The sequence below is a fragment of the Seriola dumerili genome, unplaced genomic scaffold, assembly GCF_002260705.1.
Source record: "Seriola dumerili isolate Sdu_G_001 unplaced genomic scaffold, Sdu_1.0 BDQW01001821.1, whole genome shotgun sequence".
NCBI classification, from domain to species: domain Eukaryota; kingdom Metazoa; phylum Chordata; class Actinopteri; order Carangiformes; family Carangidae; genus Seriola; species Seriola dumerili.
This window is the reverse complement of record NW_019176076.1, coordinates 352505-461851: the sequence shown is the minus strand read 5'-3', so window position 1 is coordinate 461851 and position 109347 is coordinate 352505. Positions and strand designations below refer to the sequence as shown.

General features: G+C 40.5%; 3 protein-coding genes across 5 annotated transcripts; all 3 read left to right on the top strand.

Moving 5' to 3' along the window:
• Window positions 1-5962: 5962 nt before the first annotated feature.
• On the top strand, window positions 5963-56674 carry LOC111239007 (pre-B-cell leukemia transcription factor 1-like). 2 transcript variants are annotated; one of them, XM_022768766.1, is made up of 9 exons: window positions 5963-6537; window positions 7356-7429; window positions 41908-42152; window positions 44257-44447; window positions 44805-44940; window positions 45900-46059; window positions 49920-50032; window positions 51266-51355; window positions 54765-56674. In XM_022768766.1, exons 1-9 carry the CDS (start codon window positions 6353-6355, stop codon window positions 54855-54857), a joined length of 1287 nt encoding a protein of 428 aa, XP_022624487.1. In that variant the 5' UTR covers window positions 5963-6352; the 3' UTR covers window positions 54858-56674. The 2 variants fall into 2 exon arrangements, with proteins under 2 accessions (XP_022624487.1, XP_022624488.1); XM_022768767.1 differs by lacking the exon at window positions 49920-50032 and having other exon boundaries at window positions 54765-54851.
• Window positions 56675-59523: 2849 nt separating this feature from the next.
• LOC111238988 (hypoxanthine-guanine phosphoribosyltransferase-like) lies at window positions 59524-67520 on the top strand. Of its 2 annotated transcripts, XM_022768739.1 has the most exons (9): window positions 59524-59655; window positions 59901-60007; window positions 61009-61192; window positions 61798-61863; window positions 64479-64496; window positions 66086-66168; window positions 66376-66422; window positions 66568-66644; window positions 66802-67520. In XM_022768739.1, exons 1-9 carry the CDS (start codon window positions 59605-59607, stop codon window positions 66847-66849), a joined length of 681 nt encoding a protein of 226 aa, XP_022624460.1. In that variant the 5' UTR covers window positions 59524-59604; the 3' UTR covers window positions 66850-67520. The 2 variants fall into 2 exon arrangements, with proteins under 2 accessions (XP_022624460.1, XP_022624461.1); XM_022768740.1 differs by lacking the exon at window positions 64479-64496.
• Window positions 67521-69176: 1656 nt separating this feature from the next.
• Window positions 69177-106814, top strand: LOC111238993 (rho GTPase-activating protein 21-like). Its single transcript, XM_022768748.1, has 24 exons — window positions 69177-69352; window positions 70347-70551; window positions 77982-78164; window positions 78339-78360; window positions 83941-84033; window positions 84573-84651; window positions 84738-84792; window positions 89688-91269; window positions 94956-95102; window positions 95542-95644; window positions 95782-95827; window positions 96327-96452; window positions 96557-96856; window positions 98024-98085; window positions 98216-98361; window positions 98448-98590; window positions 98900-99058; window positions 99189-99267; window positions 99360-99433; window positions 99527-99616; window positions 99736-99903; window positions 100474-100579; window positions 103615-103646; window positions 103764-106814. Exons 2-24 carry the CDS (start codon window positions 70480-70482, stop codon window positions 105339-105341), a joined length of 5445 nt encoding a protein of 1814 aa, XP_022624469.1. The 5' UTR covers window positions 69177-69352; window positions 70347-70479; the 3' UTR covers window positions 105342-106814.
• Window positions 106815-109347: the final 2533 nt, after the last annotated feature.

Sequence of the window (109347 nt, the reverse complement as noted above, 5' to 3'; positions counted from 1 at the left end):
AGCACCACTTGTAATTATAGGAGGGGATGAAATTCAGATTTATTTATTCCAAAATGAAGCCTGCCGATCGACGGAGGGACAGCTCTCCTCCATCTGTCATCGTTGAAGCCACACGCGCCTGACACAGGGATTCATTCATCTTGTCGTCTTTGACAGTTGGATTTTCCCGGCGCACTCCCACCAGGAGTCGCACGGGATTTTTGGAGGCAGACTAAAAAAGAAAACACTCTGTGACAAGGAGTAGGCTCTTTATGAATGCAAATGAGTCTGGGAAAATTCACAGAGCAGCTAGCGGGCTCCGAGGCTCCGGCATCCGTCACATCTCCCCCTACCAGGCACAACCCACGCTTTGCCAAGAGGTCTAAGGGCTTACAGGGGCCCTACAGCAAGAACAGACACACTCACGGAAAAGGGCATGGAAATCCTGTGGCTGACATGCACTGCGAGTGCCACCAGTCACTATTATTTTCATGAAAATGATAAGCTTACTGTTTTTACATGCCGTCCACAGAATGGCTGCTGGGTTTGAGGTTTTATTATAAAACATTCATCTCCCCATCCCTCTCTGTGTGGATATGTGTGTGTGAGGATGCGTCACTTGTATCACTTGACATTTGGCTCCCCTTTTATCCTGTTCCAAGGATAGTAAGTCAAATGCTATGTGACAGGTCAACCCCTTCATATCAGTCATCCTTCACCCTGACCCAGCCTCAGCTGCACAAAGACCCATCCAGCTCCTCCACACTAAAAATGATCATTAGCTACAAGATGCAGCTGAATCCTGCCGGGTTAAAGGCAGGGATCTGTTTACTCCAACTAACAAGGTAACACTGCATAAAATCTCCATCCTGATCAGCCTGTTCTCGAGCCCTCAAATCTTATTTTCTTAAACAAAGGGACGAAAATAGGGGCAACATTAGTTCACCTGTATTCAAGAAAAATAATCTTATGTAAACAAGATTTCTAGAATCAAGTTGCAGGAATGATAAAGCAATGAGAAACAAGAGAAGCTGCACTGGGAGCAAGTGGTAAGTTGTGAAAGCTGTCATCATGCTCAGTGCCAAGACTAAATGAAAGGGGCACTACAACAGTTTTACTCATAAAGATCCATCTATTGATCACGAGGAATAATATTCAGCCTGTGAAAACAGTTGTTTTCTGTGTCTCTGGAGGGAGCTTTTTAATCATGTATTCACATTATCACAGAAAAACATCTTTTCTCCTCCACTGTTGTGTATGTGAATAGCTGTGATGGAGCCTGTGCTGATGTCCGTGGTGGCGGAGCTGAGCTTGGATATGCCGATAGTTCAGATTTGTTGAACTTTGACCTGAGCTGTGCTGGAGGTGAGTGTTTTTAAATGTTACTATACTATAACAAATTATGGCCAAATTGAACAAAGTGAAAACATTGTCTGGCTGAAATATCGTGATATATTGTGGTGGCCATGAAATGTTTATCCTGTAGTCAGTAGGTTACCCAGTAACCCAGTGTTTTTGGAGCTTGACACATAGTATGAAGTAAAATTGAGAATATCTCCTGAGCTGATTTTGACAATTCTTTTAAAAATATCTCTCTTGCAAGTCCCCCAAACTTTATGGAAATGCAATACTAAACCACTGGAGCAGCAATTTAATGAGATGACTTATACCTCATTAATGGATGGGCTGCTGTGCAGGTTTTGTTTTCTACTTCTGGTTTGTTTCAAGTACCTCTTTTGCCTTCAAGCTAATCTGAAGTGCAAAGAAACTGAAACTTGTGGGTATTTAATTTAGCAGGAGTTCAAAGGAGGATGGTCAACTGAGGCAGAGCAAGGGCTTGGAAATGCTGACTCGGCTCCTGTCGCTTAATCTATTTGAGGCGTGATTAAAGTTTAATTCGTGCCCATCTCCTAATGCTAGCCGGTGTGTGTGTTCCTCAGCAGTGGGTCGGTGAGTAGTTTCGAGCTGAGCCCAGGTCTTTTCTCTCTGGCTGGGCCTCACTTTATTCATGCCTGAGGGACGCCAGGAGCTGCAAACAACTGAATTTTTCATCAAGGTTACTTCCTGGAGAGATGTGCCATGCAGCTGCTGCTCGCTCCCTCGGTGTGTTCCTAGCTCATACATAACTTACCCTGCTCTGACCTGCTGCTCTCTCTGGGAGGACTTGTTTGACCCAGGTCCAGATATGAGAACGTGTGCCGTGCAGTCAGCATGAGTTTGTTATGAAGCTTGAAATATTGAGGTTTGCGTTACATGGTTTTGGTTACACTTTATTTTAAACCCTGTGTTTATAAGCAGTTTATTAACAATTAATAAATGATTTATAACGCAATAATGTAGGTATCAGCAGCTAACATAATGACATTTGTAAAGTGTTTATTAATGGATTTTTAGCTATAATTCTTAAAACACGAATAAACAGTTCTTGATTACATAACATAGTTGTAGCACAGTGAGGATTTGTTTGTGCGTAATGTGTGCAGCTACATTTTACAGTGAATTATACACTAAATATATAATTAAACATTTATTAACAGTTTACATATCTGTTAGATGAGGAATTAAAATAGTTGACAAATACATTACATGCTTAAAATGTCCTTATATTTGCTTACAACTACATAAAAGTGCGTATTAGAGTGTTATAACCCATTTTTCAAATGTTTATATACTGCTTATAAAAGAATCTTTGTTTTTATTTCCACCAACACCATCCAGACTCTTTGCATGAGACCTCACATTGCTTCAGTTTAGATGATTCAAAAAACCTGCCATTTTCCAGTCACGAATGCATTATATACTTTGGTACATTCTGTCTTCTTCCATATTAATCAGAGCAGCCTCACTGGATAATGGTAAACACAACACAACTCAACAAACTCAACTAGTTCACATTTCTGTTGGGAATACCGACATGTTTGGCATTAACATTTTAAGTCTCTGAAAAACAACTCTGCAACTTCTGGAGAAAACATCTACTATTTATAAGAATATTTTTACATCAAAATTCATTTGCAATTATAATCAAATCCCATTTATTCTTTTTTGTGGGATTATTAATGCTGCAACAACACATTTGGTTTAAAATGAGGGAAAATGCGATGTCAGATGATTTTTTTCCCCTTTCATTAAGGCTGAAAATGCTGCTTTTCTTCTGAAATACAGCAACCAGAGCCATAAATAAGGTCTTATTTATTCTATTCAGAGTTTACATTCCAAAAAACATCCACACAATAAGGTCATTTTCGTCTGTTGGTTTACTGTGGAACTTAGAGCAAAAAGAATGAGCTCTTTAGATCATATTTCACAGTAATCAATGCAACCTTAATTATCAAATCAGACTAAGAAGACTGATGTGTGGGAGCTATAGATCGGGATTTGAAGAGCCAACCTCACACCAGAGTGTGGTTTAATATTCACTGTATTGGTGACGAACAATTAGGTGAAAAAATAATAAAAACTTGGTATTTGTCATATCCACTGATGACTGCCGTGAAGTATGTTTACAGCTGAACCACAACCTTCTCTGTCAGGTCTACAACACAAAGGTAATCCTCCATCATTATGACCCTGTTAAATAGGGAATAAAATAAAGCAGGATGGCCGTTGGACTGCAGACTTTCATTTCAGGGCTGTGCTGTGCAGTCTTGCAGCTCCTGAGTGTCAGACATTATCACCGCCACTACCCTCAACCTCACCCTGCCCCTTGTGACAATTACTGCCCTACCTCCCTATTCAGCACGTAATGAGAAAACTGACTGATCGATTTCTGTCCGGCCAGTAAAAGAAGGGAAGGAAGCATTTGGATATAGTGCAGACCAGACTCAGAGGCACAGAACTGCAGCATATCCATAATGATGTTTAGATTTTTTAAGTGTTGAGTGTTAATGGGAGAGGATGTTGTGATTATAGCAATTAGAGCTGCAACTAACAATTATTTTCATTACCGATAAATCTGCGGATAATTTTTTCAGTCAACTGATTAATCATTTGGTCTAAAGAATATCAGAAAAAAATTAACAAAAATACACGTCTCAAAGCCCAAGTGATTGCTTGTTTTGACTGACCAATAATCAGTCCCTTGAAAGAATTTAAAAAACCTGCGAACATTCAAATTTGAGCTGCTGGCACTGGTGATAAAGAATTGACTACAGATTTTCCCTCCTATAGCACTGTATAGACTAATGATGGACCATTAAATAAGCATCAAAGCCAATGCAGCAGAACCTACTGTGTTTTTTATTCTAATTTCTTGTCAATACCTGGTGCCTACATTACCCACAATGCAACTCAACCTGCAACAGTTTGGAGATTCTGGTATGTTATGCTAGTAGCCGTTAATGTAGCCTCGAGTTGCTAGCCTCAAGCAGAGATTAGCAGTGGTCTACAGAGGTCTGGTAAACACACTTCTTTCTAACTCCACACCCCCATATTTTTAGCTGGTCGGTAACAGCGGGGCCTAATAATCGCGAATGCCCACGACTGACTTACTGACTGACTGAGTGATAGAGTTGAGTGATCATAGTTCCACCATCGGTCAGCTGAATGCCACGTGACTGAGTTGGAGTTTCCCCATTGGCTGTTGCTCTTTCAAAATTAATTGGCATAAACAGCTTCTATTAGAGGGACATTTACAGAAGTGTTGCCAATTTTGTCACTAGATTTAGAGAGTTTTTTTCAAAAGCGCACCGAGCAACAAATCAAGGGACTTTTTGGACAAACCTTGGCTACAGACAAAATAAGAATGGTATTGTGTCACTTCTCTCTAATTGAGCATTTTACAAGTAAATATAGCCGACATGAAATCACAGCCCAGCTGTAGTCTTTAACTTATGCGAATGGTGATTTTGTCAGATGGCATTGTGGTTATAAAATCAGGATTTTAACAGTGCAGAGAAGAAGCTTGGAAATGGCTTGGAAGTTAACATGTAGTCTTAATGGGCCATGTTTCAATCACTATTTCATACTTGTTCCGTTGTCTGACAACATAAACAGAAAAAACATCTGACGGCTGACACTAGGCAGAATGCAAATACAAATACAAATATGACATGATTTCAACTGTCCTCAATTTCACACATTGACCATATGTGGTCCAGCTATACCAGGTTTTGACCTGATCTAGTTTTTCATTTTCAAACTTGTAGTCTTCAAACCCAATCAACGCCGACTCAAGTGACATCACTTGAGGAAATTAGTCAGATTTCACACAACTCCCTCTGGAGCTACAAAAGGCTTTATATGTTTTCACATATGCAGTAGTACTCCCTCCCCAAGACCTGAAAACATGTAGATAATGGTTTGTTGGTGGACTTCCCCTTTAATTAATCAAGTAGTCTCGACTAGCTCTATTACCAAATTACAAATCAAATTACAAATACTGCATGTTCGATGCCAACTGTGTCAGGATGTTTTAATACAAGGCTGGTTTACATTTATGACAACTGTTGTGGTCCTGTGTTACAACATAAGGCTTGTAAAAAAAAAAAAAGAAAGAGCTTCCCACAAAGTGCTGCCAGTTCTACTAAATTCATCTTGATTTATTTATTCCTTTGACTGATTGCATGAATGTAAATATTCAGCAGGAAAATATATAGTCTGGGTGACAGAGTGTCTTTTCCAAGCGCCACCATGCTGTCCTGTAGGGTCAGAGCTCCACTGCCACTCACAATTATTTATTAGGCTACATATTCACTCTCTATCCATCACTGTATCGCCACCCGGCCCGGTCACATCTCTTTATGTTTATTACAGTGTCCCACCTTCCCGAGGAGGATGATTGACGTTTTCGGAGAGGACCGAGGTGGGACTTGCGCGCTCCTTCTTCTCCAATCGTGGCTCGAGGGGCGGAGGCTTTTCATCCATACTCTGATTATGAGTCAGTTACCAGACATAAGCGAAACAATAACAGTTGGTGGTTACTTTATATCCAAAACCTTCACTGGCAAGTTGAGTCTTAAGCGCGTTTTGGCGCATCAAGCTGTCGACTACATCGGAGGTTTCATAAGAGGAGCACAACGCGCTCCACTTTTAATCAGATTAGGAGCCTTTAATGTTCAATCCTGTTTTTTTTTCTTCCCTACAGTAGCGGTGCAGGAGTGGCCAAAGCCAAAAGCAGCGATTCAGATCAGATTTCACCTAAACCAGCTGGGAGAGAGACCGAGAGAGAGAAAGCAGAGAGAGGGTTTGTCAGTCTCCCTCCTCCCAAATACAGAAAAGCTTACCAAGGAAAAAGGAGGAGTGTCGGGGCTGAGAGAGACGCAGAGGAATCCAGAGGAATTTCTGAGGATATTTTCTCTTCTTTTTTTCCCCTCCTCTTGATATTAAAATTTAAAAAAAGTTGGAGGCGAGGCAGCAGGGACCGTGGTCAAGGATGGACGAGCAGCCTCGGTTGATGCACTCCCACGGGGTAGGCATGGCCGGACACCCCGGCCTGGCGCAGCATATGCAGGATGGCACGGCGGGGACGGACGGAGAGGGAAGAAAGCAGGACATCGGAGACATATTACAGCAAATAATGACCATCACAGACCAAAGCTTAGACGAAGCACAGGCCAGGTGAGGCTACGCAAAAAAACCCACTTGTATTATTAATCGAAGAGAGGAAATATCAAGCAATGTTGTTAGGGATGGAGAGGGGAGATAATAACATTGTGGTTTGTGTCAAGACTGCCTCTAAACGAAAGCAATTACGCCCACTGAAGTGCCGTGACTGCGCGAAAGCGAAAAAAAAGACCTTAGAAACTTGTCACGATTCAGATTTTATTATTTTAAACAACTTTTGTGTTAATATTTTTAATCAAAACCATTAATTATTGCATGATTGATGGAGATTGAGATCATCTGTGTAGAGGGTTTTTAACTATGGAGCAGTTGCACCTCAGTTTCACTGAGACTCTTCTACCTTCTTACAGAGGAGCTTACATTGTAATCCCGTGCTATAAGAACATGTTGCAGATCATTTCCTATAGTTTTAACCCAGTGCACTATTAACAGTGACCCAAAATATGATGCAAAGAACATTTGAGGCATGTTACAGTTGTAGTTTAGCCAGGTGGATTTTGTTGCATGTTATATTGTAAGGAAAGTCTTGGTTTGAAAGTCTCACGTTGTGTATGAATGAGACAAAAATAATTAAAGTTAAAAACTATGGATTCAGTCTAAACATTATAAACAAATTTCTATGCATTGGCTCCTGATTGTTGTACTTATTAGCCGGCTACTGACAGTAGAAACAGCAGGGAAATCTGGGGAAAATTGAATGTTCATGAAGATATTTGGTGGTTTCAGAATACACCATTCTTTTAAGTAGCTTTATCACTGTTACCACTTGTTTGAATATTGATCTGGAAAGCTGTGTCCTATCCTCTTTTTAGGAAACATGCACTGAATTGCCACAGAATGAAACCTGCTCTCTTCAATGTCTTGTGTGAAATAAAGGAGAAAACAGGTAAGTTATGTTTTATAATTTCTTTTGTTTGCTGGATTTTTTTTTTTCTGTTTGCTTGCACATAGTACTGGGACTGATGAGAGTATTCAAAATCTGTCTTTGACAATAGATGGATTTTTAGGAAAACCTGGATTTAATTGTACAAAGCCAAAACAGGTCATGGCCATCTAGACATTCATCTCCTAAGCCACTGTAAATATCTTATTTCTTTCTATGAGTTACGGCACGTTTTCCCAGACAAATGTCACACAGCATGCATGTGAACAGCTCTGGCCCCAGAAGAGGTGCTGTCATTGGACAGGAGTGCTTTCATGTCGACATTTGGGCCTTTCTGGGGCTGGGCTTTCTCCCCCCTCTCTTGTCTGTTTTCCTTGGCCGAGTTCGGCAGTGTTTGCTAAGTGAGCTGTTTTACATGCAGAGGCAGGTCAGAGGGATTTTCTGTTTATGTTTGCAACGAGGGTCAAAGTCATGAAAAGGAATGTGTGAATTATTACTCACTTAACAGCAGATTAAAAGAAGAGCAGCTCACATGATGAAAGCCTGTGGATATTCTCTGAGGGATGTGACAGAGCACTGCTTTTCAAGGCAGGAAATAAAACAAAATATCCAATATAACCTTATCTGTGAACACAACTTTGAAGCAGTCGCTGAGAGTATTGAGAGAGCCTTGTCACTTTGTCTCGTGGTGTTGTTGCATTGCAGTCATGTAGACAGTTGAAAATAAACACAAGGCTTGTATAGAGGGGATACCATTTCCCTTAATTTAACACAAACTGTTATCCACTGACATTTCATTCTTGTGAGTCAGAATTGGCACAGGTTTCCCAACCCCCCCCCCACCCCCCCAAAAAAAGTAGACTGAACAAGCAGACACTTTGGGATTTTCACCAGATTTATAAAGGTTAAAGAGTGCAGTCTGTGAGGAGGAAGCTATAGTAGGTTGGGGCCCTGTTTCTAAATTGCAAGGCTTGGAAAGTGAAAAGTGAGAGAGTAATGCCTGGCTCTTTGTAAACTGTCTGGCGTCTCCCCGGGTTCAACCAGAGTTCGTTTCCAAAAAGAAGAACAAAGTGACTTGGACCTTTTCCTGGCTTTTCCCCCTGCCTCTCCTCTCTTCCCACCGTTCTTGGCAACCGGGGTTTCACAGAGCTTCTGATGAGAGAGGCTCCCCTCAGCCTGCAAATTCTCTCCCCCTCCGTTTAGGACCAAGTTTGGAAATGAACATATTTCAACCTAGTTTATGTTTTCTCCTATTTCATGTATTGAATCAGTTATTTTCACTCCAAGTGTAGCTGAGAAAACATGCTCCAAACCACAAATCAGCAACAAACAAATAGCTACATTGTTTTTGTGAAGACAGAAAAGCATTTAAAAGTTAAGAATAACCCAAACAATTTGTGAGAGAACCACGACTTAATGGCTGCCTCGCTGTGTCCTCCCTGTCTACGTTTGAAGAGCTGAGCTGCGGTTCATCTTCGCCCATAGGAGGTTTGTGCAGACGAAACTGAAAATCCTTTCACTGCAGTGACAGAGAAAATGACTCAAAGCTTCACCATGGCATTTACAGCCAAATGTGCTGAGTGCAGTGTATGCGAGCAGAGTACAGCCTGTAATTTGTCAGGTCTTTTTTATATTCTTTATAAAGAGTCAGCTTCTCCTTGCTTTTTTACATTGTTGCAGTCAGAGTGTCTTTGGGAAGAAGTGCAAGCCGGAGGAGATGAGTACAGCTGTTCAGAGTTGAAGCAGCCCCTTCTCCTCGACCTTTTACTAAAGAGAGGAAACATTTCTTTCGATCATATATCATTTGTTGCATGTAGTTATTCACATGCGGGTTGCATGTATCTCCCCTTCGTGGTATATCAGTGGTGTGTGAGTGTTGACAGCAGCAATATGGGACATTGCAGCAGTGAGGTGTCCATTGGCAAGCAGCTGACAAACAAGGCGGGAGCGCATGCCAATAGAGGATAGAGCAGAAGTTAACTGATGACCCCACCCCACCCCACTCCCTGTATATTTGCGCCGGGGTCGGGCCTGTGTCACGGGCAGGAGAGTATTTAGCAAGCTTAAACAAGCTCAGGTTCGCACGCCGGCTTATGGAAAACCAGTGACAGAGGCTTGTGTTACCACTTACAGACGTTCCTTTTGGCTGCCAGTGTTGCATTTCACAAAAACGTTTGCCCTGTCCACCGGCCCCTCGTGACTTTTTTTTTTAAAACTATCATCATTGTTTCTACAGTTCCTGAGAGCACTTAGAATTTGTTTTCCTGTGCTTGCTTCACATCCTGTGAAGAGAGTTGGACAGCGTCTTTGTTTGTGTGGAACCATTACGGCGAGGGAAGCTGGCACGTACAGGTTGACTAAGTAAGAGAAGCCAGACACCAAGTCAGTGTTTCTGGGTGTCAGATTTCAGGCCTACTCTCCTCTCTCTTCCTCTCTCTCTCTCTCTCTCTCTCTCACACTCTGTGTCTCTCTATCTGGGGGCCTGGGACTGTTTCGTCAGGCCACTCTGTGTCAACAGCCTCACATTACCCCCATGCAGGCTCGGGTTAGATGGAGAGCTCCTGCATGACTAATGTGATCAGACGGATAATGCATTACACCGCTTGAACTTATCAAAGCTGGAGACTTGCTGAATCAGTTGGTCCCGCTAACTGTGCAACCCCCCCCCCTGCAAAGCCTGTGCTGCTAATTAGACATGTACACATATTTTACATATTAACAGTTGTGATCTGGTCACTTTCAAGGTTCCTGTCAGGACTCATGAAAGAAAAGACATTTCCATTGAGTGCTACGTGGTTGGTAGAGCTACAACTTATTTTCATTATTGATTAGTCTACTTATTTCTTTTTAAATTAAATGATTAATTGTGTAGTCTAAGAAATGTTAAAAAAAAATACATAAAAACAAATGACCATCACAGTTATTTCGAATGTCTCGTTTTGTCCGGCCAACAGCTCAAAACCCAAAGATAATCAACTTACAATTATATAAAACAGAGAAAAGCAGCTAATCCTCTCTGGAAAAGTTGAATATATCTGTTTGTAAAGAATGTCTGAAACAAGTAATAGAGTATCAGAATACTGATCAATCAAGTAATCATTTTAGCTCTAGCTAGTGTGCTTGAAGTGTGTAGTGGTTAAGTGTCAAATTACTATTTATGTTAGTTTCTGTACCATTAACATTAAACGCTGATGGAGGTACTAGTTCAGCTCTCATGAAGCAGTGGATAGACTGGTCACTATGGCTCCCAGTGCTGCTGTTTTTCAGTATTTAATTGACATGGCTGTCCATGATGAGTTCAGGGGTTAGTGTTGCCTCTCTTTGTTACTCTCCTCTCATCTCCAGTGACAGATGGAGGCATTAGTCTCCAATGTGGCGCTGTCCTGAAACTAATGGCTATGTCCTTGGTTTCCCCGCACTAGCCGGGAGACTGTATATCTGTCCCCAGCTTGGAAGTGCCGAAGCAGCAGTTTATCCCCCCATGTTTTAGTTTCCACGGAAATAAGGCCGAACAGGACTCTGTCTGTTCTCTCATAAATAACTTCAAATAAATAACTTCAAAACGAGTGCGAAGTTTTTCCTGAGAAAATGTTGCCGGCCTTTGATTTGTGAGTTTATAGGAAACTCTTCCTCCACTTACCAGAAATGTTCATCTAAGTGAATAATAATAAACATGTAATATATTTTTATAAGTAGTCTGAGCGGGGATGTGCTGATTGTGAGTTTATCTTTGCTTTTGAAGTGAGTTATATTTACATAAATAGACTGGGTTACCTTTTTATCCACTGACATTTCCTCTTTATTCATATTTATATTTCCTGCACTATCAGCGCACTTCAGAAGCAACAGCAAGTATTTTTGCTGTTCCCTGTCCTCTGATATAAACTCACTTGCAATTAGGACAGCTAATATATTATGCAAATGTTGACTGGCTTAATTGAGACATGTTAATCATGTTTTAAGAGGCTAATTACAGCCCTGTATATCTGAGGTGGGAGTAGTAATTAGCCGTGATAACAGATCTGGCTGTAGAATGGTCATATTCTGTGTCGACGTATGGCGAGGGAGTGTGTGTGTGTGTATGTGTGTGTGTGCGTTCGTGTGTGCGCGCATGTGTTTGAGAGGCACAGTCAGGTCGCTAGGTGTAGTCTTGTGTTTGTTTTTGCTTGCTTTTTGGCAGTGAGTGCAGCTATTTTCTGCATTTAAAATTTGCATTTCAGTTGGTGTTGACCTCTTTATGCACATGGATGTAAGTGTGTGTGTCTGTTTGTTTCCTTTTTCTTTTCGTGTTTTACTGTTTTTCCCTCTGCATACATTTTTCACAAGTCACCTTCATGAAAACTGCAGGAAAGACAGCGGATCTAGAGATCTATCAGTTAACCTATCCAAATGAAACATGAACGCATTGCATCTCTATCTATAGTTTCTTTCCTGCACTTCTCAATTTAGTTATCTGATGCAGTAGCACTGGTCATTCTGCACACTGGGCTTTTATACAAGGCTGTGTTCTTAGTTTTCTGACAGAGATCATATTCAGATCCATTACGCTAAGAATGCCTTCCCACTTATCGAATATAAAATTGCTTTAGAGAGGAAATTTGCTCTATGGCAGAGTGGAGTTTCTTTTTTATCAGATGTTTGTCTCTGGAGCAGCTTTTACTGTCTACAAAACAGCTCCGGTGACATTATTGCAGTTGCAATTGCCTCAGCCATTGTTTTTCTTATTGGTGCTGTTTGGATTTGATTGGATTTTCCACAGTCTTATGGAATTGCTTCACGCAGCAGGACCGGTGGATGCGTATATCCTCATATTGTTGGAGTTGAAACACCTGCACATCTTATTACTGATATGTTCATGGGGCTCCAACTGTGTACTCCCAACTACCTCTGAATATTACTACTGTTCATTTTATCATTTTTCATGGGGTTAAATCTGTTTGGGTACATGCACACATCACCTTTTCCCCCCTCTGTGTGACCAAAGAGACATATTCTTTCTTATATCAAAAATATGACTTGTACATTCATACTTTCTTGGGCACTTTGATGGAGGTGGTCGCCCTGGCAGTTGATAACCTTTAATTCGAGGTGTGGGATCTCATTTCCCTGGCACCCTGCCAGTGTGATGTAAGTGGCACGTTGGCAGTGCGCTGGGGTTGTACAAAGGAACCCCCCAGACTTCGATGAACAGTCAAACATAAAATGGCAAGCGCTCTTCCCTGGCTGACTTAGTAAAAATGACATAAATTAATACATGCTGCTTAAACAGGACCAAGATTAATGGTTGCCTTTCGCAGCGGCTTAGATCCACTGTCAGTTGCTGCTCGCTGCCCAGATGGAATCAACACCAATCAATGACGCTGCCTGACTCTCCCTGGATATCTGCTTAGGATGTTGAGTGGGACACACACACACACACACACACATCTGAATATATACTGTACATGTAGACACATTCAGACACATAGCCATGAAAAAAAAAATAGATGAATTGCAGCTTCGTTGATGCAATATTTTTGCTCCTCTCTTCTTCTCCATATAAACTCAAAGGCATATCCTGTATTACTTCCCATACAGTGGGATGTTCAATCAGGTGCCACAAAGTCAGATGGGGAAGAGCAGTGAGGCTGATGGCTCAGTAGTGATTGGATGTTTCAATTACTGATAGTAATGCCATGGTGTAGTGAGTCATGCAGTGCAGATAGCACCATTTATTTTAATCAGGACAGGGGAGAGATGGGTGTGGATGTGTCTCCCTCGTTTCAGAGTAGTTTCACATTTAGATGCAGGGGAGTGTGTGCTCTCTCCCTCTCTCTCTTTTACTCTATCTCTTTCTTTATTTCACACACAAACACATGCACAGACACACACACACACACACACACACACACACACACACACACGCGATCAGGTGGATTTAGAGTGGAGGAGAGGTTGCCGTGGGTAACGCATAGCGACAAGGTACTCTCTCGGTGAGCTATTCTAATTTATGTTAATAAACCTTGCCGTTGCCGTGAGAGACAAAGGGGCCACAGATGAGCCTTGGTAACCTCGGCACCTTCACTGGAAGGAAAAGGCGCAGACAAAGAACAATGCAGACACACACACACACACACACACACACACACACACACACACACTCTGAGAGAAAAAGAAGAGATATTGAACTGCAGAGAAAGACACAAATACTGTCGCGGAGAGCGATGATAAATTTAGCCACACAAAGAGTTGTTTTTGTGGCTGCAAAATCAAACAGCCTCATGCTGGCAATCTTCAGTGTGGTGTGTGGTGTCTACTATTTCTGTGCGTGTGACAGCGTGTGTGTTAGAGGGGCAGGAATAGGCAGGCAGGCAGTCTCTTGGGATTGTTGCTGCTAATTCTGTGGGACCTACAGAGACACGGGGTGCTGTAGTTTTGGATCACTTCCCGGGGCAGATGTGACACCACAGGTAGCATTTAGCACAGTGGGGTGAGAGCATGAGTGTTAGCAGAGGTCAGCACTTGGCCTGGCTGTCTGGCAGTGGAAAGACCATCTCAGAGAGGCGGATAAGGGCACTAATAATCTGCCTCTGAAGTAGTGTCGGCTGTTAGGCAAAACGGTAACCCTCAGCATGTATGAATCAAGGAAATATCCACAAAACACAATATGATGTTTAGATCAGAACACTTCTTGCAGGTTTTATCTGCAGTGCTCCAATAAAGTTATGGAAGAATTACAATTAACAAGTCAAAACTGCCATTGGGGTAATTACACTTTTTCCCATGCAAATCAAATTGTTTAAAAAAAAAAAAAAAATCCTAATTGAACTCAATAATGCATCAGAAACAATGTAGATTTTCCACCAGCTTGTTAAGTTAACATGTTATTAGATGACTTGTCATTATGGAAAGTATACTTTATGTACAGCTTGTATTAAATGCGTAATTACTTGACTATTTTTGATTTTTTTATTGTGAAAAATAGCTAAACCCAGAAATGTATACTCTCAATTCTGACGTCAAACAAGGTAGAATATTTAAACTACTTTTTCTCTAGTAACAGCAATGAGGATTGATAATGCAGCGCTGCCTCCTTGCTGGCTCCCCGCACTGTAGATATCTGTATCCCAACCCAAAGAGTGAAAGCTGTGGGTTTCCTCTGTGCCTTCTGTCTGCCAGCTTGCCTTTGGCGGTGTTAGTTCTGGACAGTTAACTCCTACTGAAATTATGTTAATTGCTGTCATTTTCTTTTTTCTACTTGAGCATAATCAGCAAATTATATACTTCTGTTCATTTATTACCAAGCCACTTCTAACGGAGCTTTTACCCTTCAAAGACCAAAAGTTAGGAGGTAGTTTGCTCTTATGATTTGTGTTTACATGAGGGTTTATGTGTGGTATCAGCGGTTTGTCGTTGTGTGCAAGTTTGTCATCGTACCAGCTTTGCAGTGTCATAAAAAGTTTCTGAAATGGTAGATGCAAGTTTGTTACAAAAAAATTTGACATAACAAAGTACAACAGTGTATTAATACACTGATGCTCATCCCTGATTTTATGCTTTCTTGTGAATCTGCCCATAAATTAGTCAGATAGTACATGTGTGTGTGTGTGTGTATTCATGTGCATGTGTGTATTTGTTAATAGACAGTAATTTACTAATTTAAAAAAAAAAACAGTAAGAGGTGTGACATTAAAATCGTCCAATTTAGTGCTGACATTTTCTTGAGGGCTTGTCAGGGGTTTTCTTTGTAATCTCAGCATTTGGACATTTGTAAATGACCAAAAAACACACATGTGTATGTATGCAATCAAAGTACACACACGCATACTGTATTAACACAGGCATGCATTACACCGTGTGGCCATCTGCACTCTGAAGTCTGAGTAGAACAACTGACATCCTAAAAAACTGCTGCATTTTACATTTTCGCCATAGGAAGGCGAGTGTGTTCATTTGGATGAAGAAGAGTAGAATTCTCATTTTACATTTAGCTGCTCCACATGACCTGATAACAAGTCACTGGACAAATGTGGCATGTTTTCAGACAAAAGGCACCTTCACCAGTGCAGGGTGTGTGTCAGTGCCATGTTCATGTTCACTTTGAGCCTTGTTGTCAGAGGAGGGGTTTTTGTGTTTCTTGCTCATGCTTTCGCCAGTCGTTCACAAGATATGAATCGACGACCCTGCGACTCCACGCATGCCTCTCACGCCTCGAGGCGAGTGGCTCTTCTTCTTCTATTATATTTTATTTGGCTTGCTGGCACCACCTTGTAGCCTGTTTTATTGGACATGTCCTTCAGCACCATGTTTAGCAGTCTCCTCCCCTAAACACATAAAATTCCTTTATGTTCCTATTACTTGAGTTTATGAAGAGCGTCTTCACCCCCCCTCCCTGCCAATAAGATCATATTGATAGATTGATATTGGGAGAGCTGTAGTGTGATAAAGGCGTGGGGGTTAAGAGCTTCTTGGATAGTTTAACCTTGATAAAACAGTTGTTTCAGTGAGGCTGATTTTGCCCCATCCGTCTTCATCTGTCAGGGCCCCGCTGAAGTATGCAAATGAAGGCAGTAGAGGGAAGCGCCGTGTGCGGTTAAATGGGGCGTTGCGAATGTGCGGTGTACCGCGCCGACGGGGTGATACTACTTACTGTCCAAATTTAGTGTGTCTCTTCTGAAACCCCCACCCCCCACCCCCCCCTTTCCTTTTTGTCAGCATTTCAAGAATATATACAGCAGCCCTGAGAGGAACTGTGGCCTCTCGTAAAATGATTACTGCCGTGGCAGCAGCAAAGCGGTTTATGCTTGTATGTTTTATATTATTATAGATTTTAATGTTTTTTGAGCTGGAATGTAGTGCCTGCAGAACAGTGTGTTATCCCTTTATTTGTGTCTTTGTGTGCGCAGTATCTGTATTTACATGTTGCAGTGGGTTTTATTGCATTCTCCAGCAATACATTTTAGAATATGGCTGTTTATTGTGCTAATTAGTGAGTCTGGAGGTGTAAGGGTAATAATCTTTATGATAATAACTGTTTATGCTTTAACACTGCTCTCCATTCACAGTTTACGTTGCTTGGGCAGCTTCATTTGCCTGATTAGTTTTGTACCTACTCAGCAGCATTAGGGATGTTTTTCTTTCTTGTGTGTGTGTGTGTGTGTGTGTGTGTGTTTGATTCTCTCATTTATCTCATGTGCCGGCATATTGATTGATTCCCCCGCTCACTCATTATTTTGTTCTGTTCTTCACAACTCATTTTCAGAGAGGGGGCCAGCACTGAGGCCAGAAACAGATACCATGTCTCCTCTCTGCTGTCTGACTAGCCACCACACACATAAAGCTGTCAATCAGGAGCTTTCCTGCCTGCCCTTTGTTATGGAACGCCAGCTCTGTGGGTGGGTCCTCTGGGTGATAGATGGCTCGGAGAGCCTATCGGACTGCAAGGAGCATCCATCTCTGTCTGGTGCCTGTTAAACAAGCTTGGGAAAGCAGCCATGTAGTCCTAACCACCACTGGCCTCCACTAAAAAAACCCATTAACATTAATGAAGGATAGCTTTAAAAGTTCTTCAGTAATAGGCTTGAATTGGATTTATGAGTCAGATAGTTTGCCAGAGAGTACGTCATGAAAAGTGTCACCGGTAGATAAATGGAAATGAGCATTTGAAAGGTCTCGGGACACTGTTTCAGCAAGGATTTCAACTCAGCTTGGAAACATTTCTTTCTCTTAGCCCTCAATCATTTTCCATCCAGCTCGAAAATCAAGCAGCAGCTTCAGAGTGGCTGTGAAGGAAAGCGAGGTGTTTGAAGTTTTAAGTGACTGCAAAGATAAAGCTGCTCGTCTTACATACAGTTGCTGCTGCTTCTAGAGAGAAAAAAAAAGTTCTTAATACTTTTTTTTTTTTTAAAGACCTTTCATCCAAGGTGTCACTGACCATTTCAATATCTTGCAACTACCACTTTACCTGTCTGCAAGGTCCCTATGGATGGCTGATGTGAAACTGCCATTAGCCAGCCAATTCCTCAGCCAGAGATTACTGTGCCAGTACGTGGTAATCACAATGTTGAAAAAGGTCTGATTGCACTCCATCCAACCTACAAAGTGTGGCATAAATGGGTTTTTCGAAGGGTCTGCAGTTGGTTGTTGGTATGTCATCATAGTGCATTAAGACTGTCAAAGGCAAAATGGCAGTTTTTGAAATCTCTTTCATTTTGTGTGAATGTTAAAAGGATGTAGAAATACACTTGGACCAAGCCAGAAAACAAGGCCTCAGTGAGATTGTTCGGTCAGAGCACTGGGTGATGCCATTCACCCTCTTTTTTTTAATTTTTTGGCTTCCACTAAAAGTATAGTTATTTGAAATATTTCAAATTTCATGCATCTCCCCTCTGTCTTGGTTTCTCCCTCTGTCTCTCTTCTTCTCGCCCCTCGCCTCCCCTCTCTCAGCTAGTCTGCTCTCTGCTAACCTCTGATGTCATTAGCGTTGGAGGGAGGTTGAGGGGAGAGAGGGGTTGCTATTCTTAATGAATTCCGCTGTGTCTTTGCACTCCCCCACCTAGTTAACCCCACCCCCCTCCAATGCTCAAGGTGTCAAATTAGAGCAGCTGGAAAAGGGGAGAACAAGGAGATGGGCAAGGTACATCTCACCCCACCTCATTTCTTCACTCTCCTTCAAATCACCTAATACAACATGATATTCATGAATAGTATCCATGTAACATCTATGCAAAAATGGTTGGATGCACTTCACGTATTCACTTTAATGATTTAGGAGCAGGTACTGGAGTTAATAACATGCTACTTGTGCAGTGGTGTGCACTGAAAATACACTTGAAGGAAGAATTCAGTATCATCAGTCTGTAGTGGTGGGGGAGATATCCAGATCCTTTACTCAAGTAAAAGTGATACCAAAAGTGATGCTTGCAAATTACAAATAAAAATATGTCACTACAAATTTAAAGTACACAAGTACAAGCAAAAGGAATTTCAAGAATCACAAGTAAATGTACTTGTTTCGCAACAGAATAGCCACTGTCAGTGTTATATCAGAATATATTATATTACTGGATTATGATACATTAATATGTACGCAGCTACTTCTCTCTATTTTATATCCTGTTGGTTAATTTCATCTACAAGTTTTTTGGCCTGTAAGTGGAGTATTGAAGTGGAGTAAAACCACTTCACCTCTTAAAGTCTGTGCGGTAGAAATATCTCATAAGTGACTTGAAATACTCAAGTGTCACAGAAGTAGCTCAGAAATACCAAAGTACCCAAATAAATACTTGATATAATTTTATCATTTCTTGTCCTGTTAAAATTCCTTAAAGCTTTTTTTTTTTTTTTTCCGTCTGGAGCCTCAGCCATTTCACACTCACAAACGTGCCGCCAAACATTGATCAAACCACAGAACCTTATTTTAAATTCCAGTGGAGATCCCAAGCTTTCCAAAGATACCAAATGAGTAAGGTTTAGTTTTTGGGGAAATGTGTATAAAATCAGGGAGAGGAAAACTAGATTATTTCAATTTGAAAAAAAACCCCACAATATTTGAATATTTCCCTCAATATAAACATCATATAGCTTCAATAAGGAGTTGGAACAAACTAATACAGAATATGCTGAATATGTGTGAATTAAGGTTGTTTTTCAAATATTAAAGGTACTTCATGGGAAATAAAAGGGGAAAAGTGATGTTAAGGGTTTAACATCAGCTTACCTCAGTTAACTTTGTTTCAGTTCGTGACTTCCTTCTGTCCACATGAGTCCTTTCGACAGACTCCAGAGAGGAGGGCATGAACTTGTTGCATTCCCTGCATGTATTCGGACTGAGTAATAGTGACAGTGACAGTGATAACACATCCGACTCCTCCGTAGCTCTGCAGGAAACACCTCTGCAGGAGGTCACATCTTTCTACATTTTGGCCAGTGAACGTCAGGAATGAGAAAAAAACGCACCTCGCGGCCAAATAGGTACAAAGACGCAAGCTGCATCGCTGGTAGCAGTTTTTTAACGATGTTTAAGTGTTTCTGGGTGGATTTGTCCTGTGAGCTTAGCAGAGTTGTTTTTGTCTACTTCACCCCGGCGTTAACGGTTGATAGTTCTGACTCAACAGAGAGCCGGCATCCCCCTGTGGCTGTGCTTACTCACTCCTGAGCCTAGCGTTTAGTTTTCCCTGGCAGACCCAGGCCACAGCTCATTAGAGTAAGAGAATGTGCCTGCCTTAATTAATGATATGTAAATATCCTTGAATTGGCCACATTTGCATATTAAGAGAGATTTGTGGAATCTGTGGAGTAATATATTTTAATTAGGGATTAATTAAAAATAATGGGAATTTCATTTTGCCTGGCAGGTTGTGTTTGTTGTGAAGCGTGCGTCGGGGCCCAATCTTTGAACGCCGAGGCAGCGACCAACATGTGAAGGAAGCTCTGCTCTTCCACCCGCTATCTGTGCTGCATATAAACATGTGCCCTCACACACACACACACACACACACACACACACACACACTGGCATCACATTCCTTGAGATGCCAGAGCCTTCCCAGGGGGTCTCCACAAAGCGGTGTAGCTTTGAAAAGCGGTTGAGGAGGAGGGGGATCCAGCTTGAACACCCACAATATGTTTTTGGGGATGGTCCCAGTTTGGCTCAATTTCATCTCCTCTCATCTCTCTGTTTTTTTCCGTGTAGTTGGGGAATGGCTCTCAGACACGGAACACTAGTTATGTTGGCAATTATGTTAATAGAATGCCATTAGGCCATGATTGTGTATGAGCGAATGGGGAGAGAGGGCACGTTTTCAGAGACCCAAGTCAATGTCTGCTTTGATCCACTTCTAGGAGACTCTTTGCCAAAACATTTTCTAAAATATTCTCCAGTTTTTCCAGCCCATAGATCTTCAGTACAGCAAACAGTTTGACCGTCATGTCAGGCGTTGTTTCATTTCAGGCTGTTTGTACTGGGTAATAATGTACTCTGTGTGTTTTTTCTCTGACAGCTGTGAAAATAAATCTGAATAGAGACAAAGAAGCCATCTGTCATCAGCATCACTAATAGCACTGATAGCACGGCCACTATCACGGCATCTCCTAGGTGGAAATCATCCCCATTACCAAGCATCAAGGCTGCTTCCTGCTTCCTGATGCTCCTCGCTGCAGCATCACACACAAACACGCTCTTCGCCGTTTGCAAAAGACGATTGTTGATGCATTCGGTCATTTTTCGGTCATTTTCGTTGAGCAGAAGCATGCAGTAAATGTCTGTTTTTCTTCGGGCTGGGCTCGAAGCGGAGAGCTCCTTTGGCATTTGTGATGTGTCGTCAGCGCGCTGATGTTATTGATCCAGGACCTTCCGAATTCATTAGGAGATCCAGCCCAACAGTGCCGCATCTTTATTTATGTTGCTGCCCCCTCCCTGGCCTGCCTCTCGCTCTCTCTCTCTCTCTCTCTCTCTCTCTCTCTCTCTCTCTCTCTCTCTCTCTCTCTCTCTGCCTCACTCCCTGTCTGCCTTCCTCTTTCATCCTCCATGCATTATTCTTTTATTATTCTTTTACAGCTGCCTTATCGCCCGCATTTTGGTGAGGATAAGACCTGTCATCTTTGGGTCTTGTCTGGGGAGATGATGGGAGACTTCAAGGGGGAGGAGGAGGTGGATGGGAGGGAGGGGGGAGGGTGGGTGTAAAGAATGCCTGCTGCCCCCCCCTTTTTTTTCCCCATCTGAAATGGACCTCTCTCTCTTTTTTTCTCCCTCCACCTTGCTCTCTCTCTCACTCTCGCTGTCTCTCTTTGTAATGAGAATCTCTCTCTAATTGAGGGAGCCGCAGCGAGCTGGCCGAGGGCGGCAGGGTTAGATTGTGATACTGGCTACGTGACCGTTATGCTGATAGAGGTGGCAGATCAATAATTTAGGCCCTGACCTTAATGGTGGTGTTAAAACGCTCATTCCTCTGGAGTCTGGAGGCCTTAAAGGTGCAGAGTTGGATAAAGCCACGGAGCTGGCTGGATGTGGAGGTGGAGTGGGGGATGGTGGGAGAAGCAGATAAGAGGAGAGGTGGAGAAAGACACAGAGAGGGAGAGTGTATTTGCAGTCAGCCCCTCAGTCTGTGAAAGGAGGGATCATGAGTGATGTTTTTCCTGCTTCTACATTCAGACACTCACATTGTCACCAACATTCATCCTCTTAGTATCTATATGAATGCCATAAGCTTTTTTTCTTGCCTGTATTTGGTATCTGGTTGTAATCCGTTCTCATAAGAAATCCTCCACCCATTCTCACTGATGCACTGAATGCATCATCAGACACCAGAAGTGAACAAAGACTGCGGTAACGAGTGGGTTTAATCTGGTTCTGGGCTTGTCTTGTGCTCCTAGCTTAAGGCCATGCACATTGAGGATTCGGACAGCGATCGATTTGATTCTGAGGGACATTAACGTCACGGCCTCATGCGTCTCTCTGAATCTGTAAGACTGGACTCATTCCCTGCTGGCAGGATGCGACCATCTCAGCTCTCCCCTGCACCTCCCCACCCACCCAGCCACCCTTAGGGGATGATATATTAGATATAACCAATTCAATTTTATGCAGCCAGGACAGACGCCCTGGAGACATAAACACACACATTTTTAATACACTCTTCACCAGGAAGCCCAATGCGCTAGAGCCTGCGGCTGCCCTGGGTCTCCTCTCACACTCAATTATTAATGTAACGGCCGTATTGGCTTAATTAAATAATAAAGACAAGCTCACTGCAAAGGAATGGGCCAAGGACAAGTCAGGAGGAGAGGTGGCTCCTTTAAATGTCTGATTTTGACATATATGAGGAAGCAAGGCTGTAAATATGCAATATTGCAATAACATTTGATGACCAAAATGTCGTATCCACCATCAAATATGCATTGATGGTTAATACACCATGTATTTGTAGCTTGTTGTGTCACTATTTTTATACTATCTATTAAAAGAACGGCCATATTCCATCTAAATTGCTTCCTGACAGTGGTTAGTCTCATAATATTTTTTTTTCCAGAAAGCCCTTTTCTTAAAATAAATCATCTGAGGGAGAGGTGTAGACTTTTGGCTTCAAGTCTCGGATCTGCTCATAAATCAATTGTCTTGAGAGTCGGGTCAAACAGGGGCTTGTGATACCTCAACTACATAAAAAGACTGATTTCCTCAGATTATGGATTCTTGCCACCTCAAGGGCAAGCCAGAGGAAGCACTCTGTCTCCGATGTGATGAAATGTGGCGTTATCTTTTACTTTGTTTCATTAGATTCACTGGAGATTACACACTCTATCCTCATAGACTAGATTTTCCAGCTTTCTAAGATGAGAGATCTTCTGGCCTCGGGGCAAAAAAATATATTTCCGAGCTCCCATCCCCAGCCCGCTTCTTGGGGTTCATGTCTGTTTTAACTTGCAATTAATTATTCAAATTCATTTTGAAATGCAGGGTTACATTTTGAGTGGCTTGTTCTAAGGCAAAAGCAGTTTTTTTCACTAATGGCAAGTAAGCTCCGCCATTAGATTGAAAAATAGGCCCATTGTGTGTGTTGACTTGGTGGCGTACTGCGATGAAGGATTGCGACAAACTGGAGTGTTTAAATCGGCGAATTGAAATTAATGCCCTCTCAAAGCCAGGCTTGCTGACGATACATTAAAGCTAATACTCCAGTGAGGTCGAGCAAATGTTTGTTTATATACATGAAATACACTGCGAGAGAATGAAATGATTGGATTTTGCCCAAGTAAACACTTATATTAAAGAGAGAGACAAAAGAAACAAATTGTAATGCAATGAGGTGTGGACGCTTTCCATGGTTATTGTTTCGTCTTTGTTTTTGAGTAGACTAATCCTACCTGACGTGTTTCATTTATGCCTTTTTTTTTTTTCAATTCTCTGTTTTTCTACAATTCAGCCTGTTTGGTTATTTCATACCCCCTTTTGTTTTTGCCACATACTTAAACTATGTCCCTCTCTTTTCGTCTGCTGACACATTGAGACACTTTCAAAGGTCATGCCTCAAGTCTGTCTTGTCACATCACTTATTCAGGCTGGTTTTATTTATTCATGCCACTTTTTGATTTTAATAATTTAATGCAGTGAAATGTTTCTTTCATATAGCTATAAAGTGCTCGCCAGGAGTGTTGATGTCTCTGAAAATATGGTTATATGGCTTCTTTATACACCTCGGACAATCCTCCATGTAAAGTGTGAGCTGTTGCTGTCACTAGAAGCTGTAATGTGTATCGATTGAAATTATCCCTCACTTCCACTGCAGCCAGAGGACCTCTCAGATGCTGGCCAAAGAGGCAGAGTGTATAAGAGGCTCTTTTTGTACTTTTCTTTTTCCTTTAGAATTTACTGCCAGCGGCCTAGAGTGGTATTTATTTTCCTCAGACTCTCCTCTGCGATGCTGGAGTTGGCAGAGTGATTTTGTAGAATAGAAACATTATAGACTGTTAGTGTCAAAGTGTTAAATGTGATGTATAGAGCTGGGGGTTTCAGAGGGAGGAGGGTGGACGGGCTTGAGGAGGAGGCGGTAAGGAGGTGAGCACTGCCAGCCATGACTGGAGCAAGGTGCTCATGGGAGAGAGGGGCCATCCACCATGTGAGGGATGGCAGGGTAATGTGGCGGGAGGTAATGGCTTTTCTCAGTCCGCTGAAACAGAGGGGAGATCATTAGGGGCTGCCGTGCCGCACCGCGCCGTCCGTTTACCCCGACTCTGCCAGCGTCTCCTGTCAGAGCAGGGATGTGGAGACACTCATTGTGTTTGTCTGTCTGTTTTTCTGTGGCGCTGGCAGCGTTGCTCCAAAGAGGCAAGAGTGTTTGATTATTATTTTGGGCCTTTCTTACTGGGATGGATAGACACTGACACTTTAGCTTACAGCTGCACTCTGATATTTCCTTAGCAAATGCTTCTCCAGCTGTGAAATCAAATCAAAGAGCTAGCCTAGACCTGATGACAAAAACAAAACTCCTTGACTTCTCCTTTGCCGTTACACAGCTGAGTACTACTTTTCCACAAGCAATTCAGTTATTGGGCACAAAAGTGTTGTCTCTTAAAAAATAAGGGTTGAAAACCCTTTAGATCTTAATGTGATTTAAAGTGACTGCTACTTTGTTTCATCAAGGCGACGTTTGACTTTGATCAATTAAAAAGATCACAGTAGTTGTCATAAATTTAATGTGTTACAAGTTACAGCGCAATACACATCTTTATAGTTCAAAACTCAAGTCTTAATCAAAAGAGAAATTCACTTCAGACAGAGAGTTTGGAAAACACATAGACAAAAAGGCCTTCAGATCTCACAGTGATTGTCTATAGCAAAATAAAGATACCTCCTCTAATTTTCTTTGAGGCTATCATCGTCTTCGGTCCGTGTTTACTAATCATTACAGTGGTTGACATTTATGTCTTTCCACAGTAGTTACGATGAAGCACATTATAACTGAAAGCTTTCATCAAAAGCGAGATTGACTTCAGATCTTATTTTGAAAAGCCAGTGTTTCGAGCGTCACACCACAGTATGGGCGAATATTTTAGACTCTATGTTTGTTTTCATATATAGAGAATAAATGTCTGAACTTTAATTGTGGGGAAAGACATTGATGGCATGTTTTTTGTGACCTGTGTTAGAAATAAAGGTGTGCTTTGTGCATCAGCGAGGAGTCCTCAGAACCGGTTAACAGCACTTTGAGCTGTCGGTCGATTTTTGCCCCGGCGAGCCTCCAGCCCGGCGTGACAGAGAAGATTGGACGTCATTAAGGTCTACACTCTTTCCGCTGTCTGGGGGTGTGTGAAATGGGCTCTGCTGCTGCCAAAAGCGTGGACTGTTACAGTGTATCTCCATCGTTCATGTGAAATCTCAAAGACAGATTTGCAGAACATACGACCAGAGCTGCGTATTCATCTTTGCGGTGTCGTTTACCTGCTCCATATTGGTTTTCCAGATGTTTCTTTCTTTCTGTTTTTACATGCCCCTTCTGTTTTAGTTGAAGGTTGGTGTGGAAGTCACATGTCGAAGAAGAAGATTCTCCTTGTGTCGCTGTCAAGACTCATTCACGACGTATGAAAAAAAGCTTCAGAGAAATATGATCGTTCCTGTAAAATGGACCAATTACTCCCCATTGACAACCTTCAAAGCCCACTTTTATTGGCCGATTCAGCCAAATAAAATTTTATTGCACAAGCGGAAAGGGACGGCGTCATTTTTGCATAGCTTTTCCAAGCCCAGCGTTTATATGATCCCCGTTATTACACCTCTGTGACATTTAAACTTTATTGAACAAGACTTTAAAATCTGTAGGCAGTATATAAAAGATCGAGGAATTTATTTCTTTCAGATGGGAGGAGAGTCCCCCAACAGTTGAGACCTGACTGGAACAGATTGACTTGGTTTTGTTTGAGCGAATAATTTGTAAATGAAACTATTTTTTAGAATAGGTCATGTAAAATGTAATTTTTTTTTTTTTATATTGTAGATCTATTTTTAAAATCTAAAACAGGGCTGAAATTAGCCATTATTTTCATTTTTGATTAACTTGCTAATTAGTTTCTCAATTTCATGAAAAAAACGTCCAAAAACTGTGAAAGGTGTCCATCACAATTTCTTTAAGAATATCCAATAAATATCACGTACATATTGTCAGTGTGGTGGGTCTTACATAATAACACAGATTATTGAAATGAGGGCGATCAATTTTTTTTCAAATTGAAAAAATGGCCAGCGCATGGTGACATCTTCGCATTGCTTGTTTTGTTTTGCCACTAGTCCAAACCCCAAAATGTAGTCTATAAAATGTCAGAAAATAGTGAAAAATATTCATCACCGAATGTTCAAAACCTAAATATATTCAGTATATTATCACATATGACAATTTAAGATGTAGAATTAGAGAATTTTGACCATTTGACCGTGACAATTGCTGCAGATTTTTTTTCTTCTGCTGATCAACTAATTGATTGATTCAGCTCTAATCTACAATATCTGAAATTTGAATGTGATACAAGGTCGCTGAGGTTTGTCTTTAAAGCTTTATATGTCACCACAGATGAACTTCCTTCTTAGAGAGTAAATGTATTTCCTAGACAGCCAGACAGAGAGAAACTAAAGCAGAAAAGGGAAAGGCACAGGGAGAAAGGTCCTGCCCCCCTCCTCTGTGTAATTAAAAGGGGGTGTCTGTCAGGGGCTGCTGCTGCTTTGTGTGGCCCCATATGTTTGGGCGCTGATACAGGGAGGATTATTCTGTTTGGAAGCCTGATAACAGCCTGTTTATAACCTTGGCACAGGCTGTAGCCTAATCTGGCAGCAGCACATCTCCCCACCCAACCCCCCACCCGCACCCCCCCCACCCCACCAACCCCTTAAATTTTCACAGAAAAACCATAGTGGCTATTTTTTTCCTCCAACTGGGGGAAACAGCGATGACCCAGAAAGACTCAAGTGTTTCACCTACAGTATATCTCTCGTTTACATGTATGTTTCTTCACATCTCAAATAGTGTGTGAAATGTTTATATTTAACCTAAACTGTCAGATTCAAGATAGCTGAGATTGTGAATGTTAACAGGTGTAAAATTATTCCATCTTGTTTTGCTAGTTTGGCTGATCATCTATCAGCGAACACCCAACAAGCAGCATAAACACCGTTTCCTCGAGTCCATTTAGTGTTCGTCGCTCTTTCATTTTCTTAAGTTGTACAGAATCAGTTCTACACTTGTACACCTTTTCTTTCCATTTCCGGAAATCCATGCTGTCTTTGTTGCAAACTCCATTTTAATTTTCTAATCTGCTGGCTGATTAGTTCGGTCTTTTGTTCTCGGAGCATATTGCCACTGTACTTCCTTTCACACGACTGAGTGTGTAATGATTTTAATTCTGCTCCCGCAAACTGCTTTGTGATTTTACGTCCTTTGTGCTTTTTGAAAAACAGCCCCAAATAGTTTAATGCCGAAATTATGCCTTTCCTTTAATAATTGCTACATGATTGATTTTATGGAAGTAATTGAACACCAGTTGCCTAGTATGGATGCCGCATTCCTAAGAAAATATGAAGAAAACCTGCTGATATATGCTAGATCAATATGACCAGGTGTTGTAGACTGTTTCAATGAGAGATTCCCAGTAAATGAAAGTGTCTTTACTCATGTACTTAGTACAATCCTTTGTCCTTCCTTCGTCTGTCACTTTATATTCCACAACATTTCAGATGGAAATATAGTACTTTGTACTGTAAATTTTAAATGCACAAAATATGATAGATTAAATTATCCAGCAATATTAAGAGGCTCCATCTCAACAATGACAACATTAAAGTATGGTTTACAAGGTAATGCATCAATAATAATGATGCAATAATATATTGATATTATTACACTGACAGGGGCCTTTTGATATATTAAACAGTCTAAAATTTGTTGCTAATATTTCTGTAATGAGATGACTGTGTATGAATATGAACCACACTGTATTTTTTTTTCTTTTGGCTTTCGAATCAGAGGGGACAAAAATACTGAAATTCAGCTCCTTGCCCACATCCTGAATCACATAATTCTCTGCTATTCTTGCCCTAAATGTTCATATTAATAAGAAGCTTCCAACCTTGCTGATGATTTTCCAGCACGCTGAATAAAAGTCACTCTCAGTAATGCACTGTTCTATAGCGAGGACCCTTAACCGGCACACTGCAGGGAGAGGGAGTGCTCGGAGTGGCAGGCAAAGAGAACTGTCAACCTGTCACATTTCTCCCTCCTCTTCCCCCTGATAAATTAAAGTTACACAGTGTGCGTGTTGTAGCAGCGGAAGGCTGTGCAGAAAAGCCTGGCTCCTCAGGTCTCAGGAGATAGCTGGCAACTAGGTCAGACTGATAATGTAATCCGCTGACTGGATCCTCAGCCCACTACATCCAGAGAGAAAAGCATGACAGGAAAAAAAAAATGGAAATGTAGGAGGAAAATAGGAACTTTTATGTGTTGTTGCATTTACTTAGCATTACCTCACATGCTCTCGTTAATGAAGTTTATGAAGGAGCAATGTCCGTGCAGTCTGTTGTGAGGGAATGCAACATATACAGTATGTGTGTGTGTGTGTGTGTGTGTGTGTGAGGCTAACTTACTGACTTACTGGCTGACTGACTGACTGACTGACTGACTGACTGCACACGTGTGATAATTCAAAAAGTGTAATCCATGTCAATATACCTCACACTCTTCACATGGGAATCTTATTTACACAGATTCCTTTTTATGCGTTATCTTTGCACTGCACTGCACATCCACAACAAAACAGTATCATGCGAGTCCGCGGGGAGAGAGAGTGACAAGAATAAGTTCCTGCATCAGCAAGGTGCATTTTCATTCCCATGCAGTATTCCAGAGAGGCTCTGTGGGCCCACTGTGACAACTCTGCCTCCCTGCAGGTGTGGAAATGAAACCGGGCCTATAAATAGCCCAGGCAGCTGGGAGTAGAGCACTGTAGAGGAGAAGGGTGGGGGGGTGGGGGGGGAGTGGATTAGAGGTCCAGCTGGGGATGCAGGTGTGTAGAGGCTGACCAACAGAATACCACTGCTGTCTCACCCAGGGGGGCTGGAGGGAGGAGAGGCTGTGAAGCTGCAACTCGATCCAGTTTGAGAGAACTACAATATATTATGAAGTTAAATCCATATACTGTTTGTATGATCATAGTGAAGTACCATGGAAAACTAGGAGTAGCAGTAAAATAGCCCCCAGTGTTGCCGTGTTTGAATAGTCTAGTTTCTTTATTGTCACCTCAATATGCTGAATAGGTAAATTAGGGATTTGCAATTACTATTAGGTATCTGTAATCTAAAAGTTCACAACTATGACTTATTTGCTTGTTTGTACTGTACTGTAATATTTTTCTGTGTAATGTGCTTCCAATGTCAGGAAATGAAAATTGTCAGAAACATGTAACAAACCACATTTACATTTGCTTTTATTCTAAGCAACTTATCAATCAATCAGACATTATTTGTATAGCACTTCTCATCCAAATAATGTAATACAAAGTGCTTTACAGAATAAAAGCAATACAAGTGAGGGACGTCCTCAGCTAAACAGCTGACACCAAAGTGATTTGAACACGCAACCTTCTGATCTGGAGTCAGACGCACTATACGCCACGAGGTCTGTGCAAACTGAATTTTTTATTTTTTTTAGATAATTTTTAATATTTCATATATATGTTTATATAAATATATGTTATATATATATTATATTATACACACACATATATACACAAAAATCAAAAGGTTGCGTGTTCAAATCACATCAAGGTCATCTGTGTATCTGTGTATCCACATGTATACAATATATAAATGCCATACAAAAACACATACACACACACACACACACACACACACACACACACATATATATATATATAGGTGTCTATGTAGATTTTCTTTTATTTAGTAATTTTTATAAGATGTGACTCGTAGTTAGAGAAGTACCTGGTCTGCTCAGTGTTACAAAAAACAACAACAACCTGAATGTCTGAACAGGAAATTTTTCTTGTTTTTGTATCAAAATCTTTTTTTTATTTTTTTATTTCAATTTCTAAAAGAGATGATGATATTCAAGTAGAGATGTTGTAGTTAATGAGTTGTCTTGGAGTTTGTACTACTCAACAAAAGTAGAAATTACATTAAATTCTTTTTCACATTCTGTCACTTGAGAAAATTAATGTGAACAAATGGGATGCAAGAGGTATTTCAAAAATGAAATAATGTGGGACATTCAGTGGCCTAATGAGGAAGGTGCATACCCCATGTCCATGGTTTGATTCCCAGCTGTGGGCATTCGTTGCATGTCATCCCCCTCTAATTGTAACTCTTGTGTCTTGTCTCTGCAGACTGTCAAATAAAGGAAAAAGGCCAAAAAAAAAGAAGATGCTACATAGAAAAAGAATTGTGGCATTTGATTATTTTTGACATAACGGTGCAGTCTTCAGTTCCTTGTTTCGCTCTCGGCACCAGTTTGGTGAACTGGTTGAAATGAGCTGAATGGGATCCTGATAAAACGTTTGACGCTGTTTCCATGGTTACAGCTGACTGACTGTTGGATGTTCAGCTGCAGACTGTGGCTCTAACTGTACCAGTCCTTCTCCTTCTTTTCAGTGTCTCAGTGCCATCTGCACAGGTTCAACCCCTGAAGGCAACATTTTGAGTTTCAGCTTGTGGAACAAATTCGGTGAAAATATTCAACGTTGTATTCAAATCAGTGTGCAGTGATATGGAAAATATGGGTTATTGTGACAACAGTTGGTCTAGATTTAGTAAGAGCAAAACAGCTGTATAAACATATGTAGACCAGTACATTTAAGGTGATTTCAATTGCGATTTGATTCAATTTGAGGTTTTACATTTCATTAACTTTTTTATTCATTTATTTTTATATAAAAAAAATAAAAAAAAACATTTCACTATTTTGACAGAGCTGACCACAGCTGAAGTGCAAGTGCTGTGTGTCCTTTGGTAGAGATGAGTACAGGCCCTCATGTTGGATCAACAAAATGTCAACAAGCTGCAGAAGAGCAGAAAGTGTGGAAATATCCCAGGATTTAAAAAAAACACGCTGCACAGCTGCATTTCTCATGTACAGTGTGTCATTAAAGACAGCCAGAGTTCAGTGTTGTTAGAGTTTGGGCTGTTTCAGCAGATTTAGTTGTTTTTCATAGTTTACACTCAAACATTTGGCGTGATGACTACATTTGTAGTGTGCTTTGGCAGATGACAGCTCCCTTATCGGCCTCTCAGACTGACACAGTGACCCAGGTTAAACCCACACTGGTTTTCGATCTGAATGGGTCAGCATCTGCTTTTGGGAGGTAAAGTCAATAAAACTACAGCTGCACACTCAAGTGTTTTGTGAACAGTGAAGACAATGTAGCAGCAGCATGAAAAAACTGGGTCAACATGCATTTAGCCGACCCATGTCATACATGTGTCTCTCATTTGAAATGGATATTAGTGTTTCTGGCGTGTGCTGCTGATGCCACAGGGCTGTCTGCATTTTATATTGGTTGCTTCTTTTACAGAGAGCAGTATTGTCTTTATTTTTTAAAATCAAACCTCAGCTTTTAGGGCAGAAAATGTTGCTTTCATTCCCAATGGATGACTTGATATGCTTTTCATGTAAATGACGTCTAGCACTTGCACGCTGGTGTTTGCATTAATGCATTAATTCCTCAGTGCTGTATGCTTTTTGTAGCCGGAGGAAAAATGACACATTCTCTTCAAAAACACACTCCCCCGCTTACAGTCCCACTCCATGCACGCACATACACACACACACACACACACACACACATTTCGGTGCTGATTGACAGCAGGAGCTCCCTCTGACCCAGTATTCTGCTACAGTGGGACGATCCCACAGGCTTGTGATTAATGACTAGGCTTTATCCACTAGTGGTGTGGTAGGCCTGCCAGCCAGGCCACTTAGACTGCCTGGACCACTACCTCTGCTGTAAACACACACACTCTCTCTCTGCCTCTGTGTTTCTCTAGCTCGCTCGCTCTCTGCCTACAGGCATTGCATCGTCATATTCATCGTTAACAGCTCCAAACCTCTGTCCCGAGTTGACCCCCCTCTAACACATCCACACACCAACACACACATGCATTCTCATAGCATCACCATGAACATTATTTTGCTCTTTGCCCTCAATGAATAAGAAGCTGCAGTTTCTCATAGCAAACATTAGTCAAATTTTATTTGCATCATTTCTGCATTGGGACAGCTCTGGTAGTGTCGGGTGGAGCATCATGCATAATCCAACCTTTGTTTGTAGTTTACATGCTCCGTTTTGTTTATGCAAAATTTCGGACACTATTTTTTTTTTTCCAAAACAAACCATCGCTTACCGGATAGTCCAAGCAGGTTACAGGAAGATGTTAACAGAGATGTTCGAAAAAGAAATATGTCTTTATGAAATGGAGCTGGTCTCACAAATGGACAGTGATCCCTCACATTGTTTTTCTCTCCTGACAGCTAGGGGCAGACTAAGCATCACTAGTCTTTTGAACACCAGGCCTGGCAAAACAGTAAACCTCACAGGGATTTCCGTAGTTGTGACAGCGTCCAAACAAAAGTGCACACACAGCAAAACAAAGCCGGTTTGACTTATTCTGCCTTGATGGGAAGCTCCCTGATGAATGCAGGGAGAGACCATATTTCCTGCTGGAGCAAATCTCTCAAGTGTTACAATATTAATGGCACCTGGAAGCCTATCAAACATTCGGATGGCACCGGTCCGCCTTCCAGATTCTACACTGCAACTTTCATGCTGAAGTTAGAGGCACTTTTGACTTGTGTTTTGATGACCAAAAGCATGACTAGTGAATCACTTGTTAAAAACTACGTGCAAATGTGAGGATTTGTTGCTTTTTTGCTTTGTATCATTATAGACTGAATATCTTTGGGTTTTGGTCTGTTGGTTGAACAGACATGCTTGGCTCTGGGAGATTGCGGTGGCCCTTTTTTTCTATTAAGCTCTAAGCTAGAGCTGAAATTATTAGTCAATTAATTTTTCAGTTGATAGAATGAAAATTAATCATAGTTTTAGTCATTTTTCAAGAGAAAAAGTGCCCAACTGGTTCCAGTTTCTCAGATGTGAGGATTTGATACTTTTCCATATCAAATATACTATATACAATACATACAGTACATACAATACCTTGGACTCTTAAAAAAATTATAATGAGCATTTTCTCTTTTCTGACATTTTATAGACAAAACAATTAATGGATTGTGAAAATAATCTGCAGCTCGATTGATAATAGAAATATTTGAGGGTTGCAGGCCTGATTTAATCAAAAATCAAAGTAGTCAGCAGCCTGTTTATGTCCGACCACATTGACAGTGCTCTGATAGTTTAAGCTTGGCCGTGGTTTGTCATGAGACAACACAAGTGTCCTCTGTATTCTGGTGGAAGTGTGACCTGAACTTCAGGGCATGGACATGAGATAAATCTAAGTCTCAGTACAACAACTTAGACATAAGAGAAGATTAAAAGGCTGATGATTTAACCTATAAAATCTTTGCGTTACACTTCAAAAAGGGGTAAAGCTGAAAGCATTACAATACAGGAATATCATAGCTCAACCAACCAACGCCTGAGCAGTTGAGAAGAACACAAGATTAGCATTTACCACAGCTGACATTACCTGTCAATTCATATTGTACATCTGGATCCACATTATGTAGGATATTTACTGTCTGACGCAACACTTTCTTAACCTGTGATGCACAGATGCTGTATATACGTAGATGCTCAGTTTGCATTGTGTCTAAAGATAGAAAAGACAATAGGATCATATCTATTTACAGAAGAGGGACTGGCATATGGCTAACATTATTATCATACCATTCAAAGTGACCACTTGTGCTTTATGGAGAGGAGCATTGTCATCATGGAAGATATTGGTCCCAGTGGAGATGACATGCATCATGGAATAATCTAAGTAACCACTCTGAATCTTTTTTTTTTTTTAATAGTAGAGGATAGTACAGACTGAACCACGTGACTCTGAATGGTCTCTTTACAGAATAATAATAATGTACCAGCAGCATCTGTGTGTGTTTCTGCTCTGTGTTTTACCCTCTAAAGAGTGTGTGTAGTTTTGATCTTCCAGAGAGGCACACTGCAAGCCAGCTTTTCTTTCTAGCAACGTTGTGTAAAACGCATGTTCACATGTTGTCAAGTGAAGCCGAGCACAGCGAAGCAGAACCACAAGCACTATTGTCTATGAGTGGCCATATGGTGTGTGTCCTTGCATGGTAGCTTAAGGGACCCTTTCTCCCTGAGATGAAACAATTTTGTTCAGAAATGAACCTCCTCTCTCAGGCCTCTGTGTTCATCAGACCCTGCCCCATCACCCACCTCTGAGATCACACAGTGTATCACACCTCCCAACAGACCGCCTGGAGCAGGGATGGCAACCTGGACATCCCAGGTAGACCTAAACAAGCGCGCTCACGTGGTCCCTGCGTCTCCCCCCTTGTCAAAAAACCCACCCCTACTTCCAGTCTATCCCTGCTCCGTGCCTCCAGATGTGGCTTAATTTACTGCGACTCTGCTAATTGCTGTAATTAAGGATTAATTACTGTTAATTACCTTCGCATAAACTCATCACCAGTCAAAGAGCGGAGCCTTATGAAATGTGCCATGCACAGGAATACACACCACGGGGACTTGAGGAGGATTGTGTTAACGGACCTCTTGTTTCATGTCTTGTCCTGGTGCGTAGGGAGGGCTTGTAGGGTAACAGTTAGGGCAGGACGCTCACTGTCACGGACCATCTCCTCCTGACTCCGAAGGCTTCACACGTCACCTCCTCACCAACTGTTGCCCGGGACAGCATCACTACGCTCGCTGTCATTTGATTATTAGAGGCTGGCATTTATTTGTGGAAAAGTAGATGACAAATTTGATACGCTAAGGAAGTCTTGTTAAGATTATCTGCAATAATATCTGAGGGGTTTTTTTTCTATGGCAAATGACTAAATACTTCTACAACTAACCTCCAGAGCTTTGGACTGGGCATTGAATGTCCAGATTCTCATCTTGTTTACTTATTCTTTCATCAAATATTTCCTGATCTAAATCATAACTTTTAATAAAGATTCCTGTGTGAGGAGTGTGAGGTATATTGTCATGGATTACACTTTTTTACTAATCGTGTGTGTGCAATCACACACACACATACACACACCAGCTGTATAGGTTTGTACTCTGTTTTTTTTGGCCAAGATTGGCTACTGTTTGTCCAATTATTTGGCCACTTGCAAAAAATTAAACTAAGCTCTAAGTCTGGCAGTGCTCAAACAGAATTTCATGTGACTGGTCTTCCCGCCAAACAAAAGTGTTTCTATGGCTGAAATGGGTGTGAATTTTAGACTGTTGATTTTGGAAAGTTACAGGCCATTGGAGAGTTGAAAGGAGAGCTGAAACTCTCCAGTGTTCTTCTGAGGAATACTAGCCGCTTAAGATCCTGACTATGTAACTGCAACATCCCAGATTCATATTCTGGGGACCTTCCTGTCACCTGTTCACTGTCAACTGCCCAAACTTCATCTAAAAGTCTGTGTGATCGGTTATTTGTTTACTCTGTGTTTTCCCACGCGTGGTCCTCTCTCCATAGAGCTGTCTTTGTCTCTCGGGCTAGCGGGCCAACTGTGCGGCTCGCTGCTCCACAAGCTTGTGACTTCTCCTCAGTTATTCAGCCAACGTGGTTTCCGATGCAGCCTGGAGCTGTTGGAACTGCATGGGCTGAGCGTGAGTTTGATTCAATCAAGAAGATATATATTTTAAGACACCTTAAGAAAGACTGACAGCCAGGGGGCTAATGTATTGTCTGTTTTGAATAATGAATTATTTTAATGAAGGCTTTTAAATGGGAGTGCTCTGCTTTGGTGGCAGGGCGGTGCTCTGAATGGTCTTCTCCTCTGGCGCTGGCTGCCTCATTATCAGGCCAGCCCCTCAGGCCTCAAACTGGCCTGCTTAAGCCTCAGATGATGACGATAATTACCGTTATTAGGAGTAGCTGCAGGGGGAACTTGTTCTGAAAAACACCAAGCTGAGTTCTTGCCTCGCTTGCCGCCGCCGCCACCACTGCCGCATGAGAAACTACCGATCGCCAGTGGAGAAAGCCAGAGAGGGAGAGAGACAGAGGGAGAGGAGGGAAAAAAAAAAATAAAAAAAAGGAGGGGACGAGGGGAGCGGCCACCAAATCCGCCTAATGTGACGCCTGTCAGCTCGTCTCCCACCAGCTGTCACCTTCCAAATGCACTGGGGTTCATTTTTTTAATTGACACCTCGCTTTCCTATTCCATTTCTATTTTTCGCCTTTCATTCTTCCTCCATCACTCTCTTCCCTCCTTGCCTGTACCATCCACATCTCCTCGTCTCTGCCTGTCCCTCCAGTATTTCTTTGGTGTTTTTCCTTGTCCTTGGTATCCCCCATCCCCCCACCCAGTGTCAGATACGACACTCCTGCTCTGCCCCCTTTCTGCACATGATACTCGAGATGGCTGATAAAACATAAAGCTGTTTTAGAGGTACTTTATGACTATGCCCTTGTGTACTGAGGCTGTACAGCTTCCCATTATCTGGTGATGGAGAGAACATTTTGGGCCTGAGAAAGTTTCCCATGAGTTCATAGATAGACCACAAATTTAGCTCTCAGCTCACAGTACAGAACATTTTAAGACAATTTAAACTGCACAATGTTGAGAATATAATAATAGATTTCGTGGCACAGATTTCATAGTGAGCTATGATTAGAAACATCATAATAATTGTGCTTTCTTTATTAAAGCCCAGATTCAATTCAGTAGAAACGAGCAGGTATACAGTAAATTGGATATAATGCAACATAATAGTCATTCAGTGTTCTCAGTAATGATAATAGCGTTGTTTAGCACTGTCGTTTACCCCTACTGTGTGGGTCAGCATGAAATATGGCACAGTGCGGCATTATGATGATTGCTTCTTTGGTAGGGCTGAGTTTTGAATCTCAGTACTTTTTTGGTTTCAACCAAAATATGTCCCTAACACTATTGAAAATTGAAAACATCGGAAGCTGGAAGATTCATATTCCTCTTAAGAGCTCAAATAACTAGTTAATTGATTGTTATTTTTTAAAGCAAACATGACCTTGCTCCAACTTCCCAACTGACTGCTTTTCATTGTCTTATGTGATAATAAATTGAATATTTTCAGGTTTGGGACTGGTATTTGCAAAAAAAAAACAAAAAAAAACAAACAAACAATATAATATAGACAATTAGTTATTAATCAATATGGAAATAATCATTAACTGAGGCCTCATTCTTTTTGAACAGACAGTTTCTGGATTACATCTTGTACTAGAGAGTTATGTGACATGTTTTAATTTCAAAGCTCACTCCACCTCAGTGTGTGTTTACATACGCAAATTAAGAAATTGTTAAATCCCATCTTTAGCCACTTTTAGGCTTTATTTTATTTAGATAAAGTTCTTGTTTGGCTGCTTGTGTCTGGAAAACATTTGAAGGGTAAATTCAACCAATTTAATACTTCGGTGTGTGTTCACAGGTGTTGGGGAGTACTACTGCATGTGTGAAAAAAGTTGCATGAAGCCCAAAAGGGAGCTGAGTAAAATCTGATAAATTGACTCAAGTGATGTCACTTATGTCAGTGGTGGTTGGTGCCGAAGACTACAAGTTTGAAAATGAAAAAAATAAATAAATGAGGGGGTGTGAAGTTTCAAAGAAGTGAATTTACCAGACCTCTGCAGAATCAATCCTCATCTCTGCTGCTGTGTTAGCTGCTACTAGCATAAAAACCTGCCTCTGACTGAACTGCCGCTGACCGAGTTGGGCTGTTGGTAATGTGGTTGAGTACTGCTTTAACAGCTTTTCATTATCTGGTGCTTGAGAGAATAATTTAGGCCTCCAAGAGTTCATGGATTGACCACAAATTCAGCTTTCAGCTACAGTTAATTTAAAATAAACAGTAAAGACCATTTTACTTTTTAGAATAACACAATATTTAGAATATAGCAATTATTTTGACAGTATAGACTTTATAGAGATCTCCAATTACAAATTTCATAATGATTGTATTCTCTTTATTGAAGCCCTGATTTAATTCAGTAGAAATGAGCACATATACAGTAAACTGGATATAACGCAACATAATATTCATTTAGTGCTCTCAGTAATGATGATAGCATTGCTTAGTACTGTAGTTTACCCCTACCGTGTGGGTCAGTGTGAAATATGGAACAGTGCTGCGTCTTATGAAGACTGCTTTATTGGGCTTGTATCAAATGCAGATGAGAGCTGGATGCTGAACTCCTTGAAGGAGCGGGGAGGGGAGGATTTGTATTAGTGATACTTGTCATGTCTGCTGTAAATCACGCTGCTTTTTTCAGGTTCCTGGTTGTTGTTGTTTTGTCTCAGAATGCTGTGTGGCAGGGATGAATGGTGGTGATGTTACATTATCATGTGGCTGTCGCTTTCACTCCTGCTGACTGGTCTGTGACAGGCCCACACACACACACACACACACACACACATAGACACACACATAGATGTATACACACATCCATGGTTGTGTCAGGAGCAGGCCTGATTTATTAACTGCTGAAACCCTAGATGACGTGTGCCCACACAATCAATAGAGAGCACAACCACTGCCAGGCCCTCTCTGGGGTCATGTGATGTGGACAAGAGCAAGGCAAGAAAGGACACGCGCATGCACGCACACACAAACACATATATATACACCACAGTGCTGCGGAGTGTATTGCATTACTGTATTGATGGGAAATGGATCCAGTCCAGTGTTGGCTGCTAGCTGCCAGTCAGAGGCAAGAAGGGTAAACTTTCATCATGGCTGTCAGGGACATCGCTGCTGCCTTGTTTGACCGTAAATCTTCCTAATTGTGACAGAATACTTCAACATCATTAATTAAACATGTTTTCATTTAAAAGCACTCGCAGGGCGCCAGGCTGGGTGCTCAGGGTAGTCTGCCAATATGCATAGCTGTGTATTTTTCCTGTGTGTGTGCGCCTATATGAGTGCTTACATTTGTGCACAAAGTGCATGTTTGTGCTGTGTGTTTGTGTGTGCGCACCTTGATTCTCCCTGTACGAGTGGGTGGCTTAATCGTCGTGTTTATTTACACTGCAGTTGTCTGCAAACAGCAGGCAGTGTGGCGATGGGCATGAGCCAGCTCTTAAGGAAGTAAAACAGCAGAAATTAATTTTGTCAATAACCAAAACAAAGGCTTATTCTTAGAATCCCATTTATTATTCAGGAAACGGCTCAAGGATTGTTTATGATACGTATTCATTTTTTATGCCTTGCCTTTTTGGGTTTAGTGCCCCACATCTCAGGGAAGGAATTATACAAGAGTGTGCACAAAGGGAAGGAAAGAAGAAGAGAGGAGGAAGGAGGGAGGGAGGGAGGGAGGGAGGGAGGGAGGAAGCGACAGAGAGGGGAATTGTGTCCTCTCATTGTTCAATTAAGTCTGTCGGTAATGATCAAGATGAGATGATGGCCATCTTCCTTTTATAGATACTAATCTGTGACTGTCCATGGAATAAGAGAATCGCAGAGCAGTATGGACTCCATGCCTTTGTTGCAGCAATAGACTAGAAAGTGTGTATAAAAGGTTTTTGGTGTTATTGTACAAGTGTTGGGAGCATGTGATGTATTGTAATAGAGGGCACTTCCCTCTGTCAGGTGATTATGTTAATGTATAGTCCATGGTTGCAGAGTTCACAACGACTGGCATTGAGGTCTAATCAATTTCATTGCTATTACTGAACAGAAATAAATAAAGCTGATGGCTGTGGTTAGGGTAATTATGCCACAGCACAGTGAATTTGTTTGATTTTCCTTATTAATTGTATTTATTTAATCCATTTCATGCTTTTAGTTGTGCACTCGGGGACTTGGAGGGAATGAATAAATCACTCTTAGGCTCATTAGATTCCCCCTCTGGTTGGGATGTGCCACTATTTTGTCAGTATCAAATTGGTGAGTGTTATAATTTCCCGCTGGTGTGATTCACATGACAAATATCCACATATTCATCTACCTGCACATGTGCACATGCGCCCACACACACATACACACACACATACACACACACACATGCACATGCATCTGCTCCCCATCTGAACTCCTGACCTTTTCCAGCCGTCTGATAGCCATTGACATTTGCCTCTTGAGCTGAGCTTGCTCACGTGTTGGTGCTGATGGGAATGGATGATGTTATTGCAGGAGGAGAAAAAGAGAGGAAAGGAAAAGGGATGGGGTGGGGGGTGGGGGGTGGTGGGGTTGAAAAGAGGAGGACTAGGGTAGACAAGCTCCCCACGCTGCCCCAGGAATCCATCTGGACCCCCTGCTCACCAGAAAGGTCACAAGGCGACTCAACCTTACATCCTCATTACAAAAGAGCCGTCGCCGTGACCGGAGACTGTGGGGCTGCAATATGGCTTTACTGCTCTGTCACACAACCTGTCATTTACCCTCACTGTCTACAGTCATCATGAAAGAGACACACACAGTATGCACTATTAGATCGTCCTCCTGAAACATTTTGATAGACGCGTAGATTAAAACGTGTATGAAAAATGTGGTGGCAGTGTGAGCTTTGTCTTTGTCCTTGAAGACAGTGGATGGAATGGAGGGCTGCACCTGGTCGGCTGTTTTCAGCACCTCTGAGAAAAGCAGGACGCTCTGCTGCTTTACCGAGGGAGCCTTCTGGTGGCAGAAAGAGGCAGGGCAGTACAGCTGATCCTAGATAAAAAATCATGGTGAAACATCTGTATGTTTTATACACTAGAATATAGTTTTAAAAAAAAAAGTATTATTGAAAGTGTCAGCAGTGTATAGTTTTGGCATGAGCTGAGGCTGTGTCACATATTTCTCAAAATATGTGTGTGAACATGTGCACGGATGAGTCTGGTTTTGTGTGTACTTTGTTTGTGCATGTCCATCTCAGCAGGCCTGTCTGTGTTGTGTTTACACTCCACTCTTTACACCATGGGAGCAGATCCCATGTAGGTGTGTGAAGACTCAGTGTAGGTTCAAATCCCCAAACAAGTGTGCAAACACACCTTAGTATCAGTTGTAAAAACATCCTTAGTCCTGTTAAATTTAGGATTACAACACTGTGAATGCTGCCCTGGGACCACAGGTGTGGCAGCAGAACGCTGATTCAGTTGTTATTTGTAAGATATGTGGAGAGACAATCCAAAATCCTGCACACCCAGCCTGATGCTGAGATGAGAAAAAAATATTAATGCTCAGTGTTTTACTAATGTCATGAGTGTTAAAATACATAATCCAAATGATTAAAAATCCAATGACAGTGAATTCAGAACCTTTTAAGCTTTTCTATTCTTTGCTATTTTTATATAAGTAGTCATCATATTTCCAATTTGTGCTTCTTCATGTAGCGGAACTGTTTGATTTAGTTCAAATTCTTTAATCTCCATGACTCATTCATTTAAAACAACGTATCTTTGCATTAACATACTGTGTTACACTTTGTGTCATTAGTTTGGTTTGCTTTGTAGACAACATCTGACAAGATAATAAAGCCATCAGCCAGAAACTAAACATAGTCTGAGCATAAGGGAAGCAATGAAAGATGAACTGTGGTGGAAGGCTGTGTTAATTTTTTTCACATGAAATGATAGTCAAAATCGATGAAATGATAGTTTTATGGTCCTCCGTAGCTGCCAGCCTCTGTGAGGCTGCAGGTTTTTATGGCGCAGACTTGAACTATTAAAGCAACGGCCATATTTCAGGCTGGAGCTGAAGAAATAGTTAAGACTCTCTTTCAGTCATTGTTAAATTCCTCTGCCTTGTTATTCAGTCACTTTGTTCACCTTAAAAGTGAATCATTAAGGACACAAATTAGACTGTTGAGTACCATTATATTGATGTCCTTCTCCTCCTCTCCTCCACAGTGCTCAGTATCCGCGGCGCCCAAGAGGAGGAGCCTCCAGATCCCCAGCTGATGCGACTGGACAACATGCTGCTGGCGGAGGGTGTGGCCGGGCCGGAAAAAGGTGGCGGGTCGGCAGCTGCAGCAGCTGCCGCAGCGGCCACTGGTGGCGTTGGTGCCGACAACTCAGCAGAACACTCCGACTACCGGGCCAAGCTGTCTCAAATCCGACAAATTTACCATACGGAGCTGGAGAAGTATGAACAGGTGGGATGAGGAATATTGTTTTTGTAACATTGGCTCTGCACCAGCTTTTCCTCAGCTTTAGTATATCATAGCTGATTATTCAGCTCAGTCCCTACTCTTGTAACATATTTATTTTGTCGTTTTATTTGAAATATATTTTATCAGTGAATGCAAAAATGCATTGGTAGAATTACAACCTGCCACACATTTTGGCCATCAAGGTGATAAAACAACCAGGGGGCATTTTTATCACTTGGAAAACATCCCTACTAAAAATGGTCCCCACTATTGGAAGCACCTGCCCTGTTATCATACCCAAAAGCGAGATAGTGTGTGGATCAAATATTTGAGTATTTTATGTTCCCTTAACAGTCCACACTCGAGGGAATCCTCTGTAGCACTGCACCTCAGTGTGTTGACTCCCCCCCCCCTTCATTACAGAACTTTTAGGGCATTTTATACCTTTTATTAGAAAGATACAGAAGAGAAATTATGCTAGAGAAAGACGGAGAGAGACATGCAATAAAAGTCTCAGGCTAGAAGTGAACAGGGGACATCACAGTTCCCCTCTAGGCCACCAAGCCCCAGAAATGGTCTATTTATTTTCTCTTTCACTACAGAAAGTTCATATCAGTGTTCTCTCTGCTCTGCAGCCTCCCACTAATGGAGCCTGGTCAGGTGCCAAATCTAGCCAATTGTGTAACTTGTTTATTTATTATAGTGGTCAATGCAGCTGAAAACATTGATCATTATCTTGACTGATGGTGAACATGGGCAGAGGCAAAACTTTCAATGGATATAAGTGATTTATGTTTTAGGATTATATTTCATATAAACAAACGTGTGACTTGGTTGTTGAATTATCTTTTAGTGTTCTTGATGAGGACTCCATAGTTTATACTACACTGTAGATTTGGAGATTCACTTGTAGGGATAGTGTTCAATAGCTGACCCCAACCTCTCCCTATTTTTTTCCATTGAATACCAAAAAGAAAACGAAAGAATAAAGTAAAAATAATGAAGTGAATAATTTGAGACATGGCTTTCTGTACAGACTTTATATTTTCCTTCAATAGTTTCCTTCTATGGTGAAAAACAGCTGAATTGAATTTAAGACTTTGGATTGCCCATCCTAGAAAGTGAAAATTGTGTTTCACACCATAACCACCTGGCATCGTGTCCAGGACTTTATTTCTATTCCTTTGGCCAATTCATGCGGAGATAAGCTCCATTTGTGAGTGAACCTTAAATAGGAATAAGCTGGTCTAAGGGATGAATGAGATATTTTTTAACTAAGTGTAATGCTCTTGAAATCAGCTCTCACAGGTCAACCCATGACGAGCCAAGCTTTCAGAGATGTTGCCTTCAGCAGGCAAGCAGCCATTATATCAGTCACACACCAGCTCTTATCCAAAGACTGTAACTTCTTGTCATTCCCTCGGAAGTGAAAACGTTCTGGGTTTGTCATCTTCTCCGAGGAAGGCTAGTCATCACTAACTGTCACAGTCAATATACACCTGAGCATTTTTGTGTCACCACGCTACGTACACCTCGCGCGTGTATGAGTGAGTAGTGTCTGGCGTGTGTGTGCAAGCAGAACGGCTGCTCCGTGCATCACTTTGACTGACATAACCCTGGTGTTGACAAGCAACAGACACCTTGACTCTGAATGCAGTCATATCCAGTGACTGATTCAGACAGAGAGAGAACGAGGTAGACTGAAAGATGGAGTGAAAAGAGAGGGAGACAGTTTAAACCTCTTGAACGTGAACGGGACTGAAAGCCTGCTGTCATTTTAAATTTCTCCTCACTTGTCACATTTTCTCTTCCATTGAAGAGAAGTCTTTTTAATATTCACAGCGCTGCGAGTCTCGCTGCCTCCACTGTATGACTATATTTGTTTGGCGTGAAACAGCACGCTGCGTCTGCTGCTTTAATTTAGACTGTTCTTATTACCTCTAACACTGCTGCTGTTATACTGTCAGCGCTGTTTCTACAAGGCCGAGCCCTACCAGCGAAGGTGCAGCCTCTCCAGAATCCAATTTCATCCTTTTGTTCTGTCTGAAGCTGTCGAGCCTCTGTGATAGTTATTCTTTTTATGAATCCTGTCTGTCTGTGCGTCCAGGCGTGCAATGAGTTCACCACCCATGTGATGAACCTGCTGAGGGAGCAGTCTCGAACACGACCCATCTCGCCCAAAGAGATCGAGCGCATGGTCAGCATCATCCACCGCAAGTTCAGCTCCATCCAGATGCAGCTGAAACAGAGCACCTGCGAGGCCGTCATGATCCTGCGCTCACGCTTCCTCGATGCCAGGTCTGTGTGTGTGTATGTGTGTATGTGTGTGTGTGTGTGTCTGTGTGTGTGTCCATGTGACTTGGTGCAACAAAACCAATCCCTCTGTTTTAATGTATTTTGCTCCAAAGTGTACTCTATCTTCATTAAAAGTTTTTCCTTATTTTCATTTTCGTTGTCATCGGTCAGACGGATCCAATTGTGTCTTTACCTTTCAATTAGATTTGTGTTTTTGTTCCTATTTCATTTTACCAGCTTTTAAGCACTGTTCAGTCAAACTAAGCCATCTTGGTTGAATGGAGGTGCAAGAGAGGAAGTGATTGCATTTATTTGTTTATGAAGTATATTTACTAAGTATATTTTATACTTTCTGTCCAGACGAAAGAGGAGGAACTTCAACAAACAGGCGACAGAGATCCTGAACGAGTACTTTTACTCCCACCTCAGTAACCCCTATCCCAGCGAGGAGGCCAAAGAAGAACTGGCCAAGAAATGCGGCATCACAGTGTCACAGGTAACCAGAATCAACAAAGGTCAAAAATAATAAAAATAGATCGATTTAATTTGGAGTTGGTAATAGTATCTAAACATAAACAGAATATCAGCTGGGTTTTACAAATAACGCCAATCCTAACACTTGTTAGTCAGTTGATACCAACTATTATTAACAATGAACAAGCCAATGCTATGCACACAGCTAACTTAATTAGATAATGATACCAAACCTTGTTATATGCTTGACATATATTTTTGTGTTTATGCAATACAAGTTAGTTTTCAGAGCCTCGTCTATTATTTTCTAAAACATCTGAATCTTTGAATAACCTTTAAATTATCACGGATGCTTATTTTTGTAAGTTTGATTATGGGTTCATTCCAAGCAGCAACTCACATAAAGTCTTACCATATGTGTGCGATAATTGTCATCCTGACGGAGATGAATATAAATTCTACTCATAAAAATGACTGGAGAGGTTATCTGTATAAGATTAAATAACCAGAGAGGAAATAAATAAAAACATGTGGAGCACAATGAGCACATATTAGAGTGATCTCCATTGTATTTTTGTGCTTCAGCAACAGGAATATTACACAACACATCCAATAAGGCATTTTTAAGGAGCCAAATTTGCATAGCACACACTAAAAACTACGAATAATTAGCCATGTGCAGAAGGTGTGTATGCAGCCTGCAATGATTCAAGGTTTGCTAGGCACATAGTGTATCTGTGTGGAAGTACAAATATGTCCCAGCAGTCACAAAAGCTGGTGCTAAAAGGTGGTGTGCTAACTGGTGTGCTGATTGAACCACAATCCAGGTATACGCTGGGTGTTGATATTTAACACTCCATGAAAAGGTGCTATCAAAATGTATTTGTACAGTTTGTCTTTTGTTGCCTTCCTTGCATAGATAATCAGCTTGTAATAAATTATAATTCAGCTACTTTATCTTGTCACCGATTGTCGTGTCAGGTATCAAACTGGTTTGGGAACAAGAGAATCCGATACAAGAAAAACATCGGCAAGTTTCAAGAAGAGGCCAACATGTACGCAGCGAGGACTGCGGTCAATGCAACCAGCGTGTCTGCCCACGGCAGTCAGGCAAACTCCCCATCAACTCCCAACTCAGCAGGTGAGTTTCACACCCAGGTTAAAAATTATTCAGGTGCTTCACTTCAAGGTCTATATGGATAGAAGAATCAGTAAAGAATTTTATGATGCCAGAACAGGTAGAAGCACAACATAGAGATGCTCTCATACCTGAGTCGCAACTCAAGAATTCAGTCTCTGGTGCTGTTTCATTTAGACCAGCGGTCCCCAAACTTTTTTCAGTGGGGGCCACATCAACTTTCCTTTCTGAGATGGGGGGCCGAGGTTAGTCTATAACAGGAAATGATATGGGCCAGGGTGACAACCAGTATTATTGTGGAGATTACAATGATAATTTGTTGTAGCTGCCCTTCGTTTGGCTTTGGCACCACCTGTTGATTTGCAAAAAAAAGTAATAAAAAGTCTTCACATGTGTTTATTTGAAGTACCACAGATACTCCATTTATTTTATAGAAAATAACAACACAAACTGATGGTAATGCCGGGGGGGGGCGCCGGCGGGCCGCCGGGCGGCTAGCTCTGCTTGCTGCGGCGCAATGGCCGGTGTGCGGAGGGGGGTGCCGCCGGGCGGCTAGCTCTGCTAAGCTGGGCTCATGCCGCTTGTGCCGCGGAGGAGGGGGCGCGCGGCGTGGCCGCCGCAGTGGGTTATACTTCTCTCATATGCTGAATTGCGAGGTCACGACACCGATTATGAAGCTCACGTATGTGCAATGTCACAACGGAAAATTTGTCCAAAATTCACAAGTTGGAATGCTACGGACATCGCTCGTCACGCCTCGAGTAACATATGGTCAGCCCCAGCCTTCTGAGTCGCTCCCCTTGCCGATTAGGCCGCTATATGAGCCGGTCTGCTTCAATATGCTGGCCGGGGCGACACGGGTTAAATTCTTGTTGATGTTTTAAATTATATTCCAAAAAATTTTTCTCGAAAAGTCGCAACAAATTTGGTTGTCTACGGACTCGGGCTCGTTCACGTCCCGCGGATTGAGTAACATAATGTCAGCCCCAGCTTCTAAGTCGCCTCACCTTCGAAGGGATGCCTTGTTTAAAACGTTCTTTCCGAGGGCCCGCTTGCTGGCGACGAAAAATTTTGTCAAAAGTCCACAATTTGCTGGTGTTTCTACGGACTCGGCTGTACACGCTGAGTAAACAGTATGTCAGCCCCAGGCACTTGCTGAGTCGCTCCCTATCCGAAGGGCCGCACATGGGTCTCTCTCATATGCTAGGTGCCACACCAGGCGGTCGCCAAAATTTTTTTGCAGTGGGGGCCACATATCAAACTTTCCTTTCTGAGATGGGGGGCCGAGGTTAGTCCTATAAGGAAATGATATGGGCCAAGTCACGAAATATGTGTGAGAGATTTTACATGGTAATTGTTTGGTAGCTTGCCGCTTTCGTTTTGGCTTGCACCAGGCCGTTGTTGATTTGCAAAAAAAAGTAATAAAAAGTCTTCACATTATTGTGTACTTATGATACAGGAATACTTGGCCACTATTATTTTATAGAAAAATAAGCAAACTTGATGTGGTAATCAAGTAAGAATGAGGTGATGTGAATGTTTGTAAACAGGTTAGCAGTGAATGTTAACAAAACGGGTAGAGTTTCTGTCTTTATCTAGTAAAGTGAAATAATAATAATACAGAAAGTGTCAGAGAACGAAGTAGAGAGCGATGTTGTTTTGCCTTATTTATAAAAGCAGTTTACTTCTATTGACTTTTTATAATATCTAGAGTTTATAGCCTATTGAAAAGCAGTAGGACGCGTAACCATAAATCAGTGTGAGCTGTGGGGGCTGCGCTCCCTGAGACTGAGGTGAGGGAGCATCGGATAGATGTCAGGTTCACATTCCAGTTACAGGCCAGTCTCCATGTGAGCACTGGATGCGCAGGTGTTTGATCTGAGACCCTTGAACCTCGTCGGATTTTTTAATCACTTCATATGTGTGAAGGAAGAAAAGTGTGCTAACACAGATATATGGGCTCCCAAAAAACTGTGGAGCATACTTGTCGTGCGGACTGTCTATTGGTATAGGTACTCATATTGGGAAGGGCCAGCTGAGTTACTTGATAGAGCTTTGGGGAGCGTAGGAATACAGTCTTATCAGTCACATCACAGGTCTGCATACTCAGCCAGCTCAAATTTGGAAGAGAAGCGCAAGGGTGTCGTTTATGTCGGCAGCAAAAGCGTCTAGAATGTGCGGATTTCTTTAACAGTGGACATGGCAGGCGTCACGGAACCGCAACACCGGAACTCCGCCCATCAGTGTTTCCGAGTGGCGTCCTGCACTTTTCATCGGTGGAAACGGCGGTACTCGCCGCGATTTCTCCAGCTGAGAGGCTTCGAGTAGCAGGGAGATGGGTGAAGTCTTGTTTTTGCACCTGTCCAATAAGCAGCGCTAGTTTAAGCTCAAATACTTTGATGTGGGAATACATGTCAGATTAGTTTTCCCTTGCCTTGGAGCTGCAAGTTGAGGCCGTTTAAAATTTCTGACACATCTGTTAATAAAGGCGAGGTCCCATTTCCATTCTGTGTCGATCAGCTCTGGGACAGTTTTTCCCTTTGTCAGGAGAAAGGCATTGATTTCGGGTAGCAGGTCGTAAAAACGCTTCAAAACTCTGCCCCGGCTTAACCAGCGGACTTCAGTGTGGTAAAGCACGTCTCCGTGGGCTGATTCTAGCTCGGAGAGAAAGGCTTGGAACTGCCTGTGTTTAAGTCCGTTTGCTCTGATGAAGTTTATGCAGGACACAACCACCTTCATGACAGATTCCCACCTCAGAACTTTGCAGCTTGACGCTGGCTCGGTCACGATCAAAGTCACGTCAGAATATACCATTGTGTGAGGAGGTGAAGATGAGCCACTATTAACTATAAATAGCTCATAACTATGGTCAATTTTAATTAGAATGCCAACCTTTAAGTACGGATATGTTATGATGTTATGATAGGAAAATGCAATTTAATAAAAATTGGTTGATGTTTAGAGGGATTGTCTGGGATCGTTAAGTGGGCCACTCCAATTGCTTTGGCGGGCCGGATGGTGCCCCACGGGCCATAGTTTGGGGACCCCTGATTTAGACTAACAGAAAGCCCTCCTTCTCCTTAACTAACCCAGTTATATGGTACGGCTTTCTTGCTTCTTCTTGTTCCGTTTTTTCTCTTTCTTCTCTGCCTTTGCTGTCAGTCTCTCTCACTCATTTTCTTTCTCTTCTCTCTTTCTCTCTCTCTCTCTCTCTCTCTCTCTCCCTTTCTCCCTCTCTCTGTTATTGACCTCTTGGTCTTGTGGACGTTAATTTTTCCTGCCTCTTGTCCGGTTGACCTCGTGCATGCCATTAAGCTGCTCAGAGGGCAAGCGGAGTCTTTTGTCATATAGAGACTTCGCAACTGTATTGGATTAGGACCGGGTGTTGAAATCAAGTTACGTGATGGTCTCTTTACATCTGGGGAGCTGGGGTCCATTAAAGGACGAAGACAATTCTTTGGGTCTTCCTGCAGATCAATTATTACTTCCTTAATGAAACACTAGCAGCACGGACATTTAACAACAATATAATCCATAAACCCTGTTTTAAGTGGACTTAAACAGTTTTATGATGATTTTCTGTCTTATGGTTCTTGTTGGTGGATTTTTCCTTTTAAATTAAGGTTCAGTGATATTTAAATGTGCGCCTACAGCATCTGTAGCATGCAGGTTTGTAGAAAAAGCCTTTTTCATGTTGCCCGCCGCCCTCCCAAACTAACTCACTTAATGCACTTTTGCTAATGCATGATCATTTTAACTCCTTTTCTGTCCCTATCTTCTTCCCTGTTACTTTTTTCTCTCTCTCTTCTCTTTTTCCTATTCTCTTGCTCTCTTTCTTCTTCTCTGCCTCTGTGTATTCTCAGGTTCTGCTGGCTCTTTTAACATGTCAAACTCCGGAGACTTGTTCATGAGTGTGCAGTCCCTCAATGGGGACTCGTACCAAGGGGGGCAGGTTGGGGCCAACATACAATCCCAGGTAGGCGCTTCTCTAAGTTTAGTGTCTGACATGACTAAAATTTGCACAAATTCTTGAGCTCACTCATACTTTTGTTCAACCACTGACCAGTCTGTGAGTGCAGATGCACACAATTACTTGCCCTACACAGTGAAACAGAGGTTACACTTAGCCTGAAGCTTTACATTAATGTAGAAGCCATTGTCAACCCACAGTTGAGTAGACGACTGCAGACAGTTTTGGAAACGGTGCAACACTCATCAGCGCTTCTGACAAGAGTTCACATAGCCACTGGTGCACTGTAGCTCCCTGACCTTGCCCCAGTGGACAGTGATGACCAACGTAGTGTTTCTGAGTGTTATAACTCTCGCCATAGATTGAGGAATCACCACCCGCAGTTATATTTTCATTTAGTTTCAGAGCTTTCGGCATCATTTCTTTATCCTTCCATCCCCGCTTTTCTATTCACATCAGCTCCCCAAATGCTTTAGGTTGTTAATGAATATGCAAATGAGACGACCATTATAGGAGGTAAAGAGGTCTTCGGGGTTGGCCTTAAATTATTGAAACTCATGTTCCTTTAAAAGGGTTATTTTTCTGATCATGTCAGAATGGCCTCACTCCCAGAGGTGCACAATTAAAAGAAGGCAAAAAAAGAAAAGAGAAAGTACAACTTTGACTAAATTGGCCCTCTTGAATAGAGTAGTCTGATTTGTTGTGTAATCCACATGGCAGGTGTGTTTTCACCTGGCTTGGCTGCTCTGCCAAAAGCTACAAAGCAGCTTCCAATGAATCTATGAAGAACATGGAAAAGGCTGTATTCCAGTAATAACTTTTATTACCAAATAATGTAAGATGTGACCTCAGTTACACCAGATTTTTATTGGTAGCCATGTCAGGTAAATGTTTTTGGATGTGAAACTTCGTCATATTGTCAGGAGTGTGCAGCTACATTTAGGACAATGAGCTGCAGAGCGTTGTGTTTAACATCTGATTTTGATGTATTATTTCACTACAACTACAAATGCATTCATAATTAGTTCTTGTCCTTTTTCTTTTATTTTTGTCCTTTTGCGATGTCTGTTATCAAGCTTGTAGTAGCAGCCAAATCATTCTGATTCGCTGTTTGTAACCTTTTCTTGTTTATGGTACCCTTTTACTATCAGACTGACCTTTCCTTTGTGCATGGCTGTCTTTGTTATCCAGAGCTTTTGTCTGACCAGGCCTTTTGTCTGTGTGTCCCCGCTGTTCCAGGTGGATACCCTTCGCCATGTTATCAGCCAGACCGGAGGATACAGTGACAGCCTCGCAGCCAGCCAGATGTACAGTCCACAGGGCATCAATGTAAGACCTGTAAACAATCTCCTTCTGTCCTTCTCAACGTTTTCTTTGCTGTCTTACTTTGCAACGATTCCCCAGTTGCAGTAAGTGTATAATATTGTGTCATTCTGTATGCATGCTGGGATGCCACTTAGCAGAGTTTGCCGGGGTTGGGCTGTTGTCCAGCCAGTTGCCCCCCCTGCTCCAGTCGTGCCCTAGGTGGCAGGCAATGAGGCAGCTACCAGGCTGAGTAGCTGGACACGCTCCTAGTCTGTCGGATGATATTAGCGTTAGCGAGGCACCTGCAGTCGACAGGAACAAGGACACAGGTGTCATCCTCCCTCCCAACGCTGCTCTCACATTGGCACCATAGGACAAGTCATACCTCTCGTCCCCTCCGAGACTGACTTCACAAAAAAAAGTTCCCAGTTGCTAATTCTTAAAATAACTCCATAGCTAGCCTGTCAAAGGCTGGGCCAGTTTTCTAGGTCTCCTTGCTGGGCTGGGGCTGGGCAGGGTGGGACAGGCAACACTGGAGGCAGTGTGTTAGCATGTAGATCCATAGCGACAGGCTGCGCAGGGCTGAACAGAATCAATACGACAGTCACAGGGACAGAAAGAGCGGGGCTTTGGGCTAACAGTCCAAGCACATTGGTCAGATCATTCATCCACAGGAACAGCGACACTGACAGCCAAGCCTGCAACACCCCTTGTGCTAAAATAAGAACGGATGTATCAAGCCAGTTACAACATGCAACAGGCTCAACTGGAAATAGGTGTTCAATACACTGTGCTGGGGTGTTAGACAGTGGGACAAATGAAAGCAGACAAAATATTTTTATAAAATGTGCAAAAGCCAAGACTAAGTTCCAAACTAAGTGCTAGCAGGGATTTGGTTGTGGCTCTAAACCAAATGTATTGAATTACCAACATTATGAACCAATTACAAATCTCCAGTGCCAGTTTGCCTCTCATGTTATTAGCTTTACATGGGAGTCACAGAACTAAGCATCCAATTTTCCAAAAAAATTAAAAACCCTGTGAGCTTTAAAAGACTCTTAGAACCATCTGAATGCACAATAATAAAAAAAATGCTGAATTTGAAAACATCAACCCAAATTTAAAAATGTAAAACATGTATTATTACGTTTACTATGTTTATGTTGATGTACTACTAGTGATATACTACATGTTTACAATACTTAATATTTTCATATAAACTAATATTTTGGTCATGTTAAAAAATAGTTTAATTTCCAGCTTCTTAAATTAGACAGCAACAGCAACTTGAGAACCAGGTTAAAAAACGTTTTTTGTTTTTGCACAAAGAGAATATTTTTTCATTCAGATGGTTGGAAGAGTCTTTGAGGACTTTAATGTAATAGTTATACATGAAAACGGTAAAGATGAGGCTAATGAAGTTCCTACCCATCCATTTTTATGGTAAATGTGTAATTTGTCAGTAAGAAATTGTCTGAATTTCTATAATTAAACTAAAAATAGCCACATCAACCAGTGGTATACAACCAGAAACCTAAAGTCCAGTCCAGGTCTCTGAGTGATTATACTGTAAACCTTAAAAAAGAAATGAGCCATTGTGAGCAATTAAAATATCAGGCAGTGATGTATTAAAAATAATACTTTATACTTATCGTTGTACTATAAAGTGTGATAGTTCATTGTGAAATAGATTTTGGGTCACATCGTCCAGTAGGAATACTTAACTTTTCATGATTCAATTTTTATATAAACAATGAAAGTAACAACTACAGAGGATGTTGTTGATGATGATATGAGGCTTTTATAGTATTTTTATAGTAATAACACACTTAAAACAAAATTTCTAGGAGCCCAGATGATATTTTTTTTCTTTCTAAGATCTACTGACTGAACTCTTGTGGTTCACCTCTCCTTCTTTATCACTGAACAGCAATTACACCCCTGAAATTGCTGGTGGGTGTTGTCTCTCTCAGAGGCTGGAAATGTTTGAATAAGAATAAGATGACAGACAGTCTTTACGCGAAATAACAGGGTTTGGAAATAAGAGGCTGCCAAAGCACATTCCCAGCTCTCACTAATAGCGTGGAAATTGCAATTAATGGCCTTAATGGTCTTTAGTCAACCTTTTATCATGATTTGAGAAGGCCTCCATTTTAAAGAGCTATTTTTTTATTGTGATAATTTATTCTTTTATCAACCATCTCTGGGGTATATTCTGAGATATATGAAAGGTCTGCGTGTTCTGTGTTTCATCTCTTCTGTTTATCTCACATTATGTCAGCCGTTTGGAGAGAGAAGTGAAGGAAGTGGCACAAGAATATTTTTTAATGAACAGTCTCATGAAAAAAGAGTGTTTTGTCAGTTTTTAGTGTTGACTGTTAAAGTAGCTGTTGGACATCACTGCTGTTGGAGAAGAAGCCCGGTAGCTTTCATATTTGCATTTGAATTTAGTATCTATGTGGTCTCATTTTACTTTAAGGACTGAATAAATCTACTGAGTCTGACCCTGAATTTAAATTTGAAACTATTTTTCTACATTGAAGAAAAAAAAGCAATATATACAGCAACACTTGACCACAGTGATACTGTATACTGTATATATATGCTCTCTCAGAGTTCATTGAGAACATCAATACCACTCTCATATATGTCTGTTAAATGTGAAGCAAGAGCCAGGAGACAGATAGCTTGGTTCTGTCCACAAGTAAAAAAACCTCTAAAGATCACTAATATTCATTTTATTCACACAAAAGAGTCTTGTCATCACCATGAAGTTTTTTGTTGGTATCAAACAAACGAGATATACCATGCTAATTAGTAGATTTCTTTACATTTTGGACAGAGCTAGGCTGGCCGTCTCCCTCTTTGTTTTTGCCTTTTGTTTAGTGCTAAGCTAAGACTGCCCTGGCTCCAGCTTCATATTCAGGGTGCAGACATTAAAGTGGCATCAAACTTCTGGAAACTGTATTTCCTAAAAGGTTGAGCTGTTCCTTCAAGTAATGGTGATATTCTATAAGAAATAACTCAGTATTGTCCTAAAACAGAAGGACACTGAAATGTTACTTAAATAGGAGTAAATAGCACATTTGTTGGTGACTATTTTTAGCCATGGATTGGACATTTGGTGCTCTAGTGAGGATTTACAGCTACAGGATGGTGTATGTTCGATTGGTTTGAATAAACTACAGTGCCCATGTTTATCATAATGAAGGAATAGTGCGGCTCATTGATGTATTTTTAATAGGTTTTTGGGGCAGCAGTGGAGGCCTGTGGCACAGAAGAATAAGCATTGATTGTTGGATTTGGTCTTTTCATGTGTTTTGTATGAAATAATATCAATGCCTTATCATTAAATATACCTCTATGTGCACGTTGTATCAGAGTGTACACTATGTTAGCATTAAGCTAACTATTTCCTGTCTTACCTCCACAGACAAATGGTGGCTGGCAAGATGCTCCGACTCCTTCGTCAGTGACATCGCCCACAGAAGGACCCGGAAGCGTTCATTCGGATACTTCCAACTGAATATATCCATCTCTACACCTCATCCACACACACACAAAAAAACATGGACTGACCTTGCTATTCACAGTATTAAAAAAGGAATTCACTGTCTCACGGTTTGGAGAGTTACTGTGAAATCCTAACTAAAAAAAATTAAAAATATTTCCTCTGCTTATAACGTTGGACATTTGGGATACAAACAAAGAGTTTCACAATAAAAATCAAAACAATACCGTGAACAATGGCAACATTTGTACAGATTTCACATTATATTCAGAGGGCTGGGGTTACTTATTCACTCGTAATGTTTTCACTCATTATGATGAAATGATATGATAAAGTAATGAAAATCAAATCATTGGTTTTAACTGAAAATACTTCATTCTACCTCTCAGCCACTTAAAAAAAAAGTAGAAAAAATGTCAGCGACCATTATTTGTTTTGTAAAAATGAAACTTTTGTCTTTGCAAGCAAGAGGCACATCTTCCTACTTACATTTTGTTGTCTCTCACCTATTCTATGGTACGCCATTTAGACTTAAATATTGCTCAGTTGTTTACAATGTGTGCTTGATAAAAGTATGTTCATCTTCCCCTCTGTCTCCGACGAGTCAAAACAGAGTTCTGTCAGGAGATTTTACCTCTAAGGTAACCCTGTGAAGTATGTTATCTGTAAAACAATAAATAAATACTTGTCATCAAATCGGACAAGCTTGACATCATTCATTAAGACGGAGGATATATCAACTTTAAACTAATTATTTTACACCTTGTTGGTTTTGGTTCTACAGCATATTGGTAGAGTGACAGTCACCGAATTGCAATGAGAAAAACAGGAATTTTGTCTTTTTCTGTTTTTAATTTACTTGAATCCTCAACGATATTTTCATCGTTTTTCCACCATCACCACTGCAGAAGAAAGGTTTTTGACAATGCCAAAATGCTGATGTAACCAAAACATGTCTGTCAAGGAAAGTGTGTCAACATGGAGCCAGGTTTAATATATAATTTCATCACATATAAACAACATTATTTCTTTTTCCACTCATTTAATCCACCATCCTTTGTCATTTAGCTCTGGTGCTACAATCAAGTGAATGATGCTGTCTCACTGAAAGAAATATGAGAAGAAATATCACTTTCTACAAAAAAGAAAGTTTGTCAAGGACATCTGTAACTGAGTTTGTTTTTCAGTACATGAACCACAATCCACTTAAACAGGGAAGTCATTATGTTAATAGAGTTTTACGTGCTTACACAGTGGATCCTGTAGCATGGAGTCACTGATCATCGCCATGAAAGACGCATCTGGATGCACCTGAACTGCTGCTCAGCTGAGGACACTTGTAAATGTAAAGATAATGTTACGTTCCACATTTTGTTGAATCGTGTCCTCTTCTGGGTGTTTATTTACATATAAATCAATATGTTATTCTGCTGGTACTGCTTTAGTTACCCTAGACTTGACACCAAAACAAATGTAGACATTTGAATTCATGCTTGTCTCAGTACTATCAGACTGATTTTTTTTCAGTATCAAACATTTATGAAGATTGTAAATGTTAACCATTAAGCACTAAAAAAGGGACAAGTCATTATGTCAAATAATGTGTTTTCTGAGCAGTCTAACCTTGTTTATAGACACTTTTTATGTTGTGTGGCCTATTTGTTTTTTGTATTTTGTTGTTTTTTTATTGTTATGCTTAATGTAGGCTATTACTTTTTGCTTTCCTACTCTCGTGAATTAGCTCATGAACTTTCAACATGTGTTTATGTGCACCATTGTGCTTGACTTGCTTTGTTGGAAAGGGTTTTCAACACATTAAAAATGATATGTCATACAGCGAGACCATACATCAGCAGAGTTTTTTTTTTGTGCAGTTTACGAGAGGGCAAAGACTCACCATCACACGAATGCAACAGTGGCACGACGGTAATCACCGTCACTGTAGTGATAACTGAAAGTCAACCAAGGTTAGTGACCGCCAGCAGACATCCCCCCTTTTACAGCTGTGCGTGATTTTTCCTTCCATAATGGCTCTTGTCCAGCATAGTGTATATGCACTGAGACAAACACACAAAAAAAACACATACATACACACTATGTTAATATCAGGTTTAGGTAACGTTGAAAGGATGTTGTCTTTTGCAACATTACCATCACCCAAAGAAAGAAAAAAGAGAGGAAGTCACTTAAAAACAGTGTTTGTCCATTTTTTTGTGTTGACTGACAGACATCACTGTTTTTGTTTTTTGGGGAGATTGGCAACTTTCATCATTGCGTTTAAATTTAGGACTTATGTGGTCTGTTTTTTTTTTTCTTTTTTACTTTTACTACCAATTAAATCTACTCAAAACCACCTCCATCTGAAACTGAGGCTGTTTTTTTTTACATTCTGAATAGTTTTATAAAGTAATACATGCAGCAACACATGGCCATAGTGATATATTCCCCCACCTATTCATTTTAATTAAAAGATAATGCTAGTGATATTCTTTACATTACTGTCAAAAAATGCCACAAAAAGACACAAAGAAAAATTGTGTTGTTCTGTCTCTCAACACTTTCAGACTTTCTGTCTGTGGCATTCAGACCCAAGCCTATTCATTCCTGCTGACAATGCAAATCTATAATAATGCATAATATGCATATCTTTATAATAAACATAAAGATATGCATTTCTAAAAAAAAACAAAAACAAAAAAAAACCTAAAAATGTAATTTGGTGCTCTTGTTGGCAGCATGATGGTGTATGTGGGATTAATTCAAAATAAACTACAGTGCCATTATTCTTGGTAATGAATGTTGCCCAGTGCAATGGTGTGGCTCATTGATGTGTTTTTAACCATTTTCGGTTAACAATGCAGGTCTATGGCACAGAGGAATGATTCTGGAAACACAAAGGGAAAAAAGAAAGAAAGAAATACTAAAATTTAGGTCTTCTTACACTTTTTTTTTCAAATATCAAAATCTGATAGAAAAGAAGAATTGTCATGTCTTTGTAAGATCCTCCCCTGAAATACTGCAAACGACACCCCTGACGTTATCTGGCTGGACAGTTACATGTCTGACAGAATTACTTTCACAGCAAGTGAATATTCATAATTGGACAAACAACAGGGGCGAGGGTATAAGGGAGCAGTTGGCGGTAAAGTCTGCGGACGGTCACAGGCCTTGACTGTTGAGCGAGTGTGAAATGCCAAAGCCAGACTGCTCCCCTGCACCCTGAGGGCAGCAAAGGAGCCAGCCTGCTCTCACCAACAGAGAGGGCATCAAAAACAATCTGACAAGACTTCATCTAAAAACATCTTCTGGCTTGTGGAGCATTTCTCAGTGATTATCCCAGCATCATGCCTGCTGCGTTATCATGCAAAACAAAAACATCTTTTAAAATAAGTTGTACAGAGAATAACTGTTTTCAGAAAAAAATCAAAAAATCATGCAGTGTTGTTACAACACCTCCTCATTCCTCTGAGGTGATGGCACTGTGCAGGCTGATTGAAATCTAATGTTGCTGTTGACATCTGCCTCCCCAGCTGTCATTGTACCACTGTTTATAATTACAGCTGCCGTGGAGGAGCATGGGTGGGTGGCCCAGACACCTTGTCTCCCCCTCTCAACAGAGCCCAGCAGACTGCTCTAATGTGCAGTGACACAACAGCCCAGACCCCGCTGCTGCTGCTGGACTAACTGACCACATGAGTCCCTGGGTGGTTCATCCAGAATTCACTCATTCACACACTGTCACACAGACACAGATTATGTTGTGCATGTGAGACTGGGTGTGGCATCTAGATTTCTTAAATTACAGGCCTGCAAATCTTTTTTTTCTCTTGTTTTGGAAATCAAGGTGTGGCAACGTTTGTGAATGTTCAAGAGGCTCTATGTGTCAAAAATATGGAAATATTACATGAGATTAGGAACAAAATGATTTGATCAGAACAAAAGCAGTGTACAGGAGGGCCAGAGGTGTCTGTCTCTCTCCACAAGATGGCGATGTTAACACATCCGTGAAAAACCTTGTGACAAAGGTGTGAAATTGAAGTGGAAAGTCTAAGTTCTCCTTTTGCCTACTGGGAATTTTGTGATTGCAGTAAGCAAACAATCACTTTCATTGGCACAGAAATGAAATGATTCTGCCAGTATTATGCTTTTCACTTCTGTGTTTTCAGTTGCCCTTGCAAAACTCTAAAACATCCCTTATGTCTGGTATTGGTGATGACATAGTCCTGCTTATCTCTTTCTGTCTTATTCTGTCTATGTGTGAGTGAGTGAGTGAGTGAGTGAGTGATGCAGACAATTCTCATTGTAACATTGTGGCATATGTTCCTGTCTTTCAAATATTGATAACTGAATGATCTCTTGATACAAGTCTGACAAGAAAGAGTTTTAAGGTAGTAGGTGTAAATAAAGATTTTGCATATAAAACAAATCAAAATATAAATAATTGTCATGGATTTTGCAACTCAACCCCCTTTTATTCCCACAGGCCCCTGGACGAACATTAAATTGCGGGCCGCCTTCTTCATAGCAGCAGCAGCAGCATCAGCAGCCCTGTGCAAAGTAACAAGTAAATGTTATGTTAGAGCGCCCCCGGCGGCAGCAGTGTTGTATGACACGGTACACGGAGGGGTGCAAACAGTTTGGTGGTGGTTAGAGGAAACATTCCTCCACCACGATGCTCCTCCTCTCTCCTCACGGTGCCAAATCCCCTTGAAAGCCTGCTGTACCAGTTTTTTTTTCCTGGGAAGAGAACTTTTTTTTGTGTATGTCGGCGGAAAACAACATGGCAGACGATGGGCGAAGCGGCGGCATTGTGGTAATTAAATAAGAAGTCAAGTGTCTGCATGGTTTTCAAACAGCGCAGAAAAAAGTTTAGTCCTTCGTGGATGCACAGACTCGGGGGTCGTTGCGCATTCAGACAACATCGCACACCTTACAGATGGATTTCGTTTAGAGTCACGCGTGTCTCTCAGGCTGACCTCGCGCAGCCAAGAAGCTTGCACGTTAGTCTGGTGTTTTGCCACTGTGACCTAATGTTTGCGTTTATCTTTTCCCTCCCAGATTAACGATGACTGGCCAGGCTACAGTTTAGACCTCTTCAGCTTCCCAGCTCACTACTCCGGAGATTTAGACTGTGTCGTCATTCCACATGGCGTGATTATGGATAGGTACGACACAAAACAAACGAAGAAGACTCTTGATTTTGGGTGTTTTCTTACAAAAACCCTGCTGTCTAACAAACACTGTGTGAGCTTCAGATGTTTCTGTTACAATTCCTCATAAGTGTTTGTGGTTTTTAGCAGATCTGAGAGATTCTGGAAAGACTTAGGGGATGTTGTGTATTCTATACTCTAAAACTGGGTTTTGGTGTATCATATATAAAATGATCGTTGCAAAGCTGAAACAAACCCACAAAACAAACAACAACTTACAAACAGACAATGATGAAACATTATGAGAATTTTGATAATAGAAACTGTATAGAAATTTTAGTGGGAATCTGAATGAATCATACTCATCATCTAAAAGACAACACTGGTATTCAGTCAAATGCTGTATAGGGCTTGGTGATAACACTGAAATCAATATGAAAATATCAATACTGTGACCTATCATGGACATGTTTGCCAAATCACATATAATCAAATCAAAGTCCAAAGCAATGAACTGAAAGAATGACTTGTCAAACAAAAACAACAAATTTCTTAGTTAGAAGTGCTCAGAAAAAGGGCTGCAATTTACGATTATCATTATCGATTAATCTGTTGATTATTTTCTGGATTAAAGGACTAGTTGTTTTGACTGTGGAATGTAAGCAAATAGGGAAAATACCATTTACTAATTCTTAATCATTACACCCCAAGTCGCAGATTAATTTTCTGTTGAATGACTAATTGTTGCTGGTCTACTAAGAATCATTCATAAGGCCTACATTAGTATGTGAAACAACAACACAGAACATTCATACGATAATATTCATTGAAAATTGAAATTTGTCCAGCTGTAGTTAAGTAAATCTACAGCTACAGCTAATTGTTGCAAAGTAAAATTGTTAAAAAATGCATAAAACCGCACATAAAACTTGTTTTCAGCCTGTGACCTAACCTTACACCAAACTTTATTGAAATTTTAAATTTTTTTTTTTTTTTTTTTTTTACATCGTTTGCAGGACAGAACGTCTTGCTCGAAACATCATGGATGACCTGGGGGACCATGACATCGTGGTGCTGTGCGTGCTTAAAGGAGGATACCAGTTCTGTGCCGACCTGGTGGACAGGATCAAGGCTCTTAGCTGCAACTCCAATCGCACAATCCCAATGAGGGTCCACTTCATCCGTCTGAAGAGCTACCTGGTGAGCCTCTGCCCACTGCTATACAGAGAGCCCTCAGACGCTGACCACTTCACTTAGGTGTCGTGTGTGAAAATGGAGAGGCACTCTTCATGCTTAAGATTGTTATTATCCGTCATGATGAATCCCATGACTTAGTCAGAAGATGTGTGTGTTATATTTTATACAACATTATGACAGTGGTATCTTTGTGTAAGTGTGCCTTGAACATGCTATTTCCATGCGGCCACCACAGCCTCAGCAGACGAGAAAAACACTGAGATATGAGTACATTGATGATATTATGTGATTGTCCTGTGCTATGAAATACACTTTAACCTGAAAGTCATCATTTGTTTCATGTTTAGAGATGATTTCTGTCCATAAATGTGGCAATCTTTATGAGAAATATTAGAGAAAGGCAAAATAATGTAATCTCATCAAATCGTGTGCTATACCTTTCTATCTGACACTGTATCAAAGTAAAAAAAAACACTTCTTTTGAATTAGAATTTGGTCCACATGTTTCCGTACTTTGCATTCTTTGCTGATATTATTGCAACTTTGTCTGACACATCAAAACATTATGGAAAAAAAAACATGTTTCTCTTGGATCATTATTTTTGCAGAATGACCAGTCGACAGAGGATCTTCACATAGTTGGAGCAGAGGACTTGTCATTTTTAGCTGGAAAGGTAACAGTTCTTCTTATCTGCATCATTGGAAACAGCTTTTTTAATAAATAACAGCATCGTAGTCCAATAAAACATCATCATAAGCTCCATTACAATAAACAAACACACACAAATGGCAAAGAGATGGTGGGCACTGATAGACGGCAGCCTCAAGAGGGCAGCCTTCCCTCTTGCCTGCTATCTATCTCTCCATCCCGAGGAAATGGTTCAGTGCTTCCGTGCAGGAGATCAAAGATGGCAGTTACTGACAAATGCAGCGGTGATCAGATACCAAATGTTGTAATATAATTGTTTTAAGGCTTCTTCCACTTTATCTTAGTGGAGGCAAAATGTAAAATCTGCGTAAATGGGAGGATTTGCCGAGTTGCTATCAGAGTAGATCAGGATGATGACAGTGGTCTTGTTCTCATAGGCTCACTGCTCATCTGCTTGTCTTGTTATCACGTAATCAAAATCAGTACCTCAGCGAACTGAACTGTGTTTGTGTGTATGTGCTGGCTGTTTCCCAGCTCTGATAGTGTCTCAACGAGACAGTGTAGACAAGTGATGCTCAGGGGTCAAGAGATACTGAAGGTGTTGGAAATGCCAACGACAAAAATTCTGTTATACAAAGTGATCTTTTTTTCAGCCTTTTCTCTAAACCTTGCTTTTGCTGTATTTTCTTTAGGCCACTAAAAATCATTCAAATGAAAGACGGAAAATCACTCTCCGACTTAACCTCTCACAACTCATTGATAAGAGAAAGCAGACTTTGCTTCATATTTATGAGTCATAACATAACAGTCAGAACATGACACAAAAACAAATATTGAAAGTGAAGCGTCTGCAGAGCATGAGATTCCAAACAAGTAGGGATTATTTTCATAAATGATTAATCTGCCAATTATTTTATCGATTAATTATTTGTTCTATAAAATAAAATATATCTAAATATGGGGACATTAAATATCCTAAATGGTGAAAAAATACGCTTCACAACATCATGTAGCCCAGAGATGACGCTTTGAAATTGCTAGCTTTGTTTGACAATGACCCTCATTTTACTGTCACAGAAAATCAGCATTTGAGACACTGGACACAGAGAATGTTTGGCCTTTTGGCTTGAAAGAAAAAGACTTAAATAATTAATCAAGTGTGTGACTAGTCAATTTGTTTGTTTTTATTTTCACACATACAACAGCAGCTTATACAACAGAATTTAAAACAGAACTCTCCTAAATTAATCGATTGTTTCCGTCCTTTATGAGCACAACTGTCACCTACAACTGGGGTGCACAATTTCACATTAGTTGAGATTTGTAGTTTTTGTCCATGTTAATGTAGACATAATGAAATAATGCAAAAAAGCTTGTTTGCCGAGCGTGCACGTTTTTCTCTCCACACATCTGTGCATCATCTGCATCTGTGTGTGTGTGTGTGTGTTTGTGTGCACAGGGATGAATTACTCAGCCACTACTACAGAAGTAATAAGGTAGCTTGTGTATTTGTAGGTAATATAAATCAGCTGATCTGAACACTCACAGTCAAACACCCACACACACACACAAACACACTCACACACTAATACGCCCTGTAACCAGGCGTGGCATGCCTGAAACATGAATAGGATATGAGGTCGTAAGCTTGAGTCATTGCCAGCTTCTTTGCTCCCAGTATTTAAAGTGTGCTTGTGAAATCCCTGAGCTCCCTGTGATGTACAACTAAATTTTGTCGTCTGTTTGTCACTGAATGTTGCAATGTTTTGCTGGAAGAAGTGAACTAATTGTGTGACAAGGAATATATTACATAGTTCACAGTTACGCCTTCGCCTCCCTACAGTGTGGTCAACAGACGGTAGCTTCCCCTTTCTTGGACATTAATTTATAGTTCATTCTTTTTATATTTCTCCAGGGTTTACTGCACTCCGGATAAATGTGTATGAATAATGAGGACGAAACAAAGCATGACTACATGCTTGGATGAATCCTTTGTTTAAGAAGTGGAGTAAAGTTCGAACAGTTACACGGCAGTTAAAGTTTTTTATCTTGACCTATCTAAACATAAGTGAAGCTTAGATTGTGTCTCCTTATATAAATAGTGCCCAGTTGTCTCCAGTTGATTAGACAAACATTTGCAGAATTTCAGCTATTTCAGTGTGACATTCAATGCAGGACTGAAGGAACACAGATTTCCAGTCTGGATGAGGCTGACATTTTTCTGCTGTGCTCATTTCCTTGCGTAATCACTGATATCATAAAATGTAATAAAAGCCTTACTGATAGAGCTCTTGCTTTAATAAATGTGGCTGGGTATGGCTCGGTTGATAGCCTGTGTTTCAACACTCCTCCCTTTACATATCTCCAAAGTAAGATGCTCATAGATGTTCATTTGTTTTTCATTTACTTCTCTGTTGCTCTACAACACAAAGCTTGCAGTACATGTATTTATTTTTACTTCGGATGTATAATTTTTTGCTGTTCAGATCATAAACTACATAGATTTTTTACGTTGTGCATATTGTGGTGAAATGTGTGTAGTGTGTAAAACTACAGAAGACACTGTAGCTTTGTTATGTTTCTAACCAAGAATGATTGTTTTCTTCTCCCCTTTTCCCGCCCCAACATTACTCTCATAAGAACGTACTGATTGTGGAGGTGAGTCAAACATGTTTTTGCTTCTCTATTTTTCCCTCTCCACCAAATGGGCCTATTATATTTCTTGCCGTGGTTGGTTATCCAGGTCAGGAGGAGCCATTTAAAGTTTTTCATTTTTCTTGTAGAGGACCTGAGTTCAACATGAGGAAACTTAATTGGCTGACCTATATTTGGGAAATAAGAGAGCCGTTTTTTCCAATATGATCATAAACTTTAGTCCTGTAGAGGGAATAGGTGCACTGGGGAAAAAATGACATTTACAGGAAAGGAAATTGGCCAGTCAGTAACAATTACTTACTGTATGTAGATATTGCATGATTTAACATTTTGAAACTGCAGTCATTAGTCAGTGCTCAAACATCTGTGAATATGTCCTTGTAGTCATTTTTGACTGTGGCCACTATTGCAATAAGAAAGTTTGTATTTTCAAGTGACTATAGTGTTTCTTTGATTCTTTATTTAGTTAGTCAGTATCACAGGTGTCTTTTACGAAGGATTGGATAGTAGCTTTTATGATAACAATTACTACATATAATGTGAAAGCGGTTGCTCATTGTGATGAACCCACAGATAATTTTCACTCGACACTGCTATGGAGCTCTTTAGCATCTTTCAGCTCATTATTTTGGTTCCACAGCCTTGCACCAGGACTGTTTCAGTTCATTCTCTCTACATCATTCTTGACAGCAGGAGGCGGCCGATTTCGGCTAAAAAAGCTCTGATAAACCCACTCTGCTACATGCCCAGCACCAAACAGGAGTGACTAGCTGGTCGGAGCAGCCAAAGAGCCAGATATATCTCTCAAGAAACCAAAGTAGAGAGTGAATATTTCATCAGATGACAGAGACCCCACTCCAAAATAATACTAAATTGTAATTTTTTAGCTTTTGATGGAGGTATTAAACTTATCTGTATTTGAATGGGCAAGAACTACACGTCAAAATTGGGGTGCTTTTTATCAAAACATTTTCTCTGCATAATGTAAAAAAAAGAGAACAACAATGTTTCAGTGGGACATAGGGTAGAGCACAGGAATACTAACTGGTTCTAAAATGGTGCCCATATATATAAGGCAGGTTTATGTGTGGAATATCTTTCAATTATTATTAATTTACAGTTCTCTACTTGAGGCAAAGAAATTGCTGAGAACAGAATTGAAAATGAAAGGCAAAATCAAACCTATTTTTACATGGTTCATATCCATTCACTACTGAAAAATGTTAAGTGTAAGTGTGTAAGGACAGTCCATTCTGTATGTAGGGCATGTTGACCTTTATCTATGTGACAAACATGATAGAGCATATTTCTGTGGTTTCAATCCACCACTAAGTTTTCCCTCTTCCTGATGCAAAAAGTCATTTTGGGTAAAACTTCACATGTTGGTTTTAAGATCCCTTTTTCACTTTAAGTATTTTTTTAGAGAACGCTCAAACAGTTATGTAATGTGAGTACAGTGTGACCAACTTGTAAAAAATGAATCTTTTTTTTTTTTTTTTTTTTTTTTTTTTTTTTTTTTTTTTTTTTGTCCCCATTTCCTCATTGGCATTCTCCTGCTTTCTCAGTCCAGTTTTTCTATCTTTCCTTTACAGGCCATTGTAGGCACTGGAAAGACAATGAAAACTCTCCTGAAGCATGTTGAAGCCTTCAGGCCCAAAATGATCAAAGTAGCAGGGTAAGTTATGGCTGTACAGGCATCAAAACCAGCCCAGTTGTCTTGCTTTGTGAATCATTATTTCCACTTTCCAGTCTAGACAGAGAAAGAGAGACAAAGAGAAAAAGGTTTCAGGTGCTATTCTTTTCAAATGAATACTGCCCCTTGACACAACACGACATGTAGGAATGGATATCATATAATAATGTCTGCTTGTGTTTTCCCCAGATTGCTTGTGAAGAGAGTGCCACACAACTCAGCATGTCTTCCTGACTGTATGTACTTGACCACCCCTTTTATGTTTTTGAGTCAGTAGTTGGTTCACATTTAAAACAATTGTTGCAGCTTGTTAGTCAGTGAGTCAGTGGGCTGTGGAAAAAAAAACTTGCAAGTAATGTTGCTCTTTGTCTTTGATTTCAGATGTCGGCTTTGAGATACCCAATCGTTTTGTGGTCGGGTATGCCTTAGACTACAATGAGTATTTTAGAGACCTCAATGTAAGTCAGTGCCTTTTTGAGTGACTCAGTGACTCACAATAAGTGTCTGAAAGCACTGACTGTCATGCCTCAAATCATTTATTTCTTTTTGCATTGAATATTGTACAATTCGCTCTTATCCTCCATTTTGACTGTTGTTTGTCTTCCCCATTTTTAGCATATCTGTGTGATCAGCGAAAGTGGGAAGATGAAATACAAGATTTAAAGAGAGGACTGCAAAAGAGGCGACTGTCACACAGATGTCATCACGGAGCAACCCTAAACATTTTCCTCGAGATGCCACACACTTACAGCTGCTATCGGTGACATTTGATCTCAAACATCCCTGTTTTGTTATAACATTCCTCCTCTGAAATGTTTATCAGTTTTAGACAATGACATTTAACTGATTTTAGCAAAGCAAGTACGTTTTAAAGCTGCAGCCTCATATTTTAGGTTTACAACACTGACTCGCATGTAATACGTTCAATGCTATGGTTAGTGTGCTTGTTTCCAATGCAAATGCCATCACAGTCTCACCTTCTTTTTGTAGTCAATGCAAAGGACTTGATAATCATGACATGTACGAATGCAATAGATTTATTTTAGGCCACTGTGTGATGAGTTAACAGTGGAAACAAGGTGTTACCTCCTTTTAAAATCAAAGGAGTTGTCTTTTGTTAGGAAATTAGTGACATAATTTTCTTCACATTGCCATTTTGACATTTCATTGGGTAGGTCTCCTGCTGTCACTTTAATGCTCAGGGGCAAACAAAGTAGAGCTCGAAACACTAAGTGCATTAACTACCTCTGTCTCTGTAGCATTTGAGGTGTAGAAGGGTGCTCTGGTCAGTTAGTTTTTTTTATTTAACATACAATAAAGTATTTTTAACATTGTTAAGTGTTATCTATCACTGCATTATTCTCACATTCTCTGTTGATTCACAAAATGCATTTAGTTTAGAATTTGTTTAAAGTGGTTTCTTTGCAGAGTTCACAAGATAAAAAAAAAAACCTTGTGTACATAATGTTTTTCTCAGGCCTATGATATACAAAGGAGGGCTTTGGGTTATTGAAGCCTGTTGAATAGAGTGTTATAATCATTTGTTTTTATGTACAGCATGTTTTATGGAATTACCGGGTGTTACGCTGCTGGGATTTTGTATTGATGATCCTGTTGTTACAGAAAACTGGCTCCTTCATAGACTCCTCAATTGTCCCACAAAAACTCTTTTCTTAACTGGTTTGTGATTGTTTCTATCTGAATTTAAGGCCAAAGCCGCATCCTGAAACATCAGGTTACCATTGTTAGGTTAAAAAAGAACTTGGTTATGTGTAAATGAACTAGTAAAAGGAACAAAAGAGAGTTTGTTGTGTTGAGCTGTTGTGCTCTTTGTACACACCTGACATATGACTCCGAGTCTTTCTGTGAGGCAAAACCGTTTTTCTCTTGGCTCTGAGGTCTGCTGGGGATCACAGTGACTTGACTCTCTGACCTTTAACAGAGCTTAGCTCCAAGAATAATGTCCTGAAAAACTACAAAAGGATTACATTATTACCATTTTAGTCAATACTGACAGGAGAGGAAGAAGTATTCAGATCTTTTACTAAAGTAAACAATACAGCAGTATAAAAGTACTACATTACATGTAAAAATCCTGCATTTTTATTAGCTGATCATATATTTTGTTTGTGAAATCTTACCCTGCAAATAGCTGTAAAGTAGCACAAATAGAAACACTCAAGTAAAGTACAAGTATCTCAAAATTGTACAAAGAGGTACAGTGGTTAAATGTTGGCTACTTTGTTTATTTTTCTAGGCTTATATCCACAGTCCAGACACTGAAAGTAGAACTGGCAGGACAGGACAGCTTTGTGAAAGTCTCCTCCCTAAACTGACCTCTGCAACAAAAGCTGCCAATCCCAAGAACAGGTGGCCCCTTATGTTGGAGAGGAATAAAGGGGACATTTGTCAGGGGCCTGAGAATCTGAGCATTTATCTTAGTCTAATGCCCCAGTCTGTTTCAGACTGCGTGTGTAGTACAGGTGTATCGGCGTTAAGCATGTAATAGGAATTATCTGCTCTGATGAGTATATAATGGCAGCACGATGAGAGCAAAGATTATATGCCGTGTGGTATGTGTGAACTCACATTCCTCATCCACCGCCATCCACATGCCAGCCCTGCTCGACCTCACATTGAACCAGGACATGTGACCCCCAGTTAAGCGTTGTTGTGTATGTGAAACGAAAGTGGGTAGTGTTGTGAAAACTCAGAACTGAAAACCCTACTCGGTGAGTATATGTTGCCTCCACTTGCTTCTTCTGAGAGTGACTCGGTGCTCTCTAACGTTGAACGTAAAAAAAAAAAAAAAACCACCTTTTACCAGAGCAGCGGCGACTTTTTGTAAACTGGCAACTGATTGGTCCCGTCAAAAATACAACGCCGCCTCTGATTGGCTCAGAGTGTCCTGTTGCCCGAAGGTGGACTCCCAGAGCGTCGGGAACGCTGTAAGCAAAAAATTCCAGCTACCAAACTGCACCATGCGCCACCCCTGAGTGGGATCGGAATAATCACCGGGAAGCCGTTTGTACTCAAAATATATTAAATTATGACAACGCCTGACTACCTTGAAGCTCCCACGCTATGTTTTTACTTTGTCTATTCGCTTTTATGGACAACCGTCGCCGCCGTTGCCCGCCTGTACTGACGCTTCTCAACTACACAGGTAACTTTGTTTAAACTCTAGCCGTTAGCATGGATGCTAACCGCAGCGTTAGCAGCCTGTTGCCGCAGTTGGTTTGGTTGTTGCTTTTGCCTACTTTACATGCTTTACAGGCGACGTTCACAAAGTATATGACGTGGAGAGTGCCTACAACGTCCCATGTCCCCCTTTCGACTTTTTTGTGCTGGTGTTTCATTAAAATAACAAAGAAAAAAGCTACTTTATTTGGTCGGTGGAGAACAACAGCTCGCCACGCTCTGTTCGTGCCTCAGTTGACCATCGATCTCAAAAAAGAGGAATTTAAATTCACCCTCTCGAAGTCACAAACCCTGTGGTTTCATTATTGAAATACAAACAATATAGTGAACTTAAGCGAAATGAACTGTGTAACCCCGGTTCATTGGTTTGTTATAACAATTTTAAATGTGACGGACGTTTATTTTGCCCTGCCTCCCGTCTGTAGTCCACTTGTTGCTGGTCATTCATTATGCAGTGTTGACTATCCACGTTGTTGTTTCAAGCTGATGACAACAAGCCCAAATTGTTGTTGCATGAATAATGCGGCGATGATGTCATGTGTCACATCACTGTCTTCTACATGTGTGAAAAACTTACTCAGTTCTGTGTACATTTTGTTTGGACTACTTTTGCAACAGTTCGCAACTTTGTTAACTAACATTTGATCAAACTGTGCTATATGTTATATGTATTATTATACCAAGTCAGCTTGTCTGAGTGTAAAACTTTGTTAAGACAAGGCACAAAAACACCAGGTAGAAAATAGCATTAGGACCTGTTGCATAATGTTGATTGTCCAAAATTAAACACGGATGGTCTGCTATTATGTGCCTTAAACAACTGAGGTATTGAGTCATGTTGTTTGACAGACTCTTGAACAGTGTGAGATGCCATATCTAAGCAGTTAATTCACAAATGTGCCTGTTATTAAACAATAAAATATGCTGTAACAACATCTCTACCCCCCTCTCTCCTACAGATGGACTAAATAATCAAGCAAGAATGGAGGTATAAATTGGACAAAGTGGAGCATAACATATTTTGTTGCATCCTGCTGGAGCTGTGTGTTCGATGTGGGCGTTCACGGATAACACGATTTTAAGTGAAGTTGAATGATGGCATCACGTTGGGTTAATTCTTGTGAAGATGATGAGAGACAACAAGCAAGATCTTCTTTCTGTGAGGTAAAGACAACCACATCAAACCTTAGATTTTGTAAATGGTGATCATGAAAGTAGTTTTGGCTGACTCTCTGGTTTCAATGCCCCCCCCCTCCCCCATTCAACCTGGTGTGGAGGGGGAGTAATGTGTTTGACACTTTGGCCCAGCTGTTTGTGCTTGTAACAGCTCTTGTGGGGTTGTTTTGCTCTTTATCTCACCAGTGCTTTATTATTTTGGTTGTTTTGGTAATTACCGCCATCAGATTTATGTCACAAGGTTGTCTGAGTGCTTCCTATTTTTTCTTGTGAGGGCTAGGGTTGATTATTGTAGATGAGAGACAGAGACAGAAAGACAGGTTTTGGTTGCAAAACAGCATTTAATTAGATTTGAAATTTTAATCAAACTCTTCACTGGTGGAAGTGGGAGGAGGCATTGGCATTGAAGTAGTTTATTCAAGCCCCGTCTCTTAGATTTTTAAGCTGTGACCCCTATAATACCAGACAGGACACCATCTGCTCCTCTGAAAGCGTGGTGCCTGAATGAAGACCTTCATGGTAAATGAAGTAGCAACCTCGTACTCTTTGAAATGAAAGGGCACCTATTTATAGAATCTGTAGTTTTCTTTCATTTGTTTCACTGCCTTTAATCTAATATTCATTCCTCACTTCAAACTCCCTTTCTCTATGTGAATAGTCTGTAAATGAGGGCCGTAAAGCCCCTTATGTTGTCATCTTTAACAGGCTAGATGTACTGAACTTGATTTTTAGATAATTAGACAAAACACATGGGAGTAAAGGACCCTTTAGTAAGCCAGTAACAGGCATAATGGTGCACAGTTTATTCTTAATTTATTTCGTGTCATATGTTTTTTAATGTTAAATGTTTAATAACCCTGAAAATAATATTTGGGGAGGTCTAGAAGAGCATAAAACAAAAATAACAAATTTTCATTGAAACTGAAAAAAACAAGCAAAATGATATTTTACCATATACCAGTTAACTCTATGCAAACAACACACTAAAGCACACACAGCTTGTGTTGCATCCCTATCTTTTTCACTGTCACAGCTAAAAAACAAACTGAGATGATGTGCTTACCTTTGTCATTATGACCATCTGGATACACTGTCTGACTTCTGCACACTTCTAAATGAGTTTAATGAGGGAATCTAATGTCACATAACAATTCTGATACAGAAAATCTCTACAGGCAATATAGAGGTGCCAGTATATATTGTGAGACATGTTCAATTTTCACATTTTCACAAAATACAATTATTACATAATATGTAAAAAAAAAAAAACATGTTTAAGTATTTTATAGTGCCAAAAATGTTGGTAGGGGGTGAGGGTAAGCCTCAGTAAAGTGCAGTCAGTGGAAATCCTTCTTTTAGCAGTCCTTCTAATAAGGCTACCACACAAACCAATTCATGTGCTAATTTTGAGCCGGAAACCCCCTGGAGTCTCTGGTCCTGGGATTTTCTGGAAATGATGACACTGTGGATTCAATGAATGTTTTAAAATCACTTTCTAAATGTGTAATTTGCACAAAAGCAACTTGTGATGGTCTCCGCTGACAGAAATTGGTCAAAGGATGTGGATGATAAATGGTTGTGTGCCTTTTGTTTTTATTCAGAGAGAGCATAGCCCTGTTGCTGCTGTAAACAAGCAGTAGGGATTATAAAAAAAGAGGATGGATTACTATCCCAGGCAGGCAAAGTGAAGCACATTTCTAGACCCTTAGCAATTACCTTAACTGCTTAAACAAATGAAACAGAGATCTTACAATAATCACAACCTCATTGTGCTGTATCACAGAACATAAGATTTAGTGAATATGTTTCATGTTATTTTTTCTCTCCTTTTTCTCTTCTCTTTGCTCTTTTTCCTCGTCTGACCTTTTCACAACCATTATGACCATAACCCAAGTAGCTTGTTCTTGAGCTGGAAATAACTTAATAACTTAATAGAGGAATAATTTGTTATTCGAATCAAGATTTTTGTCTTTATTTCTTGCACACTGGAGTGTTTGTCTGCTTTATCAGCTGAATACTGCATGATATTCAAACATTGTATCTGAATCTAAATGACAGACAGAGTTGGCTTAATGTCTCCTTTCTCTACTTGGATTCCTCTGGTTAGATATTGAGTTTTTAGATTGGGTGCTGATCATTCTTGTGTGTCTGTGGTAGGATTTTCTATGTGAGCCTAGGGTCTTTATTGTATCAAACTATACCATAGTTGTGATGAGTAGACCTGTAGCTTTTTTCATGATTCCTACTACCTGCATTTCTGCTTTTTATGCTCCAGTAGAACAACAGAAATTACAGTGGGGTGAAATGTATTATTGATGCTGAAGCATGATCCATATTTAGCACTGTAGGGAGCTATTGACAAACAGACCCCCCTGTTCCCACAGTCTTCATTAAAGCTCAGTGTTTATCTGATTTAGCCTGGCTGCCTTTTACAGAACCATGCGCAGGCATCATATGGCTAACTGATGGCAATCGGAAGGGAAAATTGGCCTTAAATTGGATAGAAGAAGTCTGTTACTTCCTGTTGCCTTATAGTTGGGTCTGCAGTGTCTCAGGGGAAAACATAAGAGATTGGCTATGTGATTCAGTTTTTCCCGATTTCTGTGCAGTGTTTGGTGAAAAGATCCATGTCATATTAGGTGGAAAAGCCTGTGACATTTTTTATGTCTTTTTTAAATAGCTCAGCATATTTTAGTGAGCTGACAGCTGTTCCTTTTGTAAGAACAAGTACAAACTTAATCTGTTTTTTTACAAGCAAATGGCAGGTTAGAGATATGTAGGCAAAAACAACAGTCCCAATGATTTTATTCATACATTTTCATCATCATCATCATTTCACACAAGCAAAACATATTAACATATATATAATTATAATATATTGACAAAAATGTATGTGTTCAGTGTACAGCTTTGGCAAAGCTTTGTGAGAGAAATAGCTTGACAACTGTATTTTTGAAATCAGTTCCCACAGGAAACAGTTATTTTATCCCACAGATGAGAGTGGGATGTATAAGCAGTCCAGTCTGATTGCTAAATGCTGTTATAGACAACTGACTCGTCTACAACATTAATGCTCTTTAAGAAGGCATAGTTGTTGGCCTGTTTTTTGTTGTTGTTTTTTACTCTGCGTTTAGACTTTTGCAAGGGTGATGCACAGCCTAAATTGTTTCAGTGATACTTCATCCAAGACATACCATGTGGCATCCATATGTTTTATTCATTAGCTTCTGGTGTGTCTTTCCTGGTTAGTCTAGGAAGTGTACTTTCCATATTTGACTGTTTGGATGCGCAGTTTGGAGGTACGTTTTTGTCCAGTACAGCATCTCCACAATGTAATACCTAAAAATATTTATACAGTTGAATCAGTGTTTATAATATTATAAAGGTACATTACTAGCTTCACAAAGGTAATATCTCAGGGCGAATGCATTTGATTACACAATGTTGGGGAGGTGTTAATCTTATTAGCTTCATTCACCAAAGGTATTGGGGTTTACTTTCTGTACTAACATTTGTGATATACAATTTATGAATGTAAATATTAGTTATAGTATGAAATGTGTTAAATAATACATGCCACAAAATACATGCCACAGTCTCCAGTGTTACAGAATAACTAACTATGTTTAACAGTCATGTTTTTGCTCTTTTTAGACAATAATGTTAGAAATATTGTAATAAGAAATTACCGATAATTTAGAGCCATCCAGTATGAACAGTAGCCCACAAGACTATACCAGGGCCATGTGTATGTCACAGCTAGAAGTGTGGCATGCACAAAACACATCACGTGTCTATATAGGCTGAGTAATGATACTCCTAACCTTGCCCTGCACCATAAGACTGTAACGCCCAGGGCTCACCAGTGGCCCTCTGTATCATTATCTTAGGCTTTTCACAGTTAAGTGCTTGGTTTGGACGGGATGTGGTGTAGAATTTAGCAGCCCACAGAGAACGAGGTTTCTTCACATTTTAAGCCTGTGTACTTGTCTGATGTTTTTAGAGCTGATGTCATTTGGTGCTTGAAATGTGTCATTTAGTGATGTCAGCAGAGGTTTTTAAACATACAGGCCATGCAGTGTGGTTTCATAATATTTGTTAAAAATGAACAAGGTGGAAATTCCAGTTTCTTTTTCAGTGTGTTACTAGCCTGCAGATTCGAGCCTTTGTGGTGTGTAAACAGCTGTGCATGTACAGTGTTTCCGCTAAAGTTTCTGATGTTAGTGGGTGGTATTGGTAGGGCTGCCCTCTAATCTCTGTGGTAGTGGAACCACTGATGTAGTCTCACTTTACAGCATCTCTGAAAATGACCACATACACACAGATACAAAGTGTACCATTTGTTAAGCAAGAAAAGAAATTTGAGGAGCTTTCCATGGTTATTTCAGTGAAATAACCAAAGTTCCATGACTGGCATCTCTTGGCTGTTGTATGGTATCTATGAATATAGAGCAACAGAAATTGAAAAAGGTTTTTTTGTTGTACTGATGTTTTTAATTGTTCATTCATGATTTTGGGATTTATTGAAAGGAGGATGCTAAACAAATACCCAGGAAAAGACCAAAACAAACAGTATGTTACTCTCTTGGGGAACTACTCAAAATAAATTACAGTGCCCTTGTTCATCATAATGAAGGAAAATTTCAGCCAGTGCAACATTGTGGCTAATTGATGTGTTTTTACTAACTATTGGACAACAATTGAGGTCCATGCCACAGAGGAATAAGCTTTATGCAGGCAGTACTTGTTAGAAAGATCTGTTTATTTTTGGTTTGGGTGTTTATATGGGATTATTTTACAATAACTAGACTAACTGTAATCTAGCGGTTGAAATCAGTGTTCCTGCTCTGAGACACAGGCATAGTCATTGCTCAAATTCATGAGAAATCCAGCAGAGGACTAAATACCTGCTGAAAACTCTCTCCCAGCTGCCTCACCCAGTACAAATATCAGTTTGGCATTCTAGTGATTCATAAATAGGTGACAGTCATTCATTTGTGGGCGGGAGAGGACAGGCATGTTGTGGGTGTTCTTGTCATGTGGTAGCCTCTTTTTATGACAAGTAATCTCATAATTTGTTCCTTTTATGCTGATTCTCTTTTGACCTCTTGTAATGGTTATTTGAAAGCATAAATCATCTGATCTATCAGGTTTGCACCAGAGTCTTGCTTTTTTCTCTGTTCTTAATAATAGCTTTTTAAAATTTTCAATAAACAAGCTATTTTTTAAGTTTTGCTATCGATACATAGCCACTGATAACATTAACAGTTGTTTACTTACCAGTCTTGCCAAGAGCTTTAGCCATTGTTGTGTTCACAATACAAGAGGTTATTTAATACACCCTCTGAGCAGCGCTACTTCTTCAGGGTAGCCTGGACGCTACAGTGACTCGCTATCAGAAAGTGACGAGACGGTCCGCCTAGCTGATTAGCATGCTAACATAAGTGATGGGAGTAGAAGCAAAACAAGAGTTAACGTTGGCACTGCTTCTTACCGCTGGAGACAGCTGTTGGCAAACAAAGGAATGAAGTTTGATGCTAAACTTGCAACATTTCTTCTAGACTGGCAAGTAAACAGCTGTTAATGCTAACGTTGGCTGTGTAGCAATAGCAAAACTTACACATAGCTCCTTTAAATAAGAGGAAAGGGAAACCTTGTGGGCAAATGTGGGTCTGGAATTTATTGACTTGGAATGTCACAGCAGTATTAACTATGCAAGTGGCAATGATAACACTGCTTGGCATGTGTCTGTCAGGAGGCCCACACCCCCTTCTGTCGTCTGCATCTAAAGATCAGAGGCTTGGAAATTGCCCTGTGCACTGGCTGCTAAATCAGATCCAGTAGACTGGATTTGCCTTGCTCTGGAGACATGAGGGGAGCAATGCAGGCATTTCAAACATTCAGTTGATCTATTGTCATCACCACAAGCGCTTCTCTGGGTATGGATTTGCATGTTTTCTAGTTGTGTGAAGGCACCCAAGGCTCATACAGACACAGACTTCAACATGAAAGTGCAGGTATCAGAGAACAGCCAAAGCTTGGTTATACACAGTAAAACCTGTTTTGCTAGTTTCATCAAAATACATGCGTGTCAGCTGCACCTGCAGCTCTGTTTCCCAGCCAGCCAAAGTAATGCTTTGGGTCCTTACTCTCTATAGTAAGCTCATTTAAACTCCTTGTATGGTTTCATCAGCTCAGGTTTCCACTTAAAATATGCTTAGATTGGAGTGGTTTATGTTATTGTATCTTTCAAAAATATATGGTTGAAAAGCAGAGAAGCTTGGTTGCAGAGAAGCGGCAAAACATTCTACAAAGAGCACAGTGAAACATGCTTTGACTTGGTACACACCTCCAGGCACACAATATATTTATAATGAGCCATTGAGTACAAGGCTGTATGTTCATACTGTGAAATACTCTAAGGATGGTGGTGGTTTTAAGTTGGTGTGAAGAAACTGTTGCTTATGTTTGTTTTTTGAAATATGGTTTGGCTCTTTCACTACTCCCTTCAACAGCTGGATCAAGTAAACAAGCTGTTCAGATTTATTTATTTCTCTTTTGTTTAAAACACAATTCTGATATGCAGAATTTTTACTTTCACAAGTAGACAAACCTCGTATAAATACTTATGTTATTATGTTGCTCATGTTATTGTGATGACATACAGATAATTCACTCTGATTTTCTGACATTTTACTCAACATATTTGCCCAGGCAGAGATAGTGCAAATGCATGCTCATCAAATTCCTCATGTTGTGGGGGAAAGTCTATGCTTCGGGGAAGGGGGAGGGTTTGTTTGAGACAGGATGCAGAAAAATACATTTTTCGGTGTGGAAATACAAGATTGTTTGAAAAGAGGCGTTCCTGAAATTTGCACTGGGACAAGGAAATATGATATGGGGAGATCTGAGTAAAGCGGGGTATTGCTGCACACATGATACCACAAAGGTGTCAGGCTATAAATAGTCAGTAAACACAGGAGTGGGTGTCCAAAGCCCTGAAGCCTGACATGCTCTACTCCAGCTGTGAAAATGGGATACGACAAATTGACTGTAAACACAGGACAGCCACTAATGTTTTTCAAAACCTCATTCTCCTTGAAACCATGTGTAACTTTAATGAATGATTGATTGACACTTAGTGTTAATGTGCAGTAACTTGACTGAAAAGGTAATCTGTTGATATGTCTAAATTGGGGATGGCTTTCACATGAGGTGTACTTTTAGTAACATTGTTTTTGGATTGTAGCATTTGGGGGTTTTCCAGAATTTTCACTCAAGATTTCAAGATTTCATAGCTAAATTTTTTTTTGTTTTTTTTTTTTGTTGCAAAAATCTATTTGATATCTTTGTGTGTGTCAAAGTGAAATTAGGACTTATTAATTTTAAATTCGTCCTCCGCCCTTCTGTTCTTGCAGAATGACTGTCCAGATTGGAGAAGCTTGGCTGATTCTCCTGCAGTGCAAAACCCAACAGAGGAAGAGCCGTTCTCATGGCCAAGACCTAAAACCGTGCGCTTACGTCGCACTTCCCAAGGGTTTGGTTTCACCCTGCGGCACTTCATTGTATACCCACCGGAATCAACCATGCACTTGTTCCCGGTAAATTTCAGTATTGTTGTTATTATTAAACTTGTCAGAAGCTGTCATGAGTTTCATGCACCTGAGTATTGTTTGCTTATCATGTAAGATAACACAGAGTCAACAAAAAGCCTGATACCTAATTTCTGCGACCATAAGCAACAAAGTCACTTGAGTATTTCTATGTTTTTACAGGAGGAAGATTATGGCCGCAGAGGTAAGCAGAAAATTTTTCTTCTTCATGTCTGCCCTTCAACACTGCTGAGTCAAAGCAGTGCCTCTGACTCCTAATGACTCTTAATCCATTCACTCTTTGGCTCATTTTGCTTCCTTATGTGATGAGAACAATGTAGCGCCTGTGTGTCACTGACCTTTGTGGAGGCATGAAAGGTTTGGTCAGCACCACCTGTTTCTGTCCTGCACTGACCCACCTCTTCATATTGTTTCACTTTGTTGTACTTGCTGATTTTCAGTCTCACCATAAAAAGGCTGTCAGAAAGAGATGGCCTCAATTTTTTACTGGGTTATGTGAGTCTGACCCTCTTTCTTCATGTTAGCGTCAATACTTACCTTCTGTAGAGGGTAGAAGGTAGACAACTGATATCAAATCTGTGGCATGAGTGTTGATTTGTTACTTCTCATACCTTATCCAACATAACTCCAACATAGTTCCTAAATCTTATGGTCATGAATTTAAAGCAAAGTTTTCGTCATTACTCCTTTGTCATTTTTAATCAAAAACACATGCAAAGGTGGGAGCCAGCTGTTATTTGCAGGTGCAGAAAATACTTTAAAGTTTGTAGATTTTGGGAAAAAAATAGTATGTCCCTAATGGGTTTTGAAATCAAACACTGAACATTGAAGATAGAAATAACACCTGCATTTATCATGCCTCTGCTTTTGCTGAAGACATCTTGACTCTCCAGTTTCATTTTAGCATTTTCAGCAGTTTACATCCATGGGAAATGTAATGGTAATATTTTTTGATTAGTGTGTCTGGTAAGGTTTGTTTTTGACCAGTGTCATGTCTTAAGCCAAAACAATACAATTTAACTCTCTGAATTTTATCATGCAAGCATTCACTCACATGTAACTCATTTGAAAGTCTGAATTTAATTTCTAACCCTGTATGGTTGCCAAGAAGGCAATTAAAACTTTTGAAATTTTAAATGAGAAAAAAGATGTACTGTACTTGTTTGGGATTCCCCAACTAGACTATATTTCATTTATAATTTCCTGATAGGAATTCTCTTTGATTGAGTTAGCTGTGTGACTGCCTGTCCCATCCTGTTGTGATCACTGTGAGGTGATATCCCAGTAGCTTGTTTCTGGGCTCTCTGTTTAGTCTGCTGCCATGTGTTGTCCATGAAGAGGTTGCTGTGACTGGAATTCGTCCAGGAATTCCATTTGAAAAGTATATTCGCCAGAGAGAATACTTATTGTAGAAAACCAACATGGTAATTCATCTTGCACATTTTGAGGAAGTAATTAACATAGGCACTACTAAACACCCCATGAACCTGTTTTCAACATTCCTCAGCACTTCTCAGCTTGTGAAAGTGTTTGCCTAGTATCACAATATGTTTAACCTAATACAACAACATCTATATACCTGACATAATTTTGTCATAGGTCTCATACACAATGCGACAGTCAGTCAAGCTCAAATATTTATGTCACATGACTACAAAGCATCCTTTTAAGGGATGGCTTTACAGTTTTTCAAGTTTGTCTTAAAACTATAGTCAGGTGTGTGTATCTACACTGAAACAGTTTTAGCTAGCTGTAATCATTCCTCTTGCTCATATTGGTCATTCAAAGATCCCTTCTTTATGTGCTTCCAATGAAAGTGATGGGAGACAAAGTCCACAGTCCTTGTTCTTTGTAAAAAATACATTCCAAAGTTTATCTTAAGTTAAAATGAGATCTCAGCAGACTAAGATCAAATAAAGTCTGTATCTTCTAAAGTTAGTCTATTTAATACAAAATTTTCCCTTTGTGTTACTGCAGCTCATCAGTCTAGCGAAACACAAAGTGAATTTCATACTAAAAAGGCTTTAATTTTGGAAAATACCCCCTTGATTTAATTAACTCAGACTGCTGAGGCCTATTGTAACTTGATATAAACTTTTTTTCACAGACAGGACTGTGGGTACTGTCTCCCATCGTTTATATTAGCATTAGGTTAGGAATTTTTAAATTTTTAATTTTAATGGCCAGAATGAACAGGAAGAAATATTAAAGCAAGCAAAACCAGATTTAATGTTCATATGGGCAACTGAACAATTTGGAACCTTTACCTTTTAATAATAAACGCTAAGAAGTATTACAATGACATGATTTTATTTTGTGTCATAGCACAGTATTGATGTTGTAACACTGTATTACCCAGCTATAGATGTAGGTTAATGAACTCTATGGTGCAGCTGATCATGTAATATGACATGGAGACACCATTCATTAGAAAGCAGAATGCACAGTCACATGGTCATCTGGACATAATCGCACACATGCTTGAATTAGTTTGCAGTCCTGTACAAATGATAATTATTGCTTTCATCCAATTAAAATCCTGAATGGACTGTATGTGATGCATGTACACATTGAATCATGTAGATGTGCACAGACATGCAGTTAAATATCACTGCATAAACATAGCTGTTTCTCTTGATAGAGACAGCTCTAAATAGCAGATGACTTAAATGTATTGTTTCTACTTGCCGAACTCTTCTTTCTGTGATCCCCTTTGTGATTTCTACATCATCAAAGAAGTGCTGGAAAGCCTACACAGAGCTTGCTCACTGTCACTGTTTAAATGTCATATAACTGTATAGAAGAGCCAGCTCCCATTAAAGTAGTCATGATTTATGTTTAACCCAAAAACAGAAATACTGTAAAAGACAGACTTTTTTGTGAGGAACCTTGCCGTTTGGACTGTGTAAGCAAAGAGAATATTAAAGAATCCTGGCAGTTGCATAATGCTGGCAGGAGCTTGAAGGCATGAGGCCAGAACTGAAGAAAAAGAAAAGACAACCTGGTATGATTTCAGTCCAGGCTGGGCTAGCCTGGTCACAATACCACACCAAAAAAACAGAAATACTGGCTTGCCACAGGCGGACAGCAAAAAGGGGAAGGAGTGAGCTGCACTGTCGTACCTCTAATGCAGTTTTGTTTATTCATAAAGTAAATCTTTTGCCACCTGAAGCCCTCTTCAGAATAAAAGTATACTTTACATAGCATCTTAAAATAAATAAACAAAAACATGGATACATGGGTATCTCTGATATAACTCTTGGAAATTGAAAATTTGGAAGACTGAAGACTTGAAAAAATCATCTAAATCTTTTTCATATGATGAGTCAGATTTTCTAATGGTCAATAGCAGTGCCTATACGATCCCCAGGTGGCATTTGGGGATTGTTATAAATTCATAGCCACTTGTGGGAAAACAAGAATTAGTAGGTGTTTATCATATAAAAAACAATCTCAAACACTCTCAAGAAGTTTCCCAAAGGAAATATAGAATTTATTTAATAGAAAAATTATTGTATCCACTAAACAACTTTGAACAGCTTTATCTGTATTATATAATCTACAGTCCACAGCCAACAAAATTGGGAACAAAATCTTGACCTCCTGCTTTGACCATTGGTTGCTGCATAGATCAGTGATGTCATTGTTCCGATTGCCCACTGATGCAACTGATCATTCAAAAGAAGTGTAGTTGGGTTTGAAGTAATATGCGCTAAAATATGGATTTAAGCATGAAAACATTACATCACAATTATGAGTAAACTGCTCTCGTCCCTCCACAGTGCCATACCACCATCAATTCACTTATTGTATTAGAGTCTGGTGCTTCCCAAGACTAAGCTCTTCTGTCAGAACGCCTGGGTCAAGTTTGGGTGAACTTGTGATCTAATGTTCCTTTGTCAACTCTCAACTCTTTTTTTTTTCACATTTAGAAAATCTTTTACAACAATCACAGCTGTCATTTAGTTTTTTGTTTTTTTCACTTAGAAATCGTTCTGCAATATATATTTTTTGAAGTAGTGTTCATTAACTTTACAGTGAATGAGAATAAACATGAGCCAACTGTAAGCAATGCAGGCAAATCATGTTCTCCACCAAACATCTCTCCCTCCATTCACCAAGTGAATAAAATGGTTCAAATGAAACCTGGCAATGTTTCATTTTTTCAGAGAGGATTTTCTTTGGTTTAAAAGGAACATGTTTTGGCTCTATGCTGAACGCACAGAGGTGAAGTTGATATTAATCTATATGTCAAAACTTTGGTAATACAGAAAACAAAACGCGTTTCCCAAAACGCAATGTACAGTTATTTCTTGTTAAGTTGATAAGTATACATTTAAGAATACAAATTATCAATGCACAGACATTTGAGTCTCTCTGTATATAATCTCATGTCCTCTAAGGTGGCCAAGGCAAAAACAGTGAGTTATCTACTTCAGAGGAACACAACTAAACTTCACCATACATTTAAATTCATAAGGTGGCTTATATGACTTCATGAACAGTTTCATTGTGAAAATGGAGATGTAGTGTACCACAGTATACCACCAGAGGGAACTTGTCTCAGGGCTGTAGTTATATGGGGCTCCTGTTGCAGTGTTACGTAATGCGAGTCTCCAGAATGTGATTCTGCATGAGTAATTTTAATTGTGGAAGAGAGAAAAATGGAGGCTTAAGTGTGTCTGTGTTCATGAGGTTTTCAGTTCTCAAAAGGTTTTTTAAATGATTGGTTCAAGAGATTAATTGACCATTAAGTGATATTAAACCGCTTGTTTTCCTGTGTCCTTTTTTTCCAGTACTAATACAAAACTTTTTAAAGTAACTGGTAATATTGTGACTTTCATAGGGCCAAAAGTCATGTTTCTCATTAATTCACGTGTTTTGGTGATAGTAAGAGTATTTAACCTCTTTCATTGGCCAAGCCAGGATTTTTAACAACTTGTACTACATTTTTTTTCAACTATCATGCCTGTTCTCATGCTGCCCAGTGTGGATTGTGAGCCATCGTGCACTGACTCACAACCAGAATGTTAACTACTGGGGAAGCGTTTCAGCTGCTCTTTGGCTATGCCCAGAGCTATTTCTCAGTTTATAAGGAAAGAGTGGGAGTTGTGCAGCTGAGCACACTGTCACTCTACCTTCTCTTAGTCTCTTTTTCTCTCACACCCTCCCTCTTTCTTTTCTTTCCTTCTTTTTTTCTGCAGCCATGCAGCTGCTAGGAGACAAGAGCAGCATGAGCAAACAGGTTTTCCTTTCTTTAGCTGCTTTTATCCTCTTCTCCAAAGCCACACAATTTCCCTCTATTGAGATTTTTTTTCTCTGAACCAATTAATGATCAAGACTATTCAAAACTGTTGTAATGTGGGCAAGCACTGGCCAGAACACATCCTGTTCTGCTGTCATAATGTTGATTCACGTTGCCTCCAAATCTTGTGCCAAACCTCCCAGTTTCTCTTTCATTCTCATACATAGCCATTCTCTCCTCTCACATAAATGTCATGAAAAATTTACTGTCTGGTAATCGATGTTAGGTTTTTGGAGTTTTTTGGTCTTGTTACATTTTAAGAATTTAGCAATGGCACTTTGCCATGGGAAGTCTTTATTTGGTTGACCTTTTGGAAACCAGATGAACATGCACCTTTTTTTTATAAAAAAAAAATAATAACAATAATAAAACTGACCTACATTGCAGTTGATATGCTTTTATGTGTTTTACATTTTGTCTTGTTTGTGTAATTTATATTTCTTTCTTTACTATCATCAGGGAGACAACGGAATAGGCTAGAACCAATGGACACCATTTTCGTGAAGCAAGTCAAGGAAGGTGGCCCTGCTCATGGAGCTGGGCTTTGCACAGGTAATAAACAATCATCAATCAATCAGTCTCCTTCATTAACCAAAACTTGAAACTTTAAGAACTTGGAAGTCATAACATTACAACAATGGAGGCATAATCCTGTAAGTGATATGATACAGAGCAGAAAACTTCCTCTAAGCTGCTGCACTGATGTTATGAGTGTTGCAAGCGAAAGGGGAAAATCCAAGGAGTGCAGTTTTCACCAGTCGCCTGACAGTATTCTTGCTGTGACGTAAAACATTAGCAAGGACATGTAATTGTAGGGAAGTTCTCGTTTTTTCTGCTTTTTTATTTAGTCGCTAGCGTAGTGATTTTATGGTCTGGTGAATAGAGGGAACCTTCAATATAGTTACTGGAAACCTCAACATCAGGTGATTGACTTTGGGCTATTTGCTTTTTTCACCATCTGTCTGAAGGCACACTTCCTTTTTTTTGTCATGAGCATAGGATCTTTTTTTGTAAAGACAAATAGCTTATAGCGTTTCACTACCCCTCTCTGTTACTGATGTCATTACTACTGCTTTTTTATTGCCTATTAGGTGATCGCATAGTGAAGGTGAATGGAGCAAGCATCATTGGGAAAGCCTATTGTGAGGTTATATCCTTGATCCAAGACAGGTGAGATTTAATCAGAAATTTTATTGTTCATTCTTGGTCAATTGGTGCTTTTTTCTATTTTAAGTCCATTCTTTGTTCCCCAACAGCGGTGACTTTCTTGAACTTTGTGTGATGCCAAAAGATGAGGATATACTTCAGCTGGTAAGTTTCCCTTTACTATCCCGTTTTATAAATGGGATTCAACTAAATACTTTTACCACCCATGCTGAGCTTGGTGCCTTAAACTAGAGCTGCTCTAGTTTAAAGTGTTCATGTTGGGACAGTAGTCATAAGATGCAGGCAGCCTGCCTATCCCATCAGAGCTCTCTATCTAGGCCTCCTAATCAGGCCAGAGCAGCATTTCTGTCCTCCAAAACTGCTGCTGACACCGCTGCTGAAATGGCCTAATTGAAGTGGTAAAAATGACCTAAAATTTCATATACAAACATTTTAAGGAGTAATATATGAGGTGTGGCTATTAAATAATGAGACAAATGCTGTAATTCAATTTTGTTGAAGAAAAGTCACATTTCTTTCCCCTTCAATATATTCCCCCTCTGCAACTACACAACACTGTGTTCTGGTCTTTCACTGATCAAAGCAGTGCAGCAGGTCTGTTAGCTGTCTCAGAAGCTCTGTCATTTTCTTCTCTTTTGGAACAGACTTGAAACGGGTTCCCTTGAGGGCAGGCTTGATTTTGGGGAAAAGAGAAAAAAGTCACATGGTGCTAGGTCAGGTGAATAGGGAGGGTGGTAAACTACTGCAATGCTTTTCTCAAGCAAAAAACTGAGTGTGCTGGCGGATTGTCTTTGATGAAGGATGAAACCATTTTCCGACTGTGGCCTCTTTCATGTGACCCTTTCTTGCAATATTTCCAAAACCTGTTTGTAATAGTGTTGGTTCAGTATTGCAGCAACTGGCACCCAGTTCTCTTTAATTACATCTTTAATGTCAAAGAAAACAATTAACATTGCATATCAGGCGTAAGAAAAGTATCACACCTTGTACACCTTGTACCCAACCCCATCCAGATAGATTATATGTTTTGACTAACAAAAGGGACAAACATCCTCAACATGCTTAGGCAATATAGATCACTGCCACACACGCTACACTTGACAGCCTTGGTGGTTTGTTACCTGCAGCAGGTTGTTGACTACTATAAAAAAGCAACAGAGTTTGAAGGGAGTCAGATTTGTGTGGTCATGTTCTTATGCATGTGTTTGATTTTTGGATGTGTTTTCAGAGACAGTAAATCCCTAAATGGATCTCTGTTACCACACCTAATTAAATGGAAACCCAACTAGGAATTTAATTAAACAAAGATATCTTTTCTTAAAACAAATGTTTTGGTAAGTTGATATTGTAGTGACACGCTCTTTCCACTATGACTGCGGCAACTGTGACTACTTTCAAGAAAGCAGTTTGTTAATACAGTTGTTGTTCGTAATATATCATAATGTAGAGTAGATGGTTTAAGAAAAGTGGCCATGATACTTAAATGTCATGACAGTTTAAAAATAGCTTAAGATGTGCACATAAAATAGAGAAAGTTAAATTATTAAGCTAAGGGCTATAGATTATTTATCAGAAGAAATATATATTTCATAAAAAAGAAAGCACCATTTTAGGTGGAATCTAATTGTCAAGTATGTCTAAATACCATGGACTGAGATCCTTGGGGATATGAAAAGGTGTACTGAAGTTGAGTCTTTATAGAAGAAAATTTGTATTTCAAATTTTAGGCTGAATTACGTAGGCTTAGGCTTCCTGCATATTAACTGTTTATCTTCAGAAGTCATTGCAATGCAACATTCAGCTTCAGATTCTAGTGTGGAGCTCACGCAAATGTTTTCTGTCTAATTTTGCTTGTCCAATATTTTCTTAGATAATAGTCTCTGAGTATGATTATGGCACAATAAAGAATTTTGTAAAACGTATAGTGTTTTTTCAATTATTAGCCTTAAATGTCAAAGTGTCTTAAGTGTCAAATTACAAATGTCAATGTGTTCGTCCCTACAAATTAGTATTCAGATATTTGGCACTTATAGTAGTAGGTTAATGTAGGCTTCATGTATTGGCTTTGTCTTTCCTTGTCCTTTTCCTTTGCTGTGTCTTCTCAAAATATTGTGAGTATTGCATGTTCCCAAAACTATTATAGGTGCAGGGATAAGCCTTCATATATGTGTGCACTTAACATCTCATCATTAACCTTTAATGCGCACTGCTGGCAGCCGTTGGCAACTACTATGTATTCTGCACATTCAGGACAAAGCAAGGGTGCACTCATCTGTTCCATATCTATAGCAAATCACAGTAAGTGCTTTGTCAGGATGCTCAGGAATCCTCTCACAAGGGCTTCTTGTTATTTGACAGCCTATTTATGAATTGTATAATGAAAGAGCCGGGCTGTTTGCTTTACCTGAAATTTTCCCTTGTGAATTCTTCTTGGCTGCATTGAATCCTCACAATTAACTTGATTTAATTAAACACTAAGTATGGCATCCAGAACTACAATATCAATGTGTTTTGTCATAACACACAGTCATCTCTCTGTTTAAACAGCACATCCTTCTGAAAATATACAAGCAGTGTTTTTTTTTTTAAAACAATGCCAATGCTCTTCATTATTTAGCTCAGTTTCTTTAGTTTATTTAAATTGGACTTGTAATTTCACAGAAAAATAAAGTATTGTTCACATCCACTTAACCCTCTTCTTACATCTAATATCAGTTAATTTTCTGCTTTGTGATTACCAATTGACTGTTACTCCACCTCTCTGCTCTGTTAGGTCCTCCCTTTCTCTGACTCTGTCTTTCCCTCTGTACCCATCCACTGTATCTTACACGTGTGTTGTGATAACACTGGTTACAGTATTGCACAGTAAATGGCCAGCAGCCACACAAAAATATATATTAATATAGGCAGGCAGACTGATGAAGGCTGTTCATAAGAACAAGAGGATTATGAGAGATACTAGCAAGATGACTTTACACTGTAGGAGGCAGCACACACTGACTGCCTGGAGACAGGCAGCAGTTGCTTGGCAAAGAGATAGGAGAGAGGGTACATTCAGGGAGCAGAAAAGGGAGGGAACTGTGCGTGAGGAAAGCAGAGGAAATACTGAGCAGGGAAAAACGAGGGAACAGCATGAATGATGGGCTGAAACCGGTAGATAAAATCAGCTGACTGCCCTGTGTTTAGAACAGGTTGATGCTGAGGGAAAGGGAGAGAGGAGGAAGGAGTGGGAGGGGGAGCTGTACCATCACAGCTGAATGTATAATCAGCAGCTGCTGCTTCTGTCATGTGAGCAATAGCAGAGGGAGGGAGAGAGGGAGACATAGACTGGAGGCACCTTGTTCAGTTAGCGTAATATTCTGGCTGAAGATGGATAGAGCCATGGAGATATAACAGCAGTAAGAAAGGCAAGCTTCTGCTCCTGCCACCTCGCCCAGGACAGACTGTCACTGGCAGGTCGTAACGTGGCAACCCCTGCTACATCTCTGCTTCTTCATCCCTCTGTACTGCTGCTGCAGCTCTAGTATATTTTTAGCATGTCAAGCCCAGGCAATGCTGTGGCTGTTAAACGTTCTGTCCTCTCTGAATCTGTTCTGTTTTTTTGCAATGTTTGGATTTTGCTCTGCTGGCATCTTTTTCTCTTTCACCCTGTCTCCCTTGATTTCTAAACGCTCTTGTTTTCACATGCTGTAACGGCAGCCTTTTTCTCGGGAAACTACTAATCTGGTAAGCAAACAGCAGACTGTGTAGCCACTTGACGTTGACATGTCGTGCTTGCTGTCTCATTTTGCATATGTCATGCATGTCAGCATCGTCATTATAAGATGTGGTCTTCAGGTTTTATATTATTGCCATTTAGTTGCCTTGGATGACTGTTTAATGGTGAGCTCTGTGTTGGTGGATCAAATGTGTAGACTAGAAATGGCCGATGCTCTGTGTCTGCGGTACCTGTTAGATTGAGCACTCGAGCTGGCATCCCGCTGGCATCTCAGTGAAGCCTCGCCCCTCTTCATCCTCCGTGCCATATGTTATTAGTATGATAAAGGGCAGTGACCTCTGAACTCTCCTCATGCTTACAAAGGGAGGGACAGAGCCTGGCACTAATCACAGCTGCACACAGTTTTATGTAAGATTGTAATTTGACACCAGGTTGTAGAGAGGATCAAAGTCCTCATACCTTTACACGTTTCTTACTTGTTGTATGTACAGTCTGTTATGAGCAAAGCCGATACATGTAGTGAGCCTTACAAGCACATATCTTATGGATTGGAAGAAGCTCTAGCCTTAATTTTGTATTCATCAAAAAGGATTTTATGAGTAGCCTACAGAGAGATGGTAACAGTCCGTCAGTCTGAGGTGGGTAAATGGAAACACTGAGTAACGGTCTGCATTTATGTCCATTTTTATGTTATCATGTTTGTTCAGATATGTTGATTGTTAACTACTTGATTGCCATTTCTAACCTGTGTAATGATTGTTACACAATCTTTGCTGAGACCGTCACAGTACAGGCTACATATTGAGTTTGGTACTAATAAACACCTTTCCACATTTATCTATGGTCAACGGTCTTTGCCGTTGTAGTAGGTATTTGTCTTCCGTAGATTAAATTTTTTTTTCCTTCGTATTGAAAATCACAGTTGTTTGATAGCAAAAAACTGTTTGGAGAACACAGCAGCAATATTTGAGAAAGACTGTACCACAAAAATCTTATCATGAAGGACCATCTTAAGTCTGTGTAAGTGAAAATATTTTTTGGTTTATAAAGTGTACTATCATCAGCAATGGAACAGTGAACATAGCCATGAGAACTCTAGATAAGGAGCAGATGAAGACCACTGACACCCCTGAACTGCTAACGCCTCCGCACACTCATATTGCAACATGCGCTGCCCACACACATGCATCCAGTAGCATTTGTAATATCACGCTTGACTTCTCTGTAAGCATCTAGTAGCACAATGCTGAATTTTACACACGCTTGCAAATGCAGTTTGTACTGTATCTATTGTAACACTGCTTTGTTGCTCTGTCCTTAGGCCTACTCCCAGGATGCCTACCTCCGTGGTGAAAGCAGCTACAGCGGAAATGCCTGTCACATTCCTGATCCACCCCCAGTATGCTACCCCAGAGTAGACTGTAAGCCTACGGGCATGGCCCAGGCGACAGACTCAGTGGGGCAGGTCTGCCGAGGGCCAACAGCAGCTCCTGACCATGGATACCGCAAGGAGATCACCGTGCCCCCGTCTCCTCCTCCTCCTCCTCCTCAGTCATATCCAAAAAGCCAGATGGCAGTGTGCATGCGCAACGACAGTGTGAGGACTGTGGTGGTTCCTCCTGATGCAGCCCATCTGGGGCGCATGGGTCCATCTCACAGGATAGATTACATGGACCCTGTCTTTGTCAGGGGGAGACCTGGGTCACTGGCCCAGTACCCTCACTCTCGAAAGGCTGATGTCTACCACAGTGGTCCAGGGATAGTTCCATATGGAGGTCAGCCACCTCACTACCCAGGCAACCATCAAAACATTGATTGGCGCACTTACCAGACATACAGGGAGTACATTGACAACAAAGGAATCCATTCCCATGGTAGTCGGACTATCCAGGAGAGACTGGACAGTTTGCGAGCTGCCAGTCAGACCACCTTTAGTGCTACTCATCACATTCCCCGGGGAGACTGGGGCCCTAAGGGGATACGGCGAAGGAGTACCTCCCACGAACGGTCATACCAAGGACCTCCACCCCACTTTCAGATTGCTCCACGCAGTGCCTCGCAGGACCGCATGAGCGGTGCAGAAAGGATGGGTCATGCCAGGAACTGGGCCCCTCGAAGCGTATCCCAAGATGGCCTAGTGCACAAAGCCCGGGCACACTCCATAGACTATGTTGAAACTGCAGAGCTCGCTCGAATCAGTGAAAGGAGAGGAGGATATGGAAGGGCAGACCAAGGTACAAGGCCCAGCAGACAGTCTATCCCCAGACACGCCATGCTCCACAGGCCTTCTGTTGGATACAGCGGTGGGATGAGGGGGGCACCTAACCCTCCTCTCTACTCTACAGGACCAGACTCTCTTCAGACCCGCTCCTCACCCATGCTCTCAGACAGACCCTCACATTTTGGAAAGAGCACAAGTGCTGAGCATTCGTTTGCTGATCCAAGAGTTTCAGTCAAAGGAAACCTCTCAGGCCACGCTACCCAACAAGGCCAGAGCAGGATGTGGGCGGAAACCATGCTGCCTGTAGAGGCAAGCAGAGATGCAGCATTGGTAGGACACAGGTCATCTTCATGCTCCACCCCAAAACAGATGCCTCAGAGGCCTATCATCCTCAAACCTCCTCACTCAGACTCCCAGAGTCAGGTCAATGGGCGAAGCCCAACAGAGACGGGAGTGGTTCTAAGGGAGAAGCCCCCCTCTGGAAAGAACCCCAGCCCCCTGCGGCACCCTTCCTACATCCTAGCTGTAAATGACGAAGGAACAGATTCCACAGCAGATGTGGTGGCATGCTGGCTTCCCAACGATGCACGTCGAGAGATACACATACGCCGCCTTGGGGAACAACGTCACACCTCCTGCTCCAGCAACCTGGATGAGTCTCTGGACTCCATTCCATTCATCGGTAAGAGAATAATCAGTTGTAAGCCTTGTCGGCCCACGTTGTCATGGCAACGACAGCAGGCAGTAGTAACATGAGGCAGACTGGTAGAGCTACCACTGTAGCTAATTAAAGGGCTTCCACCATAGATGCTAATGGAAATCAGTTTAAAGTAGATGGATGAAAAACTGACTGTGGAGCCTGTAGACCTCATAGTTTCATTGTTAATTTGATTCAGCATATCATTGGTGTGTGTATATAGTGCTGGGAAGATGTTCACAAATAAACTAATCTTCCTGGGAAGATGTTATTAATTGGGTTATGTGGCATTCAGAGAGGTTGTGTGGGATGTTTGGCTTAACTGGGGCAGAGTAAAGGATGGCTTAAGCCTTTTGGAATATATTGAATTCTGAATGGATTGCATTATGCTTCAGTAGTCCCATAATGCATTTCCTGGTGATTAATTAGTTGTCATCTCAAAAACGACTGTCTCACCATCTACATAACAAGTGTTTTGCAGAGCAGAATCCAAAAAATGTTTTAACTCATACCTTTGAGAGGTTATCAGAATGTTTTGCTTTTAGTTGCTTTGTGTCAGATTTTGGAAACGGCACCAGACACATTTCTAAATGTGGTCTGACTTTTACTGCCAAGATTTTCAGTATGTTCAGGCTTGTTATAGAGAATCTGTTGCAATCAGTTCAGCAGTGAGAAATATTCATAATTAATAGGAACTCTGTTTATTGGCGTGCCTTGATGCTATAGTTACATTGCTGGAGGCTAAACTGCGTATCAGAATGGGGGGGGGGTAGGCTCTTTAGATTTCTTGTTTGAGATCTACTGTCAGAAAATGTGTGAAATATTTTATGTACATATGTCTCTGTATTGTCTCACTCTCTCGCGATCTGCCACTCTTCATATATGTATTATGTATGTTTGGCTGTCTATCACTACCAATCTCTCCATGATACCAATTAATGTAGGAAAATGGAAAACTGTGGGCTTTGTAAGAGTTGATATCCTGTTATTCATAGTTCATTTTTGTTTGTTAATTTTTTGTAGTCTTAGCGTTACTTTTGTAATGTTAGCCTGATTCTTCAGAGACATGGTCAGTCCCTGATTGCACAAAGAAACTTAAACTTAAAGCCCCAAGTCAGCATATTGCTTTGGTTCTAACTTAAGTAACCCGTCTCTGATAGCTGATCTACTTTTGTTTTGGAAAGGACATAAAGGAAACATTTTGTACTTTGCAGGTAGACTGTATGGAGGAACTAGGTCACAGGCAGCATCAGATCTGGAAGGTTTTAGTTTGACCCATGGGAGAGAAGTTTGTTTTCGAGTTAAATTTGGGTCTTTTTACAGCCGTTCAGTATTGGTTCAATGTAAAATAAATCTCACATATGTTGCAAAATAAATTTCACTTGAAAGTGGGTTCTAATTCACAATCTCAGAGGTAGATCTTCAGAGACCGGTTCACTTCTATAAATCTTAGACTTTTAATCTATACTCAGTTGCCAGTTTATAATAGGTACACCAGCTAAAAGTTATACAGTCTGTCTTTCAGATCCCAACAACCCTATGATGAATAACTCCCAAAAGATATGGAATGAGATAATTAAATGGTACCACCTGAAGGGCGAGGTCGAAATCTTCAAATGGTTTGCCTGTGACCCTGACTTCATGCCCTGTAAATATGATAGCAGGTTTAGAGGCTGGATTGGAAATGGCCTTACTGCATATTGTACTCTCTTAAATCAAGGTGTGGTCTTGAGCTTAAGGACAACTTAAACCTGCAGAATCAGCATTACTTGAAGTATTTATGAATTAGGGTTTTAACTGGCAAGAAATTTCAAGAAAATAAGGGATATTTCACAATAATACATGAACAATGAGACAGGATCTGCAGGTAGCAATGACTAACAACAAGCTGTCCCTCCCAGAGAGAATTCAGCTACAAGATTATGATTCGATTCTTTTGAACTCCAGCTCAAAGGACTTGCTACTCTAATCAGTAGTCTTCTGGAGTTCCTGTGGTGGTGCTGTGGCTAATCACTTCCATATTTTCTGAAATTGTACCTGTGTTTGCAGTGTCCTGGAGGCTGTGATGTTGATTTGTATTACATTATACTAAGAGTTGTTTTTCAATATTTGATTTACTATTTGTTCATTTAAATGGGAGTAGACTGGAGGAATACCCTCAGTTGTGAGCCAGTTCAGGTGTTTTTGTGTGAACATCTTGTTAAGCTGAGCCTTGTCAGTGCCCATGTGCTCATCAAGGATTTATTAAGCTTTTTGAAGTTATGCTTATTGCACCTTTCCTAACTCTAGGTCATGTGAGTCTCTAAACAAAATACTAAATTTATGATCTGAGTTTATGGTCTCGAATTTAGGAAATGACAGTTTCAACTTAGATGTACAGTATATCTAGTATCAGTGAGGTCACCACACTTGTGGTTTCCCAACAGTGTTTCTGTTGTTCCTTTAGAAGTCTGTGTAATGTTGGTTGTTAAGGAGGCCGAACAGTCCAGGTGCAGACAAAGCATGCAGTGACAGCGATGATGCCGCAACACCACCATTCTGGGACTGGTGCCCTGTCCCAGGAGAACAGTGCCCTGATTGAGCAGATCGCTGGGCCTCCATGAATGACCTGTTTGAAAGCCCACTGGTCCGGGCCTTAGTCGCGTGAGGTCATTTGGTCCTTTAACCCAAATCATCATTTTGTTTATCTAATCTACAGACATGATCTTGCTCTATTTTGCTGTGTACCTGGGATTTGGCCCTTGCTTGTTAATTATAATACATGTTTATAGCTTTACAGTCTCATTTTAGATTCATTTCACAGATCAAGAAAGTGAGCATGTCTTGAACACTTGAACGAATGTTACTGACGAACAGTCTGGGCCTGGGATAGAACCCTTTAGGTGTTGTCGTACCAGGCTGCCTGGTGTAAGGCCTGTCAGTGTGAGCGTCAAGCCTGCAGCTGAAGAAACCAGTGTTTTTCTTTGTGATATACTTGTGCCTCTTACGTAAAAGTTCACTGCATGTATTTGAGTTTAAATCCTTTGGGTATGTTATTGACTTGGATGTGTGCTGACTACAGCGGAGGAAACTGGTCATCTTGTATTTTTGGAGAGAGCCGATAGAGATGGAAGACTTTGAAGTTGTTACCACTAAATAATGTTTGTGAGTGATGGACATAACTTTAGTAAGGTAGCCAAACACGCCTTTTAGGGAATTGGTGACATCCTTTTGCTTTGCCCCATTTCAAAGTTGGGTACAGACTGGAATTAGGACAGTTGCTTTCAAATTTAGCTCCAAATGCCCTTCGGCTGCAGAGAGCAGCTTTGTACTCTGAGCTGTTTCTGGCTTGAAGTGCCAGGAGTGGGCGGTACTCAAGAGTAAAGAACTTCCCTCTCTCTCAAAAAATCATGTCATAAAATGATCCGTTCCCACTCTCAGCTGTGTTGTGGCATGTTAGCCATGGGAGTCACAGAAAGACTGTTTTTTAATTGTTCTCACAGATGATAGATGATATAAAGATGTCCTAAAACGGCAGGCCTGAATTTTCTTCTCTTAATGAGACACTCTATATGGAAATATAATATTGCTTAGTTTGACAAACACACCCGTCACAAATATAATATAGTTACGTCTTTGACACAAGTTATATATCATCTCTGTGCTCAGACTGAATGTTTTATTATCATTAGATGAGCCAGTCAGCCCCAGCGTCGACCGGGAGGCCGCTCCTATTCCACCCTCTGCCGTGATATCTGTTGCACCATCCATAGCTACAGGTCCCTCCAGTCCAGGCTCACCTTGCCCCACCATTCGACGTCAGCTATCACATGACCAAGGTAAACATTATTGGGTTGGTTGGGTGAAGGATTTTTGAGTCAGGGCTTGGCACAGAGTGAACACTATACAAGTCATTGGCATTTTTGGTTGTTTTATTTTTTTCCATGAAACTACCTAAATGATTTCACAAAAAATTGTCACTGATTATCTTTCAATCAACTAATAATTTTACCTGTAGCTTTTGGAATTTTGGGTTTAGTGTTATGTAGTCTTTAAATTCATTTATTTGGGCACTCCCACCTTCATACGCTCAGTAAATACAGATGAATCATCTTAACTCAGTGTATGGTGTTATTGTTGAAATATTATATTTTGACCGGTTTTCTTTAATTGTTCTTTAGACCACAGCTAAAGAGGCAAGCCACCTCTGGGAGCTTAATGTGACCCTCATTTACACTCATAACTTGGCATAATTTCCTATTTCTTAACCCTGTATAGAGTCCCTGAGAAGTGCTTTGCTGGAGTCTGAATCAGGTAGCAAAACAGAGCGGTCCAAATCCTACGATGAAGGTCTAGATAACTACCAAGAGGAGGGCAGAGGGTGAGTGCATATGTCCACTACTAGATCAGTGCTCTCTTTTTTTAATCTTTTATCCTTTTTATCGAGTTATAAGTCTGTGTGGTCTTGTCTTTCTGACTTGAAATCAGCTTTTCTCTGTTGTTCTTCTACATCTTTAGGAGATCTTCCAGTAAGCATATGCCCAGTCTCAGGGGCCTGAGAAAGGTGAGAAACTATAGGATTATTCACAACGTGTCCCCTTTTCTTATGTCATTATAGAGCTCAGATTTCCTTTCTAGTCTTCACATATATTGATACCATTGTTTTTTGTACTTTGTGACAGTGGTCCTGTTTTACCTGGCATTGAAATGCATGTGTATTGACCACATAGCCACCTCTTCACATGTGTGTAAATAAAAATCTGGCTGTAACACCAGAAGATTGTCCTAAATATAGAAGCCAGAAGATAGCCAACTGTAAATTGAAATATTTTATGAACAATCTGAACTTTCTGCAACTTTCTTTTCCTCTCTCAAATTTACCTTCACTGGCTTCCTTGGGAAGTGTTTTGAGACACAAATGATAAAAATTTTAGATATTAGGGTTTCTTGGTGACCATGTAACCGTGAAATCCACCTGAGTCCATTTGGAGAGATCTTTGTTTCCTGTTGTCTTTGTCCCTTAATCTCCCGACTTTTCACGTCACACTCTGTCACACTTGCAGGCTCTGGACGGACATAAATCATCGGGGGATTCTGGATCTCGAAGGGATTCTTCTTCAGATATCTTTGCTGATTCTTCCAAAGAAGGGTTGCTGCACTTTAGGCAGCTTAGTACAGATAAAAATAAGGTATGAATGTACAGTCATGTCTCCATTTACCAGCCATTCATATCATTAATGTTTTGATGTGTATATAAGTATTTCTCTTCCTCTGTCTCTCTCTGTCTCTGCAGCGTGTTAGTGGAGGAATGAGATCATGGAAGCAGATGTATGGTGTTTTACAAGGTCACACCCTGACCCTCTACAGAGACAGGAAGGATGCTCTGTCTCATGCTTCGTCACAATCTGACGAGGACCCACTACGAATCAGCATCAAGGCCTGTCTGATTGACATCTCCTATAGCGATACAAGACGCAAGAATGTGCTGCGACTAACCACTTCAGACTGCGAGTATTTGTTCCAGGCAGAAGGGAGGGACGACATGTTGACCTGGATCAGAGTCATTCAGGAAAACAGTAACCCAGATGAAGAGGTGAGTTTTAGTAAGACTCACGTTGTCTGCTTACCTGAGTACCCAAGTCAAGTTTACTACTGCACATCACCTCCAGCTCTCCCCCAGCTCAAATGAATAGGGACTGCAGATATTTGAAGACATTTGTCAGAAGTCCTAAAATCTCAAAAGGACTGTAACCCCTCGGGGTGTCGTCATCATTCCATCCAGTAAATTGTCATCAGGGCAGAGCTTAGCACTTGTGGTCAGTTGCTTACAGTGACAGGAAAAACAAGAACATTTAAACCAGACTTCACTATAGTTTTGAAAGAAAAAACAGGCACTCCCATCAGGTTAACAACAAAGAGAACCAAAGTCTGTTTTTGAATTAAATACAATGACTGTGTCAGTGATGTGGAGAGGATTATAGCCTTTATTTATAAAAATGCCTAACAAAAGGTAAAATAAGGTGTCATTGGAAACTTGCTCTATTCTGGCAGAACAAAAAAGCAGGTGGCACTTCTTGGGGTGTGAGGGGAAAATTCCATTTTAGACAGAGAGCCTATCAGTGAGCTGCCTTTCAGCAAAGCCTTGTTAGCTGATATCTTCTGGCAATAATTCACTCTGGTATCTGAGGTAGAGGTCTGGCAGGATGTGATTAGGTAAGATTCAAAATGTTTTGGAAATTTAGTGTACATATTAAGACTTCACTGATAATATACCTCTTAACATTAGACCATGCTGTGAGTCATACTGCTGCAAGGCTATACAGTATAGGCAGACTTGTCTTTGGACATATTGGTAAAGTTGATAATGTTTTATATTCTCTCTTGGGTGAAGAAGATAGCTGGATACCTGGCCCTGAAGGCAAACTGATGTAATTTGTAAAATTATTGGCCTGTCTACAGTTTGCCTTCTGTTTTTATCTTTGGGCTTGGTCCTGGTCTGTTTGTCAGCCAGTCTGTCAAACAAGTGACTACTTCCTGATTGCCTGATTGTTTTTAGATTTGCAGTGATTACTGAAATGTTTAAGGATTTGTGTTCATGTATCTCAAGAAAACTATTTTGTTAGATTTACAGGGAATGTCAAGTAATAATTGTTCTGTTATGTTAGAAATAAAAATCCCAATTAAACTGCAATTAATTTGAAGAAACATAGTTTAACTTTATGTCTTAGACTTTCCTAACTATATATCTCTGTCATTACAGAATGATACTGTAACAAGCCAGGACCTGATCAGTCGAAAGATCAGAGAATACAATATGATGAGGTATGCTGGATTCCACATTGTCCCCCAGGGCTTCTCCGCAGTACTCAGTCACATATCTACCTAGTTTAATTTGATGCCAACCCAATGTTTATATTTTTTTATGTGTATTTTTGCCATTTGTGTGGATCAGTGCGCCCAGCAGCAGGTCTGAACCTTCCCCCAAAACCTCCCGCCAGTCCCTTAGCATCAAACAAGCCTTCCTGGGAGGTAAAACAGACGGCAAGATTCACAGCCCCCATTCACCCAAAACAGGAGAGGAGCGGAAGGTGCTGAAAGGTAGATACCAGTTCCTTTTAGTGTGGTTAGATGACCTTTCTAGTCTCATCTGGCTAAGTTATATATGTAAATGTATACCTTGTTAGATGACTCCAGTCCACCGAGAGACAGAGGTGCTTGGAAAATTGGTATCGCAGGGATCATGAGGAAGCCCTTTGAAAAAAAGACCCCAGCTGGCGTCACATTCGGGGTGCGGCTTGATGACTGTCCACCTGCGCTGATTAACAGGGTGAGTCTCCATCTTTCTTTATGTATTTTAGAGAAAATGCTGTGTAGTTTAGCATTCAGATGATGTGAGTAGCATGTTGTTTCCAAAGACATGAAATATAGATTTTTGCATCAACTTGTCAGTGACAGTGGTTGTTATTTCTTGCAAGGGTAGCTCACTTTAACTGTAGGAGACAGTGAGGTATATGACACATAACTCCATGCACCTCACATCAGTGCTTGTTCACACAGTATGTAGGTTCCTGTAAAAATTTCAGATTTAACATATTGATTTGTCATATGTAATGTGTTTCTGCTGTGTGCTGTGCAGTTTGTTCCTCTGATCGTGGAGGTGTGCTGTAAGGTGGTGGAGGAGCGAGGTCTGGAGTACACAGGGATATACAGGGTCCCTGGGAACAATGCTGCCATCTCCAGCATGCAGGAGGAGCTCAACAGCAAAGGCATGACTGACATCGACATCCAGGAAGACGTGAGTGACTGACAGTTGGGATGCACAGTACAGTGCGCCACTTTACTGACTGACAGCATCTTTTAGCAGTGATTGATTTGTACTGTAAGGACTGCTTATAATGCTGTCTCGATCTTTTACTTCTCTGCAGAAATGGCGGGACCTTAATGTCATCAGTAGCTTACTAAAGTCCTTTTTCCGAAAACTTCCAGACCCTCTGTTTACAAATGGTAAAATCTTGTAATGTTGCTTAAAATTAGTACAATAAACTTCCCAACAAAGACTACAGTATGTAAAAAAACAATTCTGTTTTATTTAACAGAAAAGTATGCTGATTTCATTGAAGCCAACAGAACAGAAGACTCAGTGGAGAGATTAAAGGAGCTTAAGAAGCTGGTGAGTAAAAAATCTTATATGAGAAGCATTTATAGCATTACAGTTAGGCATAGCATTAACTCTGAAACTGTTCATTGTTGTCAATTCTTGCAGATCCATGAATTACCTGTTCATCACTATGAAACTCTGAAATTCCTCTGTGCTCATCTCAAGAAGGTTTCTGACAACTGTGAAAAGAACAAGGTATAACTGTTAACAGGATCTGTCTGTGTTAATATCATTACCTCCTCTCCCATGTAAATCCAGTATCCCTTTGAGGATTATTTCATTACGTCTGATTTCTTTTAAACTCATCTGTTTAGATGGAGCCTCGTAACCTGGCAATAGTGTTTGGTCCTACGCTGGTCAGAACCTCTGAGGACAACATGACCAACATGGTCAATCACATGCCGGACCAGTGCAAGATAGTTGAGAATCTAATCCAGCAATACGACTGGTTCTTCACTGATGATGGTGATGAGGACCCTGTTGTATGTGGCAATTCATTTTCTTCCATTTTCATTCATGTTTATCATAGATGCCTAATCTCTGGATGTTTAGTTTATACATATGGCTATTCAAAGCTGCACTAATCAGTATTTTTGAATGAACAATGGCTCAAATGACTATGTGTAATGTGAATGAGGTGAAAGGCGTTGCTTGTATTTTTTAACTCTCAGACAAATATCACAAACTCTGCAGAGTCCAGAGCATTTTAGCATTGTTAAACTCATTGTTTTTGGATTTCCACCTCACAACTTTTGGTTTCCTCTTAGCTTCTATCCTTTCAGTGACGAAGCTCTAATAAACCCAGTGTACGCTGCCTATGTAGCACCAAACGGCAGACATATACATTTAGCAACTAGACAGCCAGATATTTTCCTTTTGACAGCTAAATCATTTAATGAATCTGTCCAGTTGATCGATTAGTGCAGCTATTAATAAATTGCAACTTTATGCCCTATTTGTGGTTATTCTCTCTTTCCCCCCAAATATGTATTGTGTTCAGTCATTTATCTTCTTTCTGGTCTCTCTGTTATTCCCTGCATGTGTTGCTCCAGACCACAGCTGAGCAGGAAAGCACAGTGCAGTCTCAGCCTGTGCCCAATATCGACCACCTGCTCTCCAACATTGGACGGACGGCACCATCACCAGGCGAAGTTTCAGGTAACAAACTGGGATTTTTCTCTAAGGACTCAGTCCTCCACCATCACCACAGCAAATATTTTACCATGACAGCAATACTGTATATAATTGTCATTATTACAGTAGATAAAAGTGAAAAAATGTGTTGTATAGACTATTTTACTTATAAGATTAAATGTTAGCTGTGTCTCAGTTGTTTATGCTAAGATGAAGAGCATCATGCCTGTTTTCCTTAATTTTAGATGCTTTGAGCAAAAACAAGTCTGCCAAGTTTTATTTGTGTTTCTGTTAAAGCAAGCTTTTTCAGTAATTTTTCAATCAATACTTTTTAACCATTGGAAAATTGTTGAAAAATACCTTGTAGTATGTTCAGCCGTTTTTTTTTTTTTTTAATTAATTTATCTATTTTTGGATAAAAGTCTGTTTTGTTTTGATGTTGACGTTTTTTTGCCCAAAGAGATAAAATTGTCCTCAAGTTTTATTTTTGTTCATTTCTTTGCTTTACTCTTTATTTTCTCTTGCTCAAGTCATTTTTTCTCCCTGTGCTTTACCTGTGTTGAGACGACGACTCCTTTTCTTTCAGTTCTTTTCTTCCCCTCCTCCTCGTCTCTCACATAATCCCGGCATGTTCTTTCCCAAAGAAAATCTAACAAACAAAAAGAAACGATGGAAGTTTTAACCCTTCTGACCTCTGCCCTTCTGTGTGTAGTGTGTTGTTTTTCTCCCTTATCCCTGTCCAGCACTCACACATTACCCAATCTTGACACAGGCCAAGTGGGCGGCGTCTATCACTCGATGATGTCACTGATGGACTCTGTTTTGTCAGTGATGGACAGCTGGGACTGTAGGAAGAAGGACGAGTGTTGTGCCCAGTGTAGCTGCCTAGTCTGCAGAAACCCGCAGCTCTTTTAAATTTGGGCGAAAGGAGGAAAAAAGATAAAAAAGAAAGAAAGAGAAGTCGATGTTTGTCATTTTTCCTGTGGTGTGCACGTCTCATATTTAAACCAATACCCTAAATTGAGGGGATACAGAGCGATGCTGCTGTACTTTCTCTGAAAGCCCTTCTGCTGTCTCTTGTTGTCTCTTAAGCTGATCGCAAGGACAAGTAGCATGGTACGGTCAACCTCAGGTTCTCTCCCGGTCATGTGGCATAATGTGTCATGATGTCTGAGGGTGGGGTCGTAGTGGTGGGACTGAGCTGGATGTTCCCCAGCACACATCCGTTTACACAACAGCAAAACCACACATACAACCACGTCCCAGACCGATAAGTTATGTAGTGACTGATGCAGGGGCACACATAGCAGAGGACGGGGCTCCAAGCAGGTAGCTGTGCTAGTATTTGCCGCAACAGGTAGTTTTTTTTTTTATTTCAAGTGCCTCCTCTTGTGTGTTTTTGTTTGGTTTGTCGTCCGTGATGTCCTTATTTCAGAATCTTTGTTGTCATTCAACATTAGAATACGTCACGTTGTCAGCTACACACAAACACTGCCACATACCTCCTCATCTCCTACTGTCACATAATGTACAGCACCTACATCAATCACTGACATGTCTCTCACAGTCTCCCTACCCAACTCAGAGCTATATACACTGATACACACATTTTGAACCTAAATTAGATCTTCAATAGCCCATTTCCACTACAGGAACTCTTTCAGGAGCCCAGGAACTTCAGGAATTTTACCTACGATTTGATTCGACTAAATTCAGTTTCTTCTTCCAAGAGTAGTACTTTCTAATGGGCCAGGAACAACAGAGTGAGTTACCAGTGCTGAAGATCGTTGATTGGCCAACCTCACAGCTCATGCAACTTGCCTTACAGCTTCATTCACACAATAGGGAAGCTCTGGATCCCACTTGTAACAGTATTAGGTTGAAGTTTGGACATTTGTCTGACGTTCCAAACAAATGTTGCGATTTCCCAACAAAAAAGTTTGCTGAATGTTTATCATGGTCACATTTTGAAGCACAAATATACAACCATTAAACACTCAGCAGATCACCTACTTTTAGAAGAGGTGGTCTGGAGTTTTCAGTCTCTTTTTTCATCTCTGCAGGTCTCCTCGTCCATTCATTACATTCATTTAAATATCAGAGACTCAGTAAACTCAAAGAACACAATGACTCAGTGTTGTTTTGTCAAGTGTGAAAATTGCTCCTCAAACACTGCTGTCATATTGTAATTCGTCATCCATCTGATTTGCCTAATCTTCACAGATCCTCAGATGCTGTGGAAAGTAAACACAAGTGGCCAAAGGGGACTTTGAGTTCCTGAATTTAGTTCCTGTGGTTCCATAGTTCCTGAAACTATTTGGTCGAAAAGGGCTATTTGTCTGCTTGTTTTTATTAGCTGCAGGTTGAGTGTTTTCTTCTTTTGAAAAGTGAGAAAAGAAAATTTTGTGAACTCTTTGTTTTGCCTTTTATGTTGCTGAGAATGACGGGCTACATGTTAAAGGGCACCACAGGAGTTTATCTAGCTTGGAGTAAGAGCAATCTGTCTGTCATACTACGGCTTGCCTGCGCCAGCTGTATCTACCACGACACACTCACTGATCTGTTCAGCTCAGGCCCCTCTCAGTCAGTCATCACTCCCTCTCCTCTGTGACGTCTTTGAGTTGGGAAAGAATGCCCACAGCTGGTTGGTGGCTACATGTGATGCTCTGTGACTGGCGTGTTTGTCTGTGATGTGCCGTCGTTCCATCGATACATGAGCATGAGCTGCTTTTTCTGTCTTGGTTTACTGCCGGGTTTTCACTTCCTTTCCTCTCATCATTCTTCATCTCAGGCCTCTTCTGCTACTTTGTCCACTTTTCCATATACTGCTTAGTGTGGTTACTCGTTGTCCTGTTTCTCTCTCTCTCTCTCTCTCTCTCTGAGCCGAAAATGTGTCATCTGCTCTCATCAAGCTGCTCTCATTACTCTCATCATGTCCGTCAGTTTCACTCTGAAGAAACCTTTAATCTGCCTCTTCTCTTTCTTTATCTTGTTGACTGTTTTCAACAAGTTGCAGAGGTGACAGACTTTTACTAATGATTCTCTTCTCTTTAATGCAGATTCAGCATGTAGTGACTCCTCCAAATCAAAGGTATGGTCCTCTTGTTTCATTTAGGGTCACATTCATTCCTCTGTCTTTACTGTTTTCTTTAATTCTTCCGTTTTTTGCGTTGATGAGTCTTTTAAAGCTATTTTCGTTCTGTCTCAGCAGGGCTTGTGGGGGTCAGGGAAGGATCAGTGTAGCAAAGAGATGCTGCGCTCCTCCTTCTTTGCAAGCCGTAAACGTAAGAAGCCCAAGGACAAAGCTCATCCAAGCAGTTCAGACGATGACCTGGACGCTGTGTTCCCCAAGAAGGAGCTCCCGGAGGAGACTCAGCAGCAGCCTCTGTGGTCCCCAGACAGCCGGACCGAGGAGGAGGAGGAGACGGATGAAGCTAGTGAGAAAGAGAAGCACAGAAACAGCTCAGAGGAGCAGCTGGACAAAACCAACAGGAAAGAGTCTCTCTCCAGCAGCCTGATGTCGCAGCCCTCTCCCCCCCTGCCTCCAGAGCACATTTCCTCCACTCTTCAAACTGGCTCCCCCTACGCCTCACCCACACATTCCCCAAATCTCAGCTACCGCATGCCGATGGCTCACCAGTCCTCTCTGTCAGACCCGCCCTCCAACTACGACGACACAGTGTCCGACCTCGGTACGATGAACAGCACCAGCTCTCAGGCTTCGGTGCCCAGAGTGAGGCGCGGCAGGATGGTGGCTCTGGGGCCAGAAGCGGGCCCCTGTGGGCTGGGAGCAGAGGTTTGCTCCATCACCTCCGACTACTCCACCACCTCCTCCATGACGTTCCTGACTGGAGCTGAGCTCAGCACCCTCAGTCCTGAAGTGCAGTCTGTGGCCGAAAGCCGGGGTGGAGATGATGCAGACGATGAGAGAAGCGAACTCATCAGCGAGGGAAGGCCAATGGAGACGGACAGCGAGAGCGACCTGTCTGTGTTTACTGTTGGGAAAGCTGATCAGAGAGAACTGCAAGACGCTCCACGACCTCTCCCCTCCCACAGACTCATCGAATGTGATACACTCTCCAGAAAGAAAGCTGCCCAACAGAAAACCGACAGTGAGTCCTCGCTGGATGGAGCTCGGAGCGATAAAGATTCCAACAGACTGTCACGTGTTTTGGGGTCAGTTAAAGGCCGTTCGACTGGCAGCCTCAGCTCCTCGTCTCGTAGTGAGCTGGATAAGACGGAGCCTGCGTGGAAGCTGAAGATCACTGACCGACTGAAGGTGCGTCTGCGAATGTCTGTGGATGACATGTTCGGCGTGGGCAGCCAGAGGAGCCGGTCCCCAGAGGGCCGCAGTAAGAAGAAGAACATCAGACGCAGACACACGATGGGCGGTCAGAGGGACTTTGCAGAGCTGTCTGTTTTGGGAGACTGGCCGCAGCAGATTGGCATTGGTTCAGGCTCTCGGTCGGAGCTGTCAGCTGTGGACCGACTGAAGCCTAAGTGCAGCTCTCAGGACTTCTCCATCGGGGACTGGATTGCCCGCGAGCGCCACCGCACCAGCAATCCTGAGGTCAGCCTGGACTTTCCTGAACAGCAGGGGGGGCTGTGCAGCCCAAACTCCCAAAACTTCGGAGCCTCGTCCTCTTCTGAACTCCCACATCGTCCAGCTGAGGTGTTGAATGGGGACACCCCCCCAAGCAAAAATCTGAGCCTTTCGGCCACCGCTCACCCACATAAACTCACTGGTTCCCAGGTGGTCCATTCACGATTCTATCAGTACCTGTGAGAAGTATTGGACGTGTGTGACTGTGTGTGTTATTCATCTGTGAGATGTGTACTTATGTGGGAGTCTGTCAGTGTAATGTCTGTTGTGTGACCAATGTTAGTGAATGAGCATGTTGCACAAAAAAAAATGTCTGGAGTGTGTGTCTGTAAGTGGTGTGTGTGCTTGTGAAAAGAGAATTACTGCACACAGGGATCGTTGGTCTTGCTCACATATAAGGCATGGAACAAAATATTGTTTATACCATTTTTAATTTCATTCTTTTTTTTTTTAATGACAAATGACTTTGGGATGGGTCAGCAGGAGGACTTCCTCCCTCCTACAAATCCCTGTTATGCTGAAGATTGAGAGGACCTGTTGCTCATGAAACAATGAGTCTGTGAAGTATGTGCAAGAAGGTGTGAACACAGTTAAGATTGTTATAAAGGTTTAGCTAAGTGGCTTTAAGGATGAACTGACTTCTAGGATGAATAGGAAGTAGTAAAAAAGATTTTTAGTATTGCAGAGGAACTATTTTTGTGTAAAGAAAGTTATGATGTTCAAAGTCAGTGAGTCTCTCAGTAACCAAATGAAGAATGTACAGACATGCTTGCTGTAATACTGACTAAAAGCTTTAGATGCTTGTGTTTCATTCTAAAGTGTACATATCCCTATTTTTCTGTGTACTTGAATTGTGTTTTTGGTACAGCCTGTGTGTGGACTGCTTATAAGCGCTCTGCTGTCAAAGGGGCCTTTCCAAAGGTACAAGGGTGACAAGGAGACACTGGAGTTATGCAAATGGAAAACAAGAGTTATTATTCATCCCAGCTATGTGGTTTAAAGAGCAGTGAACAACATCCCTCTGATGCAAGTGTTATGCTGTGTTTTAGTGTTTGTGGTTCACACATCTGTCAGGCAAAGAGAAAGAAAGAGAAAATGGGTAATCACATCAGAAAAAAATCATGTTTCTTCACAATAGGAAGTGCCTCACAATGAAATGTTAAGGGTGCCATATTGTCTTTGTTAATATACACGAAGATGTTACTGTGAATGACATTTTTATTGTCGACTCTCAGTCATTCTACAGGTTATGTAACAAAATGCCGAGCTTCCATTCCTTAGGCATTCCACTCTGGTCTTAACATGTTTTATACTTTTTTTTTCTCCTCCTGTTTTTCATTTTTTTGATTTTAACAGAACTTGAATTTTAAATATTCCTTGTAAAATAAGTAAGTTAAATGTACATACAAATGCCATGTTTTAGCTGCTTTACATTTCCATCAGATTGCAGGATTAAGTACAGTATTGTGAGATGAGGTTGCTCATGAGGCCTATGTGGATGTGGGCAGCCGGGTACTTCTCTGTGGAGAGAGGTCCCTGCAGGAGGAAACACTTCATTGAGCTGGACCATTTGTACCAATGCTGTGTTCCTCTAATTGTGAGAGGGGTGTGCACAGACTCCTGAAACACTGGAAATAAATTTTGTCAATGGCAAAATCTCATGTATGTTGTCACTTCCTCAAAAATGTTGAAGCACTAGATACCAGTTACATACTGTACTTTGTTGGTATACTATGGAGGTAGATTTGTTCAGTATTGTTTGTGTGAGCAGATTGACAATCCATGCGTAAATGTGTAAACTCTGGATATAAAACACCTTCCACAAATACAAAAAACAAATTTGCTAAATCACAAAAATACCTTTCAAATATAAAACGAATTTGCAAATACACAAACAAATTCCACAAATAAAAAATGATCTGTAAATACATTCAATTCATTTAGAATTAAATGAAAACCATTTGTGAATACCTTCCTAACATTTACAAATTTCAGACGGTTTGAATTTGTGGATCTCAATTGTACGCTTGTGGATTTCAATTTTACACACGAAGTTTTGAAACAAACTTTCCGCCAGTCTGAACCAAAATCGACTTGGGTCACTTGTAAAACACGCGATCACCTGCTGGTGACGCCATTTCCGCTTTTCAAAGTAAGAGCACGTAGTCTTCTATGTGTTGTTTTTTCCCTTAAATAATCAGCAACAAGTAACGTGCAATACGTTAACAGTTGTAAGATATGAAGTGACAGGACCTGGTCACCATCTTTGATAATATGGCTCTTGGTCTTCGTATTTGCTTTGTTAAGAAATGACATATTGCAATTTTATTGTTAATTGTCAATATGTACAGTAAATATTCATGTTGTGGACTGTGGAAATGAAAGCCAGGTGCTGGATTTTTTAAACTGTCATGATGATGAAGATACATTGTGAATAGATCGCATTTTATACTCATCCAACCTGTAAAGAGATAACTGGTGTCATTTCTTTACGATTGAATTTATTGTAATCATTCAATCTATTTGTGAGACAAACATTGAGATAACTCTACCTCTATAGAAATCCCATTAATTTCTGGAAATTTCAGGATTTTAACATTAGTGTGTATGTACAAATGTTCACAACTAGAGTGAGTGACATCACACAGAGTGGGGGGAAGCTGTTCAACTGCTCTGAAAGATTTCTGTTGAACTTGTCCTCGCAGCCACAAAGTTTCCAATAACAGTGAATATTGCATATCACAGTGGATCTTTGTTTCATTTTTGCCCTGGTAAAACAAGCAGCTGCCTCTGCCCAGGACAGACACAAATGGAAAGTGTCATCTGAACTAATGACCTGCCTTGATGAGAAGACTGACAGATTGCATTTTCATTTTCATTTTGACGCAAAAAGAGCATAGTGACATGTAAATGTAAGTGAAATGGACTGTGGGTTGCTGTTTGCTTATTGTATTTGAATATTGTACAGCGAGTTAACGAGTATATTAAGGCAAAAAAAGTCATAGCATAGTAAGGCATGAAAAGTCAAACTAGCGTTAGGCATTAAAAGAGACATTCTATACAAAAGTATATAAAAGTGAAAATAAAGTTTGGCATAAAAAAATATATATACATAGTATAGTAAGGCATAAAAAGTCATAAAAACGTCATAGTATAGTGAGACATAAAAAGTCATAGTATAGTAAGGCATAAAAAGTCATAAAAACGACATAGTATAATCAGGCATTAAAAGTCATAGTATAGTAAGGCATGAAAACATCATAGTATAATATGGCATGAAAAGTTAAAAAAAACATCATAGTATAGTAAGGCATAAAAAGTCATAGTATAGTAAGGCATGAAAAGTCATTAGCACGACATAGTATATTAAGGCATTTAAAGTGATAAAAAGTCATAGTATAGTAAGGCATAATAAGTCATAGTATAGTAAGGCATGAAAAGTCATTAGAACGACATAGTATATTAAGGCATTTAAAGTGATAAAAAGTCATAGTATAGTAAAGCATAAAAATGTCATAGTATAGTAAGGCATAAAAATGTCATAGTATACTAAGTCATGAGATGTCATAAGAACGTCATAGTATAGTAAGGCATAAAAATGTCATAGTATAGTAAGGCATGAGATGTCATAAGAACGTCATAGTATAGTAAGGCATAAAAATGTCATAAAAACGACATAGTATAGTAAGGCATGAAAACTCATAAAAAGTCATAGTATAGTAAGGCATAAAAATGTCATAGTATAGTAAGGCATGAGATGTCATAAAAACGTCATAGTATAGTAAGGCATAAAAAGTTATAAAAAACAACATATTATAGTAAGGCATGAAAACTCATAAAAAGTCATAGTATATTAAGGCATAAAAATGTCATAGTATAGTAAGGCATAAAAAGTCATAAAAACGACATAATATATTAAGTCAGAAAAAGTCATAGTATAGTAAGGCATAAATAGTCATAAAAACGTCATAGTATAATAAGGCATAAAAAGTCATAAAAACGACATAGTATGATCAGGCATAAAAAGTCATATTACAGTAAGGCGTAAAAAGTCATAAAAACGACAAAGTATAGTAACGCATAAAAAGTCATAGTATAGTAAGGCATAAAAAGTCATAAAAACGACATAGTATATTAAAGCAGAAAAAGTCATAGTATAGTAAGGCATAAAAAGTCATTGTATAGAAAA

What these genes read in the sequence shown, in the direction of transcription:
- LOC111238993 (XM_022768748.1), top strand. Translation starts at nt 70,480, where the DNA reads ATGATGGCATCACGTTGGGTTAATTCTTGTGAAGATGATGAGAGACAA. An exon ending in ATGAGGATATACTTCAGCTG is followed by an intron (nt 84,793 to 89,687) that starts GTAAGTTTCCCT and finishes CTCTGTCCTTAG; the next exon opens with GCCTACTCCCAGGATGCCTA. An exon ending in ACAACTGTGAAAAGAACAAG is followed by an intron (nt 99,617 to 99,735) that starts GTATAACTGTTA and finishes TCATCTGTTTAG; the next exon opens with ATGGAGCCTCGTAACCTGGC.
- LOC111238988 (XM_022768739.1), top strand. Translation starts at nt 59,605, where the DNA reads ATGTCGGCGGAAAACAACATGGCAGACGATGGGCGAAGCGGCGGCATT. An exon ending in GGCGAAGCGGCGGCATTGTG is followed by an intron (nt 59,656 to 59,900) that starts GTAATTAAATAA and finishes TTTCCCTCCCAG; the next exon opens with ATTAACGATGACTGGCCAGG. An exon ending in AGTATTTTAGAGACCTCAAT is followed by an intron (nt 66,645 to 66,801) that starts GTAAGTCAGTGC and finishes CCCCATTTTTAG; the next exon opens with CATATCTGTGTGATCAGCGA.
- LOC111239007 (XM_022768766.1), top strand. Translation starts at nt 6,353, where the DNA reads ATGGACGAGCAGCCTCGGTTGATGCACTCCCACGGGGTAGGCATGGCC. An exon ending in TTAGACGAAGCACAGGCCAG is followed by an intron (nt 6,538 to 7,355) that starts GTGAGGCTACGC and finishes TCCTCTTTTTAG; the next exon opens with GAAACATGCACTGAATTGCC. An exon ending in TGAAATAAAGGAGAAAACAG is followed by an intron (nt 7,430 to 41,907) that starts GTAAGTTATGTT and finishes TCTCCTCCACAG; the next exon opens with TGCTCAGTATCCGCGGCGCC.